Source organism: Alligator mississippiensis, chromosome 3 (genome assembly GCF_030867095.1).
Source record: "Alligator mississippiensis isolate rAllMis1 chromosome 3, rAllMis1, whole genome shotgun sequence".
NCBI classification, from domain to species: domain Eukaryota; kingdom Metazoa; phylum Chordata; order Crocodylia; family Alligatoridae; genus Alligator; species Alligator mississippiensis.
In genome coordinates this window covers 2,059,776-2,197,193 of record NC_081826.1, presented here as the reverse complement: position 1 = coordinate 2,197,193, position 137,418 = coordinate 2,059,776, and the positions used below count along the sequence as shown (strand labels likewise).

At 59.1% G+C, this 137,418-nt stretch overlaps 1 protein-coding gene and 20 non-coding genes across 25 annotated transcripts in view; 11 read left to right on the top strand and 10 right to left on the bottom strand.

Annotated features, from left to right (window-relative positions):
• GFUS (GDP-L-fucose synthase) overlaps positions 1-13,458 on the bottom strand; it is a 14,006-nt gene extending 548 nt beyond the window's left edge. Inside the window, exons 1-11 of one of the 5 annotated variants that reach the window (XM_059723679.1) lie at positions 13,388-13,458; positions 8,935-9,097; positions 6,820-6,934; positions 5,250-5,378; positions 4,033-4,106; positions 3,735-3,868; positions 2,732-2,796; positions 2,341-2,407; positions 2,015-2,094; positions 658-757; positions 1-183 (exon numbers count right to left, since the gene is read on the bottom strand). The exon at positions 1-183 is cut by the window's left edge and continues 548 nt beyond it. In XM_059723679.1, coding sequence (XP_059579662.1) covers positions 128-183; positions 658-757; positions 2,015-2,094; positions 2,341-2,407; positions 2,732-2,796; positions 3,735-3,868; positions 4,033-4,106; positions 5,250-5,378; positions 6,820-6,934; positions 8,935-9,086 — 972 coding nt within the window. In that variant the 5' untranslated portion in view covers positions 9,087-9,097; positions 13,388-13,458 and the 3' untranslated portion in view covers positions 1-127. The other 4 variants (XM_059723678.1, XM_006271886.4, XM_014603485.3 and 1 more) reach the window with 4 other exon arrangements.
• A 31,485-nt stretch (positions 13,459-44,943) lies between these two features.
• On the bottom strand, positions 44,944-45,016 carry TRNAR-ACG (transfer RNA arginine (anticodon ACG)). Its single transcript has one exon. It is a non-coding gene; the product is annotated as a tRNA-Arg (tRNA).
• A 3,786-nt stretch (positions 45,017-48,802) lies between these two features.
• TRNAR-ACG (transfer RNA arginine (anticodon ACG)) lies at positions 48,803-48,875 on the top strand. The gene has a single exon. It is a non-coding gene; the product is annotated as a tRNA-Arg (tRNA).
• A 4,004-nt stretch (positions 48,876-52,879) lies between these two features.
• TRNAA-AGC (transfer RNA alanine (anticodon AGC)) lies at positions 52,880-52,952 on the bottom strand. The gene has a single exon. It is a non-coding gene; the product is annotated as a tRNA-Ala (tRNA).
• Positions 52,953-59,343: 6,391 nt separating this feature from the next.
• Positions 59,344-59,416, top strand: TRNAR-ACG (transfer RNA arginine (anticodon ACG)). The gene has a single exon. It is a non-coding gene; the product is annotated as a tRNA-Arg (tRNA).
• A 9,619-nt stretch (positions 59,417-69,035) lies between these two features.
• TRNAR-ACG (transfer RNA arginine (anticodon ACG)) lies at positions 69,036-69,108 on the top strand. The gene has a single exon. It is a non-coding gene; the product is annotated as a tRNA-Arg (tRNA).
• Positions 69,109-72,233: 3,125 nt separating this feature from the next.
• Positions 72,234-72,306, top strand: TRNAR-ACG (transfer RNA arginine (anticodon ACG)). The gene has a single exon. It is a non-coding gene; the product is annotated as a tRNA-Arg (tRNA).
• A 7,356-nt stretch (positions 72,307-79,662) lies between these two features.
• On the bottom strand, positions 79,663-79,735 carry TRNAA-AGC (transfer RNA alanine (anticodon AGC)). Its single transcript has one exon. It is a non-coding gene; the product is annotated as a tRNA-Ala (tRNA).
• Positions 79,736-83,533: 3,798 nt separating this feature from the next.
• On the top strand, positions 83,534-83,606 carry TRNAR-ACG (transfer RNA arginine (anticodon ACG)). The gene has a single exon. It is a non-coding gene; the product is annotated as a tRNA-Arg (tRNA).
• Positions 83,607-88,358: 4,752 nt separating this feature from the next.
• TRNAA-AGC (transfer RNA alanine (anticodon AGC)) lies at positions 88,359-88,431 on the bottom strand. The gene has a single exon. It is a non-coding gene; the product is annotated as a tRNA-Ala (tRNA).
• A 1,211-nt stretch (positions 88,432-89,642) lies between these two features.
• On the top strand, positions 89,643-89,715 carry TRNAR-ACG (transfer RNA arginine (anticodon ACG)). Its single transcript has one exon. It is a non-coding gene; the product is annotated as a tRNA-Arg (tRNA).
• An 8,431-nt stretch (positions 89,716-98,146) lies between these two features.
• Positions 98,147-98,219, bottom strand: TRNAA-AGC (transfer RNA alanine (anticodon AGC)). The gene has a single exon. It is a non-coding gene; the product is annotated as a tRNA-Ala (tRNA).
• A 3,797-nt stretch (positions 98,220-102,016) lies between these two features.
• Positions 102,017-102,089, top strand: TRNAR-ACG (transfer RNA arginine (anticodon ACG)). Its single transcript has one exon. It is a non-coding gene; the product is annotated as a tRNA-Arg (tRNA).
• A 4,776-nt stretch (positions 102,090-106,865) lies between these two features.
• TRNAA-AGC (transfer RNA alanine (anticodon AGC)) lies at positions 106,866-106,938 on the bottom strand. The gene has a single exon. It is a non-coding gene; the product is annotated as a tRNA-Ala (tRNA).
• Positions 106,939-112,346: 5,408 nt separating this feature from the next.
• TRNAR-ACG (transfer RNA arginine (anticodon ACG)) lies at positions 112,347-112,419 on the top strand. Its single transcript has one exon. It is a non-coding gene; the product is annotated as a tRNA-Arg (tRNA).
• Positions 112,420-114,259: 1,840 nt separating this feature from the next.
• Positions 114,260-114,332, bottom strand: TRNAA-AGC (transfer RNA alanine (anticodon AGC)). The gene has a single exon. It is a non-coding gene; the product is annotated as a tRNA-Ala (tRNA).
• A 1,211-nt stretch (positions 114,333-115,543) lies between these two features.
• Positions 115,544-115,616, top strand: TRNAR-ACG (transfer RNA arginine (anticodon ACG)). Its single transcript has one exon. It is a non-coding gene; the product is annotated as a tRNA-Arg (tRNA).
• A 2,062-nt stretch (positions 115,617-117,678) lies between these two features.
• Positions 117,679-117,751, bottom strand: TRNAA-AGC (transfer RNA alanine (anticodon AGC)). Its single transcript has one exon. It is a non-coding gene; the product is annotated as a tRNA-Ala (tRNA).
• An 8,778-nt stretch (positions 117,752-126,529) lies between these two features.
• On the bottom strand, positions 126,530-126,602 carry TRNAA-AGC (transfer RNA alanine (anticodon AGC)). The gene has a single exon. It is a non-coding gene; the product is annotated as a tRNA-Ala (tRNA).
• A 3,028-nt stretch (positions 126,603-129,630) lies between these two features.
• TRNAA-CGC (transfer RNA alanine (anticodon CGC)) lies at positions 129,631-129,703 on the top strand. The gene has a single exon. It is a non-coding gene; the product is annotated as a tRNA-Ala (tRNA).
• A 2,501-nt stretch (positions 129,704-132,204) lies between these two features.
• Positions 132,205-132,277, top strand: TRNAA-AGC (transfer RNA alanine (anticodon AGC)). The gene has a single exon. It is a non-coding gene; the product is annotated as a tRNA-Ala (tRNA).
• Positions 132,278-137,418: the final 5,141 nt, after the last annotated feature.

Below are 137,418 nucleotides of genomic sequence, written 5' to 3'. Positions count from 1 at the left end.
CGCCCCGTGATGCCTCTCCCGCCACCCTCCCAAGTGCCCTTATTGGTTTGTCTCATCCTCTGCCCCCGCAGAGAACGCCCCTGAGTGTAGGAGGTGGCGGCCAGGGCCCCGCTGGCCCCCGCACCGGTCACTTCCTGGCGATGGCGTAGTTCGCGGTGAACCAGTCACAGGTTTCCTTCACCGCTGCAAGGGAAGGGAAGGCAAAGGTTGTCAGAGGGGCCGTGGCACCCAGCCCACAGCAAAGCCCTTGAGCCAGTGCTGCAGCAATACCAGGCGCTCTGCGCCGCACGGGGACCCGGAGCGGGGGGGTTAACTGCAGCCCTGCACAGCCGTGGGGCACGGGTGATCTCCAGGGACTGTGGCCGAGTGCTAGGGGATGGACACAAGGACACGGAGCAACTGCGGGGTCTCAGCATCTGGCTCCTCCAAACCCACCTGCTGCCTCCCCTGGGCAGCGCCCTGCACACCCCATGGCACTGCTACCCTACCTGGGTGTGCTGCCCGCTGCGGGGGCTGCATCAGGGCTGGGGTTCAGCCCCCACTAGAGAGAGAAAAGCTTCCCCAGAGCCTCCACGGGCAGAGGTGGGATCGGATACACCCACGACTGATGCTGGGGAGGAGCAGAGGCTCCCTTTGCCCACCGCGGCCAGTCCTCACCTTGCCGGAAGGGCGTGAAGCGGAAGCCAGGCAGGTACCGCCTCAGCTTGCTGTTGCTGGCTGTTTTCTTGAACTGCCCGTCCGACTTCGTCTCGTCGAACTGGACGTGGCAGGGGTTAAAGGCAAACACACAGGAGAGCAGGGCCCCGGTGCGAGTGCAGGGGACCAGGACAGCGATGGGGCAAAGGTCTGCGTGTCCCATTGCAGGGGTGTCACAGCAGCTCTGGGCACGACTGGAGTTTGCAGCCAGTTGCTCCTGAAGACCGGCATCCTGGGCTGCATTAGTTGGCCTATTTGTTCCCTTCGGCCGTGGGCTTAGCCCACCAGTTCACGTAGCCTCCCCGCCTAGTGCTGGCTACTACTGAGGAAGGGGGCAACAGATTCAGGGGGCTGCATTGGTAGGAGTGTTGCCGGCAGATGGAGGGCAGTGATCCTTCCCCTCTATTCAGCACTGGGGAGGCCACATCTGGAGTCCTGTGTCCAGCTGTGGGCCCCACTACAGAAAGGCTGTGGACACATTGGAGAGAGTCCAGCGGAGGGGAATGGAAATGGTTGTGGGGCTGGGGGACAGGACTGGTGAGGAGAGGCTGAGGGACCTGGGCTGACTGAGTCTGCAGAAGAGAAGACCGAGGGAGATTGAATAGCAGCTTCACCTCCCTGCAGGGGGGCTGCAAAGAGGATGGAGCTGGGCTGTTCTCAGCAGGAGCAGATGACAGGACAAGGAGCAATGAGCTCAAGCTGCAGCAAGGGAAGTTGAGGTTGGATATTAGGACAAACTCTGTCCCAAGGACGGTGGTGAAACACTGGGACAGGTTACTCAGAGAGGTGGTGGACTCTCCATCCTTGGAGGTGTCTAAGACCCAGGTAGACAAAGCCGTGCCTGGGATGATGGAGTTGGGGCTGGTCGTGCTTGGAGCAGGGGGTTGGACTAGATGTGACCTCCTGGGGTCCCTTCATGCTCATTTTCTACGATGCTACGACAGCTGGGCTGTTAACCAGCTGCTGGGTCCCCATCTGCACAGGGCAGAGTGAGAGGCCATGGGGGAGCCCCTCGTCTCGGGGGGGGGGGGGGGTGCGTGCAAGAGGCTAAGAAGAGCCCTCGCATCTCATGCCTGCAGTAGCCCGCAGTGGAGCATGGGGCTAAGACCGATGGAGGGAGGTCTCCAGGTCTGCACAGCAGGGGAGGAGAGCCCCAGCATCTGCAGGACGTGCTGAGGGGTGCCTGGGACCGGAGCCCTAGGGGTTAGGCTCTCCTAGTCCTTTCCTTTCCCCCCTGGGCCAGGCACGGAGCCACAAGGCCAACAGGCGCCGAGGCCTCCATGCTGTGGTCTGGATCCCGAGCCGCACAAAAGGATACCACCAGTCCCCCTGTGAAGTCCATGGCTTCCACAATGGCTTCAGCAGCTTCCCGGATGGAGACCTCGTCCTCTTCCCCCACTGGACAGACAGTGGCATGAGGCTCGTGCGGCTCTCCCACCCTTGCCCCATGCCCGGCGATCCCACAGCACCCCCACACGTGGTGGGCTGGAGCCCCCCGGAGATATGGGGGTGCAGGCTCCCACCCCACCACTCCGGCTTGAGTCAGCTTGGAGTGGTTGCTGCCAAGAGACCCCTTGGGCACCCCCTGCTACTGGCAGCAAGGGGGTGGGAAGGACCAGGGGAACGGCGAGCCAGGGGCCTTACCCGAGAGGATGATGGGATCCACCTCGTCGTATTCCCGGAGCACCCAGAGGAAAAGCCGGGCCAGGTCCTGCATGCACGAAGGGGCTGGGCTCAGGCTCTCGGCCCCCAAATGCCCCTGGCAGAGGCCCGGCCAGGGTCCCTAGCCACTGGGTAGCTGCAAAGGGCTGGACGGCTCCTATCAGGGCACACCAACCCTTCCCCCTGGACCTGGGAGCTGGGGGGTCCCCTGGGTTGGGGACCTGCCTGCAGAGACCGGGGTTTCTGGCCTGCTCTGGGCACCAGCCCCCTCCACATCTCACCGATCTCCCAAACATGACACATGGGGGTCCGAGATGTGTGTCAGGACCACCCCCACCCCAGCCAGGCCTGGCTCCACAAAGCAGACACGTACCAGCGAGTAGATGAACTGTCTCCGGGGCTTCCCCGTGCCCCACACGCTGAGAGCGGTGCCCGTTTCTGCAGGACGGTCAAGAGAGCGGTGGTCAGCAAGTGCCTCCCCCACGCCCTCTGGTCTCAGTCCCACAGAGGCACTGCCCACCCCAGCTAAAGGGATCCCCTGTCACCCCACGGGCTGACCACATCCAAGATCTACCCTAGTGCATTGCTAGAACACCCCCGTCCCGTACCCAGTGGTGCCATGCTGTTCTCCGACAGGCCGCTGTCCTCCCCCCCAGAGGCAGCTGCATTTCTGCAGCGACGCACGGGGATTTGCACTGGCAGAAAAGCACCTTGCCCTCAGCGGCTGTTCCAAGTCTGGGGCCTCTAATGCTAAATACATGCCAGTGCCGTCATTAGAGACCACCACGTGCAGGCTGACAGCTTTTCTCCTCCAGGAACCCTCAGTGCCCCAAACCGGGAGCTTTGGAGGTCCACGCTCAGCGCTTCTCCACTGGTTCTCCCCGCTGCAAACAGGGCACTGTCCTCTGAAAGCACGGCCAGGCATGCCCCGGGCTGCACCAGCAAAGCACAGGCACTTTCGGCAGCAAGCACCCTTGGTACGCAGTTCCCAGGGGTGGCCGGGTGCTCGCTGGGCAAGCCAAGAGGATGGACCGAAGCCAGACCCGAAGGACCCTGTAGTGGTGCACCTGCAGACGGGCTGCAATCAGGCAGCAGACGCCAGCACAGTATCCCCTCCGTGGTGCAACAGCGGCCTGGGCCAGACCGGGGTTTGCAGGGCATGCACCTTGCAGCCACGTGCTTCACAGGCTCTTTGGTACCTCCAGCCAGCGAAGGGGAGGGAGCAAAGCTCTGCAGCCACAGAAACCGATCCAGCCCTGGGGTGGAACGAGGCAGCTGCCCAATGACCCACGACACCGCTGTCCAGGAGCTCAGGGCTGCTTCGCCGGAGCAGAGTTCCCCTGACTTGTCGCCCCTGCTCCAGCCCAGCCACTTACTCTTGGCCATGTAGACCTTGTGGATGAGGCCGGGCAGCACGTGGCCGTCCTCGATGTTGAAGTTGTCGTGAGGCCCGAAGACGTTGGTGGGGATGACGGCGGTGAACCGGCAGCCGTGCTGCTCAAAGTACCCCCTGGGGGAGAGAGCGGGGGGCAGGGGTCACCACCCCATGGGGCACACCACAGCCTGGGGCTGCTGCTGCATCCGTGCTCTTCCAGCCAGGCTCAGCGGAGCGGACTGGGGCCGGCCCACCCCAGGGGCAGCTGTGGGTCCCTGCAGGGCACAGCAAGGCCCTACCTGTTCTGCACGTCGATCATCCTCTTGGCGTAGGAGTAGCCAAAGTTGGAGGTGTGCGGGGGCCCGTTGTGGATCTGGGAAACACAGAGGAGGCAGCTGGGAAAGCATCGCCCGCCTGGCAGAAACGGGGCTGAGAGTGGAGCCCCAAGGGGACAGGAGCCCCCAGAGAGCCTGGATGCAGGAGCTAGGCAGGACAGGAGGAATCATCCTGCCTGCAGCTCCTTGGCTCCAGGCATCAGACGACCCAGCCAGGTGCGTGTCCAGTCTCCTCTTAAAGACCCGCAAGGTAGGGGAGAGGCCACCGCCCTTGGAGCCCAGTCCAGATTTTGGCCACCCTGAGCAGGATGTTCTTCCTGATGTCTAATCTAAATCTGCTCTCTGTCTCGTCTAGCCAGGTCTTCACATCCAAGGATGGAGAGTCCACAGCCTCTCTAGGTAACCCATTCCAGTGCTTCACCACCCTCCTCATGAGAAAGTTTTCCCTAATACCCAACCTCAACTTCCCTTGCTGCAGCTTGAGCCCATTGCTCCTTGCCCTGCCATCTGCCCCCACTGAGACCAGCCCAGCCCCATCCTCTTTGCAGCCCCCCTGCAGGGAGGTGAAGGCTGCTGTTCAATCCCCCTCGGTCTTCTCTTCTCCAGACTCAATCAGCCCAGGTCCCTCAGCCTCTCCTCACCAGTCCTGTCCCCCAGCCCCACAACCATTTTCATTGCCCTCCACTGGACTCTCTCCAATGTGTCCACATCCTTTCTGTAGTGGGGGCCACGGCTGGACACCGGACTCCAGATATGGCCTGACGGCTTGCTGTGAAAACCCCGGGTTCCCAGAAACGGCTGTCATCACCAGGCTGTCACTGCTCCCCGGGGAGCAAATGGACCACACGGACCCCACTGGAGCCCCAAGGCACGACTCTGTCCTTCCCACCGAGCCCAGGGGGGAGAGAATTATACAATCATAGAAAATTGGGGCTGGAAGGGACCATATCAAAAGCCTCACTAAAAATCAAGCTATTCCACATCCACTGGTATAGACGGGTCGAGCTGAGGCGCTGAAGTGCCCTGTTGCAGCATCCGACCCGTACAGCTGGCGTCCTTACACCCAGCTCCCCCACGGCAATGGGGACGGTCCCTTTGCCAGTGTCCCCTGCTTGTCCGCAGCCTCAGAGAGGGCAACGGGGACGGCGAGCATGGAGCAAGCGGTGCCGGGAGGGCCTTACCATGGTCTCGTCGATGGGGTAGCTGGTCTTGTCGGGGAAGATGCAGGTGGAGAGGCAAGAAACCACTTTCTGGGCCCCGAGCTCATACGCCGAGTGCAGCACGTTGTCGTTGATGTGGACGTTCCTCCTCTGGGAAGACAACTGTGGTCAGGGACCAGGAGAGAGGTGGTACCCAGCTCTTGGGAACCCCTCCAGCCCACAGCCTCCGCACGGTGCAAACAGGCCCTGGGGCCGGCTGCTGTGCTGCTCCCCTGCCAGCCTCAAAGCTGGATGGCTCCAGCCTGACCCTGGGGATTAGCTGCAAGACTTTGGCCAGGACTTTGCTTGCCCTACGGCGGTGGAGCAGGGAGTTGGCCCTGGGCACAGGCGTGCCAGTCACACCTGCTGCACAGGACCCCAGGGCTGGGACGGCTCTCGGGGGTATTCAGCTTGACTTCCTGCACTTAGGGGCTGGCCCGCAGGCATACTGCAGTGGGGCTGGAAGGGACCTGTGGGGGTCCCAGAAGCCTGGGACATCCCCACAGCAGAGCGCGGGCATCGCTGCGCCTACGTCATCCCTGCACAGCGCCGTCCACCCTCTCCTTGACACCTCCACTGACGGAGAGCCCCCCTCCCTGGCGTCTACCCACTCCCTGCTCCGACAGCGAACAAGTGTTTCCTGAGCTCCAGCCAAACCCTACTCCATTGCAACTTCAAGCCATGGGTCCAGGTCCTGCTCTCCGCAGCAAGAGAGAAGAGGTGCTTTCCCTCTTCCTTATGGATTTGCAGACTGCTCTCATGTCCCCTCTTAAGTGCCCTTTCTGCCCATTGAACGTGCCCAGCTCCTCCAGCCTCCCCCCATGTGACTTGCTTGCCAAGCCCTTTATGTGTCCCCAGGTCCAGGCTCTCATGCCCAGGCTGTCACTGCCCCCCGGGAGCCCAGCTGCTCTCTCCCTCCTTTCGGACATGCTGAATGCACCCCGGAGCCCTGCTCCCAAGGCACAGCCCGGGGCCTGGGCTACAAGCAGGCAGCTGCTGGCTCGCAGCCCCATGCAGGAGATGCACAGGCAGCAGGGAGAGCCGGGGAGCCTGGATGCTGCCCGGCCATGGGCTGAAGGACCACGCGTCCTGTGCCTAACCAGGAGCAAGTTGCCTTCAGTATGAATGTGCATGCCATGAAAACTACAGGCCCCAGAATGCAACGGTGCTTCCGGAGTCAAAGGAAGGCTGCTCAGGTGGAGGAGCAATGCATGCTGGGACTTGTAGGTGTCACGGGCTGCTGAACTAAGGGACAACAGGACAGCAGGTCATAGACCCACCCCCCCGCCGAGCTGTGCTGGTGAGGGGGTCAGACAGGTCCCTGCAGGGTGCCACAAGACGAGGGGTTAATGCCTCTATCCAGCCATTTCATAAACCAAAAGGACCTGGACTCTGTTACCAGCTCTGCCACCGATTCACTGTGTGACCCTGGGCAAGTCACTTCTCCATGCCTCAGTTTCCCTCGGGTGAAATCAGAGCTAACCTGGGGCTACGGAGGCGTAGTCCACTGACGCCTGCACCGTGCAGCGGGAAGGCTGGCCGTGTCCCTTACCCAGAAATCCAGGTTGTACTTGATGTTCTTGAAGAGGCCGCCCACCATGGCTGCCAGGTGGATGACGTGGGTGGGCCTGTGCTTCTCAAACAGGGCTTTAGTCTCTGCCGCGTTCCTACAGAGGGGGAGAAAAGACCACGCAGCAGCTCTGAGCCACGTCCGAGGGAACGTGCAGGCCCCTCACAAGGGCTGTCAGCCAGGGAGGCGAGGTGACATGGCCAAGGTCATGCAGGGAGGCTGTGGCAGGGCTGGGATTTGAACTCAAGTCTCCCAAGTCCTTAGCTAGTGCCCGTACCACCAAGTGGGAGCTGGTCCCTTGGCCACAGGTGTCTGGGATGAGATGGGAGTGGGTCTGGCAGGTACCCGGTCACCTTCACTGAGCATTGACCTCGCGGCTGGTTGGAGAACAAGGCTGCTGGCAGCGGCCGGCCCTGGCCCTGCTCTGGGAATAACACCAGCAGCACAGGAGCCCGCTGTGTCCACTAGGCCTTAGCAGGCTGCACCTAAAAGCCTCCCAAGAGAAGCAGGAAATGCTGCGTCAGGGACCAGCCACGCTGCCTGCCAGCTGGGCCCAAGTTTTATTTGCAGCTCCACGCCCAAATCCGTCCTCCCCTCCCCCTGGTGCTGTGCAAAGAGCACGGGACACGATGGCTGCAGAGCAAACTGCTCCCGGAGTTTCCTCCGCGGGACGTTTGCTCTGCTGTAACGAATGGCACCCTTCTTCTTTTCAACAGCACGAGCTTTTATCCACCTGCTGGTGAACACAGGGGCCCGATCCAAGCGAGGGGTTGTGCTGTCAGGGAAACCGAGGCCCAGAGAGGTGACGGCCAGGTGACTTGCCAGGGCCGCCGGCAGAGTCAGTGTCAGAGGCGTTTAGCATGCATGTGCTCCCGGTTTTGGCTGCAGGCAGCACAACCCGGACCCTGCTACCAGCGACGTGTGCCAACGTGAGCCCACAACGGGACCAGAGCGACCGCAGCACAGAAGAACCGGTTTTCTGCCTGACAAAGACCTCTTTGTTCTGCACAGCCTTCACAAAGACACGGGCAAAGGTCCTGGAGACCCACTGCATGGACTAGCCCTGCATGGGGACTCTGGGGCTGTCTCTCCTGTTGATAGACCCAGGCTCTAGCAAGCACAGGCCGCCACAGGACCCCTGGGGTGCCCTGAGACCCTTCCAGGGGTGCTGCGGGGTGCCACACACTGCAAGGCGTGCAAATACGATGCACGGGATAAACGCAGAGATTGCAAACAGGAATCTAGCATGTTAAAAGCATCCTGGTGCAGGCTGCCTGAGGTCCCTGCAACAGAAGAACTGCTCTAAGTGTTGTCTAAGAAACGAGTGCTAAGAGCCGGTCGAGGGGGGACGGCTGTCAGTCTCGGGGAGGCTGAACCCACTGCTCTGTGCAAAGACCAAGGGTGCCCAGACCCCCGAGCTCAGCGCTCTGCCTTTCCCTCCCGCAGAGGGGCTCAAGAACCAGGAGCTCCCTGCGCCCTTTGCCCCCTGGCCCGACTTCTCCTCGAACACAGCTCCCTGCGGCTCAGCCGCAGCGGACCCCGAGAAGATCCGGACAGCCTCTGCAGCTGAGCTGAGGTTGATGCAGCGTGCTTTCCTCCCCTGGCCCTCGGGGCACGTGAGGAGCTGCACCCAAGCAAAGCTGCCACATGCAAGGTGGCTGCCGTGGGCTTCCCTACCCCAAGTGCCCGAGTGAATAAGGGACGAACGATATTCACTCAAGTCAGGCACAGAGACGCTCCAGCCTCTCGACCCGGGCATGCCGAGCCCTGCTACCCCAGTGCTGGGGCTGCTCTTCCCCCTGGCTCCGCATCTGCCTCTGGACCTGGAGTAATGACCATGCTTCTCGCCCCCGACCCACAGCACCGAAGTGCCCACGGAGATCTGCAGAAGCACCCTGCACCCTCCAGCTGGCAGACATGGGCTCTAGCAAGCAGGCAGGCAGGTTTGCACAGAGATTTGGGAGAGGGTGAGGATACGATACAGCTTCTCCTCCATGCACAGGTCTGTCGGGCTAGCGAGGGACCCTTCCCCTGCCCGGCCGCCCCAAACCAGGCAGCACCGGGATGTTTCTAACAGCACGATGAGAACTTGCTCACGTTAAGTCGGCGTCCTTGGAGGACACGAAGATCCACTGCTCATCCGAGCGGCCCTCCCCGTCCGCTACGACCTTCTCGATGGCTCTCCCCACCAGCCCGGTGCCACCCGTCACCAGGATGCGCCTCGGCTTCGCTCCGGCCGGCTCCGTCATGGCTGCAGGACCTGCGGGGTTGGAGGGGAGAGAAGAAAGGAGTGAACCAAAGCTCTCCTAAGACTTACGCTGGATCGGTGCTGGAAAACAGCCCGGCCGGGTGGAAACAATGGGGTACAAGTGAGCCTGTCAGGGTTAGCAAGCCTGGCTTTTCCCTTCCACACCAGGACTACAGTCTCATCTGTAGACTCACAGAGGACAGGGACCAGGGAAAATGGGCTCATGGAAGGCCTGCTTGGAGGTTTTGAAGACCCAGATGGACAAAGCCTTGGCTGGGATGATGTAGTCGGGGCTGGTCCTGCTTGGAGCAGGGGTTGGACTAGATGTGACCTCCTGGGGTCCCTGCCACCCTCATTTTCTAGGATTTCTAAGACAAAAGGCAGCGTGGAGGGAACCCGGCTGGATTGTGACCAGCGACAGCAAGCGATCAGATCAGACCGACCCGTGCAACGAGTTGCTGGGTCTCAGCTGAGCCGTCCACAGACCTCCCACGCAAGCGATCCACACAAGACGTGCTGGAGACCGGCCCGGGTCGGAGGGACTCCGCAGAGAGGTCTTGGCCGTTCACATACATCGTATGAATGACCCACGTGCACGTCTACATGACACGCGTGTGCAGAGGGGAAGAACGGGAGGCATCGCTTGCCCATCTGCTCCCTTTCCCATCTCCTCCCAGCTCCTAAATCCCGAGGCAGCCGGGACCCACCACCTTCTTCAACCTCTTGAATGCAAATGCAAGCCTGCCACGCGCAGGACTGAGAGCGGCACGGAGCCCGCCTGCACCGACGTCCCGGTCTGGGAACTACGGCCTGCTCCTCCCGGATGTGCAGCAAGTCTCATTCACTGTTTTGTCACTCGCACTTCCTGTTACAAGCAGGATGACATCACTCATCCCTGTTCATGCTATTGGCAGGCTGCAGCAGAAGAGGGGCTGAACAGAAAGGGGCAGGTCCTTTTGCGGGGGGACACCAGGGAGAAAGGCAAGCTCAGGAGGTGACGCGAGCTACCCCAGAAGGTCCTTACAAACATCATCACCAAGGAAGCAGAAAAAATTTAGCTTTAAATAGCTAAAATTCAACATTTCTGAACAATTCTGCTTATAACACACCTGACTCACAGCAATGCACGCCGAGCTCTCTGCTAGCTCGCTGCTGCAAACGGACCTATGCGGTTAGGACCGCTCCTCCGGCCCCGGTCGCTGCAACGTGGCTGGGCTGCATCGAAAGTCTGCGTCAGACTACGGGTGCTTGAAAAACCAGTTTCAATCTTCCAGCTGCCCCAGGGCCTCCAAATGAGCCTTGTTTTTATGCACTTCAAGCTTGCAAAAGGACGCACGAGGCACAAGCTTCTCAGGGGATTTGATAGCAGCCTTCAAGTCCCTGCAGGGGGGCTGCAAAGAGGATGGAGCTGGGCTGGTCTTAGATGACACAAGGAGCAATGGGCTCAAGCTGCAGCAAGGAAAGTTGAGGCTGGATAGCAGGAATAATTTTATCACTAGGAGGATAGTAAAGCACTGGGCCAGGCTCCCCAGAGAGGTGGTGCAGTCTCCATCCTTGGAGATGTTTAAGACCCAAGTAGATAAATCCTTGTCTGGGATGATGTAGCTGGGGCTGGTCCTGCTTGGAGCAGGGGTTGGACTAGATGTGACCTCCTGGGGTCCCGTCAACCCTCATTTCCCAGGACTGTAGGAGTCTACACTGGCACTGGCATTTAACCCTTTTGCTGGAGTTGTTCAGGTCTCATACTGAGAGTGTTTGGGCAGAGTCTACCGTGTCACAATCAATGCCCGACGCCAAGGAAGATGTTTTCCCAGAGTCGCCAAAAAGACACGTGTAATGGGAGGATGTTCTTGGATCCCCCTCTGCCCCCACCCTCCCCGTATCAAGGTAGGGGGAGAGAATGGGGAAACAAGTAGCTTCCACATGAAAGCTGCAAAAAAGACAAAACGTGGATCAGGCGCAGACCCTAATGCACAAACACGGCCCCTTCTTAGTACCCAGAAACTTTGAAGTGTGAATGGGATGTGAAAGCTCCCCTCCGCGAGGCAGATCCATGGTACCGTGGTAGGCATCACCATGCCAAGATCCTCCGCTGCGTGCCAGCGCTGCCCGCTCTCCCTCGAGCACCTGGCAGGTCTGTGATGCAGTTTCAGTCTGGGAACGGCTGCAGGCCACGGGAAGTTTGCCGTCAGTCCCTTTTCTTGGACGTATCTGCGGCCCCACCAAGTCCCGGGACCTCCGGCTCGACCTCCTCCTGGCTCTGGCCAAGCTGCCCATTGACCGGACGGGGTAAGAGGCTCCGGCCGGTGGTGAATCCGGGCGACTGTGGGACCATCTTCCTGGCCGATGCGGCTCTCTGTTCCAGGGCTGCTGTTTCATGTCTCCCCGTAAATACACCCGGACCCCACAGCGACGCTGCCCCTGCTACGACCCAGCGGAGAGGGGTGGAGGGTAGCATGACTCCCATTTTAGAGGCCAGGGCTAAGGGACACGCCAAAGGCCACAGGGGGAAGGTGGGGGGCAGTAGCAGGGACCCCACATGGCCTCTCCCGGTACAGACACCCACCCTATTCATGGGGTCAGCCAAGGACTGGTCTCGAGCTGCTCAGAGCAGGGGCAGGATGAGCCCCGAGATGCCTACGGCTACAAACAGACGTTACATTTATTCTGCAACAAGCCAGGAGAAATAGCGAGGCCCTGGGGTGCCTGCAGCTGTGAACAGACAATTTATCCTGGGACAAGGGGCCAGGCCCCAAGGTGCCCAGGGCTACACATAGATCCCATGATAAGCTATTTTCTCCTGAGACACAGAGTGAAGCCTCGGGGGTGCCTACAACTATGAACAGACATTACATTTATCCCAGGACAAAGCAGCAAGCCCTAGGGGTGCCTATGGCTACAAAGAGACATTACATGTAACCCGCAATACACCATTTTCTCCCGAGAGGGCTCCGGCTGCAAGCAGAAGTTACATTTATGGCAGGACAAAGCCCCGAGGCTGCAAGCAGACGTTGCATGCATGGCAGGACAGCCCCTCCCCCGGGTTACATAACCCCGGGATAAGGCAAGACCCGCGGAGCCCCCCCCCGCACCCACCTGCACCGCCCGGCTGGGAGACGTGCTGCGCTGCGCTGCGCTGCGCTGCGCCGGGCCGGGCCGGCCTGCAGGGGGCGCCGCCGCGCACAGCTGGGCGCAGCTGGACACGTGGGCGGAGCTGGGACAGCCTGGGGCGCACCGCCCAACACCTGGACACACCTGGACACGTGCACGCGCTGCTGGACACACCTGGACACGTGCAGGCGCTGCTGGACATGTGCACACGCTGCTGGACACACACCAGGACATGTGCACACACAGTCCCCAGCCAAAACCCAGAGCCCGGGGCTGCCCCCCAGCCCCGACCGGGTGAAAGGCGGGAGGTCCAGCCAGCCTCGGACTGGGCCCTTCCCTCCAGGACGCTCCACAGCACCCGGCCTGGGCAGCTGGCCTTTTTATTTCTTTTTTTAGGCTCAGGTGAAAGCAGCTGAGCGCCTCGTGGCCCAGCGCTGGGGGAAACTGAGGCAGGAGAGGCCTTGCCCGCAGTTGCAGAACAGGTCAATGGCAGGGTAACGTGTGCGCCCTACGTCCATGCCCGCAGCCGCCCTCCTGCCTTTCTTGAGGTGCCTTTACAGCCCCAGCTCTCTGCTTTCCTTCTCCTCCATGTCAGCACCCCTGATCCCCGGGTGCGCTCGGGGCTATGGCTGCTCTCTCACCTGCTGCTTTCAGGGCTGGCCGTGTGCTTTGCGACCTTCTTTGCAAGTCCACCACCTCTCTGGGCAACCCCTCCCAGCGCTGCTCCGCCCTCCTAGTGAGACAGTGTTTCCCAATAGCCAGCCTCAACTTTCCTTGCTGCAGCTTGCGCCCATTGCTCCTTGTTGTGTTGTCTGCCACCACCGAGAACAGTCCAGCTCCATCCTCTTCAGGGAGCTGAAGGTTGCTGTGGGTCTCAGGCTGCGTCCAGCCACACCTGGGGCCTGCAGAGTGGGAATCAGCTTGGCAAAATGACCCGAGAGGGGAGCACGTCCCCACACTTCCTCACGGTCGGAGTCGGGTGGGGGAGAGGTGGCGTTTCATGAGGAGACCTGGCCTGTGTCTGCCAGGCAGGGCAGTGGACCAGGCTCTGCTCCCGCTGCGGGGGGTGGTGGAGGACCCTGGGAGCCGCAGCGAGTTCACGGTGTGGGAGTGCCAGGCCGCTGGGATCAGAATCGGGGCCACTTGCTGTCTGTTCCCGAACGGAGCTGGCGTGTTCCTCGCACTACCTACCTGTCGGCTTTTCAGAGATCCTCCCAAACCCGCCGCTTTTTTCTATTTTGGGGGCCCTGGGCAGCAGGAAACGGGCAGAATTAAAAGGTCACGGCGCTTTGGGGCCCAGCCCTCTCTTCCCGCTGCGCCAGGGCTCCTCCCTGCTGATTTTGTGCCTTTATATCCGCAGTTTCCCTCCCTTCCTCTTCTGCTGTTGAAAAGCAGCAGGGAGGAGCTGGCTGACAGCGTCTCCGCGCTAAATGCTCCTCGATGTGGAAAGTCTGACAGCTGGAAAAAATGAAATAAAATAAAAGGCCAGGGAGGACTCTGGATGCCGGCCCTGCAAGCTTCAGGGGGTGCAGGATGCTCTGCGGAAGGGGTGGCTTGGTATGCCGGCGTTGCCGCTGTGTTTAATCTGTGCAAAGCATCAGTATGCAGTGCCACGGGCCCCCGCCTGCCCCTCCTTCGGCTGCTCTCCAGCCCCCTGGGAGCCAGGCTGCGGAGGCCGTCATCGAGGACCGGCCCCGCTCGGCCGGCATGGCCAGCCGGGAGATGTCAGCAGAGAGGCGGCCTGCCCGTGCCCTTGGATGAAGGTTCTGGAAATTGGCCGGTCGCTGTCGCGTTGGGGCTGCATGTCGCCTAGACACGCACATGCTCGTACGTGTGCACATGCTTTGCACCGGGGTAGTGACAGACGGCCCCCACACGCCCATGGGCGGAGCAGCTGTTCGGAGCAGAGGATCGGGAGACATCCGCAGCATCCTTCTCGGGTTTGGCTGGGACAGGGCGCTTGCTGCTAAGAGATGGGGGCAAGGTCAAGGACAGGGTCACTATAGGGATAGGAGAAGGGGCAGCGAGCTGGGAGAGACGGGGCTGGCAGGTGAGGAAGAGGAGGGTCGGAGTGTGGCGCAGAGACATGCGGATGGAGCTGGGACGTCCATCTGCATGTCTCTGGTCTGGTCCTCTCCCATGCACAGGGAGTACCAGGCTGGGCAGATGGGGGGCTTGGAGCAGCTCCGAGCGGTGGGGGGCATCCCTAGACTGACCCCGGGAGGACCAGGCTGAGCTCTGACCCAGCACGGCCTGGAGGTAGGTCACCAGGGCCAGCACACCCTTAACTCTGCCCCTCAAGCAGATGCCGGCAGGGGTCAGCGAGCCGGGGGAAGGAGGGTTTGCAACATGAACCACGTTCAGGCATCCCTGCCCCGTGCCTCACCAGCATTGCCATCTTCTCTGGGCTCCGCATCGAGATACCCTGGGCACCCCCCGATGCCAGGTAGCACCTGTGGCTGGGAGTCAGCGGATGCGAAGGTAAGCAGAAGAGGGAGAAATGAAAGGTGCTTCGTAGCAACGAGTGGGGAAGGAATTAAGGGAGTGGTTTTGCATCCCCTGGGTCGCAGCTGGTGGCATTGTAGCAGGAGGCCAGGAGCAGGGACCACCAGGCAAATGATGAGGTAGGAGAGGAACAGCGCAGGAGCAGCCCGTCTGCCTGCTTTTCCCCTGCCGTCAGCAGAGGCTAAACCATGCGAGCTTAGCCCTGCGGCCCCACTTGCCGCAAAGCCGGAGCGGACACCTAGTTCGTTGGCCCAGGTGAGGACCCTCCTCTGAGCCCCGAGCGAGGGCTCCCGCTGGGAACAACAGGTGCGGGGGTATTGCTCCGGCTCCCCTGTAGGCACCTGACATCCCCTTAGAAATGGGGCTTTCTTTTTAGGATCGCTGGGATCAAGGCTTCAGGTCCCCAGCTGAGCACGACCCCCAGAGCCAGGCACGCCCATGGGGCACACACCCCTCGTCCCCTGGACATGGGGCATGTCTCCCGCAGGCAGCCCCACACACAACCTCGAGATTTCACCCATCTGAGGCTGTACTTTCCATCCAGCTGCCTATCCCCTGCTCCCAGGCCCGGACCTGCCTGCCCCTTCCCAGGTCCTTTCAGTCCCACTTTCCTGTGACCCTAGAACAGCTCAGGGCAAGTACAAATCTACCACGTGGGACTCGGTGCCAGGACCAGGGGGTCACAACATGAAATTAGTGGGTAGTCAGGTTAAAAACAACACTAGGAAGGTCTTTTCCCATTAAAGGGTGGGACTCGATGACCCTCCAAGATCACATCAGCTGCATGCTGAGAGCAAAGGGTCATTGGCAGCAATTCCCCACCGAAAGGCCGAGCCGGGGCTGGACCGAGATGCCCGGGTCAGCCTCCTGCTCCCAAAGGATATTGGCCTGGGTGACATCGATGCCAGCGCTCGGCACTGTTTTGCTCGGGCTGCGAGACGTGCATTGCCGCCAGCAGGGAAGGAGGCTGTGCACCGAAATCCAGAGCTTGGTGGGTCTTCGTAAAGCTGCCCCCATTTCACAGCACTGAGTCACTTCTCCTGTGCCAGCCCAGCCAGAGCAAGGCCCTCGTCCCCCTGCTCCTCCCGGCGCCAGCTGGAGCCCATCTCCGCACACTGGGGACTGTGCCCTGCAGGTATACGGCAAGGTTTGGAGAGGTGACGTTGCACCTCTAGTGTGCACAAACTCACCCCCGAGGCGTTTACCCCTTCCTTAGACACCCAGGAAGTCATCGGCAGCCTGCCTGACCTTGGTTTCTCCTCTAAGCTGGGAGACGATGCCCAGGGAGAGACAAGTTCCCAAAAAAGTCCCAGGGTTACTGGTTGCAGCCTTCTTCCTGTTGTGAAGTTTCCATTTCAAACAGCAAAATTTGATCTCTTCCATGGGTGTTTGTCCCAGAAAGCTTGCAAAGAACAATTTTTCCAATGATTTAATTGGTCTAATAAAAGATATCACATTTACCTAAAGAACCGTGTCTGCTAGAGACGTCCCCAGCACTCGCTGTACCTGTGTGGTCGGCTATGCAGACCAGCCAGCCTCCCCCCAGCGCCAGAAATACAGCAGCGTTTAAAGCACCCACCAGCTTCCCAGCCACTACACTTCCAGACCAGAGGACGCAGCTCCATGGGCCACATCTGGTCCAGAGGCGGGGGGTTGAGCACCCCTGATCTGAGCAACAGCATATGCATAGGAAGAGCACACAGAGGAGACACGATCAAATGCTTCAGGCCAAGGAATCAGGACCACTGGGTCCCATCCTGGCTTTGGGAAAAGGTGGCATTTAGTAGCTGGAGAGGGAAGACATATTCAGGATGCCTGGGTTCTCATCTCATGGGGTTCAACAAGGACAAGTGCAAAGTCCTGCACTGAGGAGGGAGCAATCCCCTGCACCGGGGCAGGCTGGGGGTGACGGGCTGGGCAGCAGCTCTGCAGAAAAGGCCCTGGGGGGACAGGGGACAAGAAGCTGAACAGGAGCCAGCAGTGCGCCCTTGGTGCCAAGAAGGCGACCGGCATCCTGGGCTGCATCAGTAGGAGCATTGCCGGCAGATCGAGGGCAGTGATTCTTCCCCCCTATTCAGCACTGGGGAGGCCACATCTGGAGTCCTGTGTCCAGCTGTGGGCCCCCATTGCAGACAGGATGTAGGGAAATTGGAGAGAGTCCAGTGGAGTTTGACAAAAATGGTTGCAGGGCTGGAGGACGTGATTTATGAGGAAAGACTGAGGGAAACGGGCTGATTGAGTCTGGAGAAGAGGAGACTTAGAGAGGATTGAATAGCAGCTTCACCTCCCTGCAGGGGGGCTGCAAAGAGGATGGAGCTGGGCTGTTCCCAGTGGGGGCAGATACAGGACAAGGAGCAATAGGCTCACGCTGCAGGAAGGGATATTGAGGTTGTATATTAGGAAGAATTTTCTCACGAGGAGGGCAGTAAAACACTGGAACAGGCTCCCAGAGAGGTGGTGGAGTCTATCCTTGGGTTGATGGGCAGACTCCACTTGCAGCCCCAGTGCTGGCCAGCTCAGCCCTGTGTGTGGACACATCCTGCCAGGGTCCTCCTGCCTCTCCCAGGGCTGCAGGGAAGCTATTGCCTACAGCTGTCTGCAAAGGTGCAGGCTGGAGGTGAGGGTGGGCAGGGCCCGGGTGGCACCTTTGTGTCTGAGCAGTAACTGGCACACAGGAAGGGTCAAAGCTTGCTGCGGTTTGCAGTGAAGCTCCGTTGCATCAGGGCAGGGGAGACCTACTCTGCCAGCGCTGAAGGTCTCTGCTTTGTTCCCTATGAGCAGCCTCATGGAGAGGGTGGGCAGGCACTGGTGGGACGTGATCTAGGCACAGCCTGCCCGTGCTCTGCTATGGGGATGTCCCAGGCTGCTGGGCTGTGCCAGTTGTCCCCTCTCCCCCTCTTTCTGCTCCACATCAGGGGATTTCTAAGCTTTGCCCAGAGGCGCTGGGTGCTAGGGATGGGGCTGGGCTGTGCCAATGCTCCTGCTGGCACCAACCCCGCAGGGTCCTGGCTGGAGGGTCTTGCCCCTGCACTCAGTGTCAGAGCTGCGTCGTATTTGGGGTCAGGAAGGAATTTCTCCTCCTGGTCAGACTGGTTTGGATGAGGGGGTGCCTTCCTGTGCACCGGGCTCTCTAGATGGTGTATTCACAACTTTGCACAGCAGCAGGACGCTGGCCGACACGGCCCCCCTGCTTTCCTCGTGGCAGGTTTGGGTGTGATGTCAGGGGTGACGGTAGTTTTATACAGAGTTTAGATGATGGGTTTGTCTGGCCTGGTTCGGACAGGACTGATGCTGCCTCAGGCGGGGGTTGGATGAGACGTGAGCTCTGCAGGTCCCTTCCACCCCGTGGCTCAACACCCACACCCCCCGTTGTCAGCCCAGCCGGGATCCTGCCAGGCTCAGCACCTGCCCAAGACCACCTGGGAAATGACTTCCCTGGCTGCCTAATCTGCCCAGGACTTTGTGGTCCCTACCCCCTGGGGGTTTCTGCAGCAGCAGTGAGGTTTTGGGTACGGGGCAGACTCCAAGGATGAAGAGCCCACCACCCTCTGCATAACCCATTCCAGTGCTTTAATACCCTCCGAGTGAGAGTTTGTCCTAATATCCAGCCTCAACTTCCCTTGCTGCAGCCTGAGCCCATTGCTCCTTGTCCTGCCATCTGCCCCCACTGAGAACAGCCCAGCTCCATCCTCTTTGCAGCCCCCCTGCAGGGAGGTGAAGGCTGCTATTCAATCTATTATATAGGAAGCCGGTCCCTGCATGTCCTATACCTCTGGACCTGTTTGCTGCCTTCGTGTTCCCTGGTGCTGGTGGGTGCATGTGTCCCTATCCCACACCAATATGGGATCCCACGCGTGTCGCTATCCCATGCCACACTGGGACGGGGGGCTGGACTTGAAGATCTTCTGAGGTCCCTTCCAGCTCTAATGTTTGTGAACGTCTCCCTTTGCCTGCCCGAGGCAGACGGTTTTGCACGGACCCTGGTGCTGCTCCATGGGCTGCATGACCTGGGAGGAGCCATCGCTTCTCGGGTCCATCGCTCTCCCCCTTGATCCTTTGAACCAGCCCCGGCTGCTGGGGACCCCGTGCCCCTCCACCCAGCAGCGCGGCTTAGCCGTGCCCTTTCAGAAAGGCTTGCAAGACGGCCCCTTTGTTGCTGGCAGTAAGAGGATCTCTCTTGCCCGGCCCTCCCTGGGTGAGATGTGAAAGGGAAAGTCTCCGGTTCCATTTGGGAAGGGGATTAGGAAAGCTGGTTCGTTGGCGCCTGCCCGCTTCAAAGCATGGGAAGGGGTCTCCGCCGGCTGTGCTGAAACACGGGGCCTCCTTGCACTGGTAGTGACCACCTGGGCCCGGGGTCCTGTGTCCTGCAAGCATCCTCCTTCCTCCCCCCAGTCACTCCTGCAGCTGTCCCCCCGCCCTGAGAGGGCTATCAGGGCCTGGTTTGCTCTCCATCCCAGAATAGCAGAGAATTTAGGCTGGTCGGGAGCTGCGGGGTCGCATCCAGTCCAGCCCCTGCCCTGAGGCACAATCAGTCCCATCCAAACCAGCCCAAACAAACCCCGAGTCCGAAGTCGGAGCCGCACGACACAGTTGCCCCTGGAACAGCCCCAGGCATCGCCCCTGCCCCCGGGATATGGGGGGGCTGTGGCTGCCCATGTCCTGCTGCTGCCAGGGGGGGTCATGGGTGCTGCACTGGAGGAAGGCAAAACCCCCCAGTGCACACCAGTCTGAGCAGGGGGAAATCCCTTCCTGCCCCAGTGCAGTGGGGCTGAGCCTGAGAGCGGGGGCAAGACCCTCCAGCCAGGACCCTGTGGGGTTGGTGCCGGCAGGAGCATTGCAGCAAGGAAAGTTGAAGTTGGATATCAGGAAAAACTTTCACAAGAAGGGTGGTGAAGCACTGGACTAGGCTCCCCAGAGAGGTGGTGCAGTCTCCATCCTGGGAGGTTTTGAAGACCTGGGTAGACAAAGCCTTGGCTGGGATGCTGGAGTTGATCCAGGCCCCCAGGGACAGGCCTGAGCCCCTTGAGCTGAGCTTTCCCCTCTCCCCCTGCACGGGTTGCCCATTAGACCAGTCACAGCATCACACCAAAATGCATCACGCATCCTTAAACCTGAGCAACTACCGCCAGGGCCTGGCCTGCCTCTGCACCGGGTCTGCTCCAAAGCCGGATGCTATCGGTGGAAAAGAAGCTCTTTGGATCTGGTCTTTCTCTTTCACATGGCAGGGATTTTTCTGCCAAGAGTTTCCTGATTTCCACCTGGGTAAGCGAGTAGAGGGTCAGGGCTTCTCTGCCTCCCTCCCTCCCTCAGCTCAGAATAATTAATTATCCCAAAGTGATCCTAATGCATGCTTCACCTGAGGGCAGATGAAACGACAGCCTCCCACTCCGGGCACGGCAGCTCGTGAGAAGGAGAGGGCTTCATGCTGTAACACTAATGGCATCCCCCCACGAGCAAGGCCAACACTTCCAGGTGACCAAGATTTATCAAAGAGGGAACTTATCTTGCGCACAAATTTGCCTTCCCAACACTTCTGCCTCCGCGCTCAGGCAGCAGGTCGATAAAACTAAAACTTTCTTCTCTCGTAGCTCTTATCCCCGCAGCTTTATGCCTTTATTTAACTGCTATGGCTTCTTGCTAATTCCTTTTTACTAAGCCTTATACAAAGCACTTGTATTCAATTATGGAATATGGTTTCATTAGAGAAAATGATGATATTGCAACGGCCGAACATTTCCGAGGAGCGAGGGAAATGCTTTGGCCGTGGGCCTTGCGCTTGGGTGCTTCGGGAGGTCCTGCTGCGTTCGCTGTTGGTTTTGCTCTGTGTATTAAAGCCAAGTCTTCCGTTTCCTTCATCTGTGATCACTGGACCACGATCAGAGCCGGAGGAAGGTTTCACAGACCCCGAGAGTGCTTGTATGAGTCCATGAAAGAGTTCCTGGCCCAGGAAGTACGGGATCTCAAGAACCAAGCCCAACCTTGCACTTCTCCCCTTCACTTGCTCCATGACTTTTCACAGCTGATTTCTCATGAAATCTCGGCCCCTCGAATGCAGGGAGTTTTGCCAGTAACTTAACATTTCTCTCTTAAAGCTCGAGACTAAGCTGCATGTATGCAGCATTGGCAGAGTCCATCTTTCAAGTGAAAGAAGGTACTTTTTTCACTGAAAGAATCTGTATTTGTATCTTATAAGGAGATGTATAGATGAGTGCACACATAGGTGTGCGAGCACATGGGCATGCACTGTGTTGGGGGCACCAACAGCGCATGGACATACCTGCTGGAAATCAGGAATTACTTAGGCACTCAGTGCAGACCTGCTCTGAAGAAGAAACTAGACTGGCACGTGATGCGGTTACCTGTGTTATACCTAGGGATGCAGGGGGCCGACATTTCTACAAGTTGCTGGTACGTGATAGGATGTGCAGTTATCCCGAGCAGGAAATCCAGGGGCGTTTGGTCCTTATATAGAGATGAAAGGCTGACATCCGTCTAGAGACAGGACAGGACAGATGTAGCTTGGGAAGGCTGTTCCTCGTGTGTTGTGAGTAGTGGCTTTTGCTAAAAAATCACTGCTCCTCACATTCATCTGGTAGCTAAAATGTCGTTCCTCTTCTCAGACTTCGCTGCACTGTATCATGGTGGTCAGGCTTGGCTCTGACCCGCAGCGATGCTCTACCACGTCTCGGGGCAGTTCTGCAGTCCTCTCAGCCATAGAGAAATGCTTTCATCGAAAGGAGATGATGGGCGAGGCCTGAGCGTTTGGGCTGTGCTGGGGGCCAGTGACAGATTCATACCTGGAAGGCTCAGCCTTAATCAGAGAAAATTCAGGCTGGAAGGGACCTCAGGGGTCACATCTAGTCCAATCCCTGCTCCAAGCAGGACCAGCCCCAACTACATCATCCCAGCCAGGTGTTTGTGTACCCAGGTCTTAAACACCTCCAAGGATGGAGATGTTACGACCTCCCTGGGTAACCTGTTCTAGTGCTTTACTACTTTCCTAGTGAGAAAGGTTTTCCTAATATCCAACCTCAACTTCCCTTGCTGCAGCTTGAGCCCATTGCTCCTTGTCCTGTCATCTGCCCCCACTGAGAACAGCCCAGCTCCATCCTCTTTGCAGCCCCCCTGCAGGGAGGTGAAGGCTGCTGTTCAATCCCCCTCGGTCTTCTCTTCTGCAGACTCGATCAGTCCAGTTCCCCCAGCCTCCCCTCACCAGTCCTGTCCCCCAGCCCCACAACCATTTCCATTGCCCTCCGCTGGACTCTCTCCAGTGTGTCCACATCCTTTCTGTAGTGGGGGCCCACAGCTGGACACAGGACTCCAGATGTGACCTCCCCAGTGCCGAATGGTGCAGATGTAGCCTCACCAGTGGGTGCATCTACATGCTCATTAATGTGCTTTTGCTAACACACATTATCTTAGTACCGCCATTGTGAGGTACTAGAAAAAGGTGTATTCACCTATTAATGTGCAATAGTGAAAACACACTTTTTTTTGATGCTTTAATGTGCATTAAAATAGACTAATGTGCATGAAAGCATACACATAGATGCACCCAGTGTTGAATAATCCCCATGGGCTTGAGATTTGTGTCTACGAAATGGGGATAACGACACTTCCACTATCCATTTTGTCTATTCAAATAGCTCCTCAGGCCAGGACCTGCTTTTCCCAGTGTTTTGTACAGCGCCCAGCGCAACAAGGCCTCAGTTTCCGTTCACACTTCTAAGTGCTAGGATCAAAGCCCCGATTTTGCAGCGTGCCGAATGCTACTTGAGCAGACTCTGCTTGTGATTTAGGGCCTAGTTCTGCGAGACGCTGGAGTGGAGAGCTGAGTATCTACGGGGTGCATATAACGATCCTGCCTGCCCGTGACGAATTGCGGCGGCTTGCTCGCCAGCCCTACCCGGCCGCATTATCTCAGCTGCTGCTTGTTTCCCCTCCGTCGCCTCCCTCCCGCGCAGCCCACCAGTATCTCCTAGGATGCTCCATTTACACCGGGACTTCAACCCATTATGCACAGCGTAAACTGACACTTGATGGCAAATCGTATTGACAGGTCCTCGTGGCACGTAATTACTTGGCAGGGAAGCACCGTGGCTGAATTGATGACGGCTGGACTCCCGCCGACGGAAAGGTCACCTGTGCCAGGCCCGCTGCTCCCGGCAAAGCATGCTGCAGCCCACGTGCTCCTTGATTCAAGGCAGGGAAGCTGCTAAAACTCTCGTGAGAGCCGTGGAAAATAAAAACTCTGGACTCAGCTGGGCCTGGTGACATCTCTCTTCCGTCCGCACGGGCGAGGAAAGGAACTTTTTGGAAGGAAAAGACACCGTCAAATGCTAGTCATGAAAAAGCCAGGTTTGTTGAATGGTTTTGTTCCGGTCATTTGAAACGCTTCCTTTGAACTTCATCCCCTCGGCTTTCCCGTAACGTCACGTCGCAGAATCGCGGCCGCGCGGGGCCGGCAGAGCCCCCGGGAGGGTGCATCTGGTCCAAGCCCTGCTCGAGGCAGGAGCATCCCTGAGCTGCCGTCCTGGTCCCTTCGTCGTGTCTGATAAAGCAAGCCGTTGCCTCTCTGGACCCATCGTGGTGAGGGGGCCTCTGTCTGACCTGGCCGAAGGGAGGGTTTGTCCAGCCTGCTCTTCGGTTTCCAAGGATGGAGAGTCCACAACCGCCCTGGGCGGATGCCGGGTCTCCCTCGTGGTGGACGCTGTGCTCTGTAATGGCAAATGCTCCTTTCCAGGCTGAGTTTTGCTTTCTCCTCCCTGCAGCAGCCCCGTGACTGTCCTGTGTCCTGCCCGGGACTTGGTGGGACTCTGCTGCAGACGTGGCCCCGCAGGGAGGCCGCGAGACAGCCGGCATCCCGTATGGGGGGGAGCTGCTGTTTGATTCCCCCCAGCAAGGATGTGGACCCATCCCCACCAGCCTGTCGATGTGGTCAATGCTCGGGGGACTCCATCACCCGTCTCCTTGCTGTGGGGACAGGAACGGAGAAAGCCCTTTGTTTCGGGGCTTTGCTCACGCAGCGTGGCTGCATGCGAGCTGCGAAGGGGCATAAAAAGCGGACTGATTCCTTCTAGCTTTTGCCCCTGGCTGCCCGGGGAGATGGGGTGGCACCGGCAGCGGCCAGGTGACCCAACGCATTTCCCTCTGAACCCTGGCAGGGCTGATGCCTCCCTTTCACGTCCCCTAGCACCCTGGGCATCTCTGATACGCACGGGGGAGAAGCTGGCCTTGGACTTGCAGGTGAGTTTCCTGCCGCCTTGCAGGGAGCTGCAATCCAAAGTGAGTGAGGACTTCCCCGCGGCCCTTTTCGCCTGCTCTCCCCTGAAGCTATGGGGAGCCCTAATAGCAGGGAGGTGGCATCTGGGGGCAGACTGGATGGGAAATGCAAGAGGAAGAAAGAAAGAGCAGCTTTTCCAGGTGCACGTTTAAAATCGTCCCCCAGGCTCCAAAGAGTTGGGAAAGGGGCAGCAAGGGCTGGAGCGAGACGCGTCGTGCGTCCTAGGCTGCTGAGCTGAACATTTGGATCTGAGATTTGCCGAGTGGCCTCGGATGCAGCCAAGAGACATGCACGATGCTAGAAGGGCCTGGGTTGATTCAGGTGAGCACTGCCCAGGTGAGCACACCGCCCCACGGAGCAGGTGATGTCTCCCAAGGCGTCCTGTGGCTTGAAGCTTTGGCTCCCGGTCCGTGGGGTGGATCCCCCTGGGCGCGCAGGGAGAGGCAGCTGGTCTGAGCGGGCCGGCCGTAACCTTTGCCCAGCCCGAGGGAGAGCGTTGCCCTGGTCGGAAATGTCAGCGCCTGGCCCGGACACGGGGCCCTGTGTTGTGCACCCCGGCTCTCTGCACGGGAAGCTCCGCGGGATGTGCATCTGATTAGCAGGGCACAAAGGGGCCCAGAGAGAGCTCAAAGGAGCCATTCTTGCTTGCACAAAGGCTGCTGGTGTGCGCGGGGGGGTGGGAGGAGGAGGAAGGGGCCAGTCCTCCGGCCCCCACGCGGCTCCGTGGCTCGCACATTCCTTTGCGGCTCTGTCACCGAGCGCCTTTGAGAGCCGGGCCTGGGGGTGGGGACGCGGCTGGCGGGCTCCTTTTCCTTGCTGGGGGGAGATGAGTTCCCAGATATCCTCCTGGTGAAGCTAACATCCTACCAAGGGCTCGGCCTATGAGTCTAGGGGCTGTAGTCAAGCTACGGCACCACAAAGGACCACGGGAGCATCAGGCTTCGCTGCCCGCTGGACGACCTGATAAAATACGCAGTGCCCAAAAACCACCAATTCAAAGTAAGAAACAGGAACTGTGCAAATCGCGGGATAAAATCAAAACTTGCTAAGCACCGAACACAAATCTGAGTCGTTCTTTCTGTCTCGCAGCTGAGCTCCAGGAGGGTGGCTGCGGGCCACAGCCTCTGAGAGCGCGCAGACCGGGGCAGCCCGAACACCAAGCCTGTCGGCGGGCCAGAGGCCAGCTGGGAACGCTCCCAAGCCCCGCGTGCCTCAACAGCACGCTGCACGTCCCTGTACAAGATACACCCCTTGCTTTGGGAAGGCAAAATGTAGGGAAAAGAGGTTTCCCACCATGGCTGAGAACTGCCTGCATGCAGCTGCTCGCTGCCTGCTACCGTGTTAACCCTTTCACAGACACTGCCGGATTGGCAGTAGCTTGTGGCTGCCCAACCTACAACTACCGCTAATTCGGTAGCAGTGGTGAGAGGGTTAACACTAGACTCCACCCCTGTGCTTGCTGGCCCAGAGAGAAGCAGAAGCCATGATGGCACGGTGTCTGCATGCTTCTATTCCTCCTTTTCAGCAAGTAAAATTGGCTTCCCCACTTCACATATAAGCTTGGAGGGCTGTTTTTTGGGAAAAGCTGCATGTGATAGGTGAATTATGATGGTACGTGGGCAGCTATGGGGTCTCACTAGCAAGGTGGTTGACTCAGGTGATACAAAGACCATCTGAAGGTCACCTTGAAGGAGTGTAAAATGCCCACGCCTCCCTGGCGTAGTGTCTCTCAAACAGATGGATCATTTTTGCAAGTGGAAATAAAAGGGGGTGTGGGGCGTCTTGAAAAGCCACGACCAGAAACGGCAGCATTAAGGAGGGAAGACAGAAGAGCTCCAGCAGCTCAGCTACAAGCCCAGCTTTTCCCACCGTCTCCTGCTGTGGCTGGTCGCGTATCTCAAGGACTGACCCAAGCCATCACCGAAGGACTTGTCCAACAACTGGGATGACCGTAGACTTGTCTCAAGGAGGGCACCGCTGCATCCATTTCACAGCTGGGAAAGCTGAGGGCAGTACATAGATACCACGGTGACAGATGTTGTGCAATGACCCAGGCCAGACAGCCTCACCACTGCCCAAGGTCACAGCGCGCGTCTCGCTGGCGTGTGGCAAAGCCGGGGCACAGATGCCAGGTCTCCCACCTGCCAGGCTCTGCTCCATCCCCTGAACACCGCTGCCTTGCACTGTGCAGTGGCTCATCCACTATCCTCGCTTGACCTTTGGTTTCTAAGCAACAGGATTTTAATCACGTCAGTGGATGCCGCTGAGTCCCCATCGCGTGAGTGCATTCAACGAAGCCCATTAGTTCCTCGCGGGAGCGTAGGGGCATCGTCCACACCAGGAGGATGTCACGGGCACGGCTGCAGTGGCCACGTGTGCGGTGCTGCCTGCCCCGCTCCCTCTGCCGCTGTGCAGACAGACCCGCCATAAGGCATTGCTGGTCTCTTCCCCACCCCGTCCTTTGGGTACCTGACGGGTTTGGATGCCACACCGCAGCCCTCGGACATCAGACCAAGCGGGTAGCCATGCACGTGGCTAAAATCAGGGCTCCCCCGAACTGCATGAACGCGGCCAGTGGGGCAGCACTGGGGATGGGCGTCCACATCCTTTTCTCTGCAAGTCCAGCTCAGGCTCAGCCCCACGCTGCACTGGGGGCAGCAAGGGATTTGCCCCCTGCTCGGATGGGTCTGGACTTAGTTTGCCTTCCCCTGTCGTGGGGAGCGTGGTCCTCTACCTGGGATGTATTAACCACCTTTCACAGAAGCAGGATGCTGGCTGCCGCGGCCCCCCTGCTTTCCCTGGGGCAGGTCCAGGTGTGCTATCTGGTGTCATGCCAGGGTTGACGGTAGTTTTAGGAACTGTTTAGATGATCGATTTTCGTCTGGGCTCGTTTGCCCAGGGCTGATCCTGCCTCAGGCAGAGCTTGGACTAGATGTGGCCTCCGCAGGTCCCTGCCAGCCCCACAGCTCAGGACTCCACGATTCGGTGATCCTTTTGTTTCCAGCCACCTATTGCCACCGCCAGATTCCCGCTCGGCGTGGTCCTGGGGAGAGGGGGGAGAGGCCGCTTGCTCTTTCTGCCTTGTAATTCCTCTCCTGGCAGAGCCGCTCCGGTGAGCCAGGTGAGCTCTGTGCTTAGCAGGAAGATTTCAGTCTCCAGGGCCTTCAATGCCACTAAAATATTCATCAAAAGAGAAAGACGAGACTGCTGCCTGAACAGCTGGAGCGCACAGCCCTGCGGGGCCTGCGCACAGCTGGAGACAGGTGATGTTCAAAGGAAGAGCTTTCCTCTAATAACACAGTTCTTCTCTGAACACAAAACCAGCGTCTCCTTGCAAGCCTGTGGCAGTGTGGAGGGGCAGGGGAGAGACACCTGCTTCAGACCTGTTTGTGCTCTTGGGTTAACTAGAAACCCTGAGCTAGAGAAAATGGGGCCGGCAGATGCATTTAGTTGGGTTTCGGAAGCTTCTTTCTGCTTCCTTTCGACCCATCTCTGGTCTTGAATTCATATGGGTTTATATGGGTATTGGGGTTCTCACACTGATATGGGTATCAGGGCCCCCACAAGCTTTTTGCACCCGTGCCCAAACCAGCCTAAAAATCCCACCTTTCTGATTCTCATGAGCCTGAAACGGAGTCATCCCCGGATGGATCCAGGAGCGCCCTGGTGGCATCCGCGCCCTGCACATCATTGCAGACCTTGCTCCGGATTTCATGCGGAGACCCGCGGGTGCTGGGGTTTGCCCCCTTCTCTTGCCTCTGGTCTTGCATTGCTCCCTGGGGCTCGGCAGGACTCTGCAGCCCAAAAGCTGCCATAGGAACGTAGGATCCAGCCAAATGACCCCCCTCGCCCGGCTATGGAGGGTCTTGCTCGCAGGCTTGGGAGCAAACTGCCTGGGGGTAGCAATGGGGCTGTGGCACGGGGCCAGGCTGGGCAGGGCGGCTGCGATCTCGCTGACAAGGGTCTCGGAAGAGAAATGGGCTGCCCTTTCCCGGAGCACCGAGCCAGCGTGCTGAATCAGATGCCAGCGGGGTCCCTTAATGATTGATTGGGCTTCATCAGGCTGCTATTAATTGGCTTGCATTAGAGAGGGAAGGGCTCGCATGAGGGAAAGGAGAGGGAAAAAAGGATTGGCGCCTCGGCCTCAAAAAAAAGGATTGGCGCCTCGGCCTCGCTGTCTGCTCCCTCCTTGGCCGTGGGGAATCGCTGTCAAGGCTTCTGCATCTCGTCTTCAGTGAAGAGACCCCACGTGCCTGCCCTGCTCGGTGCGGTTGTGTGTGTGCACGCATACATGTGTATACGTGTGGGGGGGGGATGGGCATGTACGTGTGTGCAGGTGCACGCGCGGGTGTGGCCTGCTCTGATTGTAGCATGTGTTTGTGTACATGTATACGTGTGTGTGTGTGTGTTGGCCTGCCTAGCCCTGCTCCGTCTGACTGTAGCATGCATGCATGCGGATGGGCATGTATGTCTATACGTGTGCATGCATGTGTTGATATGTGTGTGGCCTGCCTGGCGCTGCTCAGTCGGACTGTAGCATGTACATGTGTATGTGTATGTGTCTGTGTGCATGTGAATCGGCCAATAAGTCACATGCCCGCAATGAGGCCCGGAGCACGCGGCTTGGCATCCCCAAGCCCAGGCACGCATTGCAAAATGTATGTTTGTGTATGTACATGCATGCACCGTTGTGCACACCTCTACATGTGTATGTGCATGCCCATATGCCGGGGTGCATACACGTGCTGGCTGCAGCGGTCGTTCCCCCTTGCTTCGTGGCCTGACCACATTTGCATCTCCTCTGGTTGGCGTTTCACCTCGGCACGGCCTTGAAGCTAATCAGCTGCAGCGAGCGGCTGTGCAGCAGGAAGAGGGAAAGCCCATTAGGACGCGAGCGGAGCTGGGGCAGGGGCAGGCATGCGCCGACTCCGTAATGTGCAGGCTGGGCTGGCCGGTCCAGGGCTGCCTGAGCCTTGCCAGACAGAGGGGAGCCTGCTTTGGCAGCCTTGACATGGAAAGTATCACGATGCCCCTTTATAAACCCATGGGGCGTCCGCAGCATGAATACGGTGCCCGGCTCTGTTCCCCACACCTCCAAAGGATGTAGAAGAAGTAGAGGAGGGCAGCAAGGATGATGAGCGGCACGGAGGAGCTGCCCTAGGAGGAGACTCACAAGGCCAGGAGCAAAGAGATGCTGGAGGGGGGACAGGAGAAAGGTTTATAAAGTACTAAATGGAGAGGAGAAAATAACTAGGGATTTATTACTGACAGTCTCAATATGCAAACTTGGGGTCACAGCATGCAATTAGTAGGTATTCAGGTTAAAACTAACACCAGGAAGGTCTTTCCCCCCAGCGTGGCAATAAAAGGGGGACTCACAGCTACCAGAGATGGTGGGAGCTGCCACATGCACCAGGGCTCGGACACGTGCGTGGAGGAAAGGGGCATCGATCGGCGGCTCTGGGGCAGGGAGCGAGGGGCACGGTCTTTGCATCAGTCCTGCCTGGACCTCGGTGCTGGGGGCTGCAGGGAGAGGAACGGCCCCGGTCCCTCTCCCTGCTCCCTGCCCCCTGCCCGGGGCACACAGGGGACCGGGCAGGATAGACCTGGGTCTGCCCCAGTCCGTGGCAGCTCTGATGTTCCCAGGACCAGGAGCACGGCACCCAGCACCCCTCCGGCCACCTTCCCCATCTCCCAGCCCTGCTGCAACCAGCCCCCCCCGCCAGCACCTGGCATTTCCGGCACTGCACGTGTCCAGGAAACTGGGCCTATTTTTAACCCTCGCGGGGGCTTTTGACAGTGCCGGTGCTGCTTTTGCACGTGAAGGGGCAAGGACAGGCTCGATAACTGAGGGACCCCCAAGGTGTTCAAGCCTTTGTATAGCCAAATAAAAGAAAAAAAAGCCCGCCCCCCCCCACACAGCTGGTTTCCAAGGCAACAAAGACACCTGGTATCTGTAGGCAGCCCGCGCTGGCATCTTGCATTAATAAAGCAACTGGTTTGCAAGCTCCCAATGGGCAGCAGAGGCTGCAGAGCCCTGGGGACAGCCGGGCTTTCACGGGGGCTGACGGCTGCAGGAGGCTGCCCGTCCTCGCCGCGTTCGGGGACCTGCCGTCCATCTGCTGCGAGGACTAGTCTCGAAGCCTGAGCAATGGTCAGGGAGCCAGGAGCGGCCGGAGCGCGGTGCCAGGGTGCATGTCCCACCTTCTCCATCATGGTGAGAGGCTCCAGGACCCGGGCAGAGGGAGCCGAAGGGCCCAAGCATCTGAACAATAGTGATGGCAGAACTGATAACGAGCCTGAAAACCGGCATCTCTCCGGCCCCGTATGCCCCGCCAGGAAGGGCAGTGGCCGGAGGCTGAGGGGGTCCCTGGCTTCCTCTATCGCTCAGGGCCCCCCAGAAGGGCAGAGGGGAGGTGGGCACCTCTTCTGTGTGCAGACGGGCATCGATATCTCTGCAGCCCCTTCCAACTGGATTGCAATCCCCCTTCCTCTGTGAAACGCAGCGCCTCGCTCTGCAAGGCTGGCCCAGCCCCGGTTCTCTCGTGTCTGAGGTGGGGGCCAATTCCCCGAAGCATCCCTGGGACAGCCTGGCTGCTTTGGCTCCGCCATGGGGGCTTGCAGAGGAGACGGCAGCGCTATCTCCGTTGCAATCGGAGCGCTCTTTGCAACATGCACGGACGTGCCTGAGCTGGCTCTCGCCTGCCTGGCCTTGGCACCGAGAGCCGCGGGGCTGTGTCAGCACCTGACGAGTACATCACCGAGGGTCCCGGGCACACGTCTGCATCATCGCTGGGTTGCCATGGATACCCTGCTATTGGTCCCCCCACCACGCCGGCTAGATTCAGCATGTCCACGCAGGCTGCAGCTGGACCCCCTAACTGAATTAGTCTTCATTAAGAGCTCGATTCCTGCCCATGGAGGTGTCTAATCCTGCAGCTGTGATGGACACGGCATTATTATCCACTGCGCACGTCAATCCCCCCAGCACGGAGCTGGGATGTACCTGGGCAACTTGTTATTATTAAAACCCCCAAGCTTGAAGCTCAGGTGTCTGAAGCTGGGAAAAGGCCTCGAGGTGCCAGGAGGGACCGTCTCTTGCAGCTCGCCCTATTGAATGCCACGCTGCATCACGCCTCCCAGCTCGGGCTGTCGAGGACTTGCTGCCAGGCCCATCGTCTTGGGCGAGGCGGGGAGAGACCAGCACCGGGCACACCAGCTCGATGAAGGACGGCACTTACACTTTGGGTGCTTGGGCGCCTTCACGCAGCCCTGCAGACATGTGAGAGCTTTGCAGACAAGCCCGGCTGGCACAGCCCTGTCCTACCCGGGGACCAATCTCAGTCACATCTACTTGCTTCACTTCCAGCCCTTGCTCCTGCCTGATAGATGTGCAAAGGCGCCGCTCCTTATTTTTCGGGGTTTATTTTTTCCTAGGAGACTCAGTCACTCGTTCCTGGATCTATTCTCTCGCTGCAGTGAAAGTTTTTATGACCGTCTTCTGGCAGGCAACCCTCAAGTAACGGCGGTTTCTTTCCCTGGGCACGAAGCTGTATATAATAGCATATAAAAGACACTACAGGGATAGCAGTCGCATATCGTTTAAAGAACTCGAATGAGAGCACTTTCAACTCCATTTTCCCATTGAAGCTGTCTCCTGCTTACTAGTATTTCCCTTGGCTGAGACAGCAAAGAGCAGCCTGCCTTTCTGCTCACGCCAGGGCCAGCGCTTGCAGTTTTTTCCCCTCTGCCTCTTGCTCTTTGTTTTGCTTCAAGCCCCAGCTCCTGGAGTCAGTGGATTATGTGAGCTGGCCAGCAAGTGTGGGTCTCCCAGCCAGCACGGTTGCGGAGAGAGGCCTGAATACATGACCCCGGCTGCCCCAGAAACGCTCAGGCATCAAAAGGTTTCTTTGCAGAACCCGTCTTTAATTTATTCGATTTGTAAATAGCAGATTTGGGGAGGCTGATTCATGAAGTTGGGGTATTTAGGGTTGAGAGCGCCGGCTCCGTTTTTCACTGCCCGATGCAGAATAACTGTCGTAAGGAAGCCTCTTCCACACTTTAGTGAACTCTGTGTGTGTGTTCGGATAAAACCACACTGGATAAAAACCTGCCAGTGCTGCCGTTGGACGTCTCCAAAACTGTGTCTTCGATAATTGTGATATCAGGACCAAGCCAAACTTCTCGTCTACCAAGTTGTTGTCATCCCTACCCTGCAGTATGGGTGTGCGATTTGGGTGACATACTGGAAACACCCGAAAGCCTTGGACTGGTACCATCAGCGATGTCTTTGGAAGACAGAGCTATTGGAAAGACAAAAGAATGAACCCCAGCTCGAGCAAACACCGCCAGCATCGAAGCCACGTGTATGTGCCACCAACTCTGAAAAGCTAGGCAAAGGGAAAGAGCGGTGACGCGCTGTCACCAGGATCCACTCCTTCCTCCCAGAAATATTTGCCACATCTACAGTCAAACACAGCACTCAGATTGCCCTCCTCAGTCATCCACAGGCCCGCTGATGGCTTCCCTGTTTGCTTGGAGACTGTCATCCTCGTATCGAGAGGCTGCCAGCGGTGTTTGTGCGAGTGTGTTTGCATGCATACACGTGTGTGAAGACACCAGCTTGGCTGGACCAGACGTTGTGTGTGGATGCCTGACTCTCAGCTCCCAAAATAAGTGCTTTGTTCCCAGCTTAGTAATGGCCTGGGATCTCAACCAGAGAGGGGATGCAACCAGGACACGTTGAAGGCAGACCTCAAGAAAACAGATACCGGCGTCAAGAGTTGGGAGGATCTGGCTGACGACTGACTCCAATGGCATTGCCATCTCAACCACGTGGTAAAACGTCTCATCCTCGAAGCAGAGGAGAGAGCAAAGGAAGGAAAAGGAGAGAAATCCCAGCCTGCTCTTCCCTGCAGAAAACCCTGCAACTTCTGTGTCTCAAGGCTTGGTCTCTCAAGCACCTGCAAACCCACCAGTGATCTGTGGGAGAGATCATGCATGTACGCAGGGGGTTGCCGACGGCCCGTGGACAGTACCAGAACTGATGCAACCAGATCTGTGCAGCTGTGTGTCCCATGCACCGTACTGCTAGCACTTAAAGAAGAGCCTCCCTTGCTCCAGGGGCAGAGGGCTGTGCTCCTGCTGTCATCGTGGAGTTCCTCACGGTGGTGGCGTGAAAGCTGCAAAGCCTTATGGGCCTACAGATTTCCTACCGGCCTCGTACTAAATGCTTTGCCTCGGGACCTCAAACAATATTTTCATGGTCCACCTGCACCTCACGTTTCCCATCCCAGAGGCTTTGCAACCACGCGCTTTGCTGGGGTGGAAAAGTGGCCGTAGGAAGGCACGTGGCTTGTTGTTACTCTTCCATCGGATGGGCTGGAAGGGAAGAGGAGCAGAGCTGGGCAGCCTGCTCCATCCCTGCGCAGGCCCAGCACGGGAGAGTCGTTCGTTAATAAAAGCAGTGCAAAAAGAGATCAGTGCAAGGGAGGAAGGCGATGCATGGGGGCAGGTGAGGGGGTGGCCAGGTGGGATGAATCCTGATGGACACGACATCTTTGTGTCCTACCTGTTCCAGTGCTGGGCCTGGTGAGGTCCCCGAAAACTTCCCCCCAGCTTCTCCTCTGTAAATTCATTCCCAGCCCCCACCATAAAGCCCTCCGAGGAACGTGTTATGGGTCACTGATACCAAAAAGCACCCCCCTTCAGAAAATCCCACGAGCATGGGCTTAAAGACACGCGTGTGCCTACAAGCTCTTCTGCACATGGCTGGACGTCAGGGCTTTGCTGGATCGGGGCCCTGCACTGTCCGGTCTCTCTTCTGGGGTTGCCTTGGAAGGCGTGCGAACTGCACGGCAGTTGTTCCCGGTCTAGGAACAACCTCCACGAGGGAACGTGTCTCTTCGGTGGTGAAACCTCGGCCCTCACCTTCGGGACAGCAGCAGGTTCGCCGCAACAGGAGCGAGAACAGCCCGTCCTGTTCTCTGTTACTAACAATGCGGCTTTGTAATAGCCGTGGCCTGCTTCTGATTTATGCTGGGGCCCCTTTACACCCAGCTGGCAACATAAAGAGGCTGTGGTGTACGTGAGAATCGGGGGGGGGCAGTGGTTTTAATTATATCCAGGATGCCCCGAAGGGCTCTTTTCTGCATAAATTTGAATGGGGAAAAGTAGGCAGGAGCACAGAGCAAACAGCGACCAGCGAGTTGCACAGAAAGCGGAGAGCCAGGAAGTCCCGGGGTCACTGGGTGAGCCACCTTATGACCTGGTGGTAGGGACGCCTTGTTCTACCTTTCCTACTCGCTGCCTCCCATCTTTACTGGAGGTCTGACCCCAAAATGAGCTCTGGTGCCTACCTGTAACTCTTCATGGGGCTCACTATTGGGTTGACAGGGATCCTTAGGTGGGACAGAGGATCATAGGAAAGTCGGACTGGAAGGAGCCACGCAAGGTCACATGGAGTCACATGGTCCCACTAGGGGGAATGCCATACTGGATCTGGTATTGGCAACGGGAGATGACATGATAGGGGACCTCCAGATCGGTAGCCATCTGGGAGACAGTGATCACCTAATAATAGAATTCAACATAAGACGGCGAGTGGGTAAGGTAACTAGTAGGGTGAAAGTGCTAGACTTTAGGAAAGCTGATCTCAATGCACTCAGGCGATTAGTCAAGGACGCACTGCAGAGTAGGAGTTTTGATGGGATGGGTGCCCAAGAAGGGTGGCTGTGCCTTAAGGAAACGATCCTTCGGGCACAAAGCAAGACAATCCCCGAGCGAGGCAAAAGAGGGAAAGGGGCCAGGAGGCTTCCCTGGCTGACCAGAGAAATCCAGGGCAGCCTACGGGACAAAAGGGGAGCACATAAAAAGTGGAAACAGGGTGAGATCACTAAAGATGAATATACCTCCTATGCTCGTGCTTGTAGGGAGGCAGTTAGGCGGGCCAAAGCTACCATGGAGCTGAGGATGGCAACCCAAGTAAAGGACAACAAGAAATTGTTTTTTAGATATATTGGGAGTAAAAGGAAGGCCCAGGGAGGAATAGGACCCCTGCTGAATGGGCAGAAACAATTGGTGACAGACAGGGGGGACAAGGCTGAACTCCTCAGCGAGTTCTTTGCCTCAGTGTCCCTAAGCGAGGGGCACGACAAGTCTCTCACTGGGGCTGTAGAGAGGCAGCAGCAAGGCACCAGACTGCCATGCGTAGATCCTGAGGTGGTGCAGAGTCACTTGGAAGAACTGGATGCCTTTAAGCCGGCAGGCCCGGATGGGCTCCATCCGAGGGTGCTGAAGGCACTGGCCGACGTCATTGCAGAGCCACTGGCGGGAATATTCGAACGCTCGTGGCACACGGGACAAGTCCCGGAGGACTGGAAAAGGGCCAACGTGGTCCCCATTTTCAAAAAGGGGAGGAAGGAGGACCCGGGCAACTATAGGCCGGTCAGTCTCACCTCCATCCTAGGCAAAGTCTTTGAAAAAATTATCAAGGCTCACATTTGCGAGAGCCCGGCAGGACAAATTATGCTGAGGGGAAACCAGCACGGGTTTGTGGCGGGCAGATCGTGCCTGACCAATCTAGTCTCTTTCTATGACCAGGTTACGAAACGCCTGGACACAGGAGGAGGGGTGGATGTCGTATACTTAGACTTCAGGAAGGCCTTCGATACGGTATCCCACCCCATACTGGTGAACAAGTTAAGAGGCTGTGACTTGGATGACTGCACAGTCCGGTGGGTGGCGAATTGGCTGGAGGGTCGCACCCAGAGAGTCGTGGTAGATGGGTCGGCTTCGACCTGGAAGGGTGTGGGCAGTGGGGTCCCGCAGGGCTCGGTCCTTGGACCGATACTCTTTAATGTCTTCATCAGCGACTTGGATGAGGGAGTCAAATGTACTCTGTCCAAGTTTGCAGACGACATAAAGCTATGGGGAGAAGTGGACACGCCGGAGGGCAGGGAACAGCTGCAGGCAGACCTGGACAGGTTGCACAAGTGGGCAGAAAACAACAGGATGCAGTTCAACAAGGAGAAATGCAAAGTGCTGCACCTAGGGAGGAAAAATGTCCAGCACACCTACAGCCTAGGAAATGACCTGCTGGGTGGCACAGAGGTGGAAAGGGATCTGGGAGTCCTAGTGGACTCCAAGATGAACAAGAGCCGGCAGTGTGACGAAGCCATCAGAAAAGCCAATGGCACTTTATCGTGCATCAGCAGATGCATGACGAACAGATCCAAGGAGGCGATACTTCCCCTCTATCGGGCACTGGTCAGACCGCAGGTGGAGTACTGCGTGCAGTTCTGGGCGCCGCACTTCAAGAGGGATGCGGATAACCTGGAGCAGGTCCACAGAAGGGCCACTCGTATGGTCAAGGGCCTGCAGACCAAGCCCTACGAGGAGAGACTAGAGAAACTGGACCTTTTCAGCCTCCGCAAGAGAAGGTTGAGAGGCGACCTTGTGGCTGCCTATAAGTTCATCACGGGGGCACAGAAGGGAATTGGTGAGGATTTATTCACCAAGGCGCCCCCGGGGGTTACAAGAAACAATGGCCACAAGCTAGCAGAGAGCAGATTTAGACTGGACATTAGGAAGAACTTCTTCCCAGTTCGAGTGGCCAAGGTCTGGAACGGGCTCCCAAGGGAGGCGGTGCTCTCCCCTACCCTGGGGGTCTTCAAGAGGAGGTTAGATGAGTATCTAGCTGGGGTCATCTAGACCCAGCACTCTTTCCTGCCTATGCAGGGGGTCGGACTCGATGATCTATTGAGGTCCCTTCCGACCCTAACATCTATGAGTCCAGCCTCCTGGTCAAGACAGGGTCATCCTTGAGCAGACCATCCCGGCCAAGCGTTTGTCCAACCTGCTCTTGACAATTTATCACACAGCGATAGAAAATGGGGCTGGAAGGGACCTCCGGAGGTCATAACCCCTGCTCAAAGCAGGACCAGCCCCAACTACATCACCCCAGCAAAGGCTTTGTCCAGCCGGGTCTTACAAATCTCCGAAGATGGAGATCCCACCACCTCTCTAGGTAAGTCATTCCAGTATTTCTCCACCCTCCTGCCACCATGACACTTTTGCCGACACCATAAAGTTGAGGAAAAGCAATGCATTTTTCCACCCTTAGCTCCAGGATTTGGTAAGACCCAGTTTGGAGCATGGCTTGCTGCTCTGGGTGCCTCTGTTCAAAAGACAGATGGACTGAAAGCAGAACAGGTGCAGAGACAGACACCTGGAAGGGCGAGGGGAAAGGAGAACCCATTTTGGGAGAGGAGCCTGAACGAGCTGGGCGTGTTTGGCCTGGCAAAGCAGAGGCGGAGTGGGGGGGATCTGCTTGCTCTCTGCAAATGCATTGCCAGCTTCAGCATCGGGGAGAGAGAAAAGCGGTGCAAGGTAACAAGCCACACTGGCACAAGATCAAATGGATGCAAACTGGTCATGGATGAATTTGGACTGGAAATTAGAAGGCTCTTAATGTTAGAGGTGGGAAGTTCTGGAGGGAAAGCAAGGGACCTGACTCGCTTCGAGACGGACAGGTTGATGGAGGGGCTGGCCGTAGTAATCTGAGCGTGTCCTGGGTGGAGATGAGTAGCTGGTGACCCACAGAGAACTGGACGTCTGTGTGCAAGGTGTCTGGAGAGCCTGGGCCTCGGGGCTCTTGCTGGCTGTCCCTGGGGGCTGGGAACCTTTCTGCCCCCACACTAGTGAATATGCATTTCTGGCATTTAGGCATTTTTTTCCCCGCTTCCTCCAATGTGCCACAATTAGACGTGGGAATTTCCAAATCTGGGGGGTGCCTTTCTGGTGGGTCCAGTCTGTGGCCTTGGGGATAAACTGATTGCCAAATGCAGAGTCAGGAAGAGCGGTTTCCTCCGGTCAGACTGGCACGGACTGGGGTTTGTCTCTGCCTTCCTCTGTAGTGGGGGACATGGGCCTCTTCCATGGAAGGAGGGTGTTTTAACCGCACTGGTTTCCTGCAGGGCATCGGCGCGGCGCTGTCCCCTCGCTCTGCCTGGGACGTGCACGGGGCTTTGTTTTGTTGAGGGAGACGGGCGGGTGGACTCTTGTGGGCCAGTGACTGGTGGTGAGCCCACGGGACTTTCTCCAGGGAGAGGTGAGGACTCCCTGGCTCCAGATGAGCCCCCGGATCTGTGTCTAGGATCCACAGATGCTCCGGGCGGGGGCAGTGAAGCCGGTGCTGGCTCTCTCCCCAGTGCATGTCACCATCTCTGGCAAGTGGGAGAGGGAAAGACCCTGCATGGAAAATGCCCCCGTTCTGGATTTGGGGGAGAAGAGTTTGCCAGCTCCTCGGGCCCTCTGCAAGAGACACGTGAGAGCTGGAGCTGGCGAACAGAGGAGGGAGAAACCCAGGCACACCCCCAGGACAGGCTGGAGGCAGCCCGGACGCAGCCACGGCCATTTCTGTCATATCAAAGGATGCTTCTGGGTCTGCCAAAGGGCATCTCGGGACGAGACCCCAGCCTGGCCCCAGGAGACCCTGGCTGGGGTCCCCACTCTGCCCAGGCCTCTGGTGTCACTGTGGGGAGGTCGTTTCACGCCTGGCTTTGACCTTGGCGTCTGTGGGAGATGGAAAAGGCCTGTGAAGTCCACCCCTCCATCCAGCCAAGATTGCTCCTGAGTCGGGTCTTCGTGGCTTACTCTAGCCAGGGTTTAAATGCACAGAGAGCTAGTGTGTCCCGCACAAGGGCGTCTCTTCCATCACTTGCCATCGGGGAAGTCACGGCAATGTCGGGCTGGAAGAGCTGTCCAGAGGTCACTTCGTGGATCTCCTTATTTTGAGGCAGGAGATTTCATTGAAACGTTCCTGGGCATCGTTTCCTCTGTAGAAGAGCCGAGGCATCCTCTTCTCTCCAGCGGGGTCGGCGCCGTTTGAGTCTGCGCGTGGCGTGAAGGCTCAGGCCGGGATAACGCATAGGACCTCTTGGGAGAAGCCCACCCAGAAGTGACTGGTGGATGCTCTCCTAGCCTTGACCAGATGCCACCAGCAGCGTCTGTGGGAACATCTCGTTTCAAAGGTCTGTTGTTTGCGTTTTGTGCTTTCTCTTCTTTCATCAGAGGAAGAGTGTGACTTGGACAGGACCGCGTCTCCGGTGCCTCTCGCTCCCGTTGGGATTTCCTGTTGGTGAGTGACACGGGAGAGCTTGTCACATCAAAGCTCCCCGACCCCGACTTTCCGGCAGTCAACAAAAGGCTCTTCCATGCTGGCTGCTTGAGATCAGCCTCTCACAACCCCGTTAGGAAGCTCTCCTCCACTGGATCCCCACATACACCTGTCAATCATGCTGGCACAGTCACTATGGCGACCAAATGGAAGACCTTCGGGTGTCCCTGGGTCAGGACACTCCCTAGGAAGACCACTCCCTCCTGGGTCTGGCAAGGCACCTCTCTGCACCATGCCTCAGTTTGTCCACCTGTAAAATGGGCTGATTGTACTGGCCTGTCTAACACAGAGTTTCATAGTTTCATAGTAGGTTGGGTCAGAAGGGACCCAAGCAGATCATCAAGTCCGACCCCCTGCCATGGCAGGAAAGAGCACTAGGGTCAAACGACCCCAGAGAGGTGTTCATCCAGCCTCCTCTTGAAGCCCCCCAGGGCAGGAGCCAGCACCACTTCCCTTGGAAGCTGGTTCCAGGTCCTAGCCGCCCTGACTGTGAAGTCGCGCCTCCTGATGTCTAGCCTGAATCTCCCCTCTGCCAGCTTGTGACCCGTATTTCTAGTCACTCCTGGGAGTGCTCGGGGGAACAGGGACTCCCCCAATGCCTGCTGGTCCCCCTGACTAGTTTGTAAACGGCCACTAGATCCCGCCTCGGCCTTCTCTTGTGGAGGCTGAACAGGTTCAGGTCCCATCGCCTCTCCTCGTAGGGCCTGTCCTGCTGCCCCTGACCATGCGGGTGGCCTCCTCTGGACCCTCTCCATGCTGTCCACATCCCTCCTGAAGTGCGGCGCCCAGTACTGGACGCAGTACTCCACCTGTGGCCTGACCAGTGCTGTACAGAGGGGGAGGATCACCTCCTTGGCCCTGCTCGAGATGCATCTGTGGTTGCACGACAAGGTGCGGTTGGCCTTCCTGACTGTGTCCCCACACTGTCGGCCCATGTTCATTTTGGCATCAATAATGACTCCAAGATCCTTTTCTGCCTCTGCACTGACGAGAAGGGAGTTCCCCAGCCTGTAGGTCTGCTGCTGGGTCTTCCTCCCCAGGTGCAGCACCTTGCACTTGTCAGTGTTGAACCCATCCTGTTCTCATCCGCCCACCCCTGTGACCTGTCCAGGTCCGATTGCAGTCTATTCCTCTCTTCTAGCATGCCCACTTCTCTCCACATCTTAGTGTCGTCTGCGAATTTGAACAAGATGCTTTTCACCCCCTCGTCCAAGTCGCTGATGAAGATGTTGAACAGTGCGGGCCCGAGGACTGAGCCCTGGGGGACCCCACTGCCCGCATCCCTCCAGGTCCAATAGGACCCGTCCACCACCACTCTCTGGGTGCGGCCCTCCAGCCAGGTAGCGACCCATCTGACTGTGTAGGTGTCGATGCCACAGTCCCTAAGTTATTTAATGAGAATGGGGTGAGAAACAGTGTCAAAGGCCTTCCTAAAGTCCAAAAAGACAGGGGGAACAAGGCTGAACTCCTCAACAAGTTCTTTGCCTCAGTGTCCCTAAGCGAGGGGCACAACAAGTCTCTCACTGGGGTTGTGGAGAGGCAGCAGCAAGGCGCCAGACTGCCGTGCGTAGACCCTGAGATGGTGCAGAGGCACTTGGAAGAACTAGATGCCTTTAAGCCGGCAGGCCTGGATGGGCTCCATCCGAGGGTGCTGAAGGCACTGGCCGATGTCATTGCAGAGCCACTGGCGGGAATATTCGAATGCTCGTGGCGCACGGGCCAAGTCCCGGAGGACTGGAAAAGGGCCAACGTGGTCCCCATTTTCAAGAAGGGGAGGAAGGAGGACCCGGGCAACTATAGGCCAGTCAGTCTCACCTCCATCCTTGGCAAAGTCTTTGAAAAAATTATCAAGGCTCACATTTGTGAGAGCCCGGCAGGGCAAATTATGCTGAGGGGAAACCAGCACGGATTTGTGGTGGGCAGATCGTGCCTGACCAACCTAGTCTCTTTTTATGACCAGGTTACGAAATGCCTGGACACAGGAGGAGGGGTGGATGTCGTATACTTAGACTTCAGGAAGGCCTTCGATACGGTATCCCACCCCATACTGGTGAACAAGTTAAGAGGCTGCGATGTGGATGACTGCACGGTCCGGTGGGTGGCGAATTGGCTGGAGGGTCGCACCCAGAGAGTCGTGGTGGATGGGTCGGTTTCGACCTGGAAGGGTGTGGGCAGTGGGGTCCCGCAGGGCTCGGTCCTTGGACCGATACTCTTTAATGTCTTCATCAGTGACTTGGACGTGGGAGTGAAGTGTACTCTGTCCAAGTTTGCAGATGACACAAAGCTATGGGGAGAAGTGGACACGCCGGAGGGCAGGGAACAGCTGCAGGCAGACCTGGACAGGTTGGACAAGTGGGCAGAAAACAACAGGATGCAGTTCAACAAGGAGAAATGCAAAGTGCTGCACCTAGGGAGGAAAAATGTCCAGCACACCTACAGCCTAGGGAATGACCTGCTGGGTGGCACAGAGGTGGAAAGGGATCTTGGAGTCCTAGTGGACTCCAAGATGAACATGAGCCGGCAGTGTGACGAAGCCATCAGAAAAGCCAATGGCACTTTATCGTGCATCAGCAGATGCATGACGAATAGGTCCAAGGAGGTGATACTTCCCCTCTATCGGGCGCTGGTCAGACCGCAGTTGGAGTACTGCATGCAATTCTGGGCGCCGCAATTCAAGAAGGATGTGGATAACCTGGAGAGGGTCCAGAGAAGGGCCACTCGTATGGTCAAGGGCCTGCAGACCAAGCCCTACGAGGAGAGACTAGAGAACCTGGACCTTTTCAGCCTCCGCAAGAGAAGGTTGAGAGGCGACCTTGTGGCTGCCTTTAAGTTCATCACGGGGGCACAGAAGGGAATTGGGGATGTTTTATTCACCAAGGCGCCCCCGGGGGTTACAAGAAACAATGGCCACAAGCTAGCAGAGAGCAGATTCAGACTGGACATTAGGAAGAACTTCTTCCCAGCTCGAGTGGCCAAGGTCTGGAACGGGCTCCCAAGGGAGGTGGTGCTCTCCCCTACCCTGGGGGTCTTCAAGAGGAGGTTAGATGAGTATCTAGCTGGGGTCATCTAGACCCAGCACTCTTTCCTGCTTATGCAGGGGGTTGGACTCGATGATCTATTGAGGTCCCTTCCGACCCTAACATCTATGAATCTATGAATCTATGAAAAAAAAGACTACGTCCACTGCTACCCCTGCGTCCAAGGATTTTGTGCCCTGGTCGTAGAAGGCACCAGGTCGGTCTGACAGGACCTGCCTCGAATGAACCCGTGCTGGTTGCCCCTAAGCATGATCTCCCCTGCTTGCCCCTCGTGGACATGCGCCAGGATAACTGTCTCAAAGAGCTTCTCCAGGACCGAGGTAAGACTAGCTGGCCTGTAGTTCCCTGGGTCCTCCTTCCTCCCTTTTTTGAAAATGGGAACCACATTGGCCCTTTTTCCAGTCCTCCAGCACCACACCAGAGCCCCACGAGTGCTCATAAAGCCGTGCCAGGGGCCCTGCAATGACCTCTACTCATTCCCTCAGCACCCTGGGGTGGAGATCGTCAGGACCAGCTGATTTAAATACATCCAGTCCCTCCAGAAGTTCCCTGACTAGATCCTCACTGACCCTAGGCCTGGGTGCGCCTCCCCTGGGGCCTGAGGGGGTCCCGGTGGGGGGGATGTCCCTGTCCCTGCTCAGAAAAATGGGGGCAAAGAAATTGTTAAAGAGGTCAGCTTTGTTGTCTGGTGCTACCACCAGATTTCCTAGCGTGTCTTGCAGAGGCCCCACGTTACCCGGTACCTTCTTTTTACCCCCCATGTATTTAAAAAAGGACTTCTTGTCCTTGATCCAGGTCACTAGTCCCAGTCCCATATCTGTCTTGGCCTTCGTGACCGCCCCCCCTGCAGCCCCAAGCACCCGAGGTGTAGTCCTCCCTGGTGATGGCCCTCCCTGCCATCAGGTGTACGCCTCCCTTTAGCTAGATGTTCCCGGTGCTTCTGGTGAGCCAGGGGGGCTTTTGTGCCCTCTTGCCCCCTTTGATCTGTGTTGGGATTACCTCCTTTTGGGCTTGGAGGATCGTCTCCCTAAGGAACGACCACTCTTCTTGGATGCCCGACTCCCTTCCCGTCTGGGACCTCAGTGCCTCCTGACTAGTCTCCTTGCCGCATTGAAGTCCACCCTCCTGAAGTCCAGGGTTGCTGCCTTGCTGCAGGCCTTGGACGCCCTGCACTGGATGGTGAATCCCAGCAGGTGATGACCGCTGTCGCCCAGGTGGTCAAGCACCCACAGACCCCGCACCAGGTTGTCACCCGTGGCCAGCACCAGGTCCAGCAAGGCGTCTCCCCTGGTGGTGCTGTGCACCTCCTGGGTTAGGTGGAGGGCCTATATCTCGGCTAGGAACCTGCGTGAGTGGTCAGACCTGGCTGCCTGCTCCTCCCACCAGATGTCTGGAAAGTTCAGGTCACCCATTTTGGTTCAGGTCATCTGGAACTGTCTTGTGTCTCGAGGATGTACCTCTGATGGTAGAGCAGGGAATCAATGCCTAATTTCTCCAGTGCCACCTGGTCCCTTTTGCACTGGTAAGCCTGCGCTGCGGCTGCATCTGCAATGGAGGCTGGGCCAAAGGGCATGTTCTCGGTGTTTTGCTGGACAAGGGCAGAGCAGGGGGTAGAAGGGGATGGGAGTGAGGTGCAGCCGGGTGAAAAAAGCAGTGGGAAGCAGGAGCTGCAAGAGAGCTTTTGACTCGCAAAAAAGGCAGTACAAGCCAGGTAGCAGTCGAACCTGCAAACTCATCTTCCTTTGATAGCTTAGCTGGGGAGCGGAGGCCTGTAGGTTTGCTTTGTATGAAAATCCTTATGTCACTTGTTCGATTCCAGCTTGAAGGAAACTTTTTGCTCTCAGCTAGTCTGTAGCTGGCAGCACAGCAAGCCCGTGACCCTCTGCCCTGCGGCTTTCAGACTGCAGCCCTCAGCACCTGTCACAAAGCAGGGAGGCAGGCATGCTGGCGGGACCCTCCTCGTGCAGGTTTGTGGCCTCCCTGCCCCCTTGCTGCCATCGTGTGATCTCTCATCACGGGGCTGGGAGCAGAGGTGGCTTCCCCCTATGCCTGGGAGCAGTCGTGGCAGAGGCAGTGGAGTGGGATGTGTCCCAGCGAGCTCCATGGTGGGAGCATCCTGGTGCTGGGGGGCCGCAGCTCCAACTGCGTGACACCCGCTGGGTGGAGGGGCCGGGCTGAGGCTGGGTCACCTTCACCTCAGCGGTGCTTGTACCCCCTGGCTTGCCCTGGACGTGCCGAGGAGGGTGGGTGGGCCCAGCCACAGCCCCTTGGCAGGTGCAGAGGGAACCTGCCCTCACTGGGGGTGGAGACCTGTGAGACCTGAGGACAGTGCAGCATAATGCCCTGAGTCCCCCTTGGGCCGACAGCCCCATCTTCCTTTGCTAGCTCAGCTGGGAGAGCGGAGGATATGGGCTCGCTTTGTGTAGAAATCCTTAGCTCTCTGGTCTCTCTCCAGCGCAAAGGAAAGGATTTGCTCTGAGCCAGTCTGCAGCTGGCGGCACCGCAAGCCTGTGACTTCTGGGGTGCAGGTCCTCAGCACCCTTCAGGAAACTGCCTCCTTTCTTGAGTTTCTGGCCCCCCTGTCTCATGTCTTGCTTCCTGGGGCTGTCCACTGCAAGGAGGTATGGGCAGGCCCTCTCTCAGTCCCAATCCTACCATCTGTGAGCATCTGCCAGCACTAACATGACCAGGATAGTATGGAACTGGTGCTATAGAGCTCTTGGCTTTGAAAAAGCAGTCAGTACGAGCCAGGCAGGAGTCGAACCTACAGTCTTCTGATTCGTAGTCAGACGCGTTATCCATTGCGCCACTGGCCCATGCTCGCCTGCACTCCCCCAGCTGCTGGTGAAGGGTGAGCCTCCAATTTTCTCTTTGCCCAGGGCCCTAATAAATCCTAATCTGTGCTTGCATGCAGGGGAAACATCTCAGATGGTAGAGTGCTCGCTGAGCATGTGACAGGGAGCAGGATTGATGCCCTCGTTCTCCAGGTTACCCTTTGTCCTGCTCTTGCTGAAATGGAGGCCGGGCACATGGGCATGTTCCTCTGTGCCCGGTGGGAGGGCTGTTTTGCTGCATGAGGGCTGTGATGTGGCCTGCTGAAAAAAGCAAAGGCAAGCGTCAACCTCACAAGAATTTGCAAAAAACATTCAATGAGCCACGGCAAGAGTTGAATCGACAATCCTCTGACCCGTAGTCAGACACATCATCTATTGCACCACTGGCCCTTGCCAGTGTGCAGCTGTCAGGTCCTGGTGAAGGGTGACCCCCCTTCCTGGTACCCTACCTGGAGCCCACCACTCCCTTTCGCTCCTGGAGACTCCAGCAGCTGCACCAGGGCTGGTCTCCATGGAGACTGGCCCCAGCCCCTGCCAGCTCTGTTGGGCCGGTCTCCATGGGGTTTCCATGGAGACCAGCCCCAGCAGGGCTAGCAGGGAGTGTGGCTGGGCAGGGAGCAGCTCTGGGGCTGGGAACTTGAGGTGGTGACAGCACGGTCCAGAGCCGGGGCACAGCTGCAATCCGCAGCCCACATACCCCGGGAAGGGGTGTGCAGGCAGTGGATCATGGCTCTGCCTTGGCTCCAGACCACACTGTCACCGCTGCAAGGTTTCAGCCCTGGCCCCAGAGCAGCTCCCTGCCCTGCCGTGCGTCCTGCTGGGGCCAGTCTCCATGGAAACCCGGCCCCACACTGTCACTGCACCATCCTGCTGGGATCTCCATGGAAACTGGTCCCAGCGACATGGGCAGGGGCGTGTGGGAGACAGAGTCCAGCCACCTGCCAGATCTGCCATTTTGCTCACTCCTGAGCTGGCCTGATCTCAGGACAAGGAGCAATGGGCTCAAGCTGCAGCAAGGGAAGTTGAGGTTGGATATTAGGGAAAATCTCTCTCACGAGGACGGTGGTGAAGCACTGAAACGGGCTACCCAGAGAGGAGGTGCAGTCTCCATCTTTGGAAGTTTTGAAAACCCGACTAGACAAAGCCATGGCTGGGATGATGTAGTTGGGGCTGGTTCTGCTTGGAGCAGGGGTTGGACTAGATGTGACCTCCTGAGCTCCCTTCACACCCTCATTTTCTATGGTTCTTATGAAAGGTTTTGGACAAATGTTGAGATTGTAAATGCAGACTGGACATAATACCTGGGGGTCTCCTTCCAGCCCTGTGTTCCTACGTAAGGAGGTGACATTTGGAACAGCTGCCTCAGTGCCTGGGCCCTTTCCATCTGGGGATCTCAATGCCTTTTACAAATGTTAATGATTTTGGCTCCCTGAACTCTCGGTCCTGGGTAAGCTTTTTGAGAGAATTATCCTGGCGCATGTCCACGAAGGGTTAGCAGGGGAGATTATGCTTAGGGGCAACCAACACGGGTTCATCCGTGGCAGGTCCTGTCAGACCAACCTGGTGCCTTCTATGACCAGGGCACAAAATCCTTAGAGGCAGGGGTAGCAGTGGACGTAGTCTTCCTGGACTTGAGGAAGGCCTTCAACACTTTCTCTCACCCCATTCTCACTAACAAACCAGGAGACTATGGCATCAACACCTACACAGTCAATTGGGTCGCTAACTGGCTGGAGGGCCGCACCCAGAGAGCGGTGGTGGACGGGTCATTTTTGACCTGGAGGGATGTGGGCAGTGGGGTCCCCCAGGGCTCGGTCCTCGGGCCCGCGCTGTTCAACATCTTCATCAGCGACTTGGACGAGGGAGTGAAAAGCACCTTGTTCAAATTCGCAGACGACACTAAGATGTGGGGGGAAGTGGGCACGCTAGAAGGGAGGAATAGGCTGCAATGATACCTGGACAGGTTACAGGGGTGGGCGGATGAGAACAGGATGGGTTTCAACACTGACAAGTGCAGGGTGCTGCACCTGTTGGAGTACTGCGTCCAGCTCTGGGTGCCGCACTTCAGGAGGGATGTGGACAGCATGGAGAGGGTCCAGAGGAGGCCACTTGCATGATCGGGGCAACAGGGTAGGCCCTACGAGGAGAGGCTACAGGACCCGAACCTGTTCAGTCTCCACAAGAGAAGGCTGAAGTTTGTAGGTTGTAAGTCAGAAGTTTGTAGGTTCAACTCCTGCTTGGCTTGTAGTGTCTGCTTTTTTTCAGAGCCAAAAGCTCTCATCAGCTTGCTGCTTCAGGTTGCTTTTGACCCAGGCAGCCCACAGCCCTCCTGCCAGGGTCAGAGGAAGGTGCCCTTTGGCACAGCCCCCATTTCAGCTGCAGCCCCCGAGCAGGCATGCCAGGACAAAAGGCAACACAAAGCGCTGGAGAAGACAGGCATCCATCCCGCTAACTCTTGCATGTTAAGTGAGTGCTCCACCATGTGAGCTAACTCCCCTGCACATGGGGGAGAGGTTAGATTTGCTGGGGCTGTAGACAAACACAAAATTGGTGGCAGAGGGTCACAGGCTTGCTGTGCTGCCAGCTACAGACTAGCTGAGACCAAAAAGTTTCCTTCAAGCTGGAATTGAACAAATGACGTAAGGATTTTCATACAAAGCAAACCTACAGGCCTCCGTTCTCCCAGCTAAGCTATAAAAGGAAAATGAGTTTGCAGGATTGACTCCTTCCTGACTCGTCCTGCCTTTTTTGTGAGCCAAGAGCTCTCTTACACCTCCCACTTACCTTTGCTTTCTCACCCGGCTGCAGCTCACTCCCATCCCCTTCTACCCCCGCTCTGCACTTGTCCAGCAAAACGCATGAGAACGTGCCCTTTGGCTCAGCCTCCATTTCAACCACAGCCGCAGCGCAGGCACGCCGGTGCAAAAGGGACCAGGTGGCACTGGAGAAATTGGGCATTGATCCCTTGACAGCTTGTATGCAAAATGCATGCTCGACCATGAGAGGTACATCATCTGGACATGGAAAAACTCCAGATGTGCGGGGGCCCTGGGCAAAAAGAGAACTGGAGGCTGTGGTGGGCCAGTAGGGGGCACTCCAGTCCCGAGACACCCGCCGCGCTGTGCCAGACCAAAGACCCCTCTTGAAGTGTCTCCCCTCAGGTGTCTACAGCCGACCAACCACGGTCCTGGAGTACACCCCCAAGTCTGGGGTAACCGCTGCCACCACCCAGACTCCAGTCTCTGTTCGGGCGCTGTGCCACCCGGCGTACGCAGACCCTGTAGACCCCTCATGGCAGGAGCCCCATGGGTCCGTGTGTTAATCTGCACCTGCCTGCATGTTCTCCAAACCCACGGCCCCCACTCCCATTGCAGCAGGTGAGAATCCCCGATCCCCACTCCCCGCCAGCCCCATCTCCCCTCACACCTGCTCCCTCCTCCACGGTCATCTCTGCCCTCGCGCACATTGGCTGAAGAGGAGGGACTCCTGAACAACTGGAACGAGACTCCTGCCGGCGCTGGGCCTGTTGGCAGCAAACTCAGGAGATCTTTGCTTTCACTCCAGGATTGCCCCACGACGGCACTCCCTGCCACACATCCCACCCTGCTGCTGCCTCCACCGCTACCCCAGGCATAGGGGGAAGCTGCCGCTCCTCCGGGCCTCCTGCTGAAAGATGAAGCCCTGCAAATGCAGGAATGGGGAAGGGAGGCTGGACCGCCAGGTGTGCACTCGCCCTTCACAAGCAGCTGGGGGAGCACAAATGAGCACGGGCCAGTGGCGCAATGGATAACGCGTCTGACTACGAATCAGAAGATTGTAGGTTCGACTCCTGCCTGGCTCTCACTGACTGCTTTTTCTGAGCCCAGGGCTCTCTTCTGCCTGCCCCTTCAGCTTGCATTTGGCCCAGGCACCCACAGCCCTCGTGCCAGGGTAAGAGAAAAGTGCCCTTTGGCCCATTCCCCATTTTCACCTGCAGCCCCCGAGCGGGCATGCCAGGACAAAAGGCAACACAAAGCGCTGGAGAATGTGGGCACTGATCCCACTACCACTCACATGCAAAGGAAGCACTCGAAAACCCGACAATTCCCTGGTGCACAAAGCTGTGGCTAGGCTTGATATTGCCCTGGACAAACAGAAAATTCATAGATTCATAGACTGTCGAATCGGAAGGGACCACAATGGCTCATCGTGTCCGACCCCCTGCCCCTGGAAGGAAAGAGGACCGAGGTCAGACAATCCCAGCCAGGTGACTAGCTAGCCTCCTCTTGAAGACCTCCAAGCTAGGTGACAGCACCACCTCTCTTGGAAGCCCATTCCAGATCCTGGCCACCCTGACTGTGAAAAATGTCTTCCTAATGTCTAACCTAAATCCCCTCTCAACTAGTTTACACCCATTATTCCTAGTCGGTCCCTGGGGTGCCTTGGTAACAGTGCGTCCCCTATTCCCCGTTGACCTCCCCTAATAAATTTATAGGCGGCCACAAGGTCTCCCCTCAGCCGTCTCTTGTGAAGGCTGAAGAGATTCAGCTCTCTCAACCTCCCCCCATAGGGTCTGTCACAAAGGCCACTAATCATACGAGTGGCCTCCTCTGGACCCTCTCCAGATTCCCGTGTCCCTCTTGAAGTGCGGCGCCCAAAACTGGACACAGTACTCCAACTGCAGCCTGACCAGTGCAGCATAGAGGGGGAGCAGCTCCTCCCTCGATCTGTTAGTCATGCACCTGCTAATGCACGACAAGGTGCGATTGGCCTTGTGGATGGCCTCGTTACCCTGCTGGCTCATGTTCATCTTGGAGTCAATTATGACTCCCTGATCCCTCTCTGCCGCCGAGCTGCTGAGAAGGACGCTCCCCAACCTGTAGGTGTGCTGGGGTTCCTCCATCCCAGGTGGAGTGCCTTACATTTATCTTCATTAAACTGCATCCTATTTCTCTCTGCCCATTGATCCAACCTGTCCAGGCCGGCCTGAATCTGCTCCCTGCCCTCCGGTGTACTAACTTTGCCCCATAACTTGGTATCTTCAGCAAACTTGGAAAGGGTGCTCCACCAATTGGTGGCCCCTCCTCGCCGACAAGGACAAATTCCCCCTGTGTGCCAAGGGCTGTAGCTGGACCCCTGAGCCTCCGTGGTGTGTCCAGGGTGGGCCTGCAGCACCGTGGCATGGGCCAGGTTGGGGCAGGGGCTATGTTTGGGGCTGGCTTTTGGTGGGGGGCATGAGCTCCACCCCTGCTGCCCGTCTGCCCCTCTGGCCCTGTCCAGTCCCACCGGCGCTCATCTCGGGAGCAGCCCACACATGGCAGGGAGTGGGAGAGGGAGTGAGGGCAGCACTGGGGTTGCCCATGGGGCTCCTGGGAGCAGACGACCACGGGAGGCTCCCATCGCCTGCAGAGAGCCCGGCGCCCACACCTCACCCCTGGCTCTGGCCTGGCCGGAGCAGGGGAGGAGCACACTGCCCACCCTGGATGCCCATGGCCAGGGTGCCCTCCTGGGCCCTGCCACCCCTGTCGCTTCAGGGAGCCTCTGATGGGCAGGGAGCCCTGGGCCCGGGCCCCGCGGGTCCACGTGTTAATCTCTTTCTGCCTGCACACTCCCCAGACCACTTCCCCCACTCCCCTTGCTGCAGCCCAGCACTCCTCTTCCCCACTCCCTGCCAGCCCCAGCTCCCCTCACACCCACCCCTGCCCCACCGCCACAGTCTCCTCTGTCCCCATGCACAACGGCCAACCAAGAGGGGCTCCGAACTGGAACGAGATGCCTGCCAGCTCCGGTCCTGTCGGCAGGAAACTCAGGAGAAGTTCATCTTGACTCCAGGATGCCCCACCACACAGCCCCCTGCCACCATCCCACCCTGCTGCCACCTCCAGTGCTGCCCCAGGCATAGGGGAGCCTCGTCTGCTCCAGGCCGCCTGATGAAAGGTCAAGCCAAGAAAGGACTGGGGCAGGGACACCGGAAATGCACACAAGGACGGCCCGGCCAACGCTGCTTCCTGAAGGGTGTTGAGGACCTGCACCCCAGACACACAGGCTTGCAATGACGCTGAGAGAGAAAGAGGATAGATGCACACAAACCCATGACAATGGTCCGCAACGGTGAGAGAAGTGGTCCGAAGAAAAAGTGTCCCAGTCCCTATACAGTCTCATCGCAGGGGTCCTCTTCGGGTGGCGCAGGGTCGTCTGTTGCTGAAGGATCCTCTCAAAGTGAAGATCCGTCTGGTGCAAGGGGGGGTTCAGGCGGTCCCCTCTGGGTCTGGTCCGGCAACGGTTTGTCTGGTGGGGTCAGTGTACTGGCGGTGGCCCGTGATGTGCTCGACGTATATGTCGCGGGACCACCGGATGGTGTCGGACACCAGGAGGCAGTGCATGAGTTTGGTGTAGCAGTGGGAGACGCGGCAGGATGCAGGACGCTCTCGTTGCTGGGGTCCCAGGCTCTGAGCATTCCCACGATGAGTGCGTTGACCGTCACGTCGTAGCCACGGCCCCTCGGGGTGTCAGCCAGCGGGGCGTACTTCTCCCGCTTGCGAGCCCGGGTATCGGTGAAGGCTTGGTGCCAGTTCTCGAAGGGGATGGTGACATCCACGATGACGATCTTCTTGGCCTCCTCGTCGGTGATCACGATGTTGGGGCGCATCTGGCTCTCGCAGCCCGGGACGGTGCGGTTGACGGAGACCTGCCCCACGGCGGCCAGGATGGCCCTGACCAGCCGGTCCTGGACGGCATTGTGGCGGAGCTGCCAGGCCCTGGCGTGCGACTCGCAGCTGCGCAGCACATAGGCGAGGGTCTCGGCCGCGTAGCCGCACCGCCGGCACCTCTTGTCCCGGTGGCCGAAGCGGACGGCCCCGTTGAGAGGCAGGCAGCTGAGGCCGGCGCGGTGGAGGAAGCGCCAGTCTGCGAAGCGCGTGAAGCTCCCGCTGGGCATGAAGTGGTTGCTGGCGTCCCACTTCGAGGTGACGTCGAAGACCTTGCCCTGGTCGGGTTTGGCCCTCAGGTCGCCGGCGTACTTGTTGCGGACGGCGTCCTTCAGGAACCTCTCCAGGAAGGTCCTCGTGCGGGGCGTCACGGTCACGGGGTCGGCGTGCGGGGCTGGTTGCAGGGAGACGGCCAGCTCCCGGCGCTCCTCAGTCCAGGTCCAGGCGCAGCTGATGTGCTTCCCGAGGCGGCGCGTGGTGTTGCGGGCTCGGCTCCACAGCGAGGCAAAGTCCCCGCCGTCTCGGCTGAACTCGCCCTCCAGCGAGCCGCCGAGGAAGGTGGCCAAGTCGTGTCCGGTCGGTGCCTCCTGATCCTCTTGCGGGCGGTCTCCTCCAGGGCGCTGGCGGCGCTCGTACTTACTGTGGGGTCCAGGCAGGTCAGGAGGCGGAAGGCGTGGGTGACCACCGCGATGTTGCCGAGGTCTCCCATGCGGGGCACATTGGCACCCCCCTGCCGGGAGGGGATGTACAGGACGTCGTTGCTGGCCCTCAGCGGCAGGTGCAGCCGCTTCTCGAGCAGCCGCTGAATCTCAGTGTCCGCCTTCTTGAGGGGGGTCTTGGGGACCGCCGAGCCTCTCCGGACGAACGCCACGCGGGGGATGAGGAAGTTTTCACCACGCCGATCTTCTGCCAGGGGGCCAGCAGGGACAAGTCCAGCTTGTGGGTATCCTGCACAATCCTGTTGATGGCCTAAAGCAGTAATTTCTGGCTCGGCCCCGTCGGCTGGCTCAGTACCCCAGCACTGTCTGGACTCAACCTTTTGCAATCGTTTGAAGGCCTGGGCTGCCTCGTGCCTGCCAGGCACACAGGAACATACCCTTTCACCCAGCCTCCGTCTCAGCCACAGCACAGGTGGGTCTGGACAAAAGGGAACATGAACTGGAGAATGCAGGCATCGATCCCGCTGCCTCTCGCATGCTAAGCGAGCGCTCTACCATCTGAGCTAATTCCCCTGTTTGCAGTCTTTGGATTCAGATTCATTAGTGCCCTGGGCAAGCAGAAGACTAGAAGACCCACACCAGGTGTGGGCAGGTTCCTTCTGCACCTGCCAGGGGGCTGTGGGTGGGCCCGGCCAGCCTTCACGGACCGTTCGGGGTGAGCCAGGGGATACGAGCACCGCTAAGGTGAAGGCGGACCTGGCCTCAGCCTGGCCCCTCCACCCACCGGGTGTCATGCAGCTGGAGCTGCAGCCTCCCAGCACCAGGATGCCCCCACCACGTGCCGAGGATGCTGGGCTGGCCCGCCTGCAGGCCCCTAGCAGGCGGAGAGGGAACCTGCTCTCACCTGGGGGGTGGGAGGTATCCTCCAATTTTCTGATTACCCAGGGCCCTAATAAATCTTCATCTTTTCCCACATGCATGGGAATTAGCTCAGATGGTGGAGCACTTGTTTAGCACGTGAGATGCAGTGGGATCGATGTGCTCATGTCCCTTCTTGTCCAGACTGGCCTGCGCTGCGGCTGACATGGAGGCTGGGTGGAAGGGCAGGTTCCACTGTTCATGGCAAGGGGGCTGCTTTGCTGCACCGTGGCTGTGATTCTTCCACGAGGAAAAAAAGCAAGAGTAAGCAGCAGGCACAAGAGAGCCGTGTACTCGCATTGTCGGCCCGTGTTTATCTTGGAATCGATAATGACTCCAAGATCCCTTTCTGCCACCCTGCTTTCGAGAAGGGGGTCCCCCAGCCTGTAGGTGCGCTGCTGGTTCTTCCTCCCCCGGTGCAGCACCCTACACTTGTCGGTATTGAATCCCATCCTGTTCTCATCCACCCACCCCTCTAACCTGTCCAGGTCCAGCTCTATCCTGTCCCTTCTTCCAGCGTGCCCACCTTGCCCCAATCTTGGTATCGACAGTGAATTTGAACAGGATGCTTTTAGCCAGTCTTCAGTTGGCAGCACTGAAGACTGCGAGTCTCGGGGGGGCAGGTCCTCAACACCCTTCCCAAAGTGGCGGATGCAGGTGCTCTGGCAGGGCCCTCCTTGGGTGAGGTTCTGGCCTCCTTGCTCCATTATTTTCTTGGCTTTAGCTTTCAATGGAGGGCCTCAAGCCGATGAGGCTTCCCCCATGCCTGGGGGCTGAACATCTCCTGAGTTTCCTGCCGACAGGACCGGAGCTGGCAGGCGTCTCGTTCCAGTTGTTCGGGAGCCCCACTTCTTTGGCCGTTGTGCACAGGGACAGAGGAGACTGCGGCGGTGGGGCAGGGGTGGGTGTGAGGGGAGCTGGGGCTAGCGGGGAGTGGGGAAGAGGTGTGCTGGCCTGCGGCAATGGGAGCGGGGGAAGTGGTCTGGGGAGTGTGCAGGCAGAAAGAGATTAACACGTGGACCCGCGGGGCCCGGGCCCAGGGCTCCCTGCCCATCAGAGGCTCACTGAAGCAACACGGGTAGCAGGGCCCAGGCAGGCATCCTGGCCATGGGCATCCAGGGTGGGCAGTGTGAACCTCCTCCCCTCTGGGTAAGACAAGGCCAGGGGTGAGGTGTGGGTGCTGGGCTCTCTGCAGGCGGCAGTGGCCTCCTGTGGCCGTCTGCTCCCAGGAGCCCCATGGGCAACCCCAGTGCTGCCCCCACTCCCTCTCCCACTCCCTGCCATGTGTGGGCTGCTCCCGAGACCCTCGCCGCAGGGACAGGACAGGACCAGAGTGCCCGGCAGAGGGGCAGGCGGGTAGCAGGGGTGGAGCTCATGCCCCCCACTGAAAGCTGCCCCCAAACCGAGCCCTGCCCCAACCCATCCCACGGTGCTGCCTGGATATACCATGGAGGGTCGGGGGGCCCAGCTGCAGCCCTCTGGCACACACAGTGGGAATGTGCTCTTTCCTGCCTGCAGGTCCACCAACTTGCTGTCTCTCCCGGGTCCCAGCAAATCTAACATTTTTGACACGTGCTGGGGAATTCGCTCAAAGGGCAGAGCGCTCACTTAGCATGAGAGAGGTAGTGGGATCGATGCCCCCATTCTCCAGGGTTTTGTGTTGCCTGTTGTCCTGGCATGCCCGCTCTGGGGCTGCAGCTCCAAATGGGGCTGTGCCAAAGGGCACCTTCCTGTGACCCTGGCAGGAGGGCTGTTTTGCTGCAGGAGAGCTGTGTGCTGCCTGGGGCAAAAGCAACCTGAAGCAGCAGGCACAAGAGCGCTGTTGCCTCAGAAAACACAGGAAGGACGAGCCAAGTAAGAATCAAACCAACAATCTTCAGACCCATACTGAGAAGCGCTATCCATTGCACCACTGGCCCATGCTCAGCTGCGCTCCCCCAGCTGCTTGTGATGGCGAGCCCACTGCCTCATGCTCTGGACTCCCTTCCCCATTCCTGCATTTGCACGGCTTCGTGTTTCAGCAGCGGTGGAGGCAGCAGCGGGGTGGGATGTGTGGCAGGGAGCTCCGTTGTGGGGCAATCCTGGAGTGAAACCAAAGATCTCCTGAGTTTGCTGCCGACTGGAGCGGAGCTGGCAGGCGTCTCATTCCAGTTGTTCTGGAGCCCCTCCTCTTCAGCCATTGTGCACGAGGGCAGAGGAGACTGCGGCGGTGCGGGAAGGGGGCGGCTGTGTGTGGGGATGTAGCTTGGGGGGAGCGGGGAAAGGGTGTGCTGGCCTGCAGCAATAGGAGGGGCAGTGGGTCTGGGGAGTGTGTAGACAGGTGCAGATTAACACACAGGCCCACGGCGCCCCTGGCATGAGGGGTATACAGCGTCTGTGTATGCCGGGTGGCACGGAGCCCGAACAAAAACTGGAGTCTGGGTGGTGGCAGTGGTTACCCCAGACTTGGGGGTGTACTCCAGGAACGCGGTTGGTCAACTGTAGATACCCCAGGGGAGACGCTCCGAGAGGGGTCTTTGGTCCGGCATGAGGAACGAGACACCTGCCAGCTCCGGTCCTGTCGGCAGGAAACTCAGGAGAAGTTCATCTTCACTCCACGATGCCCCACCACACAGCCCCCTGCCACCAACCCACCACCCCGCTGCCTCCAGTCACTGCTGCCCCCAGGCATAGGGGACCCTCATCTGCTCCAGGCTGCCTGATGAAAGATCAAGCCAAGGAAGGAACGGGGCAGGGACACCAGAAACTCATAAAAGGATGGTCTGGCCAATGCTCCTGCCTCCACCACTGTCTGAAGGGTGCTGAGGACCTGCACCCCAGAGACACAGGCTTGCAGTGCTGCCAGCTGCAGACTGGCTCAGAGCAAATCCTTTCCTTTGCGCTGGAGAGAGACCAGAGAGCTAAGGATTTCTACACAAAGCGAGCCCATATCCTCCGCTCTCCCAGCTGACCTAGCAAAGCAAGACAGGGCTGTGGGCGCAAGGGGGACTCAAGGTGGCACGCTGCCCTGCCCGCAGGGCTTGCTGGCCTCCACGCCCCGGTGAGGGCAGGTTGCCTTTTCACATTCACTTATCACAAGGGAAAGGATCATGGATACAAACAGATGTACAATATATATATTTATTTGTAAGCTATCAAAACCAGTAACAAAACCAGTACCCTCTGGGGAAATGACGTAAATACCAGTGCTTCAGACACAGGTAAGTCACAGGTAAGTATTTGATCTGAAACAGATAAACCCCAAAGATAAACTCAATCCCAAGGGGAGACCCCAATGCCCGTGGGCTTTTCCCAACCCTACAAAGAAGCTGGCAACTTTAGGGGGGGCCTCCCAGTGGGACCTCCCCTTTCAGGAGCCCTTAACTAACCAGGGTGGCGGGGGGACTCCTCTTTTTCTTGCAGCTCATGGCTCCCAGGCCTGGCGGGTGCTCCTTGCCCTCTGCGCCAGGCTGGTCTCTCACCTGCAGTGGGCTTCGGGGGGGTCGCTGTGCCCTGAAACAGGGCTCCGCTATGCAGGCCTCGGCTTGGGCCTGTCTGCTGGCTCAGTAGCCCGAGCACCTTCTGGCTGTCTGGACTCAACCTTTTGAAATCGGTTGGAGGCCTGGGCTGCCTCGTGCCTGCCAGGCACACAGGAACCTACCCTTTCACCCAACCTCCATCTCAGCCACAGCACAGGTCGGTCTGGACAAAAGGGAACATGAGGTGGAGAACACAGGCATCAATCCCACTACTCACATACTAAGCGTGCGCTCTACCAACTGAGCTAATTACCCGGTTTACAAAATGGGATTAAGATTTAGTAGCACCCTGGGCAAACAGAAGACTAGAGGACCCACACCAGGTGTGGGCAGGTTCCCTCTGCACCTGCCACGGGGCTGTGGGCGGGCCCGGCCAGACTCCATGGCACTTTGGGGCAAGCCAGGTGGCATGAGCACTGCTGAGGTGAAGGTGACCTGGCCTCAGCCCGGCCCCTTCACCCAGCGGGTGTCATGTAGCTGGAGCTGCGGCCCCCCAGCACCAGGATGCCCCCACCAGGGAGCTCCCCGAAACACATCCCACCCCACTGCCTCTGCCACGACTGCCCCCAGGCATAGGGGGAAGTCACCTCTGCTCCGAGCCCCCGCTGAGAGATCACGCGATGGCAGCAAGGGGACAGGGAGGCCAGAAACCTGCATGAGGAGGGTCCCGCCAGCATGCCTGCCTCCCCCGCTTTGTGACAGGTGCTGAGGGCTGCAGCCTGAAAGTCGCAGGGCAGAGGGCATGGGCTTGCTGTGCTGCCAGCTGCTACCTGGCTCGTACTGCCTTTTTTGCAAGCCAAGAGCTCTCTTGCACCTCGCGTTTACTGTTGCTTTTCTAACCCGGCTGCACCTCACTCCCATCCGCTTCTGCCCTCTGATCTGACCTCGTCCAGCAAAACACCGAGAACATGCCCTTTGGCCCAGGCTCCATTTCAGCCACAGCCGCAGCGCAGGCTTAACGGTCCAAAAGGGACCAGGAGGCACTGGAGAAATTGGGCATAGAGCCCTTGACCTCTTGTGCGCTCTGTGGCAGAAATGCCACCGTGGGTGCCCCTCTGCAGAGACCTGTCTCAGCCAGCCTGGGAGGCTGCTGTTGAATCCCTCAGTGCGGGAATCTCCCTCCTGGTCTGCATGACAAAAGCCTGGCGCCTGGGAGGCGGATGCTCTAGTCACCTGGGCAGGGGGGAAAGACCCGGCCCTGCGCGGGCCCAGGTAGCCAGGGATGCGGGGGAGATTGGTCGGCTTGTGGCCAGTATTGGCAGCTTCGATTGGACCGGGCTGCTGAGGTCAGAGAGGTTATTTAAGGGCTCGGTCCAAGAAGAAGGGGCAGTCAGCCATTAGCCATGTGGTCATCCAGGTGAATCTGAGCCTGGCTCTCTCCTCATCACCGCATGCTCCAAGAGTGCCCTGCCTCCAGAGGAAACAACAACCACCTCTGGACGATGCGAGTGAGTAAGCTACTAAAGATCCGATTAGATATTTAGTTTCAGTAACTCAGATGCGTGTTTAAACGGCTACCTCAGCCACCCTGGTTTGCTCTATGGGATTCCTCTGATATTCCTGTAATATTTCTATGATATTACTCTACCTTTTACCCTGTTTCCGCCCTACCCCTGTAATCAATAAAGTTCTCCTTGTGACCGGTGTGGGAGACTTATTGCGGGGTGGGTCTAAATTATGCCAAGGAGGCCCCTTAGGTCTGTGGACTAAGGGAGACTTTCCTAATAAGCCCCTGACTTGGGGAAGTGCCCCAAGTGCTTGTATTGGGTCTAGGACCCATTGGACGATCAGGCCTGCGTTCTCCAAGGTGCGCAGAGCCAGAAGTGAGTCCAGAGCCTTGGATGGTGGCAGCGGGACCCCAGGCTAGCGGGTGTGCTCCAGGGAAGGGGTCGGCCGGACGGGAGGCACCCCAGGGGGGCACTCGGAGACTGGAAGGTGGTCGGGCGCGGGGAGGTGGGCGGCTCAACGCAGGAGCGCCCCCTACTGGCCCGCCACACGCTTGACCATCAGAGGTACATCATCAAGACACGAGGCAGTTCCAGATGTGTGGGGGCCCTGGGCAAAAAGACAATTGGAGGCTGTGGTAGGCCAGTAGGGGGCACTCCTGTGCTGAGGCACCTGCCGCATGGCACTGGCCTACAGCCAACCAACCACGTTCCTGTTGAACACCTGCAAACCTGGGGTAACCGCTCCCACCACCCGGACTCCAGTCTCTGCTACTACTCCGTGCCATCCGGAGCGCACAGAGCCTGTCAGCCCCTGATGGCAGGGGGCCCTGGACCCACGTGTTAATCTGCACCTGCCTGCATGCTCCCCAAACCCACTCCCCACAAGCCACAGCTCCACACAGCCACCCCGCTGCTGCCTCCGCCGCTGCCACCGCTGTCCCAGGCATAGGGGGAAGCTGTCGCTCCTCTGGGCCTCCTGAAGAAAGACGAAGCCCTGCAAATGCAGGAATGGGGAAGGGAGGCTGGCCGCCAGGTGTGCGCTCACCCTTCACAAGCAGCTGGGGGAGCACAAGTGAACATGGGCCAGTGGCGTAATGGATAACGCGTCTGACTACGAATCAGAAGATTGTAGATTCAACTCCTACCTGGCTCGTACTAACCGGCTTTTCCAAGCCCGGGGCTCTCTTCTGCCTGCCCCTAGAGGGTGCTTTTAGCCCAGGCACCCACAGCCCTCATGCCAGGGTAAGAGAAAAGTGCCCTTTGGCCCATTCCCCATTTTCAGCCGCAGCCCCTGAGTGGCCATGACAGGACAAAAGGCAACGTAAAGCCCTGGAGAATGTGGGCATTGCTCCCACTACCTCTCGCATGCAAAGCAAACACTCGGCCACCTGACATAACTCCCTGGCACACAAAGCTGTGGCTAGGTTTGCTGGGGCCCTGGATGAACAGAAAATCAGTGCCCCCCTCCCCACAGGCAAGTGCAAATTCCCACTGTGTGCCAGGGGCTGTAGATGGGCCCCTGAGCCTCCGTGGTGTGTCCAGGGTGGGCCCGCAGCACCGTGGGATGGACCAGGGTTGGGGCAGGGGCTGGCTTTTGGTGGGGGGCATGAGCTCCACCCCTGCTGCCCGCCTGCCCCTCTGGTCCTGTCTAGTCCCACCAGCGCTCATCTCAGGAGCAGCCCACACATGGCAGGGAGTGGGAGAGGGAGTGGGGGCAGGACTGGGGTTGCCCATGGGGCTCCTGGGAGCAGATGGCCACGGGAGGCCGCAGCCGCCTGCAGAGAGTCCGGCGCTGACACCTCACCCCTGGCTCTGGCCTGGCCGGAGGGGAGGAGGAGCACACTGCCCACCCTGGATGCCCATGGCCAGGATGCCCGCCTGGGCCCTGCTATTCATGTGCTTCAGGGAGACTCTGATGGGCAGGGAGCCCTGGGCCTGGGCCCCGCGGGTCCACGTGTTAATCTCTTTCTGCCTGCACACTCCCCAGACCACTTTCTCCTCTCCCATTACCGCAGCCCAGCACTCCTCTGCCCCACTCCCCGCCAGCCCCAGCTCCCCTCACACCCACCCCTGCCCCACCGCCTCAGTCTCCTCTGTCCCCGTGCACAACGGCCAAAGAAGCGGGGCTCCCGAACAACTGGAACGAGACTCCTGCCAGCTCCGGTCCTGTCGGCAGGAAACTCAGGAGAAGTTCATCTTCACTCCAGGATGCCCCACCACACAGCCCCCTGCCACCATCCCACCACCCCGCTGCCTCCAGTCACTGCTGCCCCCAGGCATAGGGGACCCTCATCTGCTCCTGGCCCCCCAATGAAAGCTCAAGCCAAGAAAGGACTGGGGCAGGGACACCAGAAACCCACACAAGGACGGCCCGGCCAACGCTGCTTCCTGAAGGGTGTTGAGGACCTGCACCCCAGACACACAGGCTGCGGTGCCGCCAGCTGCAGACTGGCTCAGAGCAAACCCTTTCCTTTGCGCTGGAGAGAAAACAGAGAGCTAAGGATTTCTACACAAAGCGAGCCCATATCCTCCGCTCTCCCAGCTGACCTAGCCAAGCAAGACGGGGCTGCGGGCGCAAGGGGGACTCAAGGTGGCACGCTGCCTTGCCCGCAGGGCTTGCTGGCCTCCACGCCCCGGTGAGCGCAGGTTCCCTTTTCACATTCACTTATCACAGGGGAAAGGATCATGGATACAAACATTTGTACAATATATATATTTATTTGTAAGATATCGAAACCAGTAACAAAACCAATACCCTCTGGGGAAATGACGTAAATACCAGTGCTTCAGACACAGGTAAGTCACAGGTAAGTATTTGATCTGAAACAGATAAACCCCAAAGATAAACTCAATCCCAAGGGGAAACCCCAGTACACTTGGGCTTTTCCCAATCCTACAAAGAAGCTGGTACTTTAGGGGGGGCCTCCCAGTGGGACCTCCTGTTTCAGGAGCCTTCTTTTCCCTGCAGCTCACGGCTCCCAAGGTGGCGGGTGCCCCTTGCCCTCTGCGCCAGGCTGCTCTCTCGCCTGCAGTGGGCTTCGGAGGGATTGCTGTCCCCTGAAACAGGGCTCCGCTATGCAGGGCGTCTCGGGCCTCTGGCTCAGCCCTGTCGGCTGGCTCAGTACCCCAGCAGCGTCTGGCTCTCTGGACTCAAGCTTTTGCTGTGGGTCGGAGGCCGGGCTGCCTCGTGCAGCACCAGGCTCGGTCCGCTCCCGGGCCCTCCGTGCAGCGCCTCCTGCACCGAGCGCCCAGCCTCGTTGCGGGGGTTGAGGACCTGAGCCACCAAGCGCTCCAAAGGTCCTACTCCATGCACCGTCCTGTGCACCATGTCTCTGGCCACACGCCCCAGGTTGCAGACCTGAGCCACCTCGTGCAGCTCCCAGGGTCTGGACGCCGTGTGCCGTGCTGCACCCGAGAGCCGAGCCGCTGGCGCCGTCCACCGCTCCCCGCTGATGGGGGTCTTCAGGGGCGCTTCTGGGCTGTGCTTCACCCTGCTGAGCAGCTCTGGCACCGTCTGGCTGCTGAGTGAAGGTGTTGGGGACCTGCACCCCGCTGGAGCTGTCCGCTGCTCCCTGCTGATGTGGCTCTTCAGGGGCGATTCTGGGCTGTGCTTCGCCCTGCTGGGCAGCTCCCCTCAGCCCCCCTCACCCCGCTCTTCTCCCTTCTCTCTCCCAGAGGTGTTCCCCTCGCGCTGGGCACGCAGCTCCTTTTATTTGCTCCACGGCTCCGCCCCAAACTCTTCCCGACACGAGTGTTGCAGTCTTCAATTAGGTCCAGCGTTGTGGGGCACTCCTCTCCCCGCCCCCAGGAAAGGGGCGTGACTGAACTCCTCTTGCTGCCTCCAGATTGGGGGATGAGCTCCACCAATCACAACAGCAAGATTTCAAGCCTGGGACTCAACCCAGCTCCGAAAGGCAAGCCTGCTGCACACGTGTGGAGTCCTTCAGGGCTCATTTCACCCATTCCCCAAACCCAGAGCTCCCACGTGCCCCGTGCTTCCTGCTGCTTTTTACCCCTGGGGGAACCACATGCCCCATGCAGCCAATGCCCCTGCAGGGCACACAGGAGCCTGCCTTTCACCCAGCCCCGTCTCAGCCACAGCACAGGTCGGTCTGGACAAAAGGGAACATGAACTGGAGAATGCCGGCATCGATCCCGCTGCCTCTCGCATGCTAAGCGAGCGCTCTACCATCTGAGCTAATTCCCCTGTTTGTAGGTAGGGATTAAGCTGTATTAGTGCCCTGGGCAAACAGAAGATTAGAGGACCCACACCAGGTGTGGACAGGTTCCCTCTGCACCTGCCACGGGGCTGCGGGCGGGCCCGGCCAGACTCCACGGCAGGCTCGGCATGAGCCAGGTGGCATGAGCACTGCTGAGGTGAAAGCGGACCTGGCCTCAGCCCGGCCCCTCCACCCAGCGGGTGTCATGCAGCTGGAGCTGCAACCGCCCAGCACCAGGATGCCCCCACCCTGGAGCTCCCTGGGACACATCCCACCCCACTGCCTCTGCCACAACTGCCCCCAGGCATAGGAGGAAGCCACCTCTGCTCCCGGTCCCCACTGAGAGATCACGCGATGGCAGCAAGGGGGCAGGGAGGCCACAAACCTGCATGAGGAGGGTCCCGCCAGCACGCATGCCTCCCCCGCTTTCTGACGGGGGCACAGAAGGGAATTGGTGAGGATTTATTCACCAAGGCGCCCCCGGGGGTTACAAGAAATAATGGCCACAAGCTAGCAGAGAGCGGATTTAGATTGGACATTAGGAAGAACTTCACAGTTCGAGTGGCCAAGGTCTGGAACGGGCTCCCAAGGGAGGTGGTGCTCTCTGCTACCCTGGGGGTCTTCAAGAGGAGGTTAGATGAGTATCTAGCTAGGGTCATCTAGACCCAGCACTCTTTCCTTCCTATGCAGGGGGTCGGACTCGATGATCTGTTGAGGTCCCTTCCGACCCTAACATCTATGAATCTATGAATACTCCTGGGCTTTTCCCAACCCTACAAAGAAGCTGGTACTTCAGGGGGGGCCTCCCAGTGGGCCCTCCTCGTTCAGTAGCCCGTAACTAACTGGGGCAGGGGGGACTCCCCTCCCCCGTGGGACTCCTCTTTTCCTTGCAGCTCTCAGCTCCCAGGCCTGGCAGGTGCTCCTCGCCCTCTGCGCCAGCCTACTCTCTTGCCTACAGTGGGCTTCAGGGGGTCTCTGTGCCCTGAAACAGGGCTTCGCTGTGCAGGGCTTCTGAGGCACACAGGAGCCTACCCTTTCACCCACCCTTGTCTGGACAAAAGGGAACGTGAATTGGGGAATGCGGGCATCAATCCCACTACCTCTGGCATGCTAAGCAAGCACTCTACCATGTGAGCTAATTCCCCTTCTTGCAAGCAGGTGATTAAACTTTATTAGTGCCCTTGGCAAACAGAAGACTAGAGGACCCACACCAGGTGTGGGCAAGTTCCTTCTGCACCTGCCACGGGGCTGCGGGTGGGCCCAGCCAGCCTTCACGGCCCATTCGGGGCGAGCCAGGGGGCACGAGCACCACTGAGGTGAAGGTGACCCAGCCTCAGCCTGGCCCCTCCACCCAGCAGGTGTCATGCAGCTGGAGCTGCGGCCCCCCAGCACCAGGATGCCCCCACCATGGAGCTCCCTGGGACACATCCCACCCCACTGCCTCTGCCACGACTGCTCCCAGGCATAGGGGGAAGCCACCTCTGCTCCCAGCCCCCGCTGAGAGATCATGCGATGGCAGCAAGGGGGCAGGGAGGCCACAAACCTGCACGAGGAGGGTCCCGCCAGCATGCCTGCCTCCCCGCTTTGTGACAGGTGCTGAGGGCTGCAGCCTGAAAGTCGCAGGGCAAAGGGGCATGGGCTTGCTGTGCTGCCAGCTACAGACTAGCTGAGAGCAAAAAGTTTCCTTCAAGCTGGAATCGAACAAGTGACATAAGGAGTTTCATACAAAGCAAACCTACAGGCCTCCGCTCCCCAGCTAAGCAATCAAAGGAAGATGAGTTTGCAGGTTCGACTGCTACCTGGCTTGTACTGCCTTCTTTGCAAGTGAAGAGCTCTCTTGCAGCTCCTGCTTCCCACTGCTTTTCTCACCCGGCTGCACCTCACTCCCATCCCCTTCTACCCCCTGCTCTGCCCTTGTCCAGCAAAACACCGAGAACATGCCCGTTGGCCCAGCCTCCATTGTAGCCACAGCCACAGCACAGGCTTATAGGTCCAAAAGGGAGCAGGCAGCACCGGAGAAATGGGGCATTGAGCCCTTGACCTCTTGCGTGCTTGACCATCAGAGGTACATGATCGAGACACAAGGCAGTTCAAGATGTGCGGGGGCCCTGGGCAAAAAGAGAACCGGAGGCTGTGGTCGGCCAATACAGGGCACTCCTGAGTTGAGCCACCCGCCGCGCTGCATTGAACCAAAGACCCCTCTTGGAGTGTCTCCCTGGGGTGTCTACAGCCGATCAACCACGTTCCTGGAGTACACCCTCACACCTGGGGTAACCGCTGCCACCACCCGGACTCCAGTCTGTTAGGGCTCTGTGCCACCCGGCGCACACAGACGCTGTAGACCCCCCATGGCAGGAGCCCCGTGGCCCCATTTGATATTGTGCACCTGCCTGCATGCTCCCCAGGCCCACGGCCCCCACTCATAGAGTCATAGATTCATAGATGTTAGGGTCGGAAGGGACCTCAATAGATCATCGAGTCCGACCCCCTGCATAAGCAGGAAAGAGTGCTGGGTCTAGATGACCCCAGCTAGATGCTCATCTAACCTCCTCTTGAAGACCCCCAGGGTAGGGGAGAGCACCACCTCCCTTGGGAGCCCGTTCCACACCTTGGCCACTCGAACTGTGAAGAAGTTCTTCCTAATGTCCAGTCTAAATCTGCTCTCTGCTAGCTTGTGGCCATTGTTTCTTGTAACCCCCGGGGGCGCCTTGGTGAGTAAATACTCACCAATTCCCTTCTGCTCCCATTGCCACAGTCCAGAACGCCCAATCCCCACTCCCCACCAGCCCCAGCTCCCTTGGCACCCACCCCCCGTCCCCACCGCCACGGTCATCTCTGCCTTCACACACAACGGCTGAAGAAAACGGACTCCAAAACAACTGGAACAAGATGCCTGCCAGCTCCGCTCCGGTCAGCAGCAAACTCAGAAGATCTTCGGCTCCACTCCAGGATTGCCCCACGACGGCGCTCCCTGCCACACATCCCACCCCGCTGCTGCCTCCACTGCTGCCCCAGGCATAGGGGGAAGCCTCCACTCCTCCATGCCTCCTGCTGAAAGACGAAGCCCTGCAAATGCAGGAATGGGGAAGGGAGGTGTGGGGAAGGCAGGTGCAGGAAGGGTGAGCCAGGTGTGGGCTCGCCCTTTGTGGTGGGCCAGTAGGGGGTGCTCCTGCGTTGAGCCACCCACCTCCCTGCGCCCAACCACTTCCCAGGGTCCCAGTGCCTTCCTGGGGGCACCTCACACCTGGCCGACCCCCTTCCTGGAGCACACCCGCTAGCCAGGGGTTTCCACTGCCACCACCCAGAGCTCTGGACTTAATCTGGCTCCGCGCGCTCTGGGACACACAGGCCTGGTAGTCCCCAAGGGCACTTGGTTCACTTCAAGAAGGTGGGATGCTTCCTGCAGTCAGGAGCACACGTAAGGGTCTCCCTTAGTCAGCCGAACCAAGGAGACCCCAAGCCATAATCTAGACCCACTCCCAAGAAGTCTCCCACACTAGGTGCAAAGGAGAACGTTATTGGTTTCAGAGGGTAAGGTAGAATAGGGCACCGGGTAGAGCAATACCAGAGACATCCCATAGAGCAAACTCCTGTGGCTGGGTAGCCTTTGATCTCGCATCTGATCTACTGCAAGCTGTAGATCTAGGTGGGTCGCAGGCAGCTTACTCACAAGTGTCGTCCAGAGGCTGATGGGAATCCCTCTGGAGGCAGGCGGTTCCTTGATCGTGAGTTTTGAGAGACAGAGCCAGTTGCAGATGGTCCAGCTCCTCTTAGGTCCTGAGCATCCCTCCTGGCTGCCCCCTCCTCCCAGGCAGTCCTTACCTTATATAGCCCTTGTGATCTCATGTACCTGGTCCAACGGAGTCCAGCACCTGTTGGCTGTCAGTCAACCCATTTAAAATACATCAGTAGTTGCCGGGCAGACTCTAGGCCAGCGGGAGGGAAGCCCCTCACCCAGGTAGGCAATACTAGTCGTGTAGGCAGAGGGAGCAGGTTTCCCCCTCCCTCGGGAATGGATCCAGCTCAGGTGACCTAGAGAGAGCAGGTAAGGATGTGCCTTTCTGTGCTGGGCCCGTCCTAATGACAGTTGTCACCGAGCTGAGTTTTTGGGAGGGAAACAAAGGTGCTTTCTGCCGCACTCTGCACAAGCAGCTGGGGCCGCACAAGTGACCACAGGCCAGTGGCGCAATGGATAACGCGTCTGACTATGGATCATAGATTTCATAGGTTTCATAGGCATTAGGGCTGGAAGGGATCTCGGAAGATCATCAAGTCCAGCCCCCAGCCCAAAGGGCAGGAAGTCAGCTGGGGTCATAGGATCCCGGCAAGATAAGCATCCAGTTTGCTCTTGAAGGTGTTCAATGTAGGCGCTTGAACCACCTCCGGTGGCAGGCTGTTCCAGACCTTGGGGGCTCGGACAGTAAAGAAATTCTTCCTTATGTCCAGCCTGAAACGGTCTTGTAGTAGTTTGTGACCATTCGTCCTCGTCATCCCTTGGGGCACTCTGGTGAACAGACGTTCCCCCAGATACTGGTGGTCACCCCTGATAAACTTGTAGGTGGCCATCAGATCACCCCTGAGCCTGCGCTTTTCCAGGCTAAAGAGCCCCAAGGCTCTCAGCCTGTCATCGTAGGGTCTGCTTCCCTGACCCCTGATCATGCGCGTGGCTCTTCTCTGGACTCTCTCAAGCTTCTCCACGTCCTTTTTGAATTGTGGAGCCCAAAACTGGACGCAGTACTCCAGCTGCGGCCTCACTAAGGCCGAGTACAGGGGGAGAATGATGTCCCGGGATTTGCTTGAGAAGCATCTATGGATGCAAGCCAGCGTTTTGGTCGCTTTACTAGCCACAGAAGATTGTAGGTTTGACTCCTGCCTGGCTCGTACTGAATGCTTTCTCTAAGCCCAGGGCTCTCTTCTGCCTGCCCCTTCGGGTTGCTTTTGGCCCAGGCACCCACAGCCCTCATGCCAGGGTAAGAGAAAAGTGCCCTTTGGCCCATTCCCCATTTGGAGCTGCAGCCCCCGAGCGGGCATGCCAGGACAAAAGGCAACGCAAAGCACTGTAGAATGTGGGCATCGATCCCACTACCTCTCGCATGCAAAGCAAACACTCGACCACCTGACATAATTCCCTGGCACACAAAGCTGTGGTTAGGTTTGATATCACCCTGGACAAATGGAAAATCGGTGGCTTCCTCCCCGCAGGCAAGTGCAAATTCTCCCTGTGTGCCAGGGGCTGTAGCTGGGCCCCTGAGCCTCCATGGTGTGTCCAGGGTGGGCCCGCAGCACCGTGGGATGGGCCAGGCTTGGGGCAGGGGCTGGGTTTGGGGCCGGCTTTTGGTGGAGGGCATGAGCTCCACCCCTGCTGCCTGCCTGCCCCTCTGGTTCTGTCCAGTCGCTGCTTCAGGCTTTCTGTTCTCCATCTCTCATGTAAACGAATGGTCATCTGGTTCCATCTCGGATCTAAATGCGACCTAGGGCAGTTGGTTCACTCTTGTCACCGTTATCTGGAGGGTCTTAGGTGCGTCTCTCACTGCATCTTTATCAGTTTTGTTTGGGTAGAGGAGGGGAGGGAGGGGGGGTGAGTCCTTTGTGAGTCAGACAGACTGCATCCTGTGCCAGGGTTGCCCAAGAATACAGAGCTGAGGCGTAACACCCCAGGCGTAGGGCAAAGCCACCTCTGCTCCGGGCCCCAGCTGAAAGATCATGCAAAGGCAGCAAGGGGGCAGGGAGGCCACAAACCTGCACGAGGAGGGTCCCGCCAGCATGCCTGCCTCCCCCGCTTTGTGACAGGTGCTGAGGGCTGCAGCCTGAAAGCCACCGGCCGGACGGTGACAGCCTTGCTGTGCTGCCAGCTACAGACTAGCTGAGAGCAAAAAGTTTCCTTCGCCCTGGTCTGCCCTCCTCCAGCAAAACACATGAGAACGTGCCCTTTGGCCCAGCCTCCATTTCAGCCACAGCCGCAGCGCAGGCACGCCGGTGCAAAAGGGACCAGGCGGCACTGGAGAATTTGGGCATTGAACCCTTGACCTTTTCCATGTTGATCCTCGAGACACAAGACAGCTCCAGATGTGTGGGGGCCCTGGGCAAAAAGAGAATTGGAGGCTGCGGTGGGCCAGTAGGGGGCACTCCTGTGCTGAGGCACCTGCCGCATGGCACCGGCCTACAGCCGACCAACCACGTTCCTCTTGAACACCCGCACACCTGGGGTAACCGCTCCCACCACCCGGACTCCAGTCTCTGCTACTACTCCGTGCCATCCGGAGCGCACAGACCCTGTTGGCCCCTGATGGCAGGGGGCCCTGGACCCACGTGTTAATCTGCACCTGCCTGCATGCTCCCCAAACCCACTCCCCACAAGCCACAGCTCCACACAGCCACCCCGCTGCTGCCTCCGCTGCTGCCACCGCTGTCCCAGGCATAGGGGGAAGCTGTCGCTCCTCCGGACCTCCGGAAGAAAGATGAAGCCCTGCAAATGCAGGAATGGGGAAGGGAGGCTGGCTGCCAGGTGTGCGCTCGCCCTTCACAAGCAGCTGGGGGAGCACAGGTGAGCACGGGCCAGTGGCGCAATGGATAACGCGTCTGACTACGAGTCAGAAGATTGTAGGTTCAACTCCTACCTGGCTCGTACTGACTTCTTTTCCCAAGCCCAGGGCTCTCTTGTGCCTGCCCTTTAAGTTGCTTTTGGCCCAGGCATGCACAGCCCTCATGCCAGGGTAAGAGAGAAGTGCCCTTTGGCCCGTTCCCCTTTTGGAGCTGCAGCCCCCGAGCGGGCATGCCAGGACAAAAGGCAACGCAAAGCCCTGGAGAATGTGGGCATTGATGCCACTACCTCTCTCGAGGAAGCGCTCAACCATCTCAGCTAATTCCCTGGCACAGAAAGCTGTGGCTACGCTTGATATGACCCTGCAAAAACAGAAAATCGGTGGTCCCCTCCCTGCGGGCAAGTGAAAATTCCCCCTGTGTGCCAGGGAGCTGTAGCTCGGCCCCCTGAGCCTCCGTGGTGTGTCCAGGGTGGGCCCGCAGCACCGTGGGATGGGCCAGGGATGGGGCAGGGTTGAGTTTCAGGCCGGCTTTTGGTGGGGGGCATGAGCTCCACCCCTGCTGCCCGCCTGCCCCTCTGGTCCTGTCCAGTCCCACCAGCCCTGGTCTCGGGAGCAGCCCACACACGGGAGGGAGTGGGAGAGGGAGTGGGGGCAGCACTGGGGTTGGCCATGAGGCTCCTGGGAGCAGACGGCCACGGGAGGCTGCAGCCGCCTGCAGAGCGCCCGGCGCCCACACCTCACCCCTGGCCCTGGCCTGGCTGGAGGGGAGGAGGAGCACACTGCCCACCCTGGATGCCCATGGCCAGGATGCCCGCCTGGGCCCTGCTATTCTTGTGGTTCAGGGAGCCTCTGACTGGCAGGGAGCCCTGGGCCTGGGCCCCGCAGGTCCACGTGTTAATCTCTTTCTGCATGCATGCTCCTCAGGCCGGTGCCCTGTTCCCATTTCTGCAGGCTGGCACTCCTCTTCCCCATTCCCCGCCAGCCCCAGCTCCCCTCACACCCACCCCTGCCCCACCGCCGCAGTCTCCTCTGTCCTCATGCACAACGGCCAACGAAGAGGGCTCCCGAACAACTGGAACGAGACGCCTGTCGGCAGCGTACTCAGATCTTTGGCTTCACTCCAGGATGCCGCACCACAGCCCCCTGCCACATCCCACCATGCAGCTGCCTCCAGTCACTGCTGCCCCAGGCATAGGGGTGCCTCATCTGTGCCAGGCCCCCCGTTGAAAGATCAAGCCAAGGAAGGACTGGGGCAGGGACACCAGAAACACACACAAGGATGGTCTGCCAAACGCTCCTGCCTCCGCCGCTGTGTGAAGGGTGTTGAGGACCTGCACCCCGCTGGAGCCATCCGCCGCTCTCTGCCAATGAAAGTCTTCAGGGGCGCTTCTGGGCTGTGCTTCGCCCTGCTGAGCAGCTCCCCTCAGCCCCACTCACCCCGCTCTCCTCCCTTCTCTCTCCCAGAGGTGTTCCCCTCGCGCTGGGCACACAGCTCCTTTTATTCGCTCCACAGCTCCGCCCCGAAGTCTTCCCGACAGGAGTGTTGCAGTCTTCAATCAGGTCCAGCATTGGGGGGAACTCCTCTCCCTGCCCCCAGGAAAGGGGCGTGACTGAACTCCTCTTGCTGCCTCCTGATTGGGGGATGGGCTCTCCCAATCACAACAGCAAGATTTCAAGCCTGGGACTCATCCCAGGCTCCGAAAGGCAAGCCTGCTGCACATGTGTGGAGTCCTTCAGGGCTCATTTCACCCATTCCCCAAACCCAGAGCTCCCATGTGCCCCGTGCTTCCTGCTGCTTTTTACCCCTGGGGGAACCACATCCCCCATGCAGCCAATGCCCCTGCCAGGCACACAGGAGCCTGCCTTTCACCCAGCCCCGTCTCAGCCACAGCACAGGTCGGTCTGGACAAAAGGGAACAAGAGCTGGAGAATGCGGGCATCGATCCTGCTACCTCTCGCATGCTAAGCGAGCGCTCTACCATCTGAGCTAATTCCCCTGCTCCCAACACAAATTTAGGATTTATTGGTGCCCTGGGCAAACAGAAGACTAGAGTACCCACACCAAGTGTGGACAGGTTCCCTCTGCACCTGCCACGGGGCTGCGGGCGGGCTCGGCCAGCCTCCATGGCAGGTTCAGCATGAGCCAGGTGGCATGAGCACTCCTGAGGTGAAAGTGGACCTGGCCTCAGCCCGGCCCCTCCGCCCAGCAGGTGTCATGCAGCTGGAGTTGCTGCCCCCCAGCACCAGGATGCCCCCAGGAGGGAGCTCCCCGAAACATATCCCACCTCACTGCCTCCACCACGACTGCCCCCAGGCATAGGGGGAAGCCACCTCTGCTCCGGGGCCCATGCTGAGAGATCACACGATGACAGCAAGGGGGCAGGGAGGCCACAAACCTGCACGAGGAGGGTCCCGCCAGCATGCCTGCCTCCCCGCTTTGTGACAGGTGCTGAGGGCTGCAGTCTGAAAGCCACCGGCTGGACGGTCACAGCCTTGCTGTGCTGCCAGCTACAGACTAGCTGAGAGCAAAAACTTTCCTTCACCCTGCTCTGCCCTTGTCCAGCAAAACACATGACAATGTGCCCTTTGGCCCAGCCTCTATTTCAGCCACAGCCACAGCGCAGGCACGCTGGTGCAAAAGGAACCAGGTGGCACTGGAGAAACTGGGCATTGATCCCTTGACCTCTTCCATGTTGATCCTCGAGACACAAGACAGCTCCAGATGTGTGGGGGCCCTGGACAAAAGAAAACTGGAGGCTGTGGTAGGCCAGTAGGGGGCGCTCCTGTGCTGAGGCACCTGCCACATGGCACCGGCCTACAGCCGACCAACCACGTTCCTCTTGAACACCCGCACACCTGGGGTAACCGCTCCCACCACCCGGACTCCAGTCCCTGTTAGGACTCTGTGCCACCCGGCACACGCAGACTCTGTCGGCCCCTAATGGCAGGGGGCCCTGGACCCATGTGTTAATCTTCACCTGCCTGCATGCTCCCCAAACCCACTGACCACAAGCCACAGCTCCACACAGCCACCCTGCTGCTTCCCCCACCGCTGCCACCGCTACCCCAGGCATAGGGGGAAGCTGTCGCTCCTCCGGGCCTCCTGAAGAAAGATGAAGCCCTGCAAATGCAGGAATGGGGAAGGGAGGCTGGACATCCAGGTGTGCACTCGCCCTTCACAAGCAGTTGGGGGAGCAGAAGTGAGTTTGGGCCAGTGGCGCAATGGATAACGTGTCTGACTACGAATCAGAAGACTGTAGGTTCGACTCCTGCCTGGCTCGTACTGACTGATTTTCCTGAGCCAAGGGCTCTCTTCTGCCTGCCCTTCAGGTTACCTTTGGCCCAGGCACCCCACAGGTCTCATGCCAGCGTAAGAGAAAAGTGCCCTTTGGCCCATTCCCCATTTGGAGCTGCAGCCCCAGAGCGGGCATGCCAGGACAAAAGGCGATGCAAAGCGCTGGGGAATGCAGGCACTGATCCCACTACCGCTCGCTTTTCCCAAGCCATACAAAGGGGCTGGTACTTTAGGGGGCCTCCCAGGGAGCACTCCCCTCCCCCTCTGCACTAGGCTGCTCTCTCAGCTGCAGTGGGCTTCACTGGGGTCGCTGTGCCCTGAAACAGGGCTCTTTGGTCCTCTGCCTTGGCCCTGTCGTCTGGATCAGTAGCCCGAGCACAGTCTGCCTCTCTAGACTCAACCTTTTACAATCGGTTGTAGGCCTGGGCTGCCTCGTGCCTGCCAGGCACACAGGAACCTACCCTTTCACCCAGCCTCGTCTGGAAAAGGAATATGAGCTGGAGAGTGCGGGCATCGATCCCACTACCCCTCACATGCTAAACAAGCACTCTACCACCTGAGCTAATCACCCTGCTTACAAGTAGACCTAAGATTTATTAGAGCCCTGGGCAAACAGAAGACTAGGGGACCCACACCAGGTGAGAGCAGGTTCCCTCTCCCCATCGACAAGGACAAATCCCCCCTGTGTGCCAGGGGCTGTAGCTGGGCCCCTGAGCCTCCGTGGTGTGTCCAGGGTGGGCCCGCAGCACCGTGGGATGGGCCAGGGTTGGGGCAAGGGCTGGGGCTGGCTTTTGGTGGGGGGCATGAGCTCCACCCCTGCTACCCGCCTGCCCCTGTGGTCCTGTCTAATCCCAGCGGCGCTTGTCTCAGGAGCAGCCCACACACGGGAGGGAGTGGGAGAGGGAGTGGGGGCAGCACTGGGGTTGCCCATGGGGCTCCTGGGAGCAGACAGCCACGGGAGGCTGCAGCCACCTGCAGAGAGCCCGGCGCCCACACCTCACCCCTGGCCCTGGCCTGGCCGGACGGGAGGAGGAGCACACTGCCCACCCTGGATGCCCATGGCCAGGATGCCCGCCTGGGCCCTGCTACTCATGTAGTTCATGGAGCCTCTGATGGGCAGGGACCCCTGGGCCCGGGCCCCGTGGGTCCATGTGTTAACCTCTTTCTCCCTGCATGCACCGCAGGCTGCCGCCCAGTTCCCATTGCTGCAGCCCAGCTCTACTCTTCCCCAGTCCTGGCCAGCCCCAGCTCCCCTCACCCCCACTCCTGCCCCACCGCCGCAGTCTCCTCTGTCCCCGTGCACAACGGCCAAAGAAGAGGGGCTCCCGAACAACTGGAATGAGACGCCTGTCGGCAGCGTACTCAGATCTTTGGCTTCCCTCCAGGATGCCCCACCACAGCCCCCTGCCACACATCCCACCCCGCTGCCTCCAGTCACTGCTGCCCCAGGCATAGGGAAGCCTTGTCAGCTCCAGGCCCCCCATTGAAAGATCAAGCCAAGTTAGGACTGGGGCAGGGACACCAGAAATGCACACAAGGACGGTCCACCCAATGCTCCTGCTTCCTCCGCTGTGTGAAAGGTGTTCAGGACCTGCACCCCGCTGGAGCCGTCCACCGCTCCCTGCTGATGGGGGTCTTCAGGGGCGCTTCTGGGCTGTGCTTCGCCCTGCTGAGCAGCTCTCCTCAGCCCCCCTCACCCCGCTCTTCTCCCTTCTCTCTCCCAGAGGTATTCCCCTCGCGCTGGGCACGCAGCTCCTTTATCCGCTCTGCGGCTCTGCCCTGAAGTCTTCCCGACAGGAGTGTTGCAGTCTTGAATCAGGTCCAGCGTTGGGGGGCACTCCTCTCCCCGCCCCCAGGATGAGCTCCACCAATCACAACAGCAAGATTTCTAGCCTGGGACTCAACCCAGGCTCCGAAAGGCAAGCCTGCTACACACATGTGGAGTCCTTCAGGAGTCCCTGGGGGAACCACATCCCCCACGCAGCCAACCCCCTGCCAGGCACACAGGAGCCTGCCTTTCACCCAGCCCTCTCTCAGCCACAGCACAGGTGGGTCTGGACAAAAGGGAACACGAGCTGGAGAAGGCGGGCATCGATCCCGCTACCTCTCGCATGCTAAGCGAGCGCTCTACCATCTGAGCTAATTCCCCTGCTTATAGGGAGGGATTAAGCTTTATTAGTGCCCTGGGCAAACAGAAGACTAGAGGACCCACACCAGGTGTGGGCAGGTTCCCTCTGCACCTGCCACGGGGCTGCGGGCGGGCCCGACCAGCCTCCGTGGCACATGCAGGGCGAGCCAAGGGGCATGAGCACCACCGAGGTGAAGGAGGACCTGGCCTCAGCCCTGCCCCACAACCCAGTGGGTGTCATGCAGCTGGGGCTGCGGCTCCCAGGACCAGGATGCCCCCACCAGGGAGCTCCCCGAAACACATCCCACCCCACTGCCTCTACCACGACTGCCCCCAGGCATAGGGGGAAGCCACCTCTGCTCTGGACCCCCGCTGAAAGGTCAAGCAAAGGCAGCAAGGGGGCAGGGAGGCCACAAACCTGCACAAGGAGGGTCCCGCCAGCATGCCTGCCTCCCCTGCTTTGCAACAGGTGCTGAGGGCTGCAGCCTGAAAGCCACAGGCCGGACGGTCACAGCCTTGCTGCGCTGCCAGCTACAGACTAGCTGAGAGCAAAAAGTTTCCTTCAAGCTGGAATCGAACAAGTGACATAAAGAGTTTCATACAAAGCAAACCTACAGGCCTCCGCTTCCCAGCTAAGCAATCAAAGGAAGATGAGTTTGCAGGTTCGACTGCTACCTGGCTTGTACTGCCTTTTTTGTGAGACAAGAGCTCTCTTGCAGCTCCTGCTTCCCACTGCTTTTCTCACCCGGCTGCACCTCACTCCCATCCCCTTCTACCCCCTGCTCTGCCCTTGTCCAGCAAAACACCGAGAACATGCCCGTTGGCCCAGCCTCCATTGCAGCCACAGCCACAGCCACAGCACAGGCTTACCAGTGCAAAAGGGACCAGGCGGCACCGGAGAAACTGGGCATTGAGCCCTTGACCTCTTGCATGCTCAACCATCAGAGGTACATGATCGAGACACAAGACAGCTCCAGATGTGTGGGGGCCCTGGGCAAAAAGAGAACTGGAGGCTGTGGTGGCCCAGTACGGGGCACTCCTGTGCTGAGACACCCGCCGCGCTGCACCGGACCAAAAGCCCCGCTTGGAGTGCCTCCCCTGGGGTGTCTGCAGCCGACCAACCATGTTCCTGGAGTACACCCACAAGCCTGTGGTAACTGCTGCCACCACCCGGACTCCAGTCTCTGTTCGGGCGCTGTGCCACCCGGCGCACACAGACCCTGTAGACCCCTCATGGCAGGGGCCCTGTGGGCCCGTTTGTTAATCTGTACCTGCCTGCACGCTCCCCAGACCCACGGCCCCCACTCCCATTGCCACAGGCCAAAACGCCCAATTCCCTCTCCCCGCCAGCCCCAGCTCCCCTGGCACCCACCCGCTGCCCCCACCGCCACGGTCATCTCTGCCCTCACTCACAACAGCTGAAGAAGACGGACTCCTGAATAACTGGAACGAGATGCCTGCCAGGTCCGGGCCTGTCAGCAGCGAACCCAGGAGATTTTTGGCTTCACTCCAGGATTGCCCCACAACGGCGCTCCCTGCTGCACATCTCACCCCGCTGCTGCCTCCAGGGCTGCCCCCAGGCATAGGGGGAAGCCGTCGCTCCTCCGGGCCCCCTGCTGAAAGACGAAGCCCTGCACATGCAGGAACGGGGAAGGGAGGCTGGACCGCCAGGTGTGGGCTCGCCCTTCACCAGCAGCTGGGGGAGTACACGTAAGTTTGGGCCAGGGGTGCAATGGATAACACATCTGACTGTGAGTTGAGAGCTTATTGGTTCAAATCCTGCCTTACTTTCACTAACTGCCCATTCAGAGCCGAGGGCTCTTTTCTGCCTGCCCCTTCAGGTTGCTTTTGACCCAGGCACCCCACAGCCCTCATGCCAGGATCAGAGGAAGGTGCCCTTTGGCACAGCCCCCATTTTGAGATGATCTTGTGGGGCACCTGATAGTTCATGGTAGCCTGGGACATAGTGACCATCACTTGGTCGAGTTCACTATCCAGGGAAAGGTGGGTAAAGTCGCTAGTGGGGCTAAGGTGTTGGACTTCAGAAGGGCCAACTTTAGCAAGCTCAGAAGGCTAGTTAGTGAGGGGATGCAACTCAGGAACATGGAGCATGTGGGGGTTCAGGAGGGCTGGAGGTATCTCAAGGGAGTGATCCTTGGGGCTCAAAAGGAGTCTATCCCATTACGTAGGAAGGGAGGTAAGGGGGCAAAAAAGCCCCCTTGGCTGAACAGGAAAGTCCGGGAGAGTCTGGGGGCAAAGAAGGAGATGTATAGGCAATGGAAGCAGGGAACAGCCACCAAGGAGGAATATATCTCCCTGGTGCGCTATTGCAGGGAATCAGTTAGACAGGCCAAGGCCCCGGGGCTTGAGCTCAGGCTGGCTTCAACAATCAAGGACAATAAAAAGTCCTTCTTCAGGTATATAGCGGGCAAAAGGAAAGCTCAGAGCAACATGGGGCCCCTGCAGGACAAACCAGGACAGCTGGTGGTTGACGCAGGGAAAAAAGCAGAGCTCTTCAATGAGTTCTTCGCTTCAGTATTTCTAAGTACCGACCAAGCCAATTCCCCCACCTCGATCACTGACGGATGTCCACAGGGCACCAGTCCACCTACGGTCAGTTCTGAAATAGTGGAAAAGGGACCAGGCGGCACTGGAGAAATTGGGCATTGATCCCTTGACCACTTGTATGCAAAATGCATGCTCGACCATCTGAGGTACATCATCTGGACATGGAAAAACTCCAGATGTGCGGGGGCCCTGGGCAAAAAGAGAACTGGAGGCTGTGGTGGGCCAGCAGGGGGCGCTCCTATGCTGAGACACCCACCGCGCTGCAGCGGACCAAAGACACCTCTCGGAGTGTCTCCCCTGGGGTGTCTCCATCTGGCCAACCGCATTCCTGGACTTTGCAGGAGCTGTATGTGATCGGTCGGTGACACTAGGCGCTCAGGGTCACAGGAAGGTGCCCTTTGGCACAGCCCCATTTGGAGCTGCAGCCACCAAGCGGGCATGCCAGGACAACAGGCAACACAAAAACATGGAGAAGGCAGGCATCGATCCCACTACCTCTCGCATGCTAAGCAAGCGCTCTACCACTTGAGCTAATTCCCCAGTACATGTCAGTGGTGTTACATTTGCTGGGACCCAGGACAGACTGAAAATTGGTGGACCAGCCCACAGGCAAAGGCACGTTCCCTCTGTGTGTGCCAGGGGGCTGCAGCTGGGCCCCCCACCCTCCATGGTGTGTCCAGGGTGGGCCCGCAGCACTGCAGGAAGGGTTGGGGCAGGGTTGCGTTTGGGGCCGGCTTTCAGTGGGGGGCATGAGCTCCTGCCCTGCTACCCGCCTGCCCCTCTGCCGGGCACTCTGGTCCTGTCCTGTCCCTGCAGTGATGGTCTTGGGAGCAGCCCACACATGGCAGGGAGTGGGAGAAGGAGTGGGGGCAGCACTGGGGTTGCCCATGGGGCTCCTGGGAGCAGACGGCCCCAGGAGGCTCCTGCCACTTGCAGAGAGCCTGGCGCCCACACCTCACCCCTGCCTCGGCTTAGCCGGAGGGGAGGAGGGTCACGCTGCCCACCCTGGATGCCCATGGCCAGGATGCTCACCTGGGCCCTGCTACATGTGCTGCTTCAGGGAGCCTCTGATTGGCAGGGACCCCTGGGCCCGGGCCCTGCTCAGCCTCCACAAGAGAAGGCTGAGGGGGGATCAGGTAGCTGTCTATAAACTTACCAGTGGGGAAGGGAGAGACCCTGTTGCCCCGAGCACCTTCTGGAGTAAAAAGACATTACGGCCACAAGTTGTTTGAGACCAGGTTCAGGTTGGACATTACAAGACACTACTTCACAGTCAGGGCGGCTAGGACCTGGAACCAACTTCCAAGGGAAGTGGTGCTGGCTCCTGCCCTGGGGGTCTTTAAGAAGCGGCTCGACAATCACCTGGCTGGGGTCATTAGAGCCCAGTACTCTCTCCTGCCCCGGGCAGGGGGTTGGACTTGATGGTCTACTTAGGTCCCTTCTGCCCCTACATCTATGACTCTATGAATCCATAAAAGCAAATTCTTTCCTTTGCACTGGAGAGAAACCAGAGAGCTAAGGATTTCCTACATGAAGCGAGCCCATAGTCCTCCGCTCTCCCAGCTGAGCTATCAAAAGGAGATTGGGCTGTTGGTGCAAGTGTGACTCAAGGTGGCACGGTGCACTGTCCTCAGGTCTCACAGGCCTCCACCCCCAGGTGAGGCCAGGTTCTCTTTCACCTGTCCGGGGGCTGCAGCTGGGCCCCGCAGCCTCCTCCACACCTCTGGGGGGGCTCGCCCTTCCGCAGCAGCTGGCAACCCCCAGCGCTTGCCTGGCCCAGTGGTGCAAGGGAGAACGTGTCTGATTACGAATCAGAAAATGCTACTTTCGAGTCCTTCCCAGCTCATTCCACCCTTTCTCCAAGCCAAGAGCTCTCCTGCGCCTGCTGCTTACTGTTGCTTCATTTCCACCGGGAGAACCACAGCCCCCGTGCAGCAAATCAGCCCCCCTGCCAGGCACAGAGGAACCTCCCTTTCACCCAGCCTGCATGTCAGCCGCAGCGGACAGAAATGCACAAACTAAAACACAAGAGCATCGATCCCACTACCTCTCGCATGCTACCCTGCTGGAGCTGTCCGCTGCTCCCTGCTGATGTGGCTCTTCAGGGGCGATTCTGGGCTGTGCTTCGCCCTGCTGGGCAGCTCCCCTCAGCCCCCCTCACCCCGCTCTTCTCCCTTCTCTCTCCCGGAGGTGTTCCCCTCGCGCTGGGCACGCAGCTGCTTTTATTTGCTCCACGGCTCCGCCCCGAACTCTTCCTAACAGGAGTGTTGCAGTCTTGAATCAGGTCCAGCATTGGGGGGCACTCCTCTCCCCGCCCCCCAGGAAAGGGGCGTGACTGAACTCCTCTTGCTGCCTCCAGATTGGGGATGAGCTCCACCAATCACAACAGCAAGATTTCAAGCCTGGGACTCAACCCAGCTCCGAAAGGCAAGCCTGCTGCACACGTGTGGAGTCCTTCAGGGCTCATTTCACCCATTCCCAAACGCAGAGCTCCCATGTGCCCCGTGCTTCCTGCTGCTTTTTACCCCTGGGGGAACCACATCCCCCATGCAGCCAATGCCCCTGCCAGGCACACAGGAGCCTGCCTTGCACCCAGCCCCGTCTCAGCCACAGCACAGGTCGGTCTGGACAAAAGGGAACATGAACTGGAGAATGCGGGCATCGATCCCGCTACCTCTCGCATGCTAAGCGAGCGCTCTACCACCTGAGCTAATTCCCCTGTTTGTAGGTAGGGATTAAGCTGTACTAGTGCCCTGGGCAAACAGAAGATTAGAGGACCCACACCAGGTGTGGACAGGTTCCCTCTGCACCTGCCACGGGGCTGCGGGCGGGCCCGGCCAGACTCCACGGCAGGCTCGGCATGAGCCAGGTGGCATGAGCGCTGCTGAGGTGAAGGTGGACCTGGCCTCAGCCTGGCCCCTCCACCCAGCAGGTGTCATGCAGCTGGAGCTGCGGCCCCCCAGCACCAGGATGCCCCCACCATGGAGCTCCCTGGGACACATCCCACCCCACTGCCTCTGCCACGACTGCCCCCAGGCATAGGGGGAAGCCACCTCTGCTCCCAGCCCCCGCTGAGAGATCATGCGATGGCAGCAAGGGGGCAGGGAGGCCACAAACCTGCATGAGGAGGGTCCCGCCAGCATGCCTGCCTCCCCGCTTTGTGACAGGTGCTGAGGGCTGCAGCCTGAAAGTCGCAGGGCAGAGGGTCACGGGCTTGCTGCGCTGCCAGCTACAGACTAGCTGAGAGCAAAAAGTTTCCTTCCAGCTGGAATTGAACAAGTGACATAAGGATTTTCATACAAAGCAAACCTACAGGCCTCCATTCTCCCAGCTAAGCTATCGAAGGAAGATTAGTTTGCACGCTCACCTCCTACCTGCCTCATACTGCCTTTTTTGTGAGCTGATATCTCTCTTGCACCTGCCGCTTACTGTTGCTTTTCTCACCCGGCTGCACCTCACTCCCATCCACTTCTGCCCCCTGCTCTGCCCTTGTCCAGCAAAACACACGAGAACGTGCCCTTTGGCCCAGCCTCCATGGCAGACACAGCCGCAGCGCAGGCATGCCGGTGGAAGAGGGCCTGGAGGAATTGGTCACAAGCCCTTGACCTCTTGCACGCTGAATATGTGCTCTACCGTCAGAGATACATCAGCTAGACTTGGAAAACTCCAGATGTGTGGGGGCCCTGGGCAAAAAGAGAACTGGAGGCTGTGGTGCGCCAGTAGGGGGCGCTCCTGTGCTGAGCCACCCCCCTCACTGCACCGGACCAAAAACCCCGCTTGAAGCGTCTCCCTGGGGTGTCTACATCTGGTCAAACACGTTCCTGGAGTTTGCAGGAGCTGTATGTGATCGGCGTCGACGACACTAAGCGCTCGCTCCTTGGGTCACCAGGCCTTGTCACTGGCTCTAAGCACAACATCTGCCAACAGAGTCTCACCCTTGCGCTGGGAAGCTCCCTGCAACTTCTGGTACATCCGGCCACTCCCAGTGGGTGTCCTGCACCCTGCGGGGACTGGAAGGGTCCCCAGGAAGCTCCAGAGTCTCTTGTAGGCCTCCTGGTCACTGAAGAAATGGGTCAGCTCCATCAGAATGTGCTGGAAAACCCTCACCCATTCCGGGGTAGCCTCAGTACCAGCAGGTTGCCCTGCTCCCCCCTGTCCTCGGCCACCCACTGCACTGCACCGGACCAAAAACACCACTTGGAGCGTCTCCCCTGGGGTGCCTACACCTGGCCAACCACATTCCTGGAGTAGACGCACAAGCCTGGGGTAACCGCTGCCACCACCCGGACTCCAGTCTCTGTTCGGGCTCTGTGCCACCCGGCACACACAGACCCTGTAGACCCCAGGCCCCACGGGCCCATGTGTTACCACCAGCCAAACCTCCCCTCACACCCACCTCCTGCCCCACAGCCACAGTCTCCTCTGCCCTCGCACACAATGGGTGAAGAGGAGGGGCTCCCGAACAACTGGAACGAGACACCTGCCAGCTCCGCTCCTGTTGGCAGCAAACTCAGGACTTCTTCCTCTTCACTGCAGGATGCACCGCCCAACAGAGCTCCCTGCCACACACTCCTTCCTGGCTTGTACGGCCCTTTCTTTCTGAGCCAAGGGCTCTGCTGCTCCTGCTGCTTCATGTTCCTTTGGCCCAGTGCCCATTTCAACTGCAGCCCCAGAGCGGGCATGCCACCTCAAAAGGCAACACAAAGCATTGGAAAATAGAGGCATCGATCCTGCTAATTATCACATGCTTCCTCTCCCATGCTAAGAGAGTGCTCTACCATGTGAACTAATTCCTGTGCACAGGGGGGAAAGCCTAGATTTGTCGGGGCCCTGGACAAACAGAACAGTGGCACCCCCCGTACCCCCCCCCCCAGGAAAGGGCAAATTCCCTCTGTGTGTGCCAGAGAGCTGCAGATGGGCCCCCAGCCTCTGAGGAGTGTCCAGGGTGGGCCCGCAACACCGTGGGATGGGGCAGGGCTGGGGGAGGGCCTGGGTCTGAGGCCAGCTTTTGGTATGGGGCATGAGCTCCAGCCCTGCTACCCGCCTGCCCTTCTGCCAAGCCCTCTGGTCGTGTCCTGTCCCACTGGAGCTGGTCTCAGCAGCTTCCCACACATGGCAGGGAGTGGAGGATGGAGTGGTGGTGGGACTGCGGTTGCCTGGTGCCCACACCTCACCCCTGGCTCCAGCCCTGGCCCTGGCCTGGCTGGAGAGGAGGAGCACGCTGACCACCCTGGATGCCCATGCCTTACTCCCCCACGATGTGACAGGTGCTGAGGGCCCGCAGCCTGAAAGCCACAGGCCAGAGGGTCACAGCCTTGCTGCGCTGCCAACTACAGACTAGCTGAGAGCAAAAAGTTTCCTTCAAGTTGGAATTGAACAAGTGACATAAGGATTTTCATACAAAGCAAACCTAGAGGTCTCCGATCTCCCAGCTCAGCTATAGAAGGAAGAAAAGTTTGTAGGTTTGACTGTTACCTGGCTCGTACTTCCTTTGTTGTGAGCCAAGAGCTCTCTTGTACCTGCTGCTTGCCATTGCTCTTCTCGCCCGGCTGCACCTCACTCTCATCCCCTTCTACCCCCTCCTTTGCCCTTCTCCAGCAAAATACTGAGAGCATGCCCTTTTGCCCAGCCTCCATTTCAGATGCAGCCGCAGCACAGGCTTGTCAGGCCAAAAGGGACCAGGTGGCACTGGAGAAACTGGGCATTGATCCTCTGACCTCTCCCACGCTCGACCATCAGAGGTACATCCTCGAGACACAAGACAGCTCCAGATGTGTGGGGGCCCTGGGCAAAAAGAGAACTGGAGGCTGTGGTGGGCTAGTTGGGGGCGCTCCAGTCCTGAGACACCCGCCGCTCTGCACCGGCCTAAAAACCCCTCCTGGAGTGTCTCCCGTGGGGTGTCTCCAGCCGACCAACCACGTTTCTGGAGTACACCGGCAAGACTGGGCTAACCGCTGCCACCACCCGGACTCCAGTCTCTGTTAGGGCTCTGTGCCACCCGGCGTACACAGACCCTGTAGACCCCTCATGGCAGGAGCCCCATGGGTCCGTGTTAATCTGCACCTGCCTGCATGTTCTCCAAACCCACGGCCCCTATTCCCATTGCCGCAGGCCAGAACACCCATTCCCTGCTCCCCACCAGCCCCATCTCCCCTCGCACCCACCCCCTGCTCCCTCTGCCACGGTCATCTCTGCCCTCACTCACAACAGCTGAAGAAGACGGACTCCAGAATAAGTGGAACGAGACGCCTGCCAGGTCCGGGCCTGTCGGCAGCAAACTCAGGAAATCTTTGGTTTCACTCCACGATTTCCCCACAACGGAGCTCCCTGCCGCACATCTCACCCCGCTGATGCCTCCACCGCTGCCCCCACTGCCCCAGGCATAGGGGAAGCCGCCGCTCCTCCGGGCCTCCTGCTGAAAGACAAAGCACTGCAAATGCAGGAATGGGGAAGGGAGGCTGGAGTGCCAGGTGTGCGCTTGCCCTTCACCAGCAGCTGGGGGAGCATAAATGAGCATGGGCCAGTGGCGCAATGGATAACGCATCTGACTACGAATCAGAAGACTGTAGGTTCGACTCCTGCCTGGCTCGCAGTGACTGCTTTTTCTGAGCCCAGGGCTCTCTTCTGCCTGCCCCTTTGGGTTGCTTTTGGGCCAGGCACCCACAGCCCTCATGCCAGGGTAAGAGAAAAGTGCCCTTTGGCCCATTCCCCATTTGGAGCTGCAGGCCCCAAGCGGGCATGCCAGGACAAAAGGCAACACAAAGCGCTGGAGAATGTGGGCATCGATCCCACTACCGCTCACATGCAAAGCAAACACTCGACCACCCGACAATTCCCTGGTGCCCAAAGCTGTGGCTAGGCTTGATATTGCCCTGGACAAACAGAAAATTCATAGATTCATAGATTGTTGAGTCGGAAGGGACCACAATGGATCATCGTGTCCGACCCCCTGCCCCTGGCAGGAAAGAGGACCGAGGTCAGATGACCCCAGCCAGGTGACTATCTAGCCTCCTCTTGAAGACCTCCAAGCTAGGTGATAGCACCACCTCTCTTGGGAGCCCGTTCCAGATCCTGGCCACCCTGACTGTGAAAAATGTCTTCCTAATGTCTAACCTAAATCCCCTCTCAACTAGTTTACACCCGTTATTCCTAGTCACTCCCTGGGGTGCCTTGGTAACAGCACGTCCCCTATTCCCCATTGACCTCCCCTAATAAGTTTATAGGCGGCCACAAGGTCTCCCCTCAGCCGTCTCTTGTGAAGGCTGAAGAGATTCAGCTCTCTCAACCTCCCCCTGTAGGGTCTATCACGAAGGCCACTAGTCATGCGAGTGGCCTCCTCTGGACCCTCTCCAGATTCCCCGTGTCCCTCTTGAAGTGCGGCGCCCAGAACTGGACACAGTACTCCAACTGCGGCCTGACCAGTGTCGCATAGAGGGGAGCATCACCTCCCTCAATCTGTTAGTCATGCACCTGCTAATGCACGACAAGGTGCGATTGGCCTTGTTGATGGCCTCGTTACCCTGCCGGCTCATGTTCATCTTGGAGTCAGTGACCACCAGTAGCTGGGGGAACGTTTGTTCACCAGAGCACCCCAAAGGATGACGACTAGGTCGAATGGTCATAAACTACTTCAAGACCGTTTCAGGCTGGACATAAGGAAGAATTTCTTTACTGTCCGAGCCCCCAAGGTCTGGAACAGCCTGCCGCCGGAGGTTGTTCAAGCGCCTACATTGAACACCTTCAAGATGAAACTGGATGCTTATCTTGCTGGGATCCTATGACCCCAGCTGACTTCCTGCCCTTTGGGCAGGGGCTGGACTCGATGATCTTCCAAGGTCCCTTCCAACCCTAATGTCTATGAAATCTATGAAATCTATGAATCCCTCTCTGCCTCGGAGCTGCTGAGAAGGACACTCCCCAACCTAGAGGTGTGCGGGGACTTCCTCCTTCCCAGGTGGAGTACCTTACATTTCTCTTTATTAAACTGCATCCTATTTCTCTCTGCCCATTGAGCCAACCTGTCCAGGTCAGCCTGAATCTGCTCCCTGAGCATCCATGGTGTGTCCAGGGTGGGCCCACAGCACCGTGGGATGGGCCAGGTTGGGGCAGGGGCTGGGATTGGGGCCAGCTTTTGGTGGGGGGCATGAGCTCCACCCCTGCTGGCCGCCTGCCCCTCTGGTCCTGTCCAGTCCCACCAGCCCTGGTCTCGGGAGCAGCCCACACATGGCAGGGAGTGGGAGAGGGAGTGGGGGCAGCACTGGGGTTGCCCATGGGGCTCCTGGGAGCAGATGGCCACAGGAGGCCACTGCCGCCTGCAGAGAGCCTGGCGCCCACACCTCACCTCTGGCCCTGGCCTGGCCGGATGGGAGGAAGAGCACACTGCCCACCCTGGATGCCCATGGTCAGGATGCCCACCTGGGCCCTGCTACTCATGTGGTTCAGGGAGCCTCTGATGGGCAGGGAGCCCTGGGCCCAGCCCCGCGGGTCCATGTGTTAATCTCTTTCTACCTGTACACTTCCCAGGCTGGTACCCTGTTCCATTGCTGCAGCCCAGCACTCCTCTTCCCCACTCCCCGCCAGCCCCAGCTCCCCTCACACCCACCCCTGCCCCACCGCCACAGTCTCCTCTGTCCCCGTGCACAACGGCCAACCAAGAGGGGCTCCCGAACAACTGGAACGAGACGCCTGCCAGCTCCGGTCCTGTCGGCAGGAAACTCAGATCTTTGGCTTCACTCCACGATGCCCCACCACACAGCCCCCTGCCACCATCCCACCCCGCTGCCACATCCACCGCTGCCCCCAGGCATAGGGGAGCCTCATCTGCTCCAGGCTGCCCGATGAAAGCTCAAGGCAAGGAAGGACTGGGGCAGGGACACCAGAAACTCACATAAGGACGGCCTGGCCAATGCTCCTTCCTGAAGGGTGCTGAGGACCTGCACCCCAGACACACAGGCTTGCAGTGCCGCCAGCTGCAGACTGGCTCAGAGCAAACCCTTTCCTTTGCGCTGGAGAGAGACCAGAGAGCTAAGGATTTCTACACAAAGCGAGCCCATATCCTCCGCTCTCCCAGCTGACCTAGCAAAGCAAGACGGGGCTGTGGGTGCAAGGGGGACTCAAGGTGGCACGCTGCCCTGCCCGCAGGGCTTGCTGGCCTCCACGCCCCGGTGAGGGCAGGTTCCCTTTTCACATTCACTTATCACAAGGGAAAGGATCAAGGATACAAACATTTGTACAATATATATATTTATTTGTAAGATATCGAAACCAGTAACCTCTGGGGAAATGACGTAAAGCCTCATACCGGTGCTCCACACACAGGTAAGTCTCTGATCTGAAACAGATAAACCCCAAAGATAAACTCAATCCTGAGGGGAAACCCCAACACGGGCATCAATCCCACTACCTCTGATATGCAAAGAGAGCACTCTACCACGTGAGCTAACTGCCTTAAGGGCTGTCAGGAATTAAGATTTATTAGTGCTCTAGGCAAACAGAAGATTAGAGGACCCACACCAGGTGTGGGCAGGCTCCCTCTGTGCCTGCTACAGGGCTACCATTTGAGCTAATCTACATTGCACTGGCCTCAGGTCTCACAGGCCTCCACCCCCAGGTGAGGGCAGGTTCCCTTCACACCTGTCCGGGGGCTGCAGCTGGGCCCCCGCAGCCTCCTCGACCGCTCTGGGGGGGCTCGCCCTCCCGCAGCAGCTGGCAACCACCAGCGCTTGCCTGGCCCAGTGGTGCAATGGAGAACGTGTCTGATTACGAAGCAGAAAATGCTAGTGTAGCCCAGGTAACTTGGGTACACACTGCCCTGCTCCGAGTGACGGGGACTGTTAGCTGGGAGGTGTGCCGGGGGTGGGAGCTGAAGACTGCTCGGTTCCCCTCCGTCCCTAGAGATCCAGGCCAGGACAGTCGGGGACTTCTCTACGTACACATCTATTCACATTCACTTATCACAAGGGAAAGGATCATGGATACAAACAGATGTACAATATATATATTTATTTGTAAGATGTCGAAACCAGTAACATAACCAATACCCTCTGGGGAAATGATGTACAACCTCATACCGGTGCTCCACACACAGGTAAGTCACAGGTAAGTATCTGATCTGAAACAGATAAACCCCAAAGATAAACTCAATCCCGAGGGGAAACCCCAGTGCCCGTGGGCTTTTCCCAACCCTACAAAAAAGCTGGTACTTTAGGGGGGCCTCCCAGTGGGCCCTCCCCTTTCAGGAGCCCTTAACTAACCAGAGTGGGGGGGCACTCCCCTCCCCCGTCGGACTCCTCCTTCCCTGCAGCTCACGGCTCCCAAGGTGGCGGGTGCCCCTTGCCCTCTGCGCCAGGCTGCTCTCTCGCCTGCAATGGGCTCCGGAGGGGTCGTTGTCCCCTGGAACAGGGCTCCGCTATGCAGGGCGTCTCGGGCCTCTGGCTCAGCCCTGTCGGCTGGCTCAGTACCCCAGCAGCGTCTGGCTCTCTGGACTCAACCTTTTGCTGTGGGCCGGAGGCCGGGCTGCCTCGTGCAGCACCAGGCTTGGTCTGCTCCCGGCCCCTGCGCGCAGCGCCTCCTGCACCGAGCTCCCAGCCTCGTTGCGAGGGTTGAGGACCTGAGCTGCCCAACTGCTGCAAAGGTCCTACTCTATGCACCATCCTGTGCACCGCGTCTCTGGCCACACACCACAGGTTGCAGACCCGAGCCGCCTCACACAGCTCCCAGGGTCTGGACGCCGTGTGCCGTGCTGCACCCGAGAGCCGAGCCGCTGGCGCCGTCCACTGCTCCCTGCTGATGGGGGTCTTCAGGCGCGCTTCTGGGCTGTGCTTCGCCCTGCTGGGCAGCTCCCCTCAGCCCCCCTCACCCCGCTCTTCTCCCTTCTCTCTCCCGGAGGTGTTCCCCTCGTGCTGGGCGCAGCTCCTTCTATTCGCTCCATGGCTCCGCCCCGAAGTCTTCCCAACAGGAGTGTTGCAGTCTTCACTCAGGTCCAGCGTTGGGGGGAACTCCTCTCCCCGCCCCCAGGAAAGGGGCGTGACTGAACTCCTCTTGCTGCCTCCAGATTGGAGGATGAGCTCCACCAATCACAACAGCAAGATTTCAAGCCTGGGACTCAACCCAGCTCTGAAAGGCAAGCCTGCTGCACACGTGTGGAGTCCTTCAGGGCTCGTTTCACCCTTTCTCCAAACCCAGAGCTCCCATGTGCCCCGTGCTTTCTGCTGCTTTTTACCCCTGGGGGAACCACATGCCCCACGCAGCCAATGCCCCTGCCAGGCACACAGGAACCTGCCTTTCACCCAGCCCTGTCTCAGCCACAGCACAGGTGGGTCTGGACAAAAGGGAACACGAGCTGGAGAATGCGGGCATCGATCCCGCTACCTCTCGCATGCTAAGCAAGCGCTCTACCATCTGAGCTAATTCCCCTGCTTGTAGGCAGGGATTAAGCTTTTTTAGTGCCCTGAGCAAACAGAAGACTAGAGGACCCACACCAGGTGTGGACAGGTTCCCTCTGCACCTGCCACGGGGCTGCGGGCGGGCCCGGCCAGCCTCCATGGCAGGTTCGGCATGAGCCAGGTGGCATGAGCACTCCTGAGGTGAAAGTGGACCTGGCCTCAGCCCGGCCCCTCCACCCAGCAGGTGTCATGCAGCTGGAGTTGCGGCCCCCCAGCACCAGGATGCCCCCAGGAGGGAGCTCCCCGAAACATATCCCACCTCACTGCCTCCACCACGACTGCCCCCAGGCATAGGGGGAAGCCACCTCTGCTCCGGGGCCCATGCTGAGAGATCACACGATGACAGCAAGGGGGCAGGGAGGCCACAAACCTCCACAAGGAGGGTCCCGCCAGCATGCCTGCCTCCCCGCTTTGTGACAGGTGCTGAGGGCTGCAGTCTGAAAGCCACCGGCTGGACGGTCACAGCCTTGCTGTGCTGCCAGCTACAGACTAGCTGAGAGCAAAAACTTTCCTTCACCCTGCTCTGCCCTTGTCCAGCAAAACACATGACAATGTGCCCTTTGGCCCAGCCTCAATTTCAGCCACAGCCACAGCGCAGGCACGCCGGTGCAAAAGGGACCAGGTGGCACTGGAGAAACTGGGCATTGATCCCTTGACCTTTTCCATGTTGATCCTCGAGACACAAGACAGCTCCAGATGTGTGGGGGCCCTGGTCAAAAGAAAACTGGAGGCTGTGGTAGGCCAGTAGGGGGCGCTCCTGTGCTGAGGCACCTGCCACATGGCACCGGCCTACAGCCGACCAACCATGTTCCTCTTGAACACCTGCAAACCTGGGGTAACCGCTGCCACCACCCGGACTCCAGTCCCTGTTAGGACTCTGTGCCATCCGGCGTACACAGACTCTGTCGGCCCCTGATGGCAGGGGGCCCTGGACCCATGTGTTAATCTTCACCTGCCTGCATGCTCCCCAAACCCACTGACCACAAGCCACAGCTCCACACAGCCACCCTGCTGCTTCCCCCACCGCTGCCACCGCTGTCCCAAGCATAGGGGGAAGCTGTCGCTCCTCCGGGCCTCCGGAAGAAAGATGAAGCCCTGCAAATGCAGGAATGGGGAAGGGAGGCTGGACATCCAGGTGTGCGCTCGCCCTTCGCAAGCAGTTGGGGGAGCAGAAGTGAGTTTGGGCCAGTGGCGCAATGGATAACGCGTCTGACTACGAATCAGAAGACTGTAGGTTCGACTCCTACCTGGCTCGTACTGACTGATTTTCCCGAGCCAAGGGCTTTCTTCTGCCTGCCCTTCAGATTACTTTTGGCCCAGGCACCCCACAGGTCTCATGCCAGAGTAAGAGAAAAGTGCCCTTTGGCCCATTCCCCATTTGGAGCTGCAGCCCCCGAGCGGGCATGCCAGGACAAAAGGCGACGCAAAGCGCTGGGGAATGCGGGCACTGATCCCACTACCGCTCGCTTTTCCCAAGCCATACAAAGGGGCTGGTACTTTAGGGGGCCTCTCAGGGAGCACTCCCCTCCCCCTCTGCACTAGGCTGCTCTCTCAGCTGCAGTGGGCTTCACTGGGGTCGCTGTGCCCTGAAACAGGGCTCTTTGGTCCTCTGCCTTGGCCCTGTCGTCTGGATCAGTAGCCCGAGCACAGTCTGCCTCTCTAGACTCAACCTTTTACAATCGGTTGTAGGCCTGGGCTGCCTCGTGCCTGCCAGGCACACAGGAACCTACCCTTTCACCCAGCCTCGTCTGGAAAAGGAACATGAGCTGGAGAGTGCGGGCATCGATCCCACTACCCCTCACATGCTAAACAAGCACTCTACCACCTGAGCTAATCACCCTGCTTACAAGTAGACCTAAGATTTATTAGAGCCCTGGGCAAACAGAAGACTAGGGGACCCACACCAGGTGAGAGCAGGTTCCCTCTCCCCATCGACAAGGACAAATCCCCCCTGTGTGCCAGGGGCTGTAGCTGGGCCCCTGAGCCTCCGTGGTGTGTCCAGGGTGGGCCCACAGCACCGTGGGATGGGCCAGGGTTGGGGCAAGGGCTGGGGCTGGCTTTTGGTGGGGGGCATGAGCTCCACCCCTGCTACCCGCCTGCCCCTGTGGTCCTGTCTAATCCCAGCGGTGCTTGTCTCAGGAGCAGCCCACACACGGGAGGGAGTGGGAGAGGGAGTGGGGGCAGCACTGGGGTTGCCCATGGGGTTCCTGGGAGCAGACGGCCACGGGAGGCTGCAGCCACCTGCAGAGAGCTCGGCGCCCACACCTCACCCCTGGCCCTGGCCTGGCCGGACGGGAGGAGGAGCACACTGCCCACCCTGGATGCCCATGGCCAGGATGCCCGCCTGGGCCCTGCTACTCATGTAGTTCATGGAGCCTCTGATGGGCAGGGACCCCTGGGCCCGGGCCCCGTGGGTCCATGTGTTAACCTCTTTCTCCCTGCATGCACCGCAGGCTGCCGCCCCGTTCCCATTGCTGCAGCCCAGCTCTACTCTTCCCCACTCCCTGCCAGCCCCAGCTCCCCTCACACCCACTCCTGCCCCACCGCCGCAGTCTCCTCTGTCCCCGTGCACGACGGCCAAAGAAGAGGGGCTCCCGAACAACTGGAATGAGACGCCTGTCGGCAGCGTACTCAGATCTTTGGCTTCCCTCCAGGATGCCCCACCACAGCCCCCTGCCACACATCCCACCCTGCTGCCTCCAGTCACTGCTGCCCCAGGCATAGGGAAGCCTCGTCAGCTCCAGGCCCCCCATTGAAAGATCAAGCCAAGTTAGGACTGGGGCAGGGACACCAGAAATGCACACAAGGACGGTCCGCCCAACGCTCCTGCCTCCTCCGCTGTGTGAAAGGTGTTCGGGACCTGCACCCCGCTGGAGCCGTCCACCGCTCCCTGCTGATGGGGGTCTTCAGGGGCGCTTCTGGGCTGTGCTTCGCCCTGCTGAGCAGCTCTCCTCAGCCCCCCTCACCCCGCTCTTCTCCCTTCTCTCTCCCAGAGGTGTTCCCCTCGCGCTAGGCACGCAGCTCCTTTATTCGCTCTGCGGCTCTGCCCTGAAGTCTTCCCGACAGGAGTGTTGCAGTCTTGAATCAGGTCCAGCGTTGGGGGGCACTCCTCTCCCCGCTCCCAGGATGAGCTCCACCAATCACAACAGCAAGATTTCTAGCCTGGGACTCAACCCAGGCTCCGAAAGGCAAGCCTGCTACACATGTGTGGAGTCCTTCAGCAGTTCCTGGGGGAACCACATCCCCCACGCAGCCAACCCCCTGCCAGGGACACAGGAGCCTGCCTTTCACCCAGCCCTGTCTCAGCCACAGCCACAGCCACAGCACAGGTCGGTCTGGACAAAAGGGAACACGAGCTGGAGAATGCGGGCATCGATCCTGCTACCTCTCGCATGCTAAGCGAGCGCTCTACCATCTGAGCTAATTCCCCTGCTTGTAGGGAGTGTTTAAGCTTTATTAGTGCCCTGGGCAAACAGAAGACTAGAGGACCCACACCAGGTGTGGGCAGGTTCCCTCTGCACCTGCCACGGGGCTGCGGGCGGGCCCGACCAGCGTCCGTGGCACATGCAGGGTGAGCCAAGGGGCATGAGCACCACCGAGGTGAAGGAGGACCTGGCCTCAGCCCTGCCCCACAACCCAGTGGGTGTCATGCAGCTGGGGCTGCGGCTCCCAGGACCAGGATGCCCCCACCAGGGAGCTCCCCGAAACACATCCCACCCCACTGCCTCTACCACGACTGCCCCCAGGCATAGGGGGAAGCCACCTCTGCTCTGGACCCCCGCTGAAAGGTCAAGCAAAGGCAGCAAGGGGGCAGGGAGGCCACAAACCTGCACAAGGAGGGTCCCGCCAGCATGCCTGCCTCCCCCGCTTTGCGACAGGTGCTGAGGGCTGCAGCCTGAAAGCCGCAGGCCGGACGGTCACAGCCTTGCTGCGCTGCCAGCTACAGACTAGCTGAGAGAAAAAGTTTCCTTCAAGCTGGAATCGAACAAGTGACATAAAGAGTTTCATACAAAGCAAACCTACAGGCCTCCGCTCCCCAGCTAAGCTATCAAAGGAAGATGAGTTTGCAGGTTCGACTACTACCTGGCTTGTACTGCCTTTTTTGTGAGCCAAGAGCTCTCTTGCAGCTCCTGCTTCCCACTGCTTTTCTCACCCGGCTGCACCTCACTCCCATCCCCTTCTACCCCCTGCTCTGCCCTTGTCCAGCAAAACACCAAGAACATGCCCTTTGGCCCAGCCTCCATTGCAGCCACAGCCACAGCCACAGCACAGGCTTAAAGGTCCAAAAGGGACCAGGTGGCACCAGAGAAATGGGGCATTGAGCCCTTGACCTCTTGCGTGCTTGACCATCAGAGGTACATGATCGAGCCACAAGACAGTCCAGATGTTTGGGGGCCCTGGGCAAAAAGAGAACTGGAGGCTGTGGTGGCCCAGTACGGGGCACTCCTGTGCTGAGACACCCGCCGCGCTGCACCGGACCAAAAGCCCCGCTTGGAGTGCCTCCCCTGGGGTGTCTGCAGCCGACCAACCACGTTCCTGGAGTACACCCACAAGCCTGTGGTAACTGCTGCCACCACCCGGACTCCAGTCTCTGTTTGGGCGCTGTGCCACCCGGCGCACACAGACCCTGTAGACCCCTCATGGCAGGGGCCCTGTGGGCCCGTTTGTTAATCTGTACCTGCCTGCACGCTCCCCAGACCCACGGCCCCCACTCCCATTGCCACAGGCCAAAACGCCCAATTCCCACTCCCCGCCAGCCCCAGCTCCCCTGGCACCCACCCGCTGCCCCCACCACCACGGTCATCTCTGCCCTCACTCACAACAGCTGAAGAAGACGGACTCCTGAATAACTGGAACGAGATGCCTGCCAGGTCTGGGCCTGTCAGCATCAAACCCAGGAGATTTTTGGCTTCACTCCAGGATTGCCCCACAACGGCGCTCCCTGCTGCACATCTCACCCCGCTGCTGCCTCCAGGGCTGCCCCCAGGCATAGGGGGAAGCAGCCGCTCCTCCGGGCCCCCTGCTGAAAGACGAAGCCCTGCACATGCAGGAACGGGGAAGGGAGGCTGGACCGCCAGGTGTGGGCTCGCCCTTCACCAGCAGCTGGGGGAGCACATGTAAGTTTGGGCCAGTGGTGCAATGGATAACGCATCTGACTGTGAGTTGAGAGCTTATTGGTTCAAATCCTGCCTTACTTTCACTAACTGCCCATTCAGAGCCGAGGGCTCTTTTCTGCCTGCCCCTTCAGGTTGCTTTTGACCCAGGCACCCCACAGCCCTCATGCCAGGATCAGAGGAAGGTGCCCTTTGGCACAGCCCCCATTTTGAGATGATCTCGTGGGGCACCTGATAGTTCATGGTAGCCTGGGACATAGTGACCATCACTTGGTCGAGTTCACTATCCAGGGAAAGGTGGGTAAAGTCACTAGTGGGGCTAAGGTGTTGGACTTCAGAAGGGCCAACTTTAGCAAGCTCAGAAGGCTAGTTAGTGAGGGGATGCAACTCAGGAACATGGAGCATGTGGGGGTTCAGGAGGGCTGGAGGTATCTCAAGGGAGTGATCCTTGGGGCTCAAAAGGAGTCTATCCCATTACGTAGGAAGGGAGGTAAGGGGGCAAAAAAGCCCCCTTGGCTGAACAGGAAAGTCCGGGAGAGTCTGGGGGCAAAGAAGGAGATGTATAGGCGATGGAAGCAGGGAACAGCCACCAAGGAGGAATATATCTCCCTGGTGCGCTATTGCAGGGAATCAGTTAGACAGGCCAAGGCCCCGGGGCTTGAGCTCAGGCTGGCTTCAACAATCAAGGACAATAAAAAGTCCTTCTTCAGGTACATAGCGGGCAAAAGGAAAGCTCAGAGCAACATGGGGCCCCTGCAGGACAAACCAGGACAGCTGGTGGTTGACGCGGGGAAAAAAGCAGAGCTCTTCAATGAGTTCTTCGCTTCAGTATTTCTAAGTACCGACCAAGCCAATTCCCCCACCTCGATCACTGACGGATGTCCACAGGGCACCAGTCCACCTACGGTCAGTTCTCAAATAGTGGAGGGGCTCCTGGAAGAGCTGGATGGGTACAGGTCAGCAGGCCAGGATGACCTCCATCCACAGCTGCTGAAAGAATTGGCCAGTGTCATAGCTGAGCTGCTGGCATGGCTGTTCGAGCACTCGTGGTGCTCCGGCCAGGTCCCTGAGGACTGGAGAAGGGCCAAGGTGGCGCCCATGTTCAAGAAAGGGAGAAAGGATGAGCCGGGTAACTTTAGACCAGCCAGTCTTACCTCTATTCCTGGGAAAATGCTGGAGAAAACAATCAAAGAGCACATTTGTGCAGGCCTGGCAGGGGAAACGATGCTGAGGGGAAACCAGCACCGGTTTGTCACAGGTAGATCCTGCCTGACAAACCTTGTAGCCTTCTATGACCAGGTCACACACTGCCTGGACGCAGGAGCCAAGGCTGATGTCATCTTCCTGGACTTTAGGAAGGCCTTCGACACAGTTTCGCACCCTATCCTCACTGGGAAGCTAGCAGACTGTGGGGTGGATGCCTACACGGTCAGGTGGGTGGCCAACTGGCTCAGGGACCGCACCAGAGAGCGGTGGTGGAGGGATCCTTCTCGGCCTGGAGGCAGGGGGGCAGTGGGGTCCCGCAGGTTTTGGTCCTTGGACCGGTGTTATTCAATATCTTCATCAGTGATTTGGACGAGGGCATGGAGAGCACCCTCTCCAAGTTCACTGAAGATACCAAGTTATGGGGCAAAGTTAGTGCACCGGAGGGCAGGGAGCAGATTCAGGCCGACCTGGACAGGTTGGCTCAATGGGCAGAGAGAAATAGGGTATGATTTAATAAAGAGAAATGTAAGGTACTCCACCTGGGAAGGAGGAACCCCAGCACAGCTATAGGTTGGGGAGTGTCCTTCTCTGCAGCTCCGAGGCAGAGCTAATTCCCCTGCCGCAGGTGCTGCTGGTCAGAGCCTTGCTGTGCTTCCAACTACAGCCTAGCTGAGAGCAAAAACTTTCCTTCACCCTGCTCTGCCCTTGTCCAGCAAACGCATGAGAACGTGCCCTTTGGCCAGCCTCCATTTCAACCACAGCGGCAGCGCAGGCGTGCCGGTGGAAAAGGGACCAGGCGGCGCTGGAGAAATGGGGCATTGATCCCTTGACCACTTGTATGCAAAATGCATGCTCGACCATCTGAGGTACATCATCTGGACATGGAAAAACTCCAGATGTGCGGGGGCCCTGGGCAAAAAGAGAACTGGAGGCTGTGGTGGGCCAGCAGGGGGCGCTCCTATGCTGAGACACCCACCGCGCTGCAGCGGACCAAAGACACCTCTCGGAGTGTCTCCCCTGGGGTGTCTCCATCTGGCCAACCGCATTCCTGGACTTTGCAGGAGCTGTATGTGATCGGTCGGTGACACTAGGCGCTCAGGGTCACAGGAAGGTGCCCTTTGGCACAGCCCCATTAGGAGCTGCAGCCACCAAGCTGGCATGCCAGGACAACAGGCAACACAAAAACATGGAGAATGCAGGCATCGATCCCACTACCTCTCGCATGCTAAGCAAGCGCTCTACCACTTGAGCTAATTCCCCAGTACATGGCAGTGATGTTACATTTGCTGGGACCCAGGACAGACTGAAAATTGGTGGACCAGCCCACAGGCAAAGGCACGTTCCCTCTGTGTGTGCCAGGGGGCTGCAGCTGGGCCCCCCACCCTCCATGGTGTGTCCAGGGTGGGCCCGCAGCACTGCAGGAAGGGTTGGGGCAGGGTTGCGTTTGGGGCCGGCTTTCAGTGGGGGGCATGAGCTCCTGCCCTGCTACCCGCCTGCCCCTCTGCCGGGCACTCTGGTCCTGTCCTGTCCCTGCAGTGATGGTCTTGGGAGCAGCCCACACATGGCAGGGAGTGGGAGAAGGAGTGGGGGCAGCACTGGGGTTGCCCATGGGGCTCCTGGGAGCAGACGGCCCCAGGAGGCTCCTGCCACCTGCAGAGAGCCCGGCGCCCACACCTCACCCCTGCCTCGGCTTAGCCGGAGGGGAGGAGGGTCACGCTGCCCTCCCTGGATGCCCATGGCCAGGATGCTCACCTGGGCCCTGCTACATGTGCTGCTTCAGGGAGCCTCTGATTGGCAGGGACCCCTGGGCCCAGGCCCTGCTCAGCCTCCACAAGAGAAGGCTGAGGGGGGATCAGGTAGCTGTCTATAAACTTACCAGTGGGGAAGGGAGAGACCCTGTTGCCCCGAGCACCTTCTGGAGTAAAAAGACATTACGGCCACAAGTTGTTTGAGAGCAGGTTCAGGTTGGACATTACAAGACACTACTTCACAGTCAGGGCGGCTAGGACCTGGAACCAACTTCCAAGGGAAGTGGTGCTGGCTCCTGCCCTGGGGGTCTTTAAGAAGCGGCTCGACAATCACCTGGCTGGGGTCATTAGAGCCCAGTACTCTCTCCTGCCCCGGGCAGGGGGTTGGACTTGATGGTCTACTTAGGTCCCTTCTGCCCCTACATCTATGACTCTATGAATCCATAAAAGCAAATTCTTTCCTTTGCACTGGAGAGAAACCAGAGAGCTAAGGATTTCCTACATGAAGCGAGCCCATAGTCCTCCGCTCTCCCAGCTGAGCTATCAAAAGGAGATTGGGCTGTTGGTGCAAGTGTGACTCAAGGTGTCACGGTGCACTGTCCTCAGGTCTCACAGGCCTCCACCCCCAGGTGAGGCCAGGTTCTCTTTCACCTGTCCGGGGGCTGCAGCTGGGCCCCGCAGCCTCCTCCACACCTCTGGGGGGGCTCGCCCTTCCGCAGCAGCTGGCAACCCCCAGCGCTTGCCTGGCCCAGTGGTGCAAGGGAGAACGTGTCTGATTACGAATCAGAAAATGCTACTTTCGAGTCCTTCCCAGCTCATTCCACCCTTTCTCCAAGCCAAGAGCTCTCCTGCGCCTGCTGCTTACTGTTGCTTCATTTCCACCGGGAGAACCACAGCCCCCGTGCAGCAAATCAGCCCCCCTGCCAGGCACAGAGGAACCTCCCTTTCACCCAGCCTGCATGTCAGCCGCAGCGGACAGAAATGCACAAACTAAAACACAAGCGCATCGATCCCACTACCCCTCGCATGCTACCCCACTGGAGCTGTCCGCTGCTCCCTGCTGATGTGGCTCTTCAGGGGCGATTCTGGGCTGTGCTTCGGTCTGCTGGGCAGCTCCCCTCAGCCCCCCTCACCCCGCTCTTCTCCCTTCTCTCTCCCGGAGGTGTTCCCCTCGCGCTGGGCACGCAGCTGCTTTTATTTGCTCCACGGCTCCGCCCCGAACTCTTCCTAACAGGAGTGTTGCAGTCTTGAATCAGGTCCAGCATTGGGGGGCACTCCTCTCCCCGCCCCCCAGGAAAGGGGCGTGACTGAACTCCTCTTGCTGCCTCCAGATTGGGGATGAGCTCCACCAATCACAACAGCAAGATTTCAAGCCTGGGACTCAACCCAGCTCCGAAAGGCAAGCCTGCTGCACACGTGTGGAGTCCTTCAGGGCTCATTTCACCCATTCCCAAACGCAGAGCTCCCATGTGCCCCGTGCTTCCTGCTGCTTTTTACCCCTGGGGGAACCACATCCCCCATGCAGCCAATGCCCCTGCCAGGCACACAGGAGCCTGCCTTGCACCCAGCCCCGTCTCAGCCACAGCACAGGTCGGTCTGGACAAAAGGGAACATGAACTGGAGAATGCGGGCATCGATCCCGCTACCTCTCGCATGCTAAGCGAGCGCTCTACCACCTGAGCTAATTCCCCTGTTTGTAGGTAGGGATTAAGCTGTACTAGTGCCCTGGGCAAACAGAAGATTAGAGGACCCACACCAGGTGTGGACAGGTTCCCTCTGCACCTGCCACGGGGCTGCGGGCGGGCCCGGCCAGACTCCACGGCAGGCTCGGCATGAGCCAGGTGGCATGAGCGCTGCTGAGGTGAAGGTGGACCTGGCCTCAGCCTGGCCCCTCCACCCAGCAGGTGTCATGCAGCTGGAGCTGCGGCCCCCCAGCACCAGGATGCCCCCACCATGGAGCTCCCTGGGACACATCCCACCCCACTGCCTCTGCCACGACTGCCCCCAGGCATAGGGGGAAGCCACCTCTGCTCCCAGCCCCCGCTGAGAGATCATGCGATGGCAGCAAGGGGGCAGGGAGGCCACAAACCTGCATGAGGAGGGTCCCGCCAGCATGCCTGCCTCCCCGCTTTGTGACAGGTGCTGAGGGCTGCAGCCTGAAAGTCGCAGGGCAGAGGGTCACGGGCTTGCTGCGCTGCCAGCTACAGACTAGCTGAGAGCAAAAAGTTTCCTTCCAGCTGGAATTGAACAAGTGACATAAGGATTTTCATACAAAGCAAACCTACAGGCCTCCATTCTCCCAGCTAAGCTATCGAAGGAAGATTAGTTTGCACGCTCACCTCCTACCTGCCTCATACTGCCTTTTTCTGAGCTGATATCTCTCTTGCACCTGCCGCTTACTGTTGCTTTTCTCACCCAGCTGCACCTCACTCCCATCCACTTCTGCCCCCTGCTCTGCCCTTGTCCAGCAAAACACACGAGAACGTGCCCTTTGGCCCAGCCTCCATGGCAGACACAGCCGCAGCGCAGGCATGCCGGTGGAAGAGGGCCTGGAGGAATTGGTCACAAGCCCTTGACCTCTTGCACGCTGAATATGTGCTCTACCGTCAGAGATACATCAGCTAGACTTGGAAAACTCCAGATGTGTGGGGGCCCTGGGCAAAAAGAGAACTGGAGGCTGTGGTGCGCCAGTAGGGGGCGCTCCTGTGCTGAGCCACCCCCCTCACTGCACCGGACCAAAAACCCCGCTTGAAGCATCTCCCTGGGGTGTCTACATCTGGTCAAACACGTTCCTGGAGTTTGCAGGAGCTGTATGTGATCGGCGTCGACGACACTAAGCGCTCGCTCCTTGGGTCACCAGGCCTTGTCACTGGCTCTAAGCACAACATCTGCCAACAGAGTCTCACCCTTGCGCTGGGAAGCTCCCTGCAACTTCTGGTACATCCGGCCACTCCCAGTGGGTGTCCTGCACCCTGCGGGGACTGGAAGGGTCCCCAGGAAGCTCCAGAGTCTCTTGTAGGCCTCCTGGTCACTGAAGAAATGGGTCAGCTCCATCAGAATGTGCTGGAAAACCCTCACCCATTCTGGGGTAGCCTCAGTACCAGCAGGTTGCCCTGCTCCCCCCTGTCCTCGGCCACCCACTGCACTGCACCGGACCAAAAACACCACTTGGAGCGTCTCCCCTGGGGTGCCTACACCTGGCCAACCACATTCCTGGAGTAGACGCACAAGCCTGGGGTAACCGCTGCCACCACCCGGACTCCAGTCTCTGTTCGGGCTCTGTGCCACCCGGCACACACAGACCCTGTAGACCCCAGGCCCCACGGGCCCATGTGTTACCACCAGCCAAACCTCCCCTCACACCCACCTCCTGCCCCACAGCCACAGTCTCCTCTGCCCTCGCACACAATGGGTGAAGAGGAGGGGCTCCCGAACAACTGGAACGAGACACCTGCCAGCTCCGCTCCTGTTGGCAGCAAACTCAGGACTTCTTCCTCTTCACTGCAGGATGCACCGCCCAACAGAGCTCCCTGCCACACACTCCTTCCTGGCTTGTACGGCCCTTTCTTTCTGAGCCAAGGGCTCTGCTGCTCCTGCTGCTTCATGTTCCTTTGGCCCAGTGCCCATTTCAACTGCAGCCCCAGAGCGGGCATGCCACCTCAAAAGGCAACACAAAGCATTGGAAAATAGAGGCATCGATCCTGCTAATTATCACATGCTTCCTCTCCCATGCTAAGAGAGTGCTCTACCATGTGAACTAATTCCTGTGCACAGGGGGGAAAGCCTAGATTTGTCGGGGCCCTGGACAAACAGAACAGTGGCACCCCCCGTACCCCCCCCCCCAGGAAAGGGCAAATTCCCTCTGTGTGTGCCAGAGAGCTGCAGATGGGCCCCCAGCCTCTGAGGAGTGTCCAGGGTGGGCCCGCAACACCGTGGGATGGGGCAGGGCTGGGGGAGGGCCTGGGTCTGAGGCCAGCTTTTGGTATGGGGCATGAGCTCCAGCCCTGCTACCCGCCTGCCCTTCTGCCAAGCCCTCTGGTCGTGTCCTGTCCCACTGGAGCTGGTCTCGGCAGCTTCCCACACATGGCAGGGAGTGGAGGATGGAGTGGTGGTGGGACTGCGGTTGCCTGGTGCCCACACCTCACCCCTGGCTCCAGCCCTGGCCCTGGCCTGGCTGGAGAGGAGGAGCACGCTGACCACCCTGGATGCCCATGCCTTACTCCCCCACGATGTGACAGGTGCTGAGGGCCCGCAGCCTGAAAGCCACAGGCCAGAGGGTCACAGCCTTGCTGCGCTGCCAACTACAGACTAGCTGAGAGCAAAAAGTTTCCTTCAAGTTGGAATTGAACAAGTGACATAAGGATTTTCATACAAAGCAAACCTAGAGGTCTCCGATCTCCCAGCTCAGCTATAGAAGGAAGAAAAGTTTGTAGGTTTGACTGTTACCTGGCTCGTACTTCCTTTGTTGTGAGCCAAGAGCTCTCTTGTACCTGCTGCTTGCCATTGCTCTTCTCGCCCGGCTGCACCTCACTCTCATCCCCTTCTACCCCCTCCTTTGCCCTTCTCCAGCAAAATACTGAGAGCATGCCCTTTTGCCCAGCCTCCATTTCAGATGCAGCCGCAGCACAGGCTTGTCAGGCCAAAAGGGACCAGGTGGCACTGGAGAAACTGGGCATTGATCCTCTGACCTCTCCCACGCTCGACCATCAGAGGTACATCCTCGAGACACAAGACAGCTCCAGATGTGTGGGGGCCCTGGGCAAAAAGAGAACTGGAGGCTGTGGTGGGCTAGTTGGGGGCGCTCCAGTCCTGAGACACCCGCTGCTCTGCACCGGCCTAAAAACCCCTCCTGGAGTGTCTCCCGTGGGGTGTCTCCAGCCGACCAACCACGTTTCTGGAGTACACCGGCAAGACTGGGCTAACCGCTGCCACCACCCGGACTCCAGTCTCTGTTAGGGCTCTGTGCCACCCGGCGTACACAGACCCTGTAGACCCCTCATGGCAGGAGCCCCATGGGTCCGTGTTAATCTGCACCTGCCTGCATGTTCTCCAAACCCACGGCCCCTATTCCCATTGCCGCAGGCCAGAACACCCATTCCCTGCTCCCCACCAGCCCCATCTCCCCTCGCACCCACCCCCTGCTCCCTCTGCCACGGTCATCTCTGCCCTCACTCACAACAGCTGAAGAAGACAGACTCCAGAATAAGTGGAACGAGACGCCTGCCAGGTCCGGGCCTGTCGGCAGCAAACTCAGGAAATCTTTGGTTTCACTCCACGATTTCCCCACAACGGAGCTCCCTGCCGCACATCTCACCCCGCTGATGCCTCCACCGCTGCCCCCACTGCCCCAGGCATAGGGGAAGCCGCCGCTCCTCCGGGCCTCCTGCTGAAAGACAAAGCACTGCAAATGCAGGAATGGGGAAGGGAGGCTGGACTGCCAGGTGTGCACTCGCCCTTCACCAGCAGCTGGGGGAGCATAAATGAGCATGGGCCAGTGGCGCAATGGATAACGCGTCTGACTACGAATCAGAAGATTGTAGGTTCGACTCCTGCCTGGCTCGCAGTGACTGCTTTTTCTGAGCCCAGGGCTCTCTTCTGCCTGCCCCTTTGGGTTGCTTTTGGGCCAGGCACCCACAGCCCTCATGCCAGGGTAAGAGAAAAGTGCCCTTTGGCCCATTCCCCATTTGGAGCTGCAGGCCCCAAGCGGGCATGCCAGGACAAAAGGCAACACAAAGCGCTGGAGAATGTGGGCATCGATCCCACTACCGCTCACATGCAAAGCAAACACTCGACCACCCGACAATTCCCTGGTGCCCAAAGCTGTGGCTAGGCTTGATATTGCCCTGGACAAACAGAAAATTCATAGATTCATAGATTGTTCAGTCGGAAGGGACCACAATGGCTCATCGTGTGCGACCCCCTGCCCCTGGCAGGAAAGAGGACCGAGGTCAGATGGCCCCAGCCAGGTGACTATCTAGCCTCCTCTTGAAGACCTCCAAGCTAGGTGATAGCACCACCTCTCTTGGGAGCCCGTTCCAGATCCTGGCCACCCTGACTGTGAAAAATGTCTTCCTAATGTCTAACCTAAATCCCCTCTCAACTAGTTTACACCCGTTATTCCTAGTCACTCCCTGGGGTGCCTTGGTAACAGCACGTCCCCTATTCCCCATTGACCTCCCCTAATAAGTTTATAGGCGGCCACAAGGTCTCCCCTCAGCCGTCTCTTGTGAAGGCTGAAGAGATTCAGCTCTCTCAACCTCCCCCTGTAGGGTCTATCACGAAGGCCACTAGTCATGCGAGTGGCCTCCTCTGGACCCTCTCCAGATTCCCCGTGTCCCTCTTGAAGTGCGGCGCCCAGAACTGGACACAGTACTCCAACTGCAGCCTGACCAGTGTCTCATAGAGGGGAGCATCACCTCCCTCAATCTGTTAGTCATGCACCTGCTAATGCACGACAAGGTGCGATTGGCCTTGTTGATGGCCTCGTTACCCTGCCGGCTCATGTTCATCTTGGAGGCAGTGACCACCAGTAGCTGGGGGAACGTTTGTTCACCAGAGCGCCCCAAAGGATGACGACTAGGTCGAATGGTCATAAACTACTTCAAGACCGTTTCAGGCTGGACATAAGGAAGAATTTCTTTACTGTCCGAGCCCCCAAGGTCTGGAACAGCCTGCCGCCGGAGGTTGTTCAAGCGCCTACATTGAACACCTTCAAGATGAAACTGGATGCTTATCTTGCTGGGATCCTATGACCCCAGCTGACTTCCTGCCCTTTGGGCAGGGGCTGGACTCGATGATCTTCCAAGGTCCCTTCCAACCCTAATGTCTATGAAATCTATGAAATCTATGAATCCCTCTCTGCCTCGGAGCTGCTGAGAAGGACACTCCCCAACCTAGAGGTGTGCGGGGGCTTCCTCCTTCCCAGGTGGAGTACCTTACATTTCTCTTTATTAAACTGCATCCTATTTCTCTCTGCCCATTGAGCCAACCTGTCCAGGTCAGCCTGAATCTGCTCCCTGAGCCTCCGTGGTGTGTTCAGGGTGGGCCCACAGCACCGTGGGATGGGCCAGGTTGGGGCAGGGGCTGGGTTTGGGGCCAGCTTTTGGTGGGGGGCATGAGCTCCACCCCTGTTGGCCGCCTGCCCCTCTGGTCCTGTCCAGTCCCACCAGCCCTGGTCTCGGGAGCAGCCCACACATGGCAGGGAGTGGGAGAGGGAGTGGGGGCAGCACTGGGGTTGCCCATGGGGCTCCTGGGAGCATATGGCCACAGGAGGCCACTGCCGCCTGCAGAGAGCCTGGCGCCCACACCTCACCTCTGGCCCTGGCCTGGCCGGATGGGAGGAAGAGCACACTGCCCACCCTGGATGCCCATGGTCAGGATGCCCACCTGGGCCCTGCTACTCATGTGGTTCAGGGAGCCTCTGATGGGCAGGGAGCCCTGGGCCCAGCCCCGCGGGTCCATGTGTTAATCTCTTTCTACCTGTACACTTCCCAGGCTGGTACCCTGTTCCATTGCTGCAGCCCAGCACTCCTCTTCCCCACTCCCCGCCAGCCCCAGCTCCCCTCACACCCACCCCTGCCCCACCGCCACAGTCTCCTCTGTCCCCGTGCACAACGGCCAACCAAGAGGGGCTCCCGAACAACTGGAACGAGACGCCTGCCAGCTCCGGTCCTGTCGGCAGGAAACTCAGATCTTTGGCTTCACTCCACGATGCCCCACCACACAGCCCCCTGCCACCATCCCACCCCGCTGCCACATCCACCGCTGCCCCCAGGCATAGGGGAGCCTCATCTGCTCCAGGCTGCCCGATGAAAGCTCAAGGCAAGGAAGGACTGGGGCAGGGACACCAGAAACTCCCATAAGGACGGCCTGGCCAATGCTCCTTCCTGAAGGGTGCTGAGGACCTGCACCCCAGACACACAGGCTTGCGGTGCCGCCAGCTGCAGACTGGCTCAGAGCAAACCCTTTCCTTTGCGCTGGAGAGAGACCAGAGAGCTAAGGATTTCTACACAAAGCGAGCCCGTGGTCCTCTGCTCTCCCAGCTGACCTAGCAAAGCACGACGGGGCTGTGGGCGCAAGGGGGACTCAAGGTGGCACGCTGCCCTGCCCGCAGGGCTTGCTGGCCTCCACGCCCCGGTGAGGGCAGGTTCCCTTTTCACATTCACTTATCACAAGGGAAAGGATCAAGGATACAAACATTTGTACAATATATATATTTATTTGTAAGATATCGAAACCAGTAACATAACCAGTACCCTCTGGGGAAATGATGTACAACCTCATACCGGTGCTCCACACACAGGTAAGTCACAGGTAAGTCTCTGATCTGAAACAGATAAACCCCAAAGATAAACTCAATCCTGAGGGGAAACCCCAACACGGGCATCAATCCCACTACCTCTGATATGCAAAGAGAGCACTCTACCACGTGAGCTAACTGCCTTAAGGGCTGTCAGGGATTAAGATTTATTAGTGCTCTAGGCAAACAGAAGATTAGAGGACCCACACCAGGTGTGGGCAGGCTCCCTCTGTGCCTGCTACAGGGCTACCATTTGAGCTAATCTACATTGCACTGGCCTCAGGTCTCACAGGCCTCCACCCCCAGGTGAGGGCAGGTTCCCTTCACACCTGTCCGGGGGCTGCAGCTGGGCCCCCGCAGCCTCCTCGACCGCTCTGGGGGGGCTCGCCCTCCCGCAGCAGCTGGCAACCACCAGCGCTTGCCTGGCCCAGTGGTGCAATGGAGAACGTGTCTGATTACGAAGCAGAAAATGCTAGTGTAGCCCAGGTAACTTGGGTACACACTGCCCTGCTCCGAGTGACGGGGACTGTTAGCTGGGAGGTGTGCCGGGGGTGGGAGCTGAAGACTGCTCGGTTCCCCTCCGTCCCTAGAGATCCAGGCCAGGACAGTCGGGGACTTCTCTACGTACACATCTATTCACATTCACTTATCACAAGGGAAAGGATCATGGATACAAACAGATGTACAATATATATATTTATTTGTAAGATGTCGAAACCAGTAACATAACCAATACCCTCTGGGGAAATGATGTACAACCTCATACCGGTGCTCCACACACAGGTAAGTCACAGGTAAGTATCTGATCTGAAACAGATAAACCCCAAAGATAAACTCAATCCCGAGGGGAAACCCCAGTGCCCGTGGGCTTTTCCCAACCCCACAAAAAAGCTGGTACTTTAGGGGGGCCTCCCAGTGGGCCCTCCCCTTTCAGGAGCCCTTAACTAACCAGAGTGGGGGGGCACTCCCCTCCCCCGTCGGACTCCTCCTTCCCTGCAGCTCACGGCTCCCAGGCCTGGTGGGTGCCCCTTGCCCTCTGCGCCAGGCTGCTCTCTCGCCTGCAATGGGCTCCGGAGGGGTTGTTGTCCCCTGAAACAGGGCTCCGCTATGCAGGGCGTCTCGGGCCTCTGGCTCGGCCCTGTCGGCTGGCTCAGTACCCTAGCAGCGTCTGGCTCTCTGGACTCAACCTTTTGCTGTGGGCCGGAGGCCGGGCTGCCTCGTGCAGCACCAGGCTTGGTCTGCTCCCGGCCCCTGCGCGCAGCGCCTCCTGAACCGAGCTCCCAGCCTCGTTGCGAGGGTTGAGGACCTGAGCTGCCCAACTGCTGCAAAGGTCCTACTCTATGCACCATCCTGTGCACCGCGTCTCTGGCCACACACCACAGGTTGCAGACCCGAGCCGCCTCACACAGCTCCCAGGGTCTGGACGCCGTGTGCCGTGCTGCACCCGAGAGCCGAGCCGCTGGCGCCGTCTACTGCTCCCCGCTGATGGGGGTCGTCAGGGGCGCTTCTGGGCTGTGCTTCGTCCTGCTGAGCAGCTCCCCTCAGCCCCCCTCACCCCGCTCTTCTCCCTTCTCTCTCCCAGAGGTGTTCCCCTCGTGCTGGGCGCAGCTCCTTCTATTCGCTCCACGGCTCCGCCCCGAACTCTTCCCGACACGAGTGTTGCAGTCTTCACTCAGGTCCAGCGTTGGGGGGAACTCCTCTCCCCGCCCCCAGGAAAGGGGCGTGACTGAACTCCTCTTGCTGCCTCCTGATTGGGGATGAGCTCCACCAATCACAACAGCAAGATTTCAAGCCTGGGACTCAACCCAGCTCTGAAAGGCAAGCCTGCTGCACACGTGTGGAGTCCTTCAGGGCTCGTTTCACCCTTTCTCCAAACCCAGAGCTCCCATGTGCCCCGTGCTTTCTGCTGCTTTTTACTCCTGGGGGAACCACATGCCCCACGCAGCCAATGCCCCTGCCAGGCACACAGGAACCTGCCTTTCACCCAGCCCTGTCTCAGCCACAGCACAGGTCGGTCTGGACAAAAGGGAACACGAGCTGGAGAATGCGGGCATCGATCCCGCTACCTCTCGCATGCTAAGCAAGCGCTCTACCATCTGAGCTAATTCCCCTGCTTGTAGACAGGGATTAAGCTTTCTTAGTGCCCTGAGCAAACAGAAGACTAGAGGACCCACACCAGGTGTGGACAGGTTCCCTCTGCACCTGCCACGGGGCTGCGGGCGGGCCCGGCCAGCCTCCGCGGCAGGTTCGGGGCGAGCCAGGAGGCATGAGCACTGCTGAGGTGAAGGTGACCTGGCCTCAGCCTGGCCCCTGCACCTGGCGGGTGTCATGCAGCTGGAGCTGCGGCCCCCCCAGCACCAGGATGCTCCCACCATGGAGCTCCCTGAAACACATCGCACCCCACTGCCTCTGCCACGACTGCCCCCAGGCATAGGGGGAAGTCACCTCTGCTCCCAGCCCCCGCTGAGAGATCACACGATGACACCAAGGGGGCAGGGAGGCCACAAACCTGCACGAGGAGGGTCCCGCCAGCATGCCTGCCTCCCCGCTTTGTGACAGGTGCTGAGGGCTGCAGCCTGAAAGTCGCAGGGCAAAGGGGCATGGGCTTGCTGTGCTGCCAGCTACAGACTAGCTGAGAGCAAAAAGTTTCCTTCAAGCTAGAATCGAACAAGTGACATAAGGATTTTCATACAAAGCAAACCTACAGGCCTCCATTCTCCCAGCTAAGCTATCGAAGGAAGATGAGTTTGCAGGTTCGACTGCTACCTGGCTTGTACTGCCTTCTTTGCAAGTGAAGAGCTCTCTTGCAGCTCCTGCTTCCCACTGCTTTTCTCACCCAGCTGCACCTCACTCCCATCCCCTTCTACCCTCTGCTCTGCCCTTGTCCAGCAAAACACCGAGAACATGCCCGTTGGCCCAGCCTCCATTGTAGCCACAGCCACAGCACAGGCTTATAGGTCCAAAAGGGAGCAGGCAGCACCGGAGAAATGGGGCATTGAGCCCTTGACCTCTTGCGTGCTTGACCATCAGAGGTACATGATCGAGACACAAGGCAGTTCAAGATGTGCGGGGGCCCTGGGCAAAAAGAGAACCGGAGGCTGTGGTCGGCCAATACAGGGCACTCCTGTGTTGAGCCACCCGCCGCGCTGCACTGAACCAAAGACCCCTCTTGGAGTGTCTCCCTGGGGTGTCTACAGCCGATCAACCACGTTCCTGGAGTACACCCTCACACCTGGGGTAACCGCTGCCACCACCCGGACTCCAGTCTGTTAGGGCTCTGTGCCACCCGGCGCACACAGACGCTGTAGACCCCTCATGGCAGGAGCCCCGTGGCCCAATTCGTTATTGTGCACCTGCCTGCATGCTCCCCAGGCCCACGGCCCCCACTCATAGAGTCATAGATTCATAGATGTTAGGGTCGGAAGGGACCTCAATAGATCATCGAGTCCGACCCCCTGCATAAGCAGGAAAGAGTGCTGGGTCTAGATGACCCCAGCTAGATGCTCATCTAACCTCCTCTTGAAGACCCCCAGGGTCGGGGAGAGCACCACCTCCCTTGGGAGCCCGTTCCAGACCTTGGCCACTCGAACTGTGAAGAAGTTCTTCCTAATGTCCAGTCTAAATCTGCTCTCTGCTAGCTTGTGGCCATTGTTTCTTGTAACCCCCGGGGGCGCCTTGGTGAGTAAATACTCACCAATTCCCTTCTGCTCCCATTGCCACAGTCCAGAACGCCCAATCCCCACTCCCCACCAGCCCCAGCTCCCTTGGCACCCACCCCCCGTCCCCACCGCCACGGTCATCTCTGCCTTCACACACAACGGCTGAAGAAAACGGACTCCAAAACAACTGGAACAAGATGCCTGCCAGCTCCGCTCCGGTCAGCAGCAAACTCAGAAGATCTTCGGCTCCACTCCAGGATTGCCCCACGACGGCGCTCCCTGCCACACATCCCACCCCGCTGCTGCCTCCACTGCTGCCCCAGGCATAGGGGGAAGCCTCCACTCCTCCATGCCTCCTGCTGAAAGACGAAGCCCTGCAAATGCAGGAATGGGGAAGGGAGGTGTGGGGAAGGCAGGTGCAGGAAGGGTGAGCCAGGTGTGGGCTCGCCCTTTGTGGTGGGCCAGTAGGGGGTGCTCCTGCGTTGAGCCACCCACCTCCCTGCGCCCAACCACTTCCCAGGGTCCCAGTGCCTTCCTGGGGGCACCTCACACCTGGCCGACCCCCTTCCTGGAGCACACCCGCTAGCCAGGGGTTTCCACTGCCACCACCCAGAGCTCTGGACTTAATCTGGCTCCGCGCGCTCTGGGACACACAGGCCTGGTAGTCCCCAAGGGCACTTGGTTCACTTCAAGAAGGTGGGATGCTTCCTGCAGTCAGGAGCACACGTAAGGGTCTCCCTTAGTCAGCCGAACCAAGGAGACCCCAAGCCATAATCTAGACCCACTCCCAAGAAGTCTCCCACACTAGGTGCAAAGGAGAACGTTATTGGTTTCAGAGGGTAAGGTAGAATAGGGCACCGGGTAGAGCAATACCAGAGACATCCCATAGAGCAAACTCCTGTGGCTGGGTAGCCTTTGATCTCGCATCTGATCTACTGCAAGCTGTAGATCTAGGTGGGTCGCAGGCAGCTTACTCACAAGTGTCGTCCAGAGGCTGATGGGAATCCCTCTGGAGGCAGGCGGTTCCTTGATCGTGAGTTTTGAGAGACAGAGCCAGTTGCAGATGGTCCAGCTCCTCTTAGGTCCTGAGCATCCCTCCTGGCTGCCCCCTCCTCCCAGGCAGTCCTTACCTTATATAGCCCTTGTGATCTCATGTACCTGGTCCAACGGAGTCCAGCACCTGTTGGCTGTCAGTCAACCCATTTAAAATACATCAGTAGTTGCCGGGCAGACTCTAGGCCAGCGGGAGGGAAGCCCCTCACCCAGGTAGGCAATACTAGTCGTGTAGGCAGAGGGAGCAGGTTTCCCCCTCCCTCGGGAATGGATCCAGCTCAGGTGACCTAGAGAGAGCAGGTAAGGATGTGCCTTTCTGTGCTGGGCCCGTCCTAATGACAGTTGTCACCGAGCTGAGTTTTTGGGAGGGAAACAAAGGTGCTTTCTGCCGCACTCTGCACAAGCAGCTGGGGCCGCACAAGTGACCACAGGCCAGTGGCGCAATGGATAACGCGTCTGACTATGGATCATAGATTTCATAGGTTTCATAGGCATTAGGGCTGGAAGGGATCTCGGAAGATCATCAAGTCCAGCCCCCAGCCCAAAGGGCAGGAAGTCAGCTGGGGTCATAGGATCCCGGCAAGATAAGCATCCAGTTTGCTCTTGAAGGTGTTCAATGTAGGCGCTTGAACCACCTCCGGTGGCAGGCTGTTCCAGACCTTGGGGGCTCGGACAGTAAAGAAATTCTTCCTTATGTCCAGCCTGAAACGGTCTTGTAGTAGTTTGTGACCATTCGTCCTCGTCATCCCTTGGGGCACTCTGGTGAACAGACGTTCCCCCAGATACTGGTGGTCACCCCTGATAAACTTGTAGGTGGCCATCAGATCACCCCTGAGCCTGCGCTTTTCCAGGCTAAAGAGCCCCAAGGCTCTCAGCCTGTCATCGTAGGGTCTGCTTCCCTGACCCCTGATCATGCGCGTGGCTCTTCTCTGGACTCTCTCAAGCTTCTCCACGTCCTTTTTGAATTGTGGAGCCCAAAACTGGACGCAGTACTCCAGCTGCGGCCTCACTAAGGCCGAGTACAGGGGGAGAATGATGTCCCGGGATTTGCTTGAGAAGCATCTATGGATGCAAGCCAGCGTTTTGGTCGCTTTACTAGCCACAGAAGATTGTAGGTTTGACTCCTGCCTGGCTCGTACTGAATGCTTTCTCTAAGCCCAGGGCTCTCTTCTGCCTGCCCCTTCGGGTTGCTTTTGGCCCAGGCACCCACAGCCCTCATGCCAGGGTAAGAGAAAAGTGCCCTTTGGCCCATTCCCCATTTGGAGCTGCAGCCCCCGAGCGGGCATGCCAGGACAAAAGGCAACGCAAAGCACTGTAGAATGTGGGCATCGATCCCACTACCTCTCGCATGCAAAGCAAACACTCGACCACCTGACATAATTCCCTGGCACACAAAGCTGTGGTTAGGTTTGATATCACCCTGGACAAATGGAAAATCGGTGGCTTCCTCCCCGCAGGCAAGTGCAAATTCTCCCTGTGTGCCAGGGGCTGTAGCTGGGCCCCTGAGCCTCCATGGTGTGTCCAGGGTGGGCCCGCAGCACCGTGGGATGGGCCAGGCTTGGGGCAGGGGCTGGGTTTGGGGCCGGCTTTTGGTGGAGGGCATGAGCTCCACCCCTGCTGCCTGCCTGCCCCTCTGGTTCTGTCCAGTCGCTGCTTCAGGCTTTCTGTTCTCCATCTCTCATGTAAACGAATGGTCATCTGGTTCCATCTCGGATCTAAATGCGACCTAGGGCAGTTGGTTCACTCTTGTCACCGTTATCTGGAGGGTCTTAGGTGCGTCTCTCACTGCATCTTTATCAGTTTTGTTTGGGTAGAGGAGGGGAGGGAGGGGGGGTGAGTCCTTTGTGAGTCAGACAGACTGCATCCTGTGCCAGGGTTGCCCAAGAATACAGAGCTGAGGCGTAACACCCCAGGCGTAGGGCAAAGCCACCTCTGCTCCGGGCCCCAGCTGAAAGATCATGCAAAGGCAGCAAGGGGGCAGGGAGGCCACAAACCTGCACGAGGAGGGTCCCGCCAGCATGCCTGCCTCCCCCGCTTTGTGACAGGTGCTGAGGGCTGCAGCCTGAAAGCCACCGGCCGGACGGTGACAGCCTTGCTGTGCTGCCAGCTACAGACTAGCTGAGAGCAAAAAGTTTCCTTCGCCCTGGTCTGCCCTCCTCCAGCAAAACACATGAGAACGTGCCCTTTGGCCCAGCCTCCATTTCAGCCACAGCCGCAGCGCAGGCACGCCGGTGCAAAAGGGACCAGGCGGCACTGGAGAATTTGGGCATTGAACCCTTGACCTTTTCCATGTTGATCCTCGAGACACAAGACAGCTCCAGATGTGTGGGGGCCCTGGGCAAAAAGAGAATTGGAGGCTGCGGTGGGCCAGTAGGGGGCACTCCTGTGCTGAGGCACCTGCCGCATGGCACCGGCCTACAGCCGACCAACCACGTTCCTCTTGAACACCCGCACACCTGGGGTAACCGCTCCCACCACCCGGACTCCAGTCTCTGCTACTACTCCGTGCCATCCGGAGCGCACAGACCCTGTTGGCCCCTGATGGCAGGGGGCCCTGGACCCACGTGTTAATCTGCACCTGCCTGCATGCTCCCCAAACCCACTCCCCACAAGCCACAGCTCCACACAGCCACCCCGCTGCTGCCTCCGCTGCTGCCACCGCTGTCCCAGGCATAGGGGGAAGCTGTCGCTCCTCCGGACCTCCGGAAGAAAGATGAAGCCCTGCAAATGCAGGAATGGGGAAGGGAGGCTGGCTGCCAGGTGTGCGCTCGCCCTTCACAAGCAGCTGGGGGAGCACAGGTGAGCACGGGCCAGTGGCGCAATGGATAACGCGTCTGACTACGAGTCAGAAGATTGTAGGTTCAACTCCTACCTGGCTCGTACTGACTTCTTTTCCCAAGCCCAGGGCTCTCTTGTGCCTGCCCTTTAAGTTGCTTTTGGCCCAGGCATGCACAGCCCTCATGCCAGGGTAAGAGAGAAGTGCCCTTTGGCCCGTTCCCCTTTTGGAGCTGCAGCCCCCGAGCGGGCATGCCAGGACAAAAGGCAACGCAAAGCCCTGGAGAATGTGGGCACTGATGCCACTACCTCTCTCGAGGAAGCGCTCAACCATCTCAGCTAATTCCCTGGCACAGAAAGCTGTGGCTACGCTTGATATGACCCTGCACAAACAGAAAATCGGTGGTCCCCTCCCTGCGGGCAAGTGCAAATTCCCCCTGTGTGCCAGGGAGCTGTAGCTCGGCCCCCTGAGCCTCCGTGGTGTGTCCAGGGTGGGCCCGCAGCACCGTGGGATGGGCCAGGGATGGGGCAGGGTTGAGTTTCAGGCCGGCTTTTGGTGGGGGGCATGAGCTCCACCCCTGCTGCCCGCCTGCCCCTCTGGTCCTGTCCAGTCCCACCAGCCCTGGTCTCGGGAGCAGCCCACACACGGGAGGGAGTGGGAGAGGGAGTGGGGGCAGCACTGGGGTTGGCCATGAGGCTCCTGGGAGCAGACGGCCACGGGAGGCTGCAGCCGCCTGCAGAGCGCCCGGCGCCCACACCTCACCCCTGGCCCTGGCCTGGCTGGAGGGGAGGAGGAGCACACTGCCCACCCTGGATGCCCATGGCCAGGATGCCCGCCTGGGCCCTGCTATTCTTGTGGTTCAGGGAGCCTCTGACTGGCAGGGAGCCCTGGGCCTGGGCCCCGCAGGTCCACGTGTTAATCTCTTTCTGCATGCATGCTCCTCAGGCCGGTGCCCTGTTCCCATTTCTGCAGGCTGGCACTCCTCTTCCCCATTCCCCGCCAGCCCCAGCTCCCCTCACACCCACCCCTGCCCCACCGCCGCAGTCTCCTCTGTCCTCATGCACAACGGCCAACGAAGAGGGCTCCCGAACAACTGGAACGAGACGCCTGTCGGCAGCGTACTCAGATCTTTGGCTTCACTCCAGGATGCCGCACCACAGCCCCCTGCCACATCCCACCATGCAGCTGCCTCCAGTCACTGCTGCCCCAGGCATAGGGGTGCCTCATCTGTGCCAGGCCCCCCGTTGAAAGATCAAGCCAAGGAAGGACTGGGGCAGGGACACCAGAAACACACACAAGGATGGTCTGCCCAACGCTCCTGCCTCCGCCGCTGTGTGAAGGGTGTTGAGGACCTGCACCCCGCTGGAGCCATCCGCCGCTCTCTGCCAATGAAAGTCTTCAGGGGCGCTTCTGGGCTGTGCTTCGCCCTGCTGAGCAGCTCCCCTCAGCCCCACTCACCCCGCTCTCCTCCCTTCTCTCTCCCAGAGGTGTTCCCCTCGCGCTGGGCACACAGCTCCTTTTATTCGCTCCACAGCTCCGCCCCGAAGTCTTCCCGACAGGAGTGTTGCAGTCTTCAATCAGGTCCAGCATTGGGGGGAACTCCTCTCCCTGCCCCCAGGAAAGGGGCGTGACTGAACTCCTCTTGGTGCCTCCTGATTGGGGGATGGGCTCTCCCAATCACAACAGCAAGATTTCAAGCCTGGGACTCATCCCAGGCTCCGAAAGGCAAGCCTGCTGCACATGTGTGGAGTCCTTCAGGGCTCATTTCACCCATTCCCCAAACCCAGAGCTCCCATGTGCCCCATGCTTCCTGCTGCTTTTTACCCCTGGGGGAACCACATCCCCCACGCAGCCAACCCCCTGCCAGGCACACAGGAGCCTGCCTTTCACCCAGCCCCGTCTCAGCCACAGCACAGGTCGGTCTGGACAAAAGGGAACAAGAGCTGGAGAATGCGGGCATCGATCCCGCTACCTCTCGCATGCTAAGCGAGCGCTCTACCATCTGAGCTAATTCCCCTGCTCCCAACCCAAAGTTAGGATTTATTGGTGCCCTGGGCAAACAGAAGACTAGAGTACCCACACCAGGTGTGGACAGGTTCCCTCTGCACCTGCCACGGGGCTGCGGGCGGGCCCGGCCAGCCTTCATGGCAGGTTCAGCATGAGCCAGGTGGCATGAGCACTCCTGAGGTGAAAGTGGACCTGGCCTCAGCCCGGCCCCTCCGCCCAGCAGGTGTCATGCAGCTGGAGTTGCGGCCCCCCAGCACCAGGATGCCCCCAGGAGGGAGCTCCCCGAAACATATCCCACCTCACTGCCTCCACCACGACTGCCCCCAGGCATAGGGGGAAGCCACCTCTGCTCCGGGGCCCATGCTGAGAGATCACACGATGACAGCAAGGGGGCAGGGAGGCCACAAACCTGCACGAGGAGGGTCCCGCCAGCATGCCTGCCTCCCCGCTTTGTGACAGGTGCTGAGGGCTGCAGTCTGAAAGCCACCGGCTGGACGGTCACAGCCTTGCTGTGCTGCCAGCTACAGACTAGCTGAGAGCAAAAACTTTCCTTCACCCTGCTCTGCCCTTGTCCAGCAAAACACATGAGAACGTGCCCTTTGGCCCAGCCTCTATTTCAGCCACAGCCACAGCGCAGGCACGCTGGTGCAAAAGGGACCAGGCGGCACTGGAGAAACTGGGCATTGATCCCTTGACCTCTTCCATGTTGATCCTCGAGACACAAGACAGCTCCAGATGTGTGGGGGCCCTGGACAAAAGAAAACTGGAGGCTGTGGTAGGCCAGTAGGGGGCGCTCCTGTGCTGAGGCACCTGCCACATGGCACCGGCCTACAGCCGACCAACCACGTTCCTCTTGAACACCCGCACACCTGGGGTAACCGCTCCCACCACCCGGACTCCAGTCCCTGTTAGGACTCTGTGCCACCCGGCACACACAGACTCTGTCGGCCCCTAATGGCAGGGGGCCCTGGACCCATGTGTTAATCTTCACCTGCCTGCATGCTCCCCAAACCCACTGACCACAAGCCACAGCTCCACACAGCCACCCTGCTGCTTCCCCCACCGCTGCCACCGCTGTCCCAAGCATAGGGGGAAGCTGTCGCTCCTCCGGGCCTCCTGAAGAAAGATGAAGCCCTGCAAATGCAGGAATGGGGAAGGGAGGCTGGACATCCAGGTGTGCGCTCGCCCTTCACAAGCAGTTGGGGGAGCAGAAGTGAGTTTGGGCCAGTGGCGCAATGGATAACGCGTCTGACTACGAATCAGAAGACTGTAGGTTCGACTCCTGCCTGGCTCGTACTGACTGATTTTCCTGAGCCAAGGGCTCTCTTCTGCCTGCCCTTCAGGTTACCTTTGGCCCAGGCACCCCACAGGTCTCATGTCAGCGTAAGAGAAAAGTGCCCTTTGGCCCATTCCCCATTTGGAGCTGCAGCCCCAGAGCGGGCATGCCAGGACAAAAGGCGATGCAAAGCGCTGGGGAATGCGGGCACTGATCCCACTACCGCTCGCTTTTCCCAAGCCATACAAAGGGGCTGGTACTTTAGGGGGCCTCCCAGGGAGCACTCCCCTCCCCCTCTGCACTAGGCTGCTCTCTCAGCTGCAGTGGGCTTCACTGGGGTCACTGTGCCCTGAAACAGGGCTCTTTGGTCCTCTGGATCAGTAGCCCGAGCACAGTCTGCCTCTCTAAACTCAACCTTTTACAATCGGTTGTAGGCCTGGGCTGCCTCGTGCCTGCCAGGCACACAGGAACCTACCCTTTCACCCAGCCTCGTCTGGAAAAGGAACATGAGCTGGAGAGTGCGGGCATCGATCCCACTACCCCTCACATGCTAAACAAGCACTCGACCACCTGAGCTAATCACCCTGCTTACAAGTAGACCTAAGATTTATTAGAGCCCTGGGCAAACAGAAGACTAGGGGACCCACACCAGGTGAGAGCAGGTTCCCTCTCCCCATCGACAAGGACAAATCCCCCCCTGTGTGCCAGGGGCTGTAGCTGGGCCCCTGAGCCTCCGTGGTGTGTCCAGTGTGGGCCCGCAGCACCGTGGGATGGGCCAGGGTTGGGGCAAGGGCTGGGGCTGGCTTTTGGTGGGGGGCATGAGCTCCACCCCTGCTACCCGCCTGCCCCTCTGGTCCTGTCTAATCCCAGCGGCGCTTGTCTCAGGAGCAGCCCACACACGGGAGGGAGTGGGAGAGGGAGTGGGGGCAGCACTGGGGTTGCCTATGGGGTTCCTGGGAGCAGACGGCCACGGGAGGCTGCAGCCACCTGCAGAGAGCCCGGCGCCCACACCTCACCCCTGGCCCTGGCCTGGCCGGACGGGAGGAGGAGCACACTGCCCACCCTGGATGCCCATGGCCAGGATGCCCGCCTGGGCCCTGCTACTCATGTAGTTCATGGAGCCTCTGATGGGCAGGGACCCCTGGGCCCGGGCCCCGTGGGTCCATGTGTTAACCTCTTTCTCCCTGCATGCACCGCAGGCTGCCGCCCCATTCCCATTGCTGCAGCCCAGCTCTACTCTTCCCCAGTCCCGGCCAGCCCCAGCTCCCCTCACACCCACTCCTGCCCCACCGCCGCAGTCTCCTCTGTCCCCGTGCACAACGGCCAAAGAAGAGGGGCTCCCGAACATCTGGAATGAGACGCCTGTCGGCAGCGTACTCAGATCTTTGGCTTCCCTCCAGGATGCCCCACCACAGCCCCCTGCCACACATCCCACCCCGCTGCCTCCAGTCACTGCTGCCCCAGGCATAGGGAAGCCTTGTCAGCTCCAGGCCCCCCATTGAAAGATCAAGCCAAGTTAGGACTGGGGCAGGGACACCAGAAATGCACACAAGGACGGTCCGCCCAACGCTCCTGCCTCCTCCGCTGTGTGAAAGGTGTTCAGGACCTGCACCCCGCTGGAGCCGTCCACCGCTCCCTGCTGATGGGGGTCTTCAGGGGCGCTTCTGGGCTGTGCTTCGCCCTGCTGAGCAGCTCTCCTCAGCCCCCCTCACCCCGCTCTTCTCCCTTCTCTCTCCCAGAGGTATTCCCCTCGCGCTGGGCACGCAGCTCCTTTATCCGCTCTGCGGCTCTGCCCTGAAGTCTTCCCGACAGGAGTGTTGCAGTCTTGAATCAGGTCCAGCGTTGGGGGGCACTCCTCTCCCCGCCCCCAGGATGAGCTCCACCAATCACAACAGCAAGATTTCTAGCCTGGGACTCAACCCAGGCTCCGAAAGGCAAGCCTGCTACACACGTGTGGAGTCCCTGGGGGAACCACATCCCCCACACAGCCAACCCCCTGCCAGGCACACAGGAGCCTGCCTTTCACCCAGCCCTGTCTCAGCCACAGCACAGGTGGGTCTGGACAAAAGGGAACACAAGCTGGAGAATGCGGGCATCGATCCCGCTACCTCTCGCATGCTAAGCGAGCACTCTACCATCTGAGCTAACTCCCCTGCTTGTAGGGAGAGATTAAGCTTTATTAGTGCCCTGGGCAAACAGAAGACTAGAGGACCCACACCAGATGTGGGCAGGTTCCCTCTGCACCTGCCACGGGGCTGCGGGCGGGCCCGACCAGCCTCCGTGGCACATGCAGGGCGAGCCAAGGGGCATGAGCACCACCGAGGTGAAGGAGGACCTGGCCTCAGCCCTGCCCCACAACCCAGTGGGTGTCATGCAGCTGGGGCTGCGGCTCCCAGGACCAGGATGCCCCCACCAGGGAGCTCCCCGAAACACATCCCACCCCACTGCCTCTGCCACGACTGCCCCCAGGCATAGGGGGAAGCCACCTCTGCTCTGGACCCCCGCTGAAAGGTCAAGCAAAGGCAGCAAGGGGGCAGGGAGGCCACAAACCTGCACAAGGAGGGTCCCGCCAGCATGCCTGCCTCCCCTGCTTTGCAACAGGTGCTGAGGGCTGCAGCCTGAAAGCCACAGGCCGGACGGTCACAGCCTTGCTGCGCTGCCAGCTACAGACTAGCTGAGAGCAAAAAGTTTCCTTCAAGCTGGAATTGAACAATTGACATAAAGAGTTTCATACAAAGGAAACCTACAGGCCTCCGCTCCCCAGCTAAGCAATCAAAGGAAGATGAGTTTGCAGGTTCGACTGCTACCTGGCTTGTACTGCCTTTTTTGTGAGCCAAGAGCTCTCTTGCAGCTCCTGCTTCCCATTGCTTTTCTCACCCGGCTGCACCTCACTCCCATCCCCTTCTACCCCCTGCTCTGCCCTTGTCCAGCAAAACACCGAGAACATGCCCGTTGGCCCAGCCTCCATTGCAGCCACAGCCACAGCCACAGCACAGGCTTACCAGTGCAAAAGGGACCAGGCGGCACCGGAGAAACTGGGCATTGAGCCCTTGACCTCTAGCATGCTCGACCATCAGAGGTACATGATCGAGACACAAGACAGTCCAGATGTGTGGGGGCCCTGGGCAAAAAGAAAACTGGAGGCTGTGGTGGCCCAGTACGGGGCACTCCTGTGCTGAGACACCCGCCGCGCTGCACCGGACCAAAAGCCCCGCTTGGAGTGCCTCCCCTGGGGTGTCTGCAGCCGACCAACCACGTTCCTGGAGTACACCCGCAAGCCTGTGGTAACTGCTGCCACCACCCGGACTCCAGTCTCTGTTCGGGCGCTGTGCCACCCGGCGCACACAGACCCTGTAGACCCCTCATGGCAGGGGCCCTGTGGGCCCGTTTGTTAATCTGTACCTGCCTGCACGCTCCCCAGACCCACGGCCCCCACTCCCATTGCCCCAGGCCAAAACGCCCAATTCCCTCTCCCCGCCAGCCCCAGCTCCCCTGGCACCCACCCGCTGCCCCCACCGCCATGGTCATCTCTGCCCTCACTCACAACAAATGAAGAAGACGGACTCCAGAATAACTGGAACGAGATGCCTGCCAGGTCCGGGCCTGTCAGCAGCAAACCCAGGAGATTTTTGGCTTCACTCCAGGATTGCCCCACAACGGCACTACCTGCCGCACATCCCACCCCGCTGCTGCCTCCAGGGCTGCCCCCAGGCATAGGGGGAAGCCGTCGCTCCTCCGGGCCCCCTGCTGAAAGACGAAGCCCTGCACATGCAGGAACGGGGAAGGGAGGCTGGACCGCCAGGTGTGGGCTCGCCCTTCACCATCAGCTGGGGGAGCACACGTAAGTTTGTGCCAGTGGCGCAATGGATAGCGCATCTGACTGTGAGTTAAGAGCTTGTTGGTTCAAATCCTGCTTTACTTTCACTAACTGCCCATTCAGAGCCGAGGGCTCTTTTCTGCCTGCCCCTTCAGGTTGCTTTTGACCCAGGCACCCCACAGCCCTCATGCCAGGATCAGAGGAAGGTGCCCTTTGGCACAGCCCCCATTTTGAGATGATCTCGTGGGGCACCTGATAGTTCATGGTAGCCTGGGACATAGTGACCATCACTTGGTCGAGTTCACTATCCAGGGAAAGGTGGGTAAAGTCACTAGTGGGGCTAAGGTGTTGGACTTCAGAAGGGCCAACTTTAGCAAGCTCAGAAGGCTAGTTAGTGAGGGGATGCAACTCAGGAACATGGAGCATGTGGGGGTTCAGGAGGGCTGGAGGTATCTCAAGGGAGTGATCCTTGGGGCTCAAAAGGAGTCTATCCCATTACGTAGGAAGGGAGGTAAGGGGGCAAAAAAGCCCCCTTGGCTGAACAGGAAAGTCCGGGAGAGTCTGGGGGCAAAGAAGGAGATGTATAGGCGATGGAAGCAGGGAACAGCCACCAAGGAGGAATATATCTCCCTGGTGCGCTATTGCAGGGAATCAGTTAGACAGGCCAAGGCCCCGGGGCTTGAGCTCAGGCTGGCTTCAACAATCAAGGACAATAAAAAGTCCTTCTTCAGGTATATAGCGGGCAAAAGGAAAGCTCAGAGCAACATGGGGCCCCTGCAGGACAAACCAGGACAGCTGGTGGTTGACGCGGGGAAAAAAGCAGAGCTCTTCAATGAGTTCTTCGCTTCAGTATTTCTAAGTACCGACCAAGCCAATTCCCCCACCTCGATCACTGACGGATGTCCACAGGGCACCAGTCCGCCTACGGTCAGTTCTGAAATAGTGGAGGGGCTCCTGGAAGAGCTGGATGGGTACAGGTCAGCAGGCCAGGATGACCTCCATCCACAGCTGCTGAAAGAATTGGCCGGTGTCATAGCTGAGCTGCTGGCATGGCTGTTCGAGCACTCGTGGTGCTCCGGCCAGGTCCCTGAGGACTGGGGAAGGGCCAAGGTGGCGCCCATGTTCAAGAAAGGGAGAAAGGATGAGCCGGGTAACTTTAGACCAGCCAGTCTTACCTCTATTCCTGGGAAATTGCTGGAGAAAACAATCAAAGAGCACATTTGTGTAGGCCTGGCAGGGGAAACGATGCTGAGGGGAAACCAACACCGGTTTGTCACAGGTAGATCCTGCCTGACAAACCTTGTAGCCTTCTATGACCAGGTCACACCCTGCCTGGACGCGGGAGCCAAGGCTGATGTCATCTTCCTGGACTTTAGGAAGGCCTTCGACACAGTTTCGCACCCTATCCTCACTGGGAAGCTAGCAGACTGTGGGGTGGACGCCTACACGGTCAGGTGGGTGGCCAACTGGCTCAGGGACCGCACCAGAGAGCGGTGGTGGAGGGATCCTTCTCGGCCTGGAGGCAGGGGGGCAGTGGGGTCCCGCAGGTTTTGGTCCTTGGACCGGTGTTATTCAATATCTTCATCAGTGATTTGGACGAGGGCATGGAGAGCACCCTCTCCAAGTTCACTGAAGATACCAAGTTATGGGGCAAAGTTAGTGCACCGGAGGGCAGGGAGCAGATTCAGGCCGACCTGGACAGGTTGGCTCAATGGGCAGAGAGAAATAGGGTATGATTTAATAAAGAGAAATGTAAGGTACTCCACCTGGGAAGGAGGAACCCCAGCACAGCTATAGGTTGGGGAGTGTCCTTCTCTGCAGCTCCGAGGCAGAGCTAATTCCCCTGCCGCAGGTGCTGCTGGTCAGAGCCTTGCTGTGCTTCCAACTACAGCCTAGCTGAGAGCAAAAACTTTCCTTCACCCTGCTCTGCCCTTGTCCAGCAAACGCATGAGAACGTGCCCTTTGGCCAGCCTCCATTTCAACCACAGCGGCAGTGCAGGCGTGCCGGTGGAAAAGGGACCAGGCGGCGCTGGAGAAATGGGGCATTGATCCCTTGACCACTTGTATGCAAAATGCATGCTCGACCATCTGAGGTACATCATCTGGACATGGAAAAACTCCAGATGTGCGGGGGCCCTGGGCAAAAAGAGAACTGGAGGCTGTGGTGGGCCAGCAGGGGGCGCTCCTGTGCTGAGACAGCCGCCGCGCTGCACCGGACCAAAGACACCTCTTGGAGTGTCTCCCCTGGGGTGTCTCCATCTGGCCAACCGCGTTCCTGGACTTTGCAGGAGCTGTATGTGATCGGTCGGTGACACTAAGCGTCAGGGTCAGAGGAAGGTGCCCTTTGGCACAGCCCCATTAGGAGCTGCAGCCACCAAGCTGGCATGCCAGGACAACAGGCAACACAAAAACATGGAGAATGCAGGCATCGATCCCACTACCTCTCGCATGCTAAGCAAGCGCTCTACCACTTGAGCTAATTCCCCAGCACGTGTCAGTGGTGTTACATTTGCTGGGACCCAGGACAGACTGAAAATTGGTGGACCAGCCCACAGGCAAAGGCACGTTCCCTCTGTGTGTGCCAGGGGGCTGCAGCTGGGCCCCCCACCCTCCATGGTGTGTCCAGGGTGGGCCCGCAGCACTGCAGGAAGGGTTGGGGCAGGGTTGCGTTTGGGGCCGGCTTTCAGTGGGGGGCATGAGCTCCTGCCCTGCTACCCGCCTGCCCCTCTGCCGGGCACTCTGGTCCTGTCCTGTCCCTGCAGTGATGGTCTTGGGAGCAGCCCACACATGGCAGGGAGTGGGAGAAGGAGTGGGGGCAGCACTGGGGTTGCCCATGGGGCTCCTGGGAGCAGACGGCCCCAGGAGGCTCCTGCCACCTGCAGAGAGCCCGGCGCCCACACCTCACCCCTGCCTCGGCTTAGCCGGAGGGGAGGAGGGTCACGCTGCCCACCCTGGATGCCCATGGCCAGGATGCTCACCTGGGCCCTGCTACATGTGCTGCTTCAGGGAGCCTCTGATTGGCAGGGACCCCTGGGCCCGGGCCCTGCTCAGCCTCCACAAGAGAAGGCTGAGGGGGGATCAGGTAGCTGTCTATAAACTTACCAGTGGGGAAGGGAGAGACCCTGTTGCCCCGAGCACCTTCTGGAGTAAAAAGACATTACGGCCACAAGTTGTTTGAGAGCAGGTTCAGGTTGGACATTACAAGACACTACTTCACAGTCAGGGCGGCTAGGACCTGGAACCAACTTCCAAGGGAAGTGGTGCTGGCTCCTGCCCTGGGGGTCTTTAAGAAGCGGCGCGACAATCACCTGGCTGGGGTCATTAGAGCCCAGTACTCTCTCCTGCCCCGGGCAGGGGGTTGGACTTGATGGTCTACTTAGGTCCCTTCTGCCCCTACATCTATGACTCTATGAATCCATAAAAGCAAATTCTTTCCTTTGCACTGGAGAGAAACCAGAGAGCTAAGGATTTCCTACATGAAGCGAGCCCATAGTCCTCCGCTCTCCCAGCTGAGCTATCAAAAGGAGATTGGGCTGTTGGTGCAAGTGTGACTCAAGGTGGCACGGTGCACTGTCCTCAGGTCTCACAGGCCTCCACCCCCAGGTGAGGGCAGGTTCTCTTTCACCTGTCCGGGGGCTGCAGCTGGGCCCCGCAGCCTCCTCCACACCTCTGGGGGGGCTCGCCCTTCCGCAGCAGCTGGCAACCCCCAGCGCTTGCCTGGCCCAGTGGTGCAAGGGAGAACGTGTCTGATTACGAATCAGAAAATGCTACTTTCGAGTCCTTCCCAGCTCATTCCACCCTTTCTCCAAGCCAAGAGCTCTCCTGCGCCTGCTGCTTACTGTTGCTTCATTTCCACCGGGAGAACCACAGCCCCCGTGCAGCAAATCAGCCCCCCTGCCAGGCACAGAGGAACCTCCCTTTCACCCAGCCTGCATGTCAGCCGCAGCGGACAGAAATGCACAAACTAAAACACAAGCGCATCGATCCCACTACCTCTCGCATGCTAAGCAAGGGCTCTACCATCTCAGCTAGCAAAGATGAAGATTTATTAGGGACCTGGGCAAACAGAAAATTGGAGGACCCCCCCCAACCAGGTGAGAGCAGGTTCCCTCTGTGCCTGCCAGGGGGCTGCGGGTGGACCAGCCCAGCCCCCTTGGCACGTCCAGGGTGAGCCAGGGGGCACGAGCACTGCTGAGGTGAAGGTGGACCTGGCCTCAGCCCAGCCCCAGCACGCTTGCCTCCCCGCTTTGTGACAGGTGCTGAGGGCTGGAGCCTGAAAGTTGCAGGGCAGAGGGCATGGGCTTGCTGTGCTGCCAGCTACAGATGAGCTGAGAGCAAAAAGTTTCCCTCAAGTGACATAGGGATTTATATGAAGCAAAACTATTGACCTCCATCCTCGCAGCTCAGGTCTAGAAGGAAGATGAGATTGCGGGTTTGACTCCTACCAGGCTTGTACTGCCTTTTCTGTGAGGCCAAAGCTGTCTTGCACCTGCGGCTTACCGTTGCTTTTCTCACCCGGCTGCACCTCACTCCCATGCCCTTCTACCCCCTGCTCTGCCCTTGTCCAGCAAAACACATGAGAACGTGCCCTTTGGCCCAGCCTCCATTTCAGCCACAGCCGCAGCGCAGGCACGCCAGTGGAAAAGGGACCAGGTGGCACTGGAGAAATTGGGTATTGATCCCTTGACCTCTTCCATGTTGATCCTCGAGACAGAAGACAGCTCCAGATGTGTGGGGGCCCTGGGCAAAAAGACAATTGGAGGCTGCGGTGGGCCAGTAGGGGGCACTCCTGTGCGGAGGCACCTGCTGCATGGCACCGGCCTACAGCTGACCAACCACGTTCCTGTTGAACACCCGCACACCTGGGGTAACCGCTCCCACCACCCGGACTCCAGTCTCTGTTAGGACTCTGTGCAACGCGGTGCACACAGAGCCTGTCGGACCCTGATGGCAGGGGGCCCTGGACCCACGTGTTAATCTGCACCTGCCTGCATGCTCCCCAAACCCACTCCCCACAAGCCACAGCTCCACACAGCCACCCCGCTGCTGCCTCCGCCGATGCCGTAGGCATAGGGGGAAGCCGCTGCTCCTCCGGGCCTCCTGAAGAAAGATGAAGCCCAGCAAATGCAGGAATGGGGGCTGGAGGCTGGACCGCCAGGTGTGCACTCGCCCTTCACAAGCAGCGGGGGAAACACACGAGAGCATGGGTCAGTGGCGCGATGGATAACGCGTCTGACTACGAATCAGAAGATTGTAGGTTCGACTCCTTCCTGGCTTGTACGGACTGCTTTTCCCAAGCTGAGGGCTCTCTTCTGCCTGCCCTTCAGCTTGCTTTTGGCCCAGGCACCCCACAGCCCTCATGCCAGGGTAAGGCAAAAGTGCCCTTTGGCCCATTTCCCATTTGGAGCTGCAGCCCCCGAGCGGGCATGCCAGGAAAAAAGGCAACGCAAAGGACTGGAGAATGTGGGCATCGATCCCAGTACTGCTTGCATGCAAAGGAAGCGCTCGACCATCTGAGCTAATTCCCTGGCACACAAAGCTGTGGCTAGGCTTGCTGGGGCCCTCCCCACAGGCGAGTGCAAATTCCTGCTGCGTGCCAGGGGCGGTAGCTGGGCCCCTGAGCCTCCATGGTGTGTGCAGGGTGGGCCCGCAGCTCCGTGGGATGGGCCAGGTTGGGGCAGGGGCTGGGTTTGGGGCCGGCTTTTGGTGGGGGGCATGAGTTCCACCCCTGCTACCCGCCTGCCCCTCTGGTCCTGTCTAGTCCCATCAGCCCTGGTCTCGGGAGCAGCCCACACATGGCAGGGAGTGGGAGAGGGAGTGGGGGCAGCACTGGGGTTGCCCATGGGGCTCCTGGGAGCAGACGGCCACAGGAGGCCACTGCCGCCTGCAGAGAGCCTGGTGCCCACACCTCACCTCTGGCCCTGGCCTGCCCGGACAGGAGGAAGAGCACACTGCCCACCCTGGATGCCCATGGCCAGGATTCCCACCTGGGCCCTGCTACTCATGTGGTTCAGGGAGCCTCTGATGGGCAGGGAGCCCTGGGCCCAGCCCCGCGGGTCCATGTGTTAATCTCTTTCTACCTGCACGCTTCCCAGGCCGGTACCCTGTTCCATTGCTGCAGCCCAGCACTCCTCTGCCCCACTCCCCGCCAGCCCCAGCTCCCCTCACACCCACCCCTGCCCCACCGCCTCAGTCTCCTCTGTCCTCGTGCACAACGGCCAAAGAAGCGGGGCTCCCGAACAGCTGGAACGAGACGCTGCCAGCTCCGGTCCTGTCGGCAGGAAACTCAGGAGAAGTTCATCTTCACTCCAGGATGCCCCACCACCCAGCCCCCTGCCACCATCCCACCACCCCGCTGCCTCCAGTCACTGCTGCCCCCAGGCATAGGGGTGCCTCATCTGCTCCAGGCCTGCCGTTGAAAGATCAAGCCAAGGAAGGACTGGGGCAGGGACACCAGAAACCCACACAAGGACGGTCTGGCCAACGCTGCTGCCTCCGCCGCTGTGTGAAGGGTGTTGGGGACCTGCACCCCGCTGGAGCCGTCCAATGCTCCCCACTGATGGGGGTCTTCAGGAGCGCTTCTGGGCTGTGCTTCGCCCTGCTGAGCAGCTCCCCTCAGCCCCCCTCACCCTGCTCTTCTCCCTTCTCTCTCCCAGAGGTGTTCCCCTCGTGCTGGGCGCAGCTCCTTCTATTCGCTCCATGGCTCCGCCCCGAAGTCTTCCCGACAGGAGTGTTGCAGTCTTCAATCAGGTCCAGCATTGGGGGGAACTCCTCTCCCCGCCCCCAGGAAAGGGGCGTGACTGAACTCCTCTTGCTGTCTCCTGATTGGGGGATGGGATCTCCCAATCACAACAGCAAGATTTCAAGCCTGGGACTCAACCCAGGCTCCGGAAGGCAAGCCTGCTGCACACGTGTGGAGTCCTTCAGGGCTTGCTTCACCCATTCCCCAAACCCAGAGCTCCCATGTACCCTATGCTTCCTGCTGCTTTTTACCCCTGGGGGAACCACATCCCCCATGCAGCCAATGCCCCTGCCAGGCACACAGGAGCCTGCCTTTCACCCAGCCCCGTCTCAGTCACAGCACAGGTCGGTCTGGACAAAAGGGAACAGGAGCTGGAGAATGCGGGCATTGATCCCGCTACCTCTCGCATGCTAAGCGAGCACTCTACCATCTGAGCTAATTCCCCTGCTTGCAGGAAGCATTAAGATTTATTGGTGCCCTGAGCAAACAGAAGATTAGAGGACCCACACCAGGCGTGGACACATTCCCTCTGCACCTGCCACGGGGCTGTGGGCGGGCCCGGCCAGCCTCCGCGGCAGGTTTGGGGCGAGCCAGGAGGCATGAGCACTGCTGAGTTGAAGGTGGACCTGGCCTCAGCCCGGCCCCTCCACCCAGCGGGTGTCATGCAGCTGGAGCTGCGGCCCCCCAGCACCAGGATGCCCCCACCAGGGAGCTCCCCGAAACACATCCCACCCCACTGCCTCTGCCACGACTGCCCCCAGGCATAGGGAGAGCCACCTCTGCTCCGAGCCCCCGCTGAGAGATCACACGATGGCAGCAAGGGGGCAGGGAGGCCACAAACCTGCACGAGGAGGGTCCCGCCAGCATGCCTGCCTCCCCGCTTTGTGACAGGTGCTGAGGGCTGCAGCCTGAAAGTCGCAGGGCAAAGGGGCACGGGCTTGCTGTGCTGCCAGCTACAGACTAGCTGAGAGCAAAAAGTTTCCTTCAAGCTAGAATCGAACAAGTGACATAAGGATTTTCATACAAAGCAAACCTACAGGCCTCCACTCCCCAGCTAAGCAATCAAAGGAAGATGAGTTTGCAGGTTCGACTGCTACCTGGCTTGTACTGCCTTCTTTGTGAGCCAAGAGCTCTCTTGCAGCTCCTGCTTCCCATTGCTTTTCTCACCCGGCTGCACCTCACTCCCATCCCCTTCTATCCCCTGCTCTGCCCTTGTCCAGCAAAACACCGAGAACATGCCCTTTGGCCCAGCCTCCATTGTAGCCACAGCTGCAGCGCAGGCTTAACGGTCCAAAAGGGACCAGGTGGCACCAGATAAATGGGGCATTGAGCCCTTGACCTCTTGCCTGCTCGACCATCAGAGGTACATGATCGAGACACAAGACAGCTCCAGGTGTGTGGGGGCCCTGGGCAAAAAGAGAATTGGAGGCTGTGGTGGGCCAGCTGGGGGTACTCCTGTGCTGAGACACCCGCCGCGCTGCACCGGACCAAAAGCCCCACTTGGACTGCCTCCCCTGGGGTGTCTGCAGCCGACCAACCACGGTCCTGGAGTACACCCGCACACCTGGACACTGGGTCAGGGCACATACTTTCCCTTGCACTGGAGAGAAACCAGAGAGCTAAGGAGCTTCTGCAAAAGCGAGCCCATAGTCCTCCGTTCTCCCAGCTGAGCTAGCAAAGGAAGATGGGGCTGTGGGCCCAAGGGGGACTCAAGGTGGGACGCAGCACTGGCCTCAGGTCTCACAGGCCTCCACCCCCAGGTGAGGGCAGGTTCCCCCTCCACTTGCCAAGGGTGCAGCTGGGCCCGGCTGGCCTCGTCAGCATGTCTGGGATGGGTACCACCAGCTGCTGGCAGGCCCAAAGTGATAGCTGTGCTAGTGGTGCAATGGGTAACGCATCCGGTTCTGAATCGGAGTATCGTAGATTCGACTCCTTCATGGCTCGTATCACTGCTCTTGCAAGCCAAGAGCTCTCTTGCGCCTGCCACTGATAGTTGCTTTTTCTCCTGGGCGCACCACGGCCCTCATGCAATAAAACAGCACCCCTGCCTGGCACAGAGGAACGTGCCCTTTCACCCAGGCCCGTTTCAGCTGGAGCACAGCCAGGCCAGGAGAAAAGATAGCACGCGCTGGAGAACGCAGGCATCAATCCCATGACCTCTTATATACTAAGCAAGCACGTTACCATCTGAGATAATTCCTCTGCGTTCAGAAGGGGATTAAAACTTATAGGGGCCCTGGGCAAACAGAAAATTGGAAGACCCCACCAGGTGAGGGCACTTTCCCTCTGCACCTGCCGGGGGCTGTGCCTGCCCAGCATCCTTCACACATCCAGGGCGAGCGAGGGGGCACGAGCATCACTGAGGTGAAGGTGAAGGTGGACCCAGCCTCAGCCCGGCCCCTCCACCCAGACGGGGTCATGCAGCTGGAGCTGCGGCCCCGCAGGTATGGCCAATTGCAGACTGGCGGAAAGCAAACACTTTCCCTTGCACTGGAGAGAAACCAGAGAGCTAAGGAGTTTCTGCAAAAACAAGCCCATAGTCCTCCGCTCTCCCAGCTCATTAGTTATTTAATGAGAATAGGGTGAGAAACAATGTCTAAGGCCTTCCTAAAGTCCAGAAAGACTACATCCACCGCAACACCTGTGTCCAGGGATTTGGTGACCTGGTCATAGAAGGCCACCAGGTTGATCTGACAGGACCTGCCTCGAATGAACCCATGTCACTCCCTCTTCCTCCGGGAGGCTTTTTGGAAAGCACTCAAGTCTCGAGCATCCTTCCTCTCTGGGGAGTTAGCTCAGATGCTCGTGTGCTTACTCAGCATCTGAGAAGCAGCGCGGTCAATGCCTGCGCTCTCCAGCACGTCGCGTTGCCTTTTGTCCCGCCATGCCCGTGCTGAGCGTGCAGTGCCGAAATGGAGGCTGGTAAAGGGCCCCTTGCTCTGTGCCTTGCAGCGGGCCTGTTTTGCTGCCGGAGGGGTGCGGTGCAGCAGGGCGAAGAAAGCAATGGCAAGCAGAGCTCTTCGCTCATAAAGCAGGAGCTAAGAACCAGGAGTCAAACCTACAAACTTCTGACCTCACTTCAGATGTGATAGCCATTTTGCCATTGGCCGAGGCCCAGGCTGCAATAACCAGCTGCTGCTGAAGGGTGATCCCACTTCCAGGTGCTCTCCTGGAGCTCAGCACTCCCTTTCCCTCCTGGCGGGTTCATGGGGGCGCAGGTGGGTGCGCGTAGAGCACGGCGTCAGCACCAGCGCTGCAGGGACAGGATGGTGCGATCTCATCCATCCTCCGGTGCTGGGGGCCTGTAGCTCATTCAGTGTGACAACCCACTGGGTGGAGGAGCCAGGCTGGTGCTCGGGCCCCCTTTACTTCAGGTGCAGAGGAAACCTGCCCTCATCTGGGGGGGGGGGGGGGGTCCTCCAATTTTGTTTTTGTTCAGAGCCACAAAAAATCTTAAGCAGATGTTACTTGCAGGGGAATTAGCTCAGATGGTAGAGCGCTTGCTTCGCATGCGAGAGGTAGTGGGATCGATGCCCACATTCTCCAGTGTTTTGTGCTGTCTTCTGCCCTGGCATGCCTGCGCCGCAGCTGCAATGGAGGCTGGGCTAAAGGGCACGTTCCTCTGTGCCTGCTGGGCACCTGCTTTGCTGCAAGAGGGCTGTTGTGGGCCCAGGTGAAAAATTAAGCAGGGTTGCATGAGCGAGAAAGAAGTTATCCATTATGCCCCTGGCCCAGGCATCCTTTGGGGGTTGCCAGCTGCCGGTGAAGCCTGCCCCAGATGCACCGAGCAGACTGGGCGGCCCAGCCGCACCCCTGGCAGGTGCAGGAGAACCTGCCCTCACCTGGGGGTGGAGGCCTGCGAGACCTGCGGCCAGTGCTGCGTCCCGCCCTGAGTCACCCTTGGGCCCACAGCCCCATCTTCCTTTGATAGCTCAGCTGGGAGAGCGGAGGACTATGGGCTTGTTTTTGCAGAAACTCCTTAGCTCTCTGGTTTCTCTCCAGTGCAAGGGAAAGTGTTTGCTTTCCGCCAGTCTGCAATTGGCCATACCTGCGGGGCCGCAGCTCCAGCTGCATGACCCCGTCTGGGTGGAGGGGCCGGGCTGAGGCTGGGTCCACCTTCACCTTCACCTCAGTGATGCTCGTGCCCCCTCGCTCGCCCTGGATGTGTGAAGGATGCTGGGCAGGCACAGCCCCCGGCAGGTGCAGAGGGAAAGTGCCCTCACCTGGTGGGGTCTTCCAATTTTCTGTTTGCCCAGGGCCCCTATAAGTTTTAATCCCCTTCTGAACGCAGAGGAATTATCTCAGATGGTAACGTGCTTGCTTAGTATATAAGAGGTCATGGGATTGATGCCTGCGTTCTCCAGCGCGTGCTATCTTTTCTCCTGGCCTGGCTGTGCTCCAGCTGAAACGGGCCTGGGTGAAAGGGCACGTTCCTCTGTGCCAGGCAGGGGTGCTGTTTTATTGCATGAGGGCCGTGGTGCGCCCAGGAGAAAAAGCAACTATCAGTGGCAGGCGCAAGAGAGCTCTTGGCTTGCAAGAGCAGTGATACGAGCCATGAAGGAGTCGAATCTACGATACTCCGATTCAGAACCGGATGCGTTACCCATTGCACCACTAGCACAGCTATCACTTTGGGCCTGCCAGCAGCTGGTGGTACCCATCCCAGACATGCTGACGAGGCCAGCCGGGCCCAGCCGCACCCTTGGCAAGTGGAGGGGGAACCTGCCCTCACCTGGGGGTGGAGGCCTGTGAGACCTGAGGCCAGTGCTGCGTCCCACCTTGAGTCCCCCTTGGGCCCACAGCCCCATCTTCCTTTGCTAGCTCAGCTGGGAGAACGGAGGACTATGGGCTCGCTTTTGCAGAAGCTCCTTAGCTCTCTGGTTTCTCTCCAGTGCAAGGGAAAGTATGTGCCCTGACCCAGTGTCCAGGTGTGCGGGTGTACTCCAGGACCGTGGTTGGTCGGCTGCAGACACCCCAGGGGAGGCAGTCCAAGTGGGGCTTTTGGTCCGGTGCAGCGCGGCGGGTGTCTCAGCACAGGAGTACCCCCAGCTGGCCCACCACAGCCTCCAATTCTCTTTTTGCCCAGGGCCCCCACACACCTGGAGCTGTCTTGTGTCTCGATCATGTACCTCTGATGGTCGAGCAGGCAAGAGGTCAAGGGCTCAATGCCCCATTTATCTGGTGCCACCTGGTCCCTTTTGGACCGTTAAGCCTGCGCTGCAGCTGTGGCTACAATGGAGGCTGGGCCAAAGGGCATGTTCTCGGTGTTTTGCTGGACAAGGGCAGAGCAGGGGATAGAAGGGGATGGGAGTGAGGTGCAGCCGGGTGAGAAAAGCAATGGGAAGCAGGAGCTGCAAGAGAGCTCTTGGCTCACAAAGAAGGCAGTACAAGCCAGGTAGCAGTCGAACCTGCAAACTCATCTTCCTTTGATTGCTTAGCTGGGGAGTGGAGGCCTGTAGGTTTGCTTTGTATGAAAATCCTTATGTCACTTGTTCGATTCTAGCTTGAAGGAAACTTTTTGCTCTCAGCTAGTCTGTAGCTGGCAGCACAGCAAGCCCGTGCCCCTTTGCCCTGCGACTTTCAGGCTGCAGCCCTCAGCACCTGTCACAAAGCGGGGAGGCAGGCATGCTGGCGGGACCCTCCTCGTGCAGGTTTGTGGCCTCCCTGCCCCCTTGCTGCCATCGTGTGATCTCTCAGCGGGGGCTCGGAGCAGAGGTGGCTCTCCCTATGCCTGGGGGCAGTCGTGGCAGAGGCAGTGGGGTGGGATGTGTTTCGGGGAGCTCCCTGGTGGGGGCATCCTGGTGCTGGGGGGCCGCAGCTCCAGCTGCATGACACCCGCTGGGTGGAGGGGCCGGGCTGAGGCCAGGTCCACCTTCAACTCAGCAGTGCTCATTCCTCCTGGCTCGCCCCAAACCTGCCGCGGAGGCTGGCCGGGCCCGCCCACAGCCCCGTGGCAGGTGCAGAGGGAATGTGTCCACGCCTGGTGTGGGTCCTCTAATCTTCTGTTTGCTCAGGGCACCAATAAATCTTAATGTTTCCTGCAAGCAGGGGAATTAGCTCAGATGGTAGAGCGCTCGCTTAGCATGCGAGAGGTAGCGGGATCAATGCCCGCATTCTCCAGCTCCTGTTCCCTTTTGTCCAGACCGACCTGTGCTGTGACTGAGACGGGGCTGGGTGAAAGGCAGGCTCCTGTGTGCCTGGCAGGGGCATTGGCTGCATGGGGGATGTGGTTCCCCCAGGGGTAAAAAGCAGCAGGAAGCACGGGGTACATGAGAGCTCTGGGTTTGGGGAATGGGTGAAGCAAGCCCTGAAGGACTCCACACGTGTGCAGCAGGCTTGCCTTTCGGAGCCTGGGTTGAGTCCCAGGCTTGAAATCTTGCTGTTGTGATTGGGAGATCCCATCCCCCAATCAGGAGACAGCAAGAGGAGTTCAGTCACGCCCCTTTCCTGGGGGCGGGGAGAGGAGTTCCCCCCAATGCTGGACCTGATTGAAGACTGCAACACTCCTGTCGGGAAGACTTCGGGGCGGAGCCATGGAGTGAATAGAAGGAGCTGCGTGCCCAGCGCGAGGGGAACACCTCCGGGAGAGAGAAGGGAGGAGAGCGGGGTGAGGGGGGCTGAGGGGAGCTGCTCAGCAGGGCGAAGCACAGCCCAGAAGCGCTCCTGAAGACCCCCATCAGTGGGGAGCATTGGACGGCTCCAGCGGGGTGCAGGTCCCCAACACCCTTCACACAGCGGCGGAGGCAGCAGCGTTGGCCAGACCGTCCTTGTGTGGGTTTCTGGTGTCCCTGCCCCAGTCCTTCCTTGGCTTGATCTTTCAACGGCAGGCCTGGAGCAGATGAGGCTCCCCTATGCCTGGGGGCAGCAGTGACTGGAGGCAGCGGGGTGGTGGGATGGTGGCAGGGGGCTGGGTGGTGGGGCATCCTGGAGTGAAGATGAACTTCTCCTGAGTTTCCTGCCGACAGGACCGGAGCTGGCAGCGTCTCGTTCCAGCTGTTCGGGAGCCCCGCTTCTTTGGCCGTTGTGCACGAGGACAGAGGAGACTGCGGCGGTGGGGCAGGGGTGGGTGTGAGGGGAGCTGGGGCTGGCAGGGAGTGGGGCAGAGGAGTGCTGGGCTGCAGCAATGGAACAGGGTACCGGCCTGGGAAGCGTGCAGGTAGAAAGAGATTAACACATGGACCCGCGGGGCTGGGCCCAGGGCTCCCTGCCCATCAGAGGCTCCCTGAACCACATGAGTAGCAGGGCCCAGGTGGGAATCCTGGCCATGGGCATCCAGGGTGGGCAGTGTGCTCTTCCTCCCGTCCGGGCAGGCCAGGGCCAGAGGTGAGGTGTGGGCACCAGGCTCTCTGCAGGCGGCAGTGGCCTCCTGTGGCCGTCTGCTCCCAGGAGCCCCATGGGCAACCCCAGTGCTGCCCCCACTCCCTCTCCCACTCCCTGCCATGTGTGGGCTGCTCCCGAGACCAGGGCTGATGGGACTAGACAGGACCAGAGGGGCAGGCGGGTAGCAGGGGTGGAACTCATGCCCCCCACCAAAAGCCGGCCCCAAACCCAGCCCCTGCCCCAACCTGGCCCATCCCACGGAGCTGCGGGCCCACCCTGCACACACCATGGAGGCTCAGGGGCCCAGCTACCGCCCCTGGCACGCAGCAGGAATTTGCACTCGCCTGTGGGGAGGGCCCCAGCAAGCCTAGCCACAGCTTTGTGTGCCAGGGAATTAGCTCAGATGGTCGAGCGCTTCCTTTGCATGCAAGCAGTACTGGGATCGATGCCCACATTCTCCAGTCCTTTGCGTTGCCTTTTTTCCTGGCATGCCCGCTCGGGGGCTGCAGCTCCAAATGGGAAATGGGCCAAAGGGCACTTTTGCCTTACCCTGGCATGAGGGCTGTGGGGTGCCTGGGCCAAAAGCAAGCTGAAGGGCAGGCAGAAGAGAGCCCTCAGCTTGGGAAAAGCAGTCCGTACAAGCCAGGAAGGAGTCGAACCTACAATCTTCTGATTCGTAGTCAGACGCGTTATCCATCGCGCCACTGACCCATGCTCTCGTGTGTTTCCCCCGCTGCTTGTGAAGGGCGAGTGCACACCTGGCGGTCCAGCCTCCAGCCCCCATTCCTGCATTTGCTGGGCTTCATCTTTCTTCAGGAGGCCCGGAGGAGCAGCGGCTTCCCCCTATGCCTACGGCATCGGCGGAGGCAGCAGCGGGGTGGCTGTGTGGAGCTGTGGCTTGTGGGGAGTGGGTTTGGGGAGCATGCAGGCAGGTGCAGATTAACACGTGGGTCCAGGGCCCCCTGCCATCAGGGTCCGACAGGCTCTGTGTGCACCGCGTTGCACAGAGTCCTAACAGGGACTGGAGTCCGGGTGGTGGGAGCGGTTACCCCAGGTGTGCGGGTGTTCAACAGGAACGTGGTTGGTCAGCTGTAGGCCGGTGCCATGCAGCAGGTGCCTCCGCACAGGAGTGCCCCCTACTGGCCCACCGCAGCCTCCAATTGTCTTTTTGCCCAGGGCCCCCACACATCTGGAGCTGTCTTCTGTCTCGAGGATCAACATGGAAGAGGTCAAGGGATCAATACCCAATTTCTCCAGTGCCACCTGGTCCCTTTTCCACTGGCGTGCCTGCGCTGCGGCTGTGGCTGAAATGGAGGCTGGGCCAAAGGGCACGTTCTCATGTGTTTTGCTGGACAAGGGCAGAGCAGGGGGTAGAAGGGCATGGGAGTGAGGTGCAGCCGGGTGAGAAAAGCAACGGTAAGCCGCAGGTGCAAGACAGCTTTGGCCTCACAGAAAAGGCAGTACAAGCCTGGTAGGAGTCAAACCCGCAATCTCATCTTCCTTCTAGACCTGAGCTGCGAGGATGGAGGTCAATAGTTTTGCTTCATATAAATCCCTATGTCACTTGAGGGAAACTTTTTGCTCTCAGCTCATCTGTAGCTGGCAGCACAGCAAGCCCATGCCCTCTGCCCTGCAACTTTCAGGCTCCAGCCCTCAGCACCTGTCACAAAGCGGGGAGGCAAGCGTGCTGGGGCTGGGCTGAGGCCAGGTCCACCTTCACCTCAGCAGTGCTCGTGCCCCCTGGCTCACCCTGGACGTGCCAAGGGGGCTGGGCTGGTCCACCCGCAGCCCCCTGGCAGGCACAGAGGGAACCTGCTCTCACCTGGTTGGGGGGGGTCCTCCAATTTTCTGTTTGCCCAGGTCCCTAATAAATCTTCATCTTTGCTAGCTGAGATGGTAGAGCCCTTGCTTAGCATGCGAGAGGTAGTGGGATCGATGCGCTTGTGTTTTAGTTTGTGCATTTCTGTCCGCTGCGGCTGACATGCAGGCTGGGTGAAAGGGAGGTTCCTCTGTGCCTGGCAGGGGGGCTGATTTGCTGCACGGGGGCTGTGGTTCTCCCGGTGGAAATGAAGCAACAGTAAGCAGCAGGCGCAGGAGAGCTCTTGGCTTGGAGAAAGGGTGGAATGAGCTGGGAAGGACTCGAAAGTAGCATTTTCTGATTCGTAATCAGACACGTTCTCCCTTGCACCACTGGGCCAGGCAAGCGCTGGTGGTTGCCAGCTGCTGCGGAAGGGCGAGCCCCCCCAGAGGTGTGGAGGAGGCTGCGGGGCCCAGCTGCAGCCCCCGGACAGGTGAAAGAGAACCTGCCCTCACCTGGGGGTGGAGGCCTGTGAGACCTGAGGACAGTGCACCGTGCCACCTTGAGTCACACTTGCACCAACAGCCCAATCTCCTTTTGATAGCTCAGCTGGGAGAGCGGAGGACTATGGGCTCGCTTCATGTAGGAAATCCTTAGCTCTCTGGTTTCTCTCCAGTGCAAAGGAAAGAATTTGCTTTTATGGATTCATAGAGTCATAGATGTAGGGGCAGAAGGGACCTAAGTAGACCATCAAGTCCAACCCCCTGCCCGGGGCAGGAGAGAGTACTGGGCTCTAATGACCCCAGCCAGGTGATTGTCGCGCCGCTTCTTAAAGACCCCCAGGGCAGGAGCCAGCACCACTTCCCTTGGAAGTTGGTTCCAGGTCCTAGCCGCCCTGACTGTGAAGTAGTGTCTTGTAATGTCCAACCTGAACCTGGTCTCAAACAACTTGTGGCCGTAATGTCTTTTTACTCCAGAAGGTGCTCGGGGCAACAGGGTCTCTCCCTTCCCCACTGGTAAGTTTATAGACAGCTACCTGATCCCCCCTCAGCCTTCTCTTGTGGAGGCTGAGCAGGGCCTGGGCCCAGGGGTCCCTGCCAATCAGAGGCTCCCTGAAGCAGCACATGTAGCAGGGCCCAGGTGAGCATCCTGGCCATGGGCATCCAGGGAGGGCAGCGTGACCCTCCTCCCCTCCGGCTAAGCCGAGGCAGGGGTGAGGTGTGGGCGCCGGGCTCTCTGCAGGTGGCAGGAGCCTCCTGGGGCCGTCTGCTCCCAGGAGCCCCATGGGCAACCCCAGTGCTGCCCCCACTCCTTCTCCCACTCCCTGCCATGTGTGGGCTGCTCCCAAGACCATCACTGCAGGGACAGGACAGGACCAGAGTGCCCGGCAGAGGGGCAGGCGGGTAGCAGGGCAGGAGCTCATGCCCCCCACTGAAAGCCGGCCCCAAACGCAACCCTGCCCCAACCCTTCCTGCAGTGCTGCGGGCCCACCCTGGACACACCATGGAGGGTGGGGGGCCCAGCTGCAGCCCCCTGGCACACACAGAGGGAACGTGCCTTTGCCTGTGGGCTGGTCCACCAATTTTCAGTCTGTCCTGGGTCCCAGCAAATGTAACATCACTGCCATGTACTGGGGAATTAGCTCAAGTGGTAGAGCGCTTGCTTAGCATGCGAGAGGTAGTGGGATCGATGCCTGCATTCTCCATGTTTTTGTGTTGCCTGTTGTCCTGGCATGCCAGCTTGGTGGCTGCAGCTCCTAATGGGGCTGTGCCAAAGGGCACCTTCCTCTGACCCTGACGCTTAGTGTCACCGACCGATCACATACAGCTCCTGCAAAGTCCAGGAACGCGGTTGGCCAGATGGAGACACCCCAGGGGAGACACTCCAAGAGGTGTCTTTGGTCCGGTGCAGCGCGGCGGCTGTCTCAGCACAGGAGCGCCCCCTGCTGGCCCACCACAGCCTCCAGTTCTCTTTTTGCCCAGGGCCCCCGCACATCTGGAGTTTTTCCATGTCCAGATGATGTACCTCAGATGGTCGAGCATGCATTTTGCATACAAGTGGTCAAGGGATCAATGCCCCATTTCTCCAGCGCCGCCTGGTCCCTTTTCCACCGGCACGCCTGTGCTGCCGCTGTGGTTGAAAT